The 135,669-nt window shown below is 48.6% G+C and overlaps 11 protein-coding genes, 1 long non-coding RNA gene and 2 other non-coding genes across 18 annotated transcripts in view; 5 read left to right on the forward strand and 9 right to left on the reverse strand.

The window, feature by feature from the left end:
- The first annotated feature begins 3,327 nt into the window (after window positions 1-3,327).
- Window positions 3,328-39,937, forward strand: LPCAT3 (lysophosphatidylcholine acyltransferase 3). The gene is made up of 13 exons (XM_016221816.2): window positions 3,328-3,479; window positions 34,243-34,350; window positions 34,882-34,988; window positions 35,546-35,639; window positions 35,804-35,841; window positions 36,260-36,438; window positions 36,904-37,012; window positions 37,713-37,799; window positions 37,890-38,056; window positions 38,693-38,840; window positions 38,917-39,075; window positions 39,188-39,315; window positions 39,539-39,937. Exons 1-12 carry the CDS (start codon window positions 3,329-3,331, stop codon window positions 39,302-39,304), a joined length of 1,464 nt encoding a protein of 487 aa, XP_016077302.2. The 5' UTR covers window position 3,328; the 3' UTR covers window positions 39,305-39,315; window positions 39,539-39,937.
- Window positions 8,020-11,725, forward strand: LOC148093915 (uncharacterized). Its single transcript, XR_015714077.1, has 2 exons — window positions 8,020-8,074; window positions 10,814-11,725. It is a non-coding gene; the product is annotated as an uncharacterized LOC148093915 (long non-coding RNA).
- Window positions 39,938-40,179: 242 nt separating the features above from the next.
- On the reverse strand, window positions 40,180-45,613 carry EMG1 (EMG1 N1-specific pseudouridine methyltransferase). The gene is made up of 6 exons (XM_016221817.2): window positions 45,386-45,613; window positions 41,665-41,766; window positions 41,412-41,553; window positions 41,031-41,089; window positions 40,804-40,953; window positions 40,180-40,457 (listed from the first exon to the last, which is right to left on the reverse strand). The coding sequence occupies exons 1-6, from the start codon at window positions 45,551-45,553 to the stop codon at window positions 40,344-40,346; spliced, it is 735 nt and encodes a 244-aa protein (XP_016077303.1). The 5' UTR covers window positions 45,554-45,613; the 3' UTR covers window positions 40,180-40,343.
- Window positions 45,614-45,793: 180 nt separating this feature from the next.
- PHB2 (prohibitin 2) lies at window positions 45,794-50,591 on the forward strand. Its single transcript, XM_087814806.1, has 8 exons — window positions 45,794-46,067; window positions 46,214-46,298; window positions 46,598-46,677; window positions 47,608-47,792; window positions 48,103-48,232; window positions 48,335-48,438; window positions 48,852-48,929; window positions 49,295-50,591. The coding sequence occupies exons 1-8, from the start codon at window positions 45,941-45,943 to the stop codon at window positions 49,373-49,375; spliced, it is 870 nt and encodes a 289-aa protein (XP_087670932.1). The 5' UTR covers window positions 45,794-45,940; the 3' UTR covers window positions 49,376-50,591.
- LOC148093916 (small nucleolar RNA U89) lies at window positions 48,504-48,758 on the forward strand. Its single transcript, XR_015714165.1, has one exon. It is a non-coding gene; the product is annotated as a small nucleolar RNA U89 (small nucleolar RNA).
- Window positions 50,592-54,954: 4,363 nt separating the features above from the next.
- Window positions 54,955-69,408, reverse strand: PTPN6 (protein tyrosine phosphatase non-receptor type 6). Its single transcript, XM_016221812.2, has 16 exons — window positions 64,781-69,408; window positions 64,570-64,692; window positions 64,152-64,346; window positions 61,497-61,686; window positions 61,224-61,340; window positions 61,006-61,119; window positions 60,773-60,869; window positions 60,327-60,406; window positions 59,992-60,141; window positions 58,809-58,940; window positions 58,530-58,684; window positions 56,763-56,830; window positions 56,508-56,659; window positions 56,330-56,421; window positions 55,822-55,963; window positions 54,955-55,457 (listed from the first exon to the last, which is right to left on the reverse strand). The coding sequence occupies exons 1-15, from the start codon at window positions 64,786-64,788 to the stop codon at window positions 55,849-55,851; spliced, it is 1,788 nt and encodes a 595-aa protein (XP_016077298.1). The 5' UTR covers window positions 64,789-69,408; the 3' UTR covers window positions 54,955-55,457; window positions 55,822-55,848.
- Window positions 69,409-70,489: 1,081 nt separating this feature from the next.
- On the reverse strand, window positions 70,490-73,039 carry C2H12orf57 (chromosome 2 C12orf57 homolog). The gene is made up of 3 exons (XM_016221815.2): window positions 71,953-73,039; window positions 71,487-71,663; window positions 70,490-70,720 (listed from the first exon to the last, which is right to left on the reverse strand). Exons 1-3 carry the CDS (start codon window positions 72,002-72,004, stop codon window positions 70,569-70,571), a joined length of 381 nt encoding a protein of 126 aa, XP_016077301.1. The 5' UTR covers window positions 72,005-73,039; the 3' UTR covers window positions 70,490-70,568.
- LOC148093917 (U7 small nuclear RNA) lies at window positions 72,262-72,324 on the reverse strand. Its single transcript, XR_015714121.1, has one exon. It is a non-coding gene; the product is annotated as a U7 small nuclear RNA (small nuclear RNA).
- Window positions 73,040-73,140: 101 nt separating the features above from the next.
- On the reverse strand, window positions 73,141-85,136 carry ATN1 (atrophin 1). Of its 3 annotated transcripts, none has more exons than XM_016221810.2 (10): window positions 84,922-85,136; window positions 80,276-80,467; window positions 79,991-80,128; window positions 79,729-79,842; window positions 77,032-79,034; window positions 76,593-76,815; window positions 75,354-76,050; window positions 74,372-74,515; window positions 73,879-74,059; window positions 73,141-73,699 (listed from the first exon to the last, which is right to left on the reverse strand). In XM_016221810.2, the coding sequence occupies exons 2-10, from the start codon at window positions 80,300-80,302 to the stop codon at window positions 73,666-73,668; spliced, it is 3,561 nt and encodes a 1,186-aa protein (XP_016077296.2). In that variant the 5' UTR covers window positions 80,303-80,467; window positions 84,922-85,136; the 3' UTR covers window positions 73,141-73,665. The 3 variants fall into 3 exon arrangements, with proteins under 3 accessions (XP_016077296.2, XP_016077295.2, XP_087670933.1); XM_016221809.2 differs by having other exon boundaries at window positions 77,032-79,037; XM_087814807.1 differs by lacking the exon at window positions 84,922-85,136 and having other exon boundaries at window positions 80,276-80,470.
- A 4,120-nt stretch (window positions 85,137-89,256) lies between these two features.
- ENO2 (enolase 2) lies at window positions 89,257-96,139 on the reverse strand. 2 transcript variants are annotated; one of them, XM_016221813.2, is made up of 11 exons: window positions 95,964-96,139; window positions 94,926-95,021; window positions 94,729-94,787; window positions 94,356-94,425; window positions 93,757-93,890; window positions 93,309-93,531; window positions 92,249-92,446; window positions 91,067-91,268; window positions 90,685-90,793; window positions 90,465-90,523; window positions 89,257-90,154 (listed from the first exon to the last, which is right to left on the reverse strand). In XM_016221813.2, the coding sequence occupies exons 1-11, from the start codon at window positions 96,046-96,048 to the stop codon at window positions 90,085-90,087; spliced, it is 1,305 nt and encodes a 434-aa protein (XP_016077299.1). In that variant the 5' UTR covers window positions 96,049-96,139; the 3' UTR covers window positions 89,257-90,084. The 2 variants fall into 2 exon arrangements, with proteins under 2 accessions (XP_016077299.1, XP_016077300.1); XM_016221814.2 differs by lacking the exons at window positions 89,257-90,154; window positions 90,465-90,523; window positions 90,685-90,793 and adding an exon at window positions 90,828-90,981 and having other exon boundaries at window positions 95,964-96,133.
- A 1,705-nt stretch (window positions 96,140-97,844) lies between these two features.
- Window positions 97,845-104,030, reverse strand: LRRC23 (leucine rich repeat containing 23). The gene is made up of 8 exons (XM_016221889.2): window positions 103,972-104,030; window positions 103,383-103,554; window positions 103,200-103,309; window positions 102,503-102,756; window positions 101,864-101,994; window positions 100,593-100,729; window positions 98,485-98,784; window positions 97,845-97,934 (listed from the first exon to the last, which is right to left on the reverse strand). Exons 2-7 carry the CDS (start codon window positions 103,503-103,505, stop codon window positions 98,511-98,513), a joined length of 1,029 nt encoding a protein of 342 aa, XP_016077375.1. The 5' UTR covers window positions 103,506-103,554; window positions 103,972-104,030; the 3' UTR covers window positions 97,845-97,934; window positions 98,485-98,510.
- A 12,589-nt stretch (window positions 104,031-116,619) lies between these two features.
- SPSB2 (splA/ryanodine receptor domain and SOCS box containing 2) lies at window positions 116,620-118,882 on the forward strand. The gene is made up of 3 exons (XM_016221742.2): window positions 116,620-116,689; window positions 116,811-117,558; window positions 118,516-118,882. The coding sequence occupies exons 2-3, from the start codon at window positions 116,895-116,897 to the stop codon at window positions 118,641-118,643; spliced, it is 792 nt and encodes a 263-aa protein (XP_016077228.1). The 5' UTR covers window positions 116,620-116,689; window positions 116,811-116,894; the 3' UTR covers window positions 118,644-118,882.
- Window positions 118,883-118,980: 98 nt separating this feature from the next.
- On the reverse strand, window positions 118,981-122,697 carry TPI1 (triosephosphate isomerase 1). Its single transcript, XM_016221741.2, has 7 exons — window positions 122,481-122,697; window positions 121,168-121,291; window positions 120,971-121,055; window positions 120,764-120,896; window positions 120,150-120,235; window positions 119,704-119,791; window positions 118,981-119,573 (listed from the first exon to the last, which is right to left on the reverse strand). The coding sequence occupies exons 1-7, from the start codon at window positions 122,695-122,697 to the stop codon at window positions 119,455-119,457; spliced, it is 852 nt and encodes a 283-aa protein (XP_016077227.1). The 3' UTR covers window positions 118,981-119,454.
- An 852-nt stretch (window positions 122,698-123,549) lies between these two features.
- Window positions 123,550-135,669, reverse strand: part of USP5 (ubiquitin specific peptidase 5) — a 13,179-nt gene continuing 1,059 nt past the window's right edge. Inside the window, exons 2-20 of one of the 2 annotated variants that reach the window (XM_016221835.2) lie at window positions 133,373-133,498; window positions 133,059-133,125; window positions 132,735-132,868; window positions 132,435-132,580; window positions 131,987-132,171; window positions 131,462-131,556; window positions 130,584-130,777; window positions 129,905-129,976; window positions 129,508-129,595; window positions 129,256-129,381; window positions 128,610-128,763; window positions 128,099-128,273; window positions 127,371-127,459; window positions 126,455-126,577; window positions 125,730-125,873; window positions 125,509-125,654; window positions 125,135-125,288; window positions 124,773-124,857; window positions 123,550-124,194 (exon numbers count right to left, since the gene is read on the reverse strand). In XM_016221835.2, coding sequence (XP_016077321.2) covers window positions 124,101-124,194; window positions 124,773-124,857; window positions 125,135-125,288; window positions 125,509-125,654; window positions 125,730-125,873; window positions 126,455-126,577; window positions 127,371-127,459; window positions 128,099-128,273; window positions 128,610-128,763; window positions 129,256-129,381; window positions 129,508-129,595; window positions 129,905-129,976; window positions 130,584-130,777; window positions 131,462-131,556; window positions 131,987-132,171; window positions 132,435-132,580; window positions 132,735-132,868; window positions 133,059-133,125; window positions 133,373-133,498 — 2,397 coding nt within the window. In that variant the 3' untranslated portion in view covers window positions 123,550-124,100. Of the gene's footprint in view, window positions 124,195-124,772; window positions 124,858-125,134; window positions 125,289-125,508; window positions 125,655-125,729; window positions 125,874-126,385; window positions 126,578-127,370; window positions 127,460-128,098; window positions 128,274-128,609; window positions 128,764-129,255; window positions 129,382-129,507; window positions 129,596-129,904; window positions 129,977-130,583; window positions 130,778-131,461; window positions 131,557-131,986; window positions 132,172-132,434; window positions 132,581-132,734; window positions 132,869-133,058; window positions 133,126-133,372; window positions 133,499-135,669 lie in introns of both variants that reach the window. The other variant, XM_016221834.2, reaches the window with a different exon arrangement.

Here is a 135,669-nt window from a genome sequence, read left to right on the forward strand (position 1 = left end):
TGATTTGTTCCTTCCGGTTACCAGCCCCTATTCAGGAGCCTCCCAGAGTCACCTCATTAGAACAAAAGACACGTCTATCCCATAGAATAGAAATTATCAGGGAACACACACATAACATAGCAGTGTGTGGTGTATGTCTGTGTGAGTAGTATATGTATTTGTTGTCTAGTGTATGTGTGCGTATACTGGATTGCAATGTGTTTCTCACAGAAGATCCCAGTTAATTTTTTTTTAAATAAGAAGTTTGGAGTCACAGCCCTAGAGAAACTCTCACTGTTGCTTAAAGGAGACTGTTCATTGAAGCAATATTTGTAATAAAATAAATACATAAATAAATAGAAAATGATCCAAGTATCCCTCAACATGATCATGAAAAACTAATTGTGGTCTAATCAGACAATACAATGTTATGCCACAGTTAAATTGAGTGGGTTAGACCTACCTGTGAAAGAATGAACACAGTATATCTCAATAAAGATGTTAAGGCCCTAGCCAGTTTGCTCAGTGGTTAGAGCATTGCCCCAAGGACTGAAGGGTCCCAAGTTCAATTCCAGCCAAGGGCACGTACCTCGGTTGCAGGCTCGGTCCCCGGCCCTGGTCGGGGCACATGTGGGAAGCAACCAATCAACTTGTCTCTCTCACACCGATGTTTCTCTCTCTCTTGCCCTTCTACTCTCTCTGAAAAAGCAGTGGAAAAAATATCGAGTGAGGAGTAAAAAAATAAATAAAAATAAAGATGTTAAGCATAAAAACAAGTTGCAAAATGATACACTCACTAATACCATTGATATAAAGTTTAAAAGCATGCAAAACTATATATTGTTTCTGGATATCCACCATATGTGAATTATAAAAGTGAACATGGGATTGGTAAATACAAAGTCTGCAAAATGGTGACCTTTGAGAAGGGAAGGAGGAAATGCCACAGAGAAGGGCTATACCAGGCTCTTCAACAGTATATGTGCTGTTTGTTTCTTAACCTGGGGGAAGTTATATTAGTCTCTACTTTTCTGAATATTTCATATTTTTAAATTATTGCAGACAAAAAGGGAGAGGAAGGTGGAATTTTACAGACTTAGGTTTAAATTTTGTCTCTACCACTTACTAGGAAAGGAATTTGGGGAGTTCCTTAATTTCTCCAAGCCTCTATGTCTACAAAAGGACATCATAATAATAAATATCCTATTTCACAGTCAAATTAAGTGAAATAATATGGATAAATTATTTACAAAGTGCAAAGTGCTATAGAATTATAAGCTGTAATTGTATGAGAACGCTCCACAAATTATAGTTATTACAAAAAACTCTTAATGTTCCTCTGCTACATACTCTCATAGAACCTTGTTCCTTTCCTTCAAATACTTACCTTCAGTAAGTGGCTCAGCGGTTGAGCATCAACCTAGGATCCAGGAGATTGTGGTTTGATTCCCGGTCAGGGCACATGCCCAGGCCGCGGGCTCCGTCCCGGCCCGGGGTGTTCAGGAGGCAGCCGATCAATGACTCTCTCATCATTGATGTTTCTGTCTCTCTCTCCCCCTCTCCCTTCCTCTCTCTGAAATCAATAAAGATTTTTTTTTTTAAATACTTACCTTCACTTGCAATTACACCCACATTAGTGCTATTGTGTGACTGTGTATCATCCCCGCTCCATAGCTTTGAGTTCATCATTATATTCCCCAGAGCCCAGCACAGCTCCTGGCACATGCTAAGTGCTCAACAGATTTTTGTGTGATTTTTTTTTTCTTTTTTATTGAATTTATTGGGTTACATCAGTTAATAAAATTATATAGGTTTCAGGTGTACAATTCTATAACACATTAGCTGTATATTATATTGTGTGTTCCCCACCCGAGTCGTCTCCTTCCATCACCACTTACCCCCCATAACCCTCTCCTACACCCCCCACCCTCCTTTCCCCCTGGTAATCAGCACTGCTGTTGTCTGTGTCCGTCAGCTTTTTGTCGTTGTTTTTGCTTAATTCTTTCACCTGTTTTACCCAGCCCGGAAGCCTCCCGCCCCTCTGACAGCTGTCGGTCAGTTCTCCATCAGTGAGTCTGCTTCTATTTGTTAGTTAATTTTGCTGGCTCGATTCCTCATATGAGTGAACTCACAGGGTACTTGCCTCCCTCTGGCCGGCTTACTTCGCACAGCAGCGCTCTCCAGGTCCCTCCACGCCGCCCCAAGGGTGAGCCGGGCGCCTGGGCTGTTGTAAATAACGCTGCAGTGAACACAGGGGTATACGTATCCTTTCGAATTAGTTTCGGGCTTCTCCGGATATATTCCCAGAAGCGGAACCACTGGGTCGTAAGGCAGGTAGCTCCATTTTTAATTTTTTGAGGCACCTCGGTGCAGCTTTCCACAGGGGCCGCGCCGGCAGTGCGCGCGGGTCCCGTCTCCACACCCGCGCGCGCACTGTTAGTGTGATCTAAACGCTGCGTGCCTTCAGGAAGTAAGGCTGAGGAGCAGGGTGGGGAAAGAACTTTTGTTTTGTAAATTCCTCTACTGCTTGAACTTTTATCGTAAACCTGTATTACTTAGTGACAAAAGTTTAATTTTTAATGAAAATAATAACGATTAAATCGGCCTCTCTTAATTTCATCGCCTCTCGGGGGAAGGGAAGGTTTTAATATGGGAAATGACATGAAAGGGCATGCATGAGATAAAAGGAGCAGGCAAACAGCGTTCTGGGGCGCCGGGCTCTCCCGAGACCCTTCGGGACTGCCGGCGGCGCGTCTAACGGTTTAAGAACGGCCCGGAAATGCCGTTAGGAGGCGCTCGCGAAGCTGCAGCGGAATTTCCCGCCCTCTCGGTTACTTGCCCCAGTAACCCCGGCGCGCCTGCGACCGAGAGTAACCTCCGGGCGGGAGGACAAACCCCCCCGCCCCGACTCTCGCCTGCTCCGTCTCAGCCAATGGGAAGGCAGCGCACGGGCCGGCCTGACATTAGCCCTCCCCGACTCCTCCCCTGAACTGTTAGGGCCAAGTTGTACTATCACCTTGCCGTGGGCTTCAGACTTTTCCAATCACAACTCCAGTTTCCGACTCCAAGCCCCACCCCCCTGGGCAGCCCCTAGTTCATTCCCCGTCGGAGTCACCTTTGCTTTACTAACGTTCCGCCCCGCCCTCTGCCTACCTTGCTGAGTTAGGCCCCGCCCTCCAGCAAGGCCGACCAATAATCCGGAGCACCCGGCGCCACTGGGCGGGTCTGCAGCCAATGCGCACGCCGTGGGCGGGCTCCGGGCCGGAATTGGGGGTGAAGCTACAGCGTTGTGCCCACATTCGGGGCGCAAGGAGCAGAGGGGTCCCTGAGGGGGGCGCCCGGAGCTAAGATGGCGTCTGCTGCTGAGGGGGACGTGGGGACCGTGGCAGAGCTGACAAGAGTGCTGCGGTGGCGTTTCGAGGAGCTGAGCCTTAACAACTTGGCGACGTCCCTGGGCGCGTCAGAACAAGCGCTGCGGCTCATCATCTCCATCTTCCTGGGTAAGGACCCTAGTGCCTTCCGCTGTCTCGCGGAGTCCGCGAGGAATGGGAACCTGACCTCCCCTCTTCCCCAAGCCAGGCAGGAGGACTTTGTGGGGAGGACAGCTGTGAATCCTAAAACACCAACAGGCTATTGAAAGACAAGTCTTGTCTGGAGCCTGAGGGTGCTGTGCCCTCTGAACCTCTTCACCTTTCTCTTCCACCCCTGCTGTACCCTTCCTTTGGCCGCAAACTCCCTCTCAACATGCCATGATCTACCCTGTGTCCCCACGACCTATCCTTATTTGTCTCTCTTGAGTTCTACTCTCTGGCCATGTGCACTGCTCTCTGTTTTTAACAGGGGTTGGCAAAAGTAGGTTTACAGTCGGTCGTACGGAAAATACAATAATTAATAAATAATAAACTATGTGTTTCGTGTACTCACAACTGTAAACCTACTTTTGCCCACCCCTATATCGACTCACATGTGCGCTTCTTATATCGGTAGTATAGGGCCCTTAACTTAAGTATTTTATTTTAGCCCTGCGGGTCTCCTCAGCCCCATATTCTGAGTCTCTGTTTTGTGCATTGCCAGCTTATATTACACTTTCATCTCTTTTATGCCCCATTTCTAATATTTTATTCCTATATTATACTTTTTTTTTTCTTGACGACCCACCTGTCATTTGCACTGGAATATCGTTTCAATTCTGGGCTTGGGAAACAGGACTGACAACCCCCTTATAAATTATCCCAAGCGATCATTACCTGTGTGGTTCAAAAGATGTGGTGTATCTGAATTTGTCACAACAAGGTGTATTATAACTGGTTTATAGGATTTTTTACTGCCTCCTTCCTCCATGTTTTTTTTTTAAACTGTGGAACCCTGGGCAAGCTACTTAACCTCTGTGGACCCCAATTTTCTTATCTATGAAATGAAAATAATGCCTCCTTGACAGGATTGCTGTAAAGTCTTGTGGGAATTCAAAGGTCAAGATTTGATATATAAATATTTGAGTAGTTGGAAGGTTTTATGAAAGGTTATGGGACTTTAGCTAGGAGAGTAGGGGTGTGGAAGAATTGCACAAACATGACTGGGACAAGAGCAGAGGGCTAAAGAACTGAACAGTATGAAGTTTGAGATAAAGTTTGGCAGTTGTGGAAGGTCTTAAATGCCAGAAGGAAGTTTGGAATTTATCCAGTAGTCAGTAGAGACATTGACATATAATATCACCTAAGAGTGTTAACCCTATCTAGATAATGGGAGAGGCATTAATTCATATTTAAACAACCTTGGCTAATATCATTGTCATTTGCCTATTATATATCAAACCAAGATGATCTTTATTTCTTCCAAATAAAGGTTGCCTTTTCCCTCCATTGTAAAATTATAAAACTTTAGAGATGGAAGGGACTTTAAGTTGTGTGACTTCCTCAGTATCATCCAGATCCAGCCCAAGTTGATCAGCACCCCAATCTAGGGTTCTTTACACTTCCCACTCCTTCAACCTTGTTTCTGACCCAGTTATTTTTGTTGGGATTGTGGCTGCCAATTAGAAGTGTTTACATTAGTTAGGAAGGTCACTGTTGAACTATAAATTGAGAATGTAACACAAGTAGCAATAAAGTATAAGAGGCAGCCTGTTAAATGGAGCCAGGCTGGAATTAGGACTTGGAATTGGTCCTTTTTGTGTTGCCAATCACATACCACCTGTGCACTACTGGTGGGCTACTTCTGTGCACTATCATGAGGCATACAACTAACTGGGAAATTGTTTTCTCTATATTCTACCCTTCCTGAGTCCCCTTGCCCATTCTACCATATCTCATATCTCTCCTTATCTCATATGGGCCACTGCCTTTAGTAATTCATAGTATTTCTCATTTTTAGATCGACTTAGGACTTCATGTTGCCTCATATCAGACATAGCTCTTCCAGGTGGATATAGAGGATTGTATTTTTTAGGAATAGGTTAAATACATACATTCAAACATAAATTGATAAGCCTGACATTTGCATGAAAGAAAGAGTGCATTCTGATGTAAATCTGTTTCGTATTGTCACTTCAGTGTATTATTGTAATCTAGAACCCTTACCATTCAGCAATGGAGTTCCTGTTTCCACAACCCAGCTCTCTTGGGGAACTGGAATACTGGAGGAAATCCTTGTTATAGGTACCAAGAAGGCCTGTAGTCAAAAATAATTTCCAGCTCACTTTCTACTAATTCAAGATTAATTTGGGTTAAAAATACCTAAATGCAGATACCCCACAAGGAGAGTTAGGTATATCAGACATTCACATTTTAAGGTGGGGATAATTTTGAATTAGACCGTTTCATTACTATGTCCTTAGCATCTTACTTTCCCTGCTTGAATTCCGTGTACTGATCTTGGGGTGGGCTGGAGAGCATTAAAGCACTAGTTTTCAAACCTTTTTGACCGGGACCCATGGTAGAAATGTTTTACATCATGACCCAGTATACACATATGTGTAAACATGTATGTTATTTATTTATTTTTTTAAATCCTCACCCAAGGATATATTTTTATTGATTTTAGAGAGAGAGGAAGGAAGAGGGGGAGAGAGAGAGAAACATTGATGTGAGAGAGAAACATCAATCATTTGCCTCCTATACGCACCTTGATTGGGGATCGAACCAGCAACCTGACCCTTTGGTGCACCGGATGATTCTCCAACCAATTGAGTCACACTGGCCAGGGCTAAACATGTATTTTAAACAAAAAGTTTCGGGAAACAATACTTATCCTTACTATAGGCAGTGGGTTTAGCTATTTTATATTTTATTTTTAGTATTATTTATGACCTACTAATTGATTTCATGACCCATTAATAGGTTACAACAAGTAGCTTGAAAAATCCCAAGTTAGAGATTGTAATTTTTAATATTCAGTATTTCAAGGAAAGAGTAAGCTCCTGAGGACTGCTACATTGGAGTATTATGAACAGACAGAAGACTTTATTAAAGGGGTATGTGTATGTCTTGTGTACGATTGCAGGGAGCTTGTTTGCTACAAGCCCTGGTGCTGGCAAATGCTACCGAAAAACAGCTTCTCTTCAACAACTTGGGTCTCATCACTTTTAAGCATAATAACAGGAATTATTCCAAATAAATTCAATAAAATGTACCTACAATGAGTGAAGCTCTATGCTTGACCCTGCAAGGGCAAGGGCAGTGATACAGTATGAGTAATAGAGCTATGCACTCAAAGGTATTATATGCATTCTGTTAGGGGCTAGGGAATGGGCATGAGATAAGTACTCTAATAACCACAATAAAGGGCAGGTATCTGAGGACCATAAGAGAATTATCAGGCTTTATGAGATTTAAAAATTGGACCTTTAATGAACTTTGAAAGTTGAATAAGGTTTCAGCAGATTGAGATGATAAGACCAAAGGAACAGCATGAGCAAAAGCACTGAGGTAATAATGTGTGGTGACACTTTCCACCCAGGGAGTATGTTGGTACCCCATTGTTGATAACAATAGCTAACATTTATTAAGAAGCAGCAAGTAGTCCAGTTTGACTAAAGCAGGACTTAAGTAGAGAAGTGGTGGAAAATAAGACTGGAAAGGTAGGTTATGGACCCTTGAAAGCCCAGGTAAGAAGTTTGTACTTAAATAAGTAGAAGATAAGGAACCATTGGAAATATTTGAAAGGGGAATAATGTGACTGACCGAAGCTGTATTAGGAAGATAATACAATGAAGGGTTATTTGAAGTGGACAATAACAAGAGGTAGGGAAACTAATTAAAAGGAACATGATCTGAATAGTTACAATGGCTTGGAAGCAAGGTGGTTGCACTAAGATGGGAAAGAGGGGATCTTGTGTGAGGTATTCTTGGGATACAGAATCTTTTGAAATGTAGACTCTGTAAACAATTCCACCCACACAGATGTTCATGCCAGAAACCCAAGGATCAGCCAATCAATATTACCTCCAAATTGTATCTCAAATGCATCCACTTTTCTCCATCACCACATCCATTGACCATCTGTCACCAGAACCACCCAAATAGCCTCCTGACTGGTCTCTTATTCTGTTCTTGCCCCCTCCAGTCCATTCTCCAAAAGCAGCCAGAGTGGTCCTATCCTGTGCCTCTCCTGCTCAGAACCCTTCAGGGACTTTCATAGATGGCTGGGAATCCCCTGCCTGCTGCTCCAGCCTCATCTCAAGCAAGTTCACAACCTTTTAGCCACATGTCCTTTTTTCAGTTCTTCAGAAAAGACATTAAGCCCTTCCCTGCCTCAGAGCCCTTGTACCTGTTCATCCCACTACCTAGAATGTTCTTCACTCTTTACTCCCCTGACAGTCTCCTTTACATCTTTCAAGTCTTAGTTCAAATTGTCACTTCCTATGAGAATTCTTCCCTGACACCCTCTTTAAAGTATGGTGTACTTCCTCATACTGACTGAAATTTCCTTCCAAGTATACGTTCTAATTTGTAATTATATATAGGGTATCCCCCAAAAATGTATACACATTTAATAGCTGATAGTTCAATTGATGTTTCTTTCTTTCCAGATTTAACCCATTGGAATTAATAATTATTCAAAGTGTGTGTACATTTCTTGGGACACCCTGTATTTGTAGGTGAGGACAAAAGCCACGTACGTTTTGTCTACTGCGGTACCCCAGAGCTTAACACGGTACCTGGCTTACAGAAGAGGCTCAGGAAATACTTGTTGAAAATGTGTGAATGAGTGATTTGGTGATTGATTACATGAAGGATGAAGAAGTAGTTTAAAAAAACACAACAACTCTGCCTGTCTGCTTGAGTAGCTGGAAAGATGACGGTATCTTTCACATATGCAGGGAGGTCAAGAGGAAGGTTAGATATTGTTCAGTGCCAGGTGGTGATCTAGTTTTGGATTTGCTTTAGGTTTTAAGTGTGTCTCTAGGTGTTGAGAATTGTGAGGCCTGGTCTTAAGCTCAGGGAAGAAGTTGGGCTAAAGATACAGTTTTAGGAGTCCATATTGGTATCATAATTGAATCAGGAAGGGAATAAAATGCCATGGAAAAGCTTATAGGAGAAAATAGAACCTAATTCGTGTTGATGGAGTATGTTGGTACCCCCTCGTTGATAACAATAGCTGACATTTATTAAGGCTTTGCTACATACCAGATATTGTTTAAAGTGCTCAACAACACCCCACCTAAACCTGCCAATTACCCATAAGATAATTATAGTACTGTTACCTCCTTTGTGCAGATAGGAAACTTCTTTAGAGGTTAAAAGACTTGTCTAAGATCACACCTATTTCTACCCAACTCTGGAGTCCTTGCTTTTTACCTGATGCAAATAGGGAGGAGCATGTGGAGGCAGAAGATGTAAATGCCCTGATATCCTTTCCCCTTTTCACTCTATGTGGTTAAACCAAGTTATAATCAACATATGAAATATCTCTCAGCTTCCAAAGCTGGAGGTGGCCAAATAGAGCAGATGGCCACCCTGCTTAGTATGAGTTTTCTCTAGCTTTGGCCATGACTGTGACTTGGCTGTTAGACTGATCAAAAATTGCACTTGGGGTAAGGATTCATTCTTCAGAGGTTCAGAATTAGCATCACGAGGCTTAGCAACCTTTAAAATCAAAGGAGGTTCTTCGGTTTAGTTCCCTTTGGACCAAAGTCAGGTCTGGCTCTTCAGAACTAAATCATTTTTCAATGCAAAAAGTTTTCTTTAGGTAGCATTGCAATGACAATTTAAAGAGACCAAAGCTAAGCTAGATGGACATTAAACATCATAAACTAAACAAATGGCACTTCTGACCATAATACAAAGCAGAGTCCAAGAATTCTACTATAAAATAAGGAGGTGATTAAACCCTGGGTAGCTCAGTTGGTTAGAGTGTCATCCAGATACACCAAGGTTGCAGGTTCCATCCCCAGTCAGGGCATATACAAGAAGCAACGAATGAATACATAAATAAGTGAAACAACAAATCAGTGTTTCCCTCCCTTCCCCCCCCTCAAATCAGTAAATAAAAAAAATTTTAAAGGTGGAAAAAAAATAAGGGGGTGATCTTAAATGACTTTCAAGTCCTCTTTCCATTCTAAAAGTCTAGATATACTCTACATTTTTAGTCTATCTTTATTCTAATCCATAGCCGCAAATATCATCATAAGCTAAACTTTCCTGTTTGGGGATTTCTTCTAAATATATTTTTCCAATTGTCTACACTCTAGTATCTTACATGGCATAAAACTTCATGTTTTGAATTCCAGTATAACTTTAATGTCAAATAGAATCATTTCTTTGCGGAGGCATGTGTAAATTAAGGCCCGTGAGATTATATGCACAAACTTGTTTAACAAAACTAATTACATACCCACTGACATTAAATCTGTCTGGGCAGCCATGAGAACTCACTGGAGGTGTTCATCCTTTTATTGATTGATTGATTGATTGATTGAGAGAGGAAGGGGGAGAGACAGGAAAAAAAAAACATCAATGTGAGAAACAGATCGGTTGCTTCTCACATGCATCCAACCAGGAATCGAACCTGCCACCTTTGGGTATACAGGATGATGCTCCAACCAACTGAATACCACTGGCCAGGGCAGTCCAACAGCCTTTAAACATTGGATTTGGTCATTAAAAAGGAAGTAGCATTTCAGCTGTACCTTAAAGGGTATAGAAGTTTCTAGTCAGGTAGAGATAAAAGGGGAAGCTTTCCAGCTGCAGAGGCTAATGAGCATATATGTGAAGATGAGGAAAGTGAGACACATCTGAGGAACAGCAAGTACTCCATTTTGGCCAAAACAATAAAGGATCCATAAAGAAGTAGTAGAGAAAAACTCAGTCGACCTTTCCGGGGGTGGGGAGGGGAGGCAGGGTAAGGTGGTAGGATGTGCATTGTCTTTAGAGACCTGCAGGCCTAGATGCAAGTTCTGGATTAAATAGGTGCTACCTGTTTCACCATAGATAATTACTAAACTTCAGCCATTCATTTCCTCATGTGCCCAAAGGCCAATCTTGCTAAAGAATTGAGTTCAAGAGTTAGGCAGTTTATCTGATAAATAATTTTTAATTATATTTAATTTATAACAAGCAGCAATATTTTGAAACAGAATTCAAAATTTACATGATATTTTAAAAATAATATAGTCATCAAAGAAATTTCTTATTTCTAGAGAACTGCATCCTTTGTCAGATGTGTTCATTCTCCTCTTGCCTGGAAAAGTTTGAGAAGCATTTCACTGCTCATTGGGATGCTGTGAGGACTAAATGAGATAAACTGTGTAAACTATTGACCAAACCTGACCCAAGGTAGTTTTAAATAATTGTTCTCTCCCTTTCCTCAATAAGTATTCATCTCCTTCCTTTCCAAGGAGACTCCAAGTGTGGTCTTGGGACCAGCAGCATCAGCATCTCCTAGAAACTTGTTAGAAGTACAAGTTCTCAAGTCTACCCCAGATCTACTGAATGAGAAACTCTGAGGATGGGGCACAGTGATCTGTTTTAACAGCCCTCCAGGTTATACTGATCACCCTGAAGTTTACGGATCACTGGCTTAGTAAACAGTCATGCATCACATAACATTTCGGTCAAGATGGACTGCATATACAGTGGTTGTCCCATAAGATTATAATGGAGTTGAAAAATTCCTAATGATGTTGCAGCCATCGCAACATTACTCACATGTTTATGGTGATGCTGGTGTAAACACACTTACTGTGCTGCCAGTCATATAGTAGTATAACACATGTAGTTAGATACAATACATAATCTTGATAATGATAATACACAACTATGTTATGGTTTATGAATTTACTATACTATACCTTATTATTTCAGAGTGTACTTTTTCTACTTAACAAAAAAAAGTTTTCTATAAAACAGTATGTTGTGTAACGCCAGCAGCAACCTGATATGTTGTGTTTACCGTGTCTCTTGATTGTGTCATTTTCTCTTGTGCTTGATTTAATCATGTGGTTTTGTGTAGTAACATGCTGTACAGGGCTGTAGCCTAAGAGTAATAGGCTACAGCCTAGGTGTGTAATAAACAATACCATCTAGGTTTGTTTAGAGACACACATAGATGGCTCTTTGTAAGTGATGTTTGCCCAGTGACGAAATCACATAGTGATGTATTTTTTACACCATATCCCCGTCGTTAAGCAGCACATGACTGTATTTCTACAAGTATCTGTTTTGTAAAACTTGATGTCCTGATAGTACCTTAAACTTTTTGAAATGTTGTTGTATCTTGTGATCTTGGGAATAAACAAAATACTCTCAGATTCTTTATGGCTTAGTTTTTCCCATTTGCTAACATCTCTTGTTCTTCAAATATTATTATTGAATCATATTATTAATATTATAATATTATAGCATTATCATTTTTATTATCATAATTATCATCATTACCTACACCATTTGTTTCACACTTCTGATGAGAAGGTTAAATATAGAGGCATTTTTTTCATAAGGTTTGGACAAATTGTTCCATCTTTTTCTGTCTTGCATCCACCACCTTGAAATAGCATTCTTCTAATTGGTCACCTCACATTTCTTAATACAATTAATAAATTGCTACCAGTAGCTTTAACAAAAATTAGATGTCTTAGTTAGGGCTGCCAGGGAGAGCTGTTCTAAGCAAACTGTCCTTCTTGTAGAGTTTTTAAGGTATGGGTGTGTGTGTGTATGTGTTTTGACATTTTCCCAGCAGTTGCTGAAGTCAAGGGCCAGGAGATATAGGGCCCACTTGGAGTTCTCTTGATGAAGCAATAATAGCTTCCTAGAGAACATCAAAGCCTATCCATAATTTGTGTAGCCCAAAAGATGTTGTATGCATCTTTATTTCTCCCTATTTGCAAAATGAGAAGGCAGGGGACAAGTAAGACACTAAAAATAAGGATAATTTCTGGATGAGAATTTCCCTTTGACCTAAAATGGACTGGTTTCAAATCTAAGTTCCTCCCTATTCAAGCAGTGGCTATGAAGGTGAGATTCATGAAATTGTGGGCACGCTGAATGAAGGAGTCTAAGAACCATGTACCACAATTGTAAGCAAGAGAGGCTTCTGATAGAAATGTCATTGCACTATGACATAGGGACAGTTTGTCAGAAAGGGGGTAGATCAGGCCAAAAATTATCAGACCCATGTTTTTGTTCTTGACTCACATAAAGTCATCACGTAGATTATTTAAGTGCCCCACTCTCACCATAGGCTATTTAAAAATAAAAAGCTTTTGTCAGTTAAAGATGCTTTCAGTACAAGTATTCATGTTGCTATGGCATTTTCATAAGAAAAGTATGCATGATCATATCTGCTACATAAAATTATTAATGTAAGGTAGTAATTTTGCAGGCAATTAGGAATTCTGGCTGGTGTGGCTCATTTGGTTGAGCGTCGACCCATGCAGAGGTCACTGGTTTGATTCCCATTCAGGGCACGTGCTGGGTTGCAGGCTTGATCCCCAGTAGGGGGCTTGCAAGAGGCAGCTGATTCATGTTTCTCTCTCCCTTTCCCTTCCTCTTTCTCAAAAAAAAATCAATAAAAATATATATTTTTTAAGTTTATTAAAAGAAAAAAGAATTGCCCTAGCTAGTTTTGCTTAGTGGTTAGAGCGTTGGCCTTTGGGCTGAAGGGTCTTGGGTTCGATTTCGGCCAAGGGCACATACTTCGGTTGCAGGCTTAATCCCTGCCCGGGTCAGCACACGAATGAGAGGCAACCAGTCGATGTGTCTCTCTCACGTCGATGTTTTCCTCTCTTCTCTCTCTGTCTCCTCTCCACTCTGAGAAAGCAATGGAAAAAATACCCTCAGGTGAGGATAAAAAAGAAAAAAGAATTCATTATAACAGGAGAGAACCTCAGAGGCAAGGTGATTCCCCTCTGCTTGACAAACTTCACCTGGACTAGACCTACTCCTGAAAGCCTGCTGTGGTGCCACACCAGGCTTTCCATACTGAGAAACAAACCCAAGGGCTTGGAGGGTTTTAGTACACAGATGGCTCTTTGTACTAAATCATCATCATGAAGTTAAAAAAAAAAAAAGGAAGATTAATCTTCAAGTATTTTGCATGAAAGACCTTAACTTCATAGAAGTCTGCACTGGGTTGAATAGTGTTCCTCAAAATTCAGGTCCACAAGAACTTCAGAATGTGACCTTACTTGTAGATAGGATCTTTGCAGATGTAATTAGTTAAGATGAGGTCATACTGGACCAAGGTGGGTCCTAAATTCAATATCTAAGGCCTTATAAAAGGAGAGACAGAGGCATACATAGCAGGAGCAGGCCATATGACAAAGGAGCCACTGAACGCCGAGGATCTCCAGCTGTCACCAGTAGCTTGGAAAAAGGCATGGAATGCTTCTCCCTCTAAGCCTCCAGCAGGAACCAACCTTACCAACACCTGATTTCACCTACTAGCCTCCAAACTTGTGAGAGACTAAATTTAAGTTAAGTAAAAAAAATCACTATAAAACTTTTGAGGATCCATGTGCATATATTGTTTATAGATCTGAGGTCCCAGGAGGTTAAAGTTTAATCGTATATTTTTATGCTCTAATGAGAAGTGGCATCCATGTAGACATGGTAAATGGCTTATGGCTTATAGCTCTTGAGGTTTTCAATTTCTGCTATGATAGCAATTCTAAACTCAGATGAACTTGGACACCACTCTGGATTTCTGTCCATAAATATAAAACTTCTGCTTGTGAGCCAGCAAGAAAAGGCCAATTGGAATAGTACCCTTTAAAGCTCCTATGCCATATACCTCAGACAAAAGTGGAAAAAATTGATTACAGTTGGAGTACAAACATACTGGGGCCCTGGCCAAAAATATTGAACCATAAAGGGCTACTAGAAATCCTCATTCTTTAGCGAAAGGGTAATCTGACTCCACTTCTTAATTCTTCATTGGCCCTTCTGAAAGAGCTGGAAACAAAAGCAAAACATAGTAACTCCTAGAGAGCATGCATTTATATTATTTATACCAAGAGCCTAACAGTAACTATGGGAACCCAGGTCATCATCTCAGCAGAAGCTCCAAATTTCTCCAAGTCTTACCCTCTTGTATTTTTTAAGTATTCAGCCCTGGTTTCTGGTGTGGCAAAGTTGATTGGAGTGTTGTCAAGTATACCAAACGGTTGCAGGTTTGATTCCCAGTCAGGGCATATACCTAGGTTGAGGGTTCAGTCCCCTGGGGGGGCATGTATGGAAGGCAACTGATCCACGTTTGTTCTCTCTCTCTCTCTCTATCCCCCATCTCCCTCCCTCCCTTCCCCCCTCCAAAAATCAATAAGGATATCCTCGGGTGAGGATTAAAAAATAATAATAAATAAAGTATTCGTATTTTTATTTTATGCTAAAATATATAATTTTTTAACATTTTTGAAGATTCTTCCTAAATCTTAGAGTAATATTGAGATGCTAAGACAAAAAAGAATTGATCATTTCCAGCTTGGATGGCCAGGAATAAATTGGACTTCATCAAAATTAAAAACTTCTGTTCATCAAAGGATACTACTATCAAGAAAGTGAAAAGATAACCCACAGAACAAATCATATATCTGATAAGGTCTAGTATCCAGAATATATCAAGAATTTTCATAACTCAACAATAAAAAGACAAATGGCCCAATTTAAAAATGGGCAAAGGATATGAATAGACATTTGTCTAAAGAAAACATTCAGATGCCAATAAGCACATGGCAAGTTGCAAATAAACAAGCATTGCTAAGAATGCAGAGAAACTGGGACCCTCATGTATTGCTAATGGGAATGTAAAATGGTGCAGCCACTGAGGAAAATTGTTTGGCAGTTTCTAAAAATTAAGCAATTTATAGTATGACCCAGCAATTCTACTCCTAGTTATACAGTATACTTAAACAAATTGAAAGCATATTCTCACCACGAAAACTTGTACACAGATGTTCCTAGCATTATTATATTAGCTAAAAAGTGGAAATAACCCAGTTGTACCCCAACTGGTGAATGAATAAACAAAATGTTATATTCATACAGGAATATTATTCAGCCATAAAAAGGAATGAAGTACTGATTCATGCTATAACTTTAAAAACATTATGCTAAGTGAAAGAAGCCAGACACAAAAGGCCACATATTGTATGGTTCCGTTTACATAAAATACCCAGAATAAACAAATCCATAAAGACAGAAAGTAGATTGATGGTTGCCAGGGGATGAGAGGAGGGTTGAATTGGGAGTGGACTGCTAAGAGGTATAGGGTTTCCTGTTAGGGTAATGGAAATGTTCTGATATTAGATAGTGGGGATGGTTGCACAGTACTGTGAATATACTAAAGTCCATGGAATTGTACACTTAAAAAAAAGAATAAGAGGGGACTATGTATGATCACAGAGGAAGAGAGAACCCAACAGACAACCAGAGGATGTGATGCTATTATCTTTTCTCCTCTTAGAATCTTAGCTGGGTCAGAAAGAGTTTGTTTTATTTGCTGAAATACCTGCTGAGAAAAAGAAGTCTCACATACCTTGTCTGTATTTACAAAGATTAGATTTGGCAACTCTAAACACAAGAAAGAAGTTATCAAGACAAGTATTTGGGAGGTTGGAGAAAGAGCAGCTAATTAGCCACTTGGCAGTTTGACAGGGCAACCCTAGGCCAGATCAAGTCACAACAGGATTAAAGAACCAAAGAACTCTTTCTCCACTGAATTCTGAGTAACAGAATTTTCTGGCATATGCTTAGTTTTGTTGTGATGGGTGATTATTTTTTTTAATAACCAGGATCTGTAGGAACTGAAGTTCATATAATCTTGGGTGCCTTCTTTAAGAAAAAAATACAAAAATACCTTACAAGTTTTACAAAAATATAAGTCGGTGTGAACATGTTGCTCTCTCCCACCTCCACCCCACCCCACCCCACCATGGCCTTAAAAGGGGCCTGTGTAAATAAAGGGCTTTGAAACTGAAGTTTTAGTAGCTTCTTGGAAAAATCAGCTTTTTCCTGGAAGTCTGGTGCAACTCACAGACCTTTAGTTTTGAAAGTCGCTATAGGCTTAACTAAATCAGATCAAGGTGGGCAAAGGCCAAAATTTCCCTTCCCTAGATTAGAGGCTTGAACCTGGGTTTTATATTTTAAAACCAGGTAAAAGAATACTCAGCCCTGGCCAGGTAGCATAATAATCTCCAGGTCCCTCCCTGCTGTCGAAAAGGGTAAGAGCTCCTTTTTTATAGCTGCATAGTATTCCATTGTGTAAATGTACCACACCTTTTTTATCTACTCATCTACTAATGGGCACTTGGGCTGTTTCCAGATCTTAGCTATTGTAAATAATGCTGCAATGAACATAGGGGTGCATATATTCTTTCTGATTGGTGTTTCGGTATTCTTGGGATATATTGCCAGAAGTGGGATCACTGGGTCAAATGGCAGTTCTATATATAATTTTTTGAGGAAACTCCATGCTGTTTTCCACAGTGGCTGCACCAATCTGCATTCCTACCAGCAGTGTACTAGGGTTCCCTTTTCTTCACATCCTCAGTAATACTTGTTGATTGTTGATTTATTAATGGTAGCCATTGTGGCAGGTATGAGGTGATACCTCATTGTAGTTTTAATTTGCATCACTGATGATTAGTGATGTTGAGCATTTTTTCACTTGTCTCTTGGCCATTTGTATATCCTCTTTGGAGAAGTATCTATTTAGGTCCTTTGCCCATTTTTTAATTGGATTGTCTTCCCAGTGTTGAGTTGTATGAGTTCTTTGTATATTTTGGAAATTAACCCCTTATCAGATGTATCATTGGCAAATATGTTCTCCCATATAGTGAGTTCCCTTTTCATTTTTTTGATGGTTTCTTTTGCTGTGCAAAAGCTTTTTAGTTTGATGTAGTCCCATTTGTTTATTTTTTCCTTTGTTTCTGTTGCCCTAGGAAATGTATCAGTGAAAATAGTGCTACATGAGATGTCTGAGATTTTACTGCCTATGTTTTCTTCTAGGATTTTTATGGTTTTGTGACATACATTTAAGTCTTTTATCAATTTTTAGTTTATTCTTGTGTATAGTGTAAGTTGGCAGTCTAGTTTCAATTTTTTGCATGTACCTGTCCAGTTTCCCCAGTAGCATTTACTTCATTGTATGCTCTTGCATCCTTTGTCAAATATTAATTGAGCATAATGGCTTGGGTCAATTTCTGGGGTCTCTGTTCTGTTTCATTGGTCTATATTCCTGTTCTTGTGCCAGTACCAGGCTGTTTTGATTACAGTGGCTTTATAGTATAGCTTGATATTTGGTACTGTGATCCCTCCAACTTTGTTGTTCTTTCTCAAGATTGCCAAGGTTATTCAGGGTCTTTTTGGTTCCATATAAATTTTTGGAATATTTGTTCTAGGTCTGTGAAATATGCCATTGGTATTTTAAATAGGGATTGCATTGAATCTGTAGATTTATTTGGGTAGTATGGACATTTTCATGATGTTAATTCTTCTAATCCATGAACATGGTATATGCTCCCACTTGTTTGTATTTTCCTCTATTTTCTTTTTCAGTGTCCTACAGTTTTCTGACTACAGATCTTTTACCTCCTTGGTTAAGTTTATTCCCAGGTATCTTTTGTTGTTGTTGTGATGGTAAATGGGATTTTTTTTTAGTTTCTCTTTCTGAGAGTTCATTATTGATGTATAAAAATACCATCAATTTCTGGATGTTAATTTTGTATCCTGCTACTTTGCTGAATTCATTTATTAAATGTAGCAGGTTTTTGGTGGAGTCTTTAGGATTTTCCATGTATAGCATCATGTCATCGGTGAATAATGCCAGTTTTACTTCCTCCTTTCCAATTTGGTTGCCTTTTATTTTTTCTTCCTATCTGATCATTGTGTCTAGGACTTCTAGTACTATGTTGAATAAGAGTGGTGAAAGTGGACATCCCTGTCTTGTTCCTGATCTTAAGGGAAACACTTTTAGTTTTTGTCCATTGAGTATGATGTTGGCTGTAGGTTTGTCATATATGGTTTTTAGTATGTTGAGGTATGATCCCTGTATGCCCACTTTGCTGAGGGTTTTGTGTATTCTTGTGTTGTTGTTTTTTGTTAATACTCACCTGAGGATATTTTTTTTCATTGATTTTTAGAGAGAGTGGGAGGGAGGGAGAGAGGGGGAAACATAAATGTGAGAGAAACACTTTGATTAGTTGCCTCCCACAGATAGGGGCCGAGGATCGAACCTTTAACCCAGGTATGTGCCCTTGACTGGGAATCAAACCAAAAATCCTTTGGTACTTAGGCCAGTGCTCTAACCACTGAGAACACTGGCCAGGAGCTGAGAGTTTTTATTATATAAATGGGTGCTGGATTTTGTCGAATGCTTTTTCTGCATCTATTGATATGATCATGTGATTTTTATCCTTCATTTTAGAACTGAATTTCTAAACTAGATGACTCTTGATCCAAGTCCAGGGATATTCTATCTGGGAGATATTGCAGGTTCAGTTCCAGACTACTGCAATAAAGGACTATCACAACAAAGCAAGTTGTAATCTTTTTGCTGATGAAGGGTTTTGCCTTTAGTTTGTAAAAAACACAACACCTGTGAAGTACAATAAAATGAGGGTGCCTGCACTCCATCAGATAACCTGGCTAGAAGTTGCCACCATGTGGTTTACTAACTTAAAAGGAATTAAAATGTGATAAGATGCACTGAATACAGGCAACAAGGGTGTCATTTTATGCCTAAAGTAAAGGCATTTCAGTGTCTTAAAGCACCCCCAAAGTCAGTCTGGACATCTGCTGTCCCTGTTCCACTAAAATGAAGGCATGCTAGTCATTATCCTCTTTTAGCTTTAACATTCTTCTGATCTATAAATTTTTGTAAAATTTTTTAGGAAAAAATTTAAAGTAGCAAAATAACTATGTGACCATTTGAACAAGCTCTAGTAATACAGAAAAATACTATAATCCAGGTGTTCAAACATAAGGATGACATTGTTGACATCCCTTTTGCCATCTCATCAGACTTCAAATACTCATGCAGGCTTGCCACTGATGGATGACTAACTTTTCCTAGGTTAAGACACTAGTGAGAACCTATGAGTGTCTCATTCCTGTGGCATGACAATAAAGGGGATTGGTGACATCAAAGTCAGCCTTTTGTTGTGTCTTAATTTTTCAGCTTTTGCAGCAGGTTTCACCAGTCAGTTAACATGTGTATGTATCAGTCACTAGCACTAAGCTTAAGAAGGCATTGCTTACTAAGAACGCTTGGCTGAAATGGAGCAATTGAAGAATTACTTTTGTTTTGTGGGGGTTTTTTTAAATTTATTGATTGATTTTAGAGAGAGGAGGGGAGAGAGAGAGGGAGAGAGACATTGATTTGTCATTCCACTTATTTATGCATTCATTGGTTGATTCTTGTATGTGTCCTAAAACCTTGGTGTAGCAGGACAGTGCTCTAACTAACTGAGCTACCCGGCCAGGGAAAAGAATTACTTTTGGTAGGACTTTGGGGTAGTTTAGGTTTAGGTTGTTTGGTTGGGTTAAGTGACTAAAAAAACTAGTATTTCTTAACCTTCATAACAGCCCTTTCTTTCTCACAAGTAACATCCACTAGTTTACCATTAAAATATCCCCTTTGTTCTTTTATTCTCAGGACATTTTGACCACTTGTTTCAGCCCCTGAATCTTATACCACAATTGCAAAAATGCTTGAAATACTCAGCTGGAGGTAACTTTCAGAAATGAACTGCTATATTCTTATTGCACAGTATGAGATTAGGGGCCTGGTATCCCCAAGGATTAGATTAACAAAGAAAGTATTTAACATTAAAATGAAGTCTTTAAATGCTTTTAGATAGGAAGATAAGCAAACATAAACATGGGTGTGCCTGTGTCTGTACACAGGTGCTATAGATGGTTATTGATAAATCAAAGAATAATACTGCTGTAATTTTAAATGCACACAGCTAGTTATTACTGATTCATTTGAAGATACCTGCCAAGTGCTAAGGTATGTGGCAAGACTATCAGAGTGGAAATCAAGTGATGTGGATTCTAATTTGAGCTATGAACTATTAACCTTCGATATGCCAGTTATCCCCTTTGGGCCTTAGTTTCTTATCTTTCTAATGAAGGGTTTGGAGTCAGTGATTTCTAAGGTTTCTTCAGCTCTAAGAATATGTATATCCAATCAATAATATGTATATCCAATCAATAACCAACCATTCAGCACATGACTCAGCTCTAGCTAGAGAGGATTGTCAGAATGTGGAAGGTGTATTGGCATCTTGTCCTTAATATCAACAAGGCTTAATCTGGTAAATAGAAATAAAGGACCAGTTCTGAACAAATTCCAGAGGTGAACTTCATCCCCACCTAAATGTCCATAATCTACAAGTGTCAGCTCCAGCTGACAGAGATCAGTAGGTAAGTTCTGTGCATTAAGTACCTAATCAGTTACTTATCACTTAAATAGTGTCAAGCAGGTCTTGAAATAGTAAAGTTAAAATTATCATGTGCACCTGGCCGGACGTGGCTCAGCGGTTGAGCATCTACCTAGGATCCAGGCAATTGCAGTTCGATTCCTGGTCAAGGCACATGTCCGGGTTTCGGGCTCAACCCCCAGTAGGGGGCGTGCAGGAGGTAGCCGATCAATGACTCTCATCATTGATGTTTCCGTCTCTCTCTCTCTCTCCCTTCCTCTCTCTGAAGTCAATAAAGATTTTTTTTTTTTAATTATCATGTGAAAATATTTCATAAAAATAAACTACGAATAATCCATATTCAAAAGTAGTTCTATTTTCTAGTCTGTGATTCTTGGAAAAATTTAAAAGCGCAGCTAGATCCTGAGTGCAGCTTTCCTATACTGCCCAAAGTAAAATACCCATTATTTATAGTAACATTCCGTAGTCTAGAAAAATTATAACCTCCAGATGAGACTATCTCTTTTAACTAGAAATTCCACAGAGTGGCCTTAATCTTATCAGCAAACAATCCCTAAGAGCAGTGACAGGCATAGCCTTTTTTTGAGATTCTCTGTCCCCAATCCTTTATCTCCAACTATAAGCATAAATTTTGAGTTTGAGATGTGTTTCAGTCACTCTGCTTTAAGGAACCCATTGACCATCTAAACCAGATCTTCTCACAAGAAGTGAAGCTGAGGTTCAGGGAGGTGACCTGGCCCACATTGCTGAAGGCTAAGAAAGAAATGGGTACACAAGAAATAGAGGTGATGAGTTAGAGCAAGATTCTAGGAGATTGACTGCAAAAGGAATAAGTGAAAATGAACAGTAGCTAGAAGCAGCAGCAAAGGGACAAGGGTAGGTAGGGAGGGCTTAGACAGATAGCAGGGAAGGCCTATGCAGGGTTGAAGGTAGAGGAGACAATTATGTGCTAAGTGGCTAAGGCATGGACTGAGAAGGGAGACCAGGGGTTAGAATCCAGAATCATCAATTCCTAGCTAATCAGCACAGGTTACATAGCTACTTTGTTTGCTTATTCATAAAATGAAGACAATAATGTTATTTATTATTTACCTCACGTAGTTGGTAAGAGAATTAAGTGGGGTAATGTGTGTAAAGTGCTTAATTCAATACATGATACTAAGTGTTCAATAAAGGTTAGTTTCTGGTATTGATAATAATAGTAACTGTTCTTACTGAGAAGAAAAGAATAAGGAAGTTAGCAAAGAAGACTGGTATAGGTAGGAAAGCTGTTTTTTGATAACTTTTGCAAAGAGAATTGTTTCTGGTTGATTGATTCTCTAATGAGGTTGGGCTGTGTGTTTCCTCAAGCCCCCCTTCTCATTCTGCTTCTCCCACACTGCTTCTCCCACGCTGTCATTCTTCCCAAAAGATGACCTACATCATCCACCCATTTCACTGAGGAAATTAAGGGTCTTACTGTCAGCTTCCTCATCTGCCGTCACGTTTCTTTGTGTGTTTGTGAATCCTCACCCCAGGATATTTTTTCCATTGATTTTTATCGAGAGTGGGGGGGGGGGGGGAGAGAAACGTTGACATGAGAGACATCAATTGGTTGCCTCCGGCACAAGCCCCAACTAGGGCTGGGGATCAAACCCAAAACCCAGGTAGGTGCCTTTGACTAGAAATCAGACCCCGACCCTTCGGTGCTCAGGCCAACACTCTCTCCACTGAGCCACAATGGCCGGGCCTGCCTTTCATGTTTCTATACGAGCCTCCTTGGCTTGCCCTCCCGTCTCAGGGGAAGAGCCGGGGGTTTCCCCACTAAGGTCAATCCTCCTTCCTATGGAGCAAATACTATCCTTTTTCACTCTACTGCTTTTCTCCTTCAGTTAAACATATGGATAGAACTTCTGTGTCTTAGAGGTTTTTCACTTCACTCTGTGGCCACACTCTCTGACCAAAGTTTACTGCCAAACTTGAGTGAAATAGTCTTCATATCCAGCCTACGTTTCCCCTTTATCCACTTGCTCCTTTGTTAGCTGCCCTCCATCTCTCTGGTCTCCATATTCACCATGCTCTGCTGTTTGAGATTACTGATGACTTGACTTTGAAAGTCAGTGTCACTGCCCTCTTCCTCACCTCCTTAGGTTCTAAAACATCTGATGTCATTAAACTCAATTCCTACTGAAACAGTCTTCCTTTCTCACATGTATACACACTATCCTGATTTACCTCCTTGCTTTTTGTTTTATCTGTTTCTTTTGCTTGCACTCCCTTAAATTCAGGCATTTTCCACGACTCAGGCCTGCCCTTTTGTGGTCTTTCCCAGTGTGAACTTATCTTTTTTCCTGGTTTCATCTATCACCAACACCACCACGACCAGAGCCAGCTTTCTCCTCCAACCTTTGTGTCCGTCAGTGACATACCACCTTCTTTCTAACCTCTGAGACATGGAACCTGGAGGTCAGTGGTCTTCACATTGGGGTCCATGTACCCTAAGCGTACACAAAGGCTTTCCAGGGGATACATGGGCATGGATAAGGGAATCAATTTCCAAATTTTCAACTTCTAGATATACTTCTTTATAAAATTGGTATGCTTGAGACTGTCTGCTCTGAAGGTTCTTTCCCAATTCTCTTACAGTCACCCTTCACCAGCCTTAAAAGGGAAAAAAAAGGCATAATGGGTTGTCCCAGGGTGTAAAAATTCCACAGGACGCCATAAAAGTAAAGCAAAGAGGAGCAGCCCCTTATTCAGACAACAAACTATCGCAAGCCCCTGCCTTATCTATCCATCTTAAAAGTAGAATTCAGAAGTAAGATGGTTGTCACGAGGGAGAAATATTAACATACTTATTTGAATTTAAAAATGAAGTTAAACCTCTTGACTGAACTAAGTCTGATCAAGCTGATTGGTTCACCATTTAGATTACATGGCAGACATTTTCCATATGTATTGAAAGCACATCTTCAATACACTTAACAAAAAGCACACATCATTTGCTGTTTTTTCCTATTATATCAATTTCAGGCTCTGCCTGTTCACTTTTGTTACTGTTTCACCCCTAGGGGAAAAGTCCCGAGGTGACTATTCCATGCTCTTTCCCGTCCTTGTGTCTTTCACTACATTATTTCCCTCCCTTGGAATGCCCTTTCCTTCTCTCTTCTCTGTTCACCCTGAATGCTCTGGTTATTATTGATTGCTCTCTTCTCTAACCACTACAACCTTAGCTATTCCATGCACTTAGCACTTATAGATCATTCTTTGATATTTGTTCTCTATCTTAAAAAAGCTCCTTAAGAGTTAAAAAGCATCTCTTACAATTTCTGCCATACCCCACTTTTTGCCTAAAGCAGTGTGGCCTCATAATGGATGCTCAATAAACATTTTATTGACTGCCTAGAATACACAGTATTTGTTTATTCACTCTGTCATCCATTCAACAAATAGTTTTGAGATCCCTTTGTACCAGGAACTATGGGCACTGAGGTACAGTAGGGGGGGAAAATAGACAAAAATCTGTTTTCAAAAACTGGTAAGAAGTGAAATATACAGTACATGAAAGAATAATAAGTGCTGAGAGGAAAAGTACAGCAGGAAGAAAAAACAGGAAGCATGTTTGGTGGCAGATGTGGGGAACCTGTGCAATTTCAGATAGGATGATCAAGGATGGCCTCACTGATAGGGTGACATTTTAGTAAAGATCTGAAGTAAGAGAGGATATAAGAAGGGACTTGAGCATATCTGTGGAAAGAGCATTCCAGGCAAGGAACCTACTATGTGAAGGCCACACGGAACCTGCTTGATGTTCCAGGAAAGGAGAGCTTTATGGCTGGGGCAGAATGGTGGAGGCAGAGAGTAAGAAATTAGTCAGAGAACGGTGGGGTGGGGAAGGGGTGAACAGATCTACAGGTTCTGGTTGGACTTTGGCTTTTGTTGAGTGAGATTGGAGGCCTTCTGAGGTTTTGAGCAGAGGAATGAGCCGTTTAAACTCATGCTATAATAGAATCCCTGGATACTGTGTTAAGGATAGACTGAAGGGAGGCAATAGCAGAGGCCATGAGATCAATCAGGAGGTGACTATAGTAACACAGGCCAGAGAGGGTGTTGACTTGGACGCATGGGAAGAAGTGGTCAGATTCTGGATTTATACTGAAGGTTGAACAAACAGGATTTGCTTAGGTTGGGTTGAGGGTGGAGGGAAGGGAGGTCAGGAATGATGGCAAGGTTGCAGGGTTTCAGCCCTGAGTGAACAGAAGGTTAAGCTGCTGTTTCCTGAAATGGGGAAGGCAAAAGGAGGAGCAGGTTTAGTGAGGGATGTATGTCAGCAGTTCAGTTTGGGACTTGTTAAAGTTGTGATATCCTTCAGGCATGTACCTACCCAAGGAATCAAGTAGGCTATACCAGTGTGGAGTTCAGGGAAGAGGTTTAGGCTAGAGATGAAAATCTGGGAGACATCAGCAAACAGATGGTATATATTTAAAGCTGTGACTGGATGAGATCGCTGGGTACTTCACTGTTAAAGCAGAGGTGAGGCAGTCTCACATTTATTGAGCATCTAATATGTACCAGGCCTAATTTACGAATCCTAAGTTAGATTTTCATTTTACCAATGAAACTGAGGCCCAAAAAGGTTAATCAACCTGAAGTGACAGCCAGTAAGTAGCAGAATCAGGTATTCAAACTGAGATCTGTCTTAACTTCAAAGTCCATGTTCTTTTAACTGTCCATTGCCTTAATTTAATAGTACATTGCATTTTATAAAAAGTGCTGTTGGCAAGCCATAATCAGTACCCTTATTTTTAAAAATATGCTATGAATCTTCTTTTGAAAGGCAAATGAAAGGGAAATCCCTTAGTCATTTGATTGTCACACAAAATTAAGATTAGATTCAGAAGCTTCAATATCCACTTACCCCAGAATTTCTCAGATAAGGACTGCTTTATCTTCCTCTAACTTTATGTGAATGTGTGTTTGTATAATTTTGTGAAACTTATATTTTGGGCACTGTGCTAATCACATTATATGCTTTATCTCCTTTAGTCCTTACAACAGTTCACTGAGGCAGGTACTAATAATATCCCCATTTCACAGATGAAGAAACTGACCCTCAAGATCAAACAGCTGTTATGTGTCCATTACTGTTAGTCAATCTGTCAAAAAAGGTATACAGGATATCGTGCTGTGGGAGATCCAAAGACATAGGAGGCCTTCAGGAAAAGACTGTAAACATGAACATGAAAAAGACTGTAAACATATTTTAATCCAAAACAAAAAAGTGCAGAAAGACATATTGTAGTATGTAATGATTTGTCAAATGAGAATCTTAGTCCTAAGTGCCATTTATTTAAGGCATAATACACAGGATTATGAGTTCATTTTGGTCAGAGGTCGCCTTAGAGGAGAAGACACTTAAATTGGGTTTTGAAGAATGGGTAGCATTCCACTTGGTAGAAGGGTGGTTGGAGAAGGTATTCCACACAAAGGGCCTGGCATGAGCTAAAGTCTAGGAACAAAAGACACAAGACATGTTTGAGCAAAAACAAGATCAGTTTTAGCTGATGCACAGAAATGGAAACTTTAACTAGAAATGTAGTTTAGAAGATAGACCCTTGAATCTTAGCTTAGGAATTGGTACTCTTTTGAGTAGTCAGTTGGGGGTCATTGGTATTTTCTGACCAGGAACTGAAAGAAGAATACTCTGGTGTAGGATTACTGGAAGTATGAGGCTGCAGGCAGAGATCAAGTAGGAGGCCATTGCAAGAGTTTACAGGTGGGTGCTTGAGGGCCTTAAGTACAAATGTAGCACAGGAAAAAAGGGGGGGGGGAAGCTGCAAAGGAGGAATCAACCGAATTTAATGACTGGATATAGGGAACCAAGGGAAGAGGAAGAGGCAAGACAACTTCAAGCTTTCAGATGTGGTTGTATGACCTGGAGAATGCTAACATCATTAATAAAAAAAGAAGCCAAGAGAAGGCTGATTTATGGGAAAAGTCATGTTTTATAGAGTACAAGATGGTATGAGACACTGCACAGACTCTCAGAGTTCTAGCTAGAATTTATAATCTGCAAATGGATGGAACAAATTACTAAAATAAACCAAATTTCCTATTTTAAAAAAAAAAATGGTATGAGATAGCAAACTAAAAATAGGAAATGTGGAACTGAAACTTGAGTTAGAATTAAAGATGTAGATTTCATTTTGGCATAAAGATGATAATAAGTTACATGATAGTAGATGTAGTTTCCAAAGCAGCAGTATATAGTAAGAATAATAAAGGCCTAGACTGAATCCTGAAGGTCAGCCATATTTAGGAACCAGAAAAAAAAGCCTTCATTGAAAGAGACAAAGAAAGGTAGGTTGGTACAATCTATTCAAATTGTAGTTGGCCACTATTTGCCAGAGAGTAAACGTTTAGGAACTTCCATAGCAATTTGACAGTGTCACATCATCCAAGCCCATGACTTGTAGTTTACAAAAGTCTTGGTCCGCCCTGGCCAGGTAGCTCAGTTGGTTGGAACATTGTCCTGATGCACCAGGGTTTCGGGTTTGATCCCCAGTCTGGGCACTTTTGGGAGTCAACCAATGAATGCATAAATGAGTGAAACAACAAAATCAATCTTAAAGTCTCTCCCCCCCTTCCTCACTCTGTCTAAAATCAATAAATAAAATTTTATTTAACATATTGGTCCACAACAGATGGAAAATTTTTAAGACTGTCTACACCGCTGACTGAGAAATGCTGAGTTAGAGGATAAAGAATCAAGGAGTGGTATATACCTAAGAGAACTCAAGATATATGGCCCAGCGGGGCATGGCTCAGTGGTTGAGCACAGACCTAGGATCCAGGAAATCACGGTTCAATTCCCAGTCAGGGCACATGCCTGGGTTGCCGGCTCCATCCCCAGTTGAGGGTGTGCAGGAGGCAGCTGATCAGTGACAACTGTCTCTTCATTAATGTTTCTCTCTCCCCCTCTCCCTCTCCCTCTCCCTCTCTGAAATCAATAAAGATATATTTATGTGTGTTCACACAAAAACTTGTACACAAACATTCATAGCAGCCTTATTCATAATACCCAAAAAGTAGAAACCACTCAAGTTTCCATCAACTGATGATGTGTTATGTCCACTTTGGAATATTATTCAGCCACTAAAAAGTATGAAGAACTGATATATGCTATAACAAAATTAACCTTGAAAACAATATGCTGAGAGACCCAGACATAAAAGGCCCACATATTGTATGACTCCATGTATATGAAATATCCAGAATAGGCAAATCCATAGAGATAGAAAGTAGATTGATAGTTGCCAGGTCTAGGAGAGCATGGAGAGTGACTGCTAACAGGTATAGAGTTACTTTTGGGGAGATGAAAACATTCTGGAATTAGATAGTGGGGATGGTTGTGCAACTTTGTAAATATGCTAAAAACCACTGAATTCTACACTTTGAAATGATGAATTTTATGGTATGTGAATTATCTCAATAGAAAAAGGAAAGGAACAGGGACACTGTGTTTTTCAAAAACAATGAAAGAGAAACTTAAAAAAATTAAACTACAGCCTAGCCAGGTGGCTCAGTTGGTTCAGCGTTGTCCTGTACACCAAAAAGGTTGCAAGTTCAATTCCCAGTCAGGGCATATACCTGGGTTGTGGGTTTGATCCCTGGTCAGGGCACTATGGGAGGCAACTAATCAATGTTTCTCTCCCTCCCTCCCTCTCTCTCTAAAATCAATAAAAAATATATCATCAGTTGAGGATTTTAAAAAATGAAAATACAGCAGGGCAGTTGAGAAAACTAGGGAGAAAGAAAAGACTGTTGGACTTGGGCATTATAAAAAGGCAGATTAAGGTAAAACATCAGTCCATATGTCAGCAGTTCTCAAAGTGGAGTCCATGAACTCCTAGGGAGTCCTTGAGAACCCTTTAAGGGACCCATGGGATAAAAATTATTTTCATAGTAATACTAAGATGTGATTTGCCTTTTTTATTGTGTTGACATTTGCACTGATGATGCAAAAGCAATAGTGTGTAAAGCTGCTGGTGCCTTAGCACAAATGAAGGCAAGGGTACCAAAGTGCTCTAACAGTCACTGTAAGTGCACTAGCAGTCACTGTATTCTTTTTTCCCCCTCTGTATTCTTCACTGCCATGCACTCACAGTCAAAAAACAAGCCAGTTTCTTTTAAGAATGTCCTTGATGAAGCAGTAAGTATTATGAATTGTACTGAATCTCAACCCTTTTTAATAGTCTGAAGAGATGAGAAACATGCCTAAAGCACTTCTGCTACATACTGAAGTACAAGGCTGTCTGGAGGCAGAGCACTTGTGCAGTTGCTTGAGTTCATGTTCAATTAACAGCTTTTTTCATGGAACAGCATTTTTACTTGAAAAAAAATGGCTGACAGACTTAGACATGGATATTTAGACGTGTGCATTTGGCAGATAGCTTCTTGAAAATGTACATGAGCCTGTCATTTCAAGAAAAATAACTGACAATATTTGTAGTCCATGATAAAATTCAAGCTTTCAAGTGAAGATTAGAATTTTGGAAAGCTTGTATCTGCTACCATAAGCTTGATAACTTCCCAATACAGACAGATTTTTATGCTGAAAATCAATGGTGATATTAAAAGATCTGATTGTTTTATACTGTATTCTAATGACATTATCAATATTTGGGAGATCTGCCTAAACACAGTAAACCAATATTTTCTGGATAACCAGTGCATGATGTTACAAAAACCATGCCTGGGTAAAAGATCCATGCAAGGCACATGGATTTTAACGTAACAGAGTACGAAAAGTTCATTGTTATGGTTGTTGCCCATTCCACATTGCAACTAACCTTTAAGAAGCTACTTACCTGCCAAGTTTTGTTATAGTATCAAAGACGACGATCCAAAAGGCTGTTATCTGAAAAGGCTATTGATTTGCTTTCCAGCTCTATATCTGTGTAAAGCCAGGTTTTCTTCATATATTTTAACCAAAACAACATTTTACAACAGCTTAAATGCAGAAGCAAATTTGAGAGCCCAGCTATCTTCTATTTAAAGAAAGGCCAGAAATTTGTACAAATGTAAAACAATGCCATTCTTCACACTAAATGGTTTTGTTTTTGTTTGGTTTGGAAAATATAGTTGTTTTCATTAAAAGTATGATATTTATATTAATATATAATAGGTTTTTAAAACAAGTTAGTAATTAAATATTTTTAAATTTTCTTATTTTTTAATACAGTAGATATTGATAGATAGTATACACGCTAACAAAGTTGCTTGAGGTCCTCAGTAATTTTTAAGAGTGTAAAGTGGTGCCCAGCTGGCATGGCTCAGTGGTGGATCCTCAACCTATGATCCAGGAGATCTGGGTTCAATCCCTGGTTAGGACACATGCCCGGGTTGCGGGCTCTATCCCCATTAGGGGCCGTGCAGGAGGCAGCCTATCAATGACTCTCTCTAATCACTGATATTTCTATCTCTCTCTCCCTCTCCTTTCTCTGAAATCAATTAAAAGAAAAACAACGAGTGTAAAGTGGTCCTGAGACCACAAAGTTTGAAAACTGCTACTATATGCTATGGATGTTATGTCAACTCTTTGTATGGTGTTTGAGGTGGTTTTCTTTTCTATAAAACTGGTACCAATATCTGCCTAAGCCAGCATATAGCAGTCCTCATTCCATATTCTCCCTCACACTTGCCAAAACATGCTCTATTTTCTTTTCACCAGTCTTATGAACCACTGACTAATTAAATGGAGTCATATCCTATTCCTACAGAACCCAGAAATAGCTCTACAGGATGAAAAGGCAAAGAAATTTACCAGACTTTAATGAAAACAGCTAATTTCTATTTCTTCAAACGAACCCTCGGAACCTCTAAGATTAATAAGTAATTTCACAAAGATTGTACAGAAAATAAGGAGTTCCACTAGTAAGTAGGTTGTGGTAGATCCTAGTCCCTGACTCCAACAGCATTCAGACCTGAGGAGATGTCCAACTGACTGGAGAACACAGCTAGGTACACTGTGTGTGCTCGGCAACCTAAACCCATGAACAGAGCCAGATTCCGTGTATCCTGGCGGTCTGCTTTAAGATTACAGCATTTTGCCTGGCCGTGCGTGGCTCAGCGGTTGAGCATCAACCTAGGATCCAGGAGATCGCCGTTCAATTCCCAGTCAGGGCACATGCCCAGGTTGCGGGCTTGATCCCCAGTCGGGGGCATGCAGAAGGCAGCCAATCAGTGACAACTCTCCCATCATTGATGTTTCTCTCTCTCTCTCTGAAATCAATAAATATATATAATTTTAATTATAGCATTTTAAATGCCCCAGGTATTGCTCTTGAAATGCTCCCATTCTAGTATGGGATCCTCAGGTTTAGGGGTAGGTTAGGTCATCATCCTGCATGTGCTAATGAGTTTCTGAAGGCCCTCCTTTAAACAAAAAGAAACAGTTAAAGTACTGTCAAACAAGTTCTCAAAAACCTCAAGATCAAGTTTACAAAACAAACCTCTGGCTGGAAGGTGCTATTAAAGGAAGAATAGCAACTCTCAGTCATCAAGCTCAGAATTTTATTCTCAGGACCTAGTAAGCACTGCTGCCTTGCACTAGGATTTTAGTAAAGCGGTGCTTCTTCACCCTGGCTGCACACCAGATCACTCAGGCCTACTGAATCAGACTCTGATGGGCGGAGAGGAGGGGGAGGAGGTACTTTCATTGTTCTTTAAAGATTTGTCTGGGTGACTGTGGCCACTATATTAAGCATCGGCTCCCACAAGAAAGCAGTAACACCTGTGGAACAGCAGCCTCCCCCCAAAAAACACATCCCTAAAGGGGTGACTGGGCAGCCAGCCTTTAAAGCCTGCTGAGCTGAGCAGCATCCAAGAGCAAGGTTTGGTGTTTACACACTCAACATCAGCTCTGGTTGTCACAGGAACTCTCCCCAGCACAGCTCCCTCTTCCCCTTTGTGGCCTCAATCCAGGCTTTGCTGTTCTCTATTGTGATCTTAATGTTCTTAGTAACCTTAATGACCTGCTACATTTTTATTATTCTACCAATTGCTCCATCTTCTTATCATGTGTTTAATAGTGTACAATATTACTTCACCTGCCTGTGTGGAACTCAAAAAACTCCACTCCCCCCAAATACACCTGAGCACAGGAAATAACACAAAGGGCCTTGAGTGGCCAGAACAGATGTTACCAGGCTAAGCACTAAGTCTATAAGGAAGGCACCCAAGACCCTTGCTCTTATATCTTCTATTTTACATCTTTAAAACAAAGTTATGGTTTCTAAGGCCTGCCATAAATTAGGAGTAGGGGAAACAACTATTCTTGGCAAGCACACTGAAAGCTCGAGAAGTGACTACTGATCCTTGAATAGGAAGGAAAGGGGAAGAAAATCCCTAAGAAATAGATACAAGAACTCAGAATGAAGGACAGTGCAGGCCCTACTAGAATCAGAGCAGTTTTATACACCTCAACAGGACATAAAGCCATCATGACTTTACTCTAGAATAATTATGACCCAGATCACCAAGAGTGTTAAATTGTATTCACTTTAAGGGAGCAGAGTAATATATATGTTGCATTTTTTAATTTCAAGCATTCCAAATGACTCAGGGTTTTGGTGATTCCAAGTGGTTAAGGACTTTAGTGCTTAAGGAGGTAAACTCTTAGCTATCCAGGACTTATTTATGAGTACTCTAGATAATTAAGATATACCCTATTTATTGTTTCTATTCATTTATACCCCAATTCCTAAAACATTAAAAATAAAAAGCCAAAGATTTAAGACAGTCAGGTCTTACTCTATATACTTTCTAGTACATACCTGGCTCTAGTTCTTAGCAATACTAGCTGGTAACATAGTCTGTCCCTGCCAAAGTTGATATGTGATATGTATGAGACTTGATCCTATTTCTTTGCTCATTCATCTGACTGTGAAAGGGTCATAGCTATCTCCCTCTCCCTTGAGCGAGTAATCCTATATCACTTCACCTTAGCTAGCTAGAAAATAAACCATTACATGCCACCTCGTCCCTCATTACGTGATCTATAAACAGAATACCTGGCATATAGTAGGCATTTAACAAGCATGTGTTGAATGAATGAATGAGCCAGTAAGCCACAGGATATCTATAAAATTAGCTGCTTTCATGAAGCTATAAATTTGATTAAAAGAGTCTAGCCCATTATGAGAACAGCAGTCAAAAAGACACCAGAAAATCCTGGCACCAGGAAAATCAAATGGTGGATACACTGTTATGTGGAAAACTAGGTAATATAAGTACACAGGCTGTGATCATAAGTTTAAAAAAAAAAAAGTATGGGGAAAAGAGACTAGGACATAAGCCAATTATACAGCAAGATTATCCATTTACTTACTTACTAAATGATTGAGCACTTTCTTTGTGCATGACATTCTTCTAAGCATTGCAGAGTTAACCAAGCTAATAACTATATTGCCAGTGATAAACTAACTGCAACTTACAATTTAAAAGCAAGAATTGCAGCAACTGTAAACCATGAGCAACTCAAGAACACTGCAACGATGGGATAGGTAAAGTGTCCTTCCAAAACAGCACGGATTCTGGTTCTTTGCACGTGCACTGCTGCAGTGAGAATGTTGCCAAGCACATCAGCGACCTATTGATAGAACACTGAATGCAAGTGTGCAGTAACACCATGGAACATGCTAATTTTAGTTTAGGAATACCAAATGTTATCAACCCTTTTTTATTCAGTAAGCAACCCTTGGTCATGCATAATCAGTTCATGGCCCATCACGAGATCCACTGTAGTTCAGTTGTGGCCCCAGGACCATACTCTGAATCATGGCTTTAGAAGACATTTTCCCATTATACCTAATGGATTTCTAATTTGGTGGATGCCCAGACTTCAGTATGTGAGGAGCATCCGCACATATCCTGTAACTGCTATCCAAGTATATATGCAGTCAGCAATCCCAGTTTGTAGCCTTGTGTTCATTTATAGTTATCCTCTTAATAATCTGACTGATAATACTTTACTAGCAGGACAGGATAAAATTTTAATAGATCATAAAAGCATAAAATAATGTTTCTGGGCACAGTTGGGTACCCTCAATTCCTTGTATCACCGGAAAAACACAAAAGAAAATCCCTAGCGATATTTCATAGGCTATAAGAGAAACACCCTTAGGACCCAGTTTTGTATTGTCTCTCTATAAAACTACTATTTTCAGTTTTAAATGTGTATTTACAAAGAAACTTTTGATTCTTGGGGGTATTGTTATTATTTTCTCTATTGGCATCCATATAATGTATGTTTTTCCTCTCTGGGCTGAGTTTCATGCCAGATAAGCTTCCAAAACAAAATTGGCAGAACACAAGCCACAAATAACCCTCTTCTGATCTCCCCTCAGGTTACCCCTTGGCTTTGTTTTATCGGCATTACCTTTTCTACAAGGACAGCTACCTCATCCATCTCTTCCACACCTTCACAGGCCTCTTCATTGCTTATTTTAACTTTGGTGAGTAAATTGAGTTAGCAGTGGTGCTGGGATTAGAGGGAACCTGGGAAGCAACAGACTTGAACAAAACTTCCTGGAGAGAATTTGATGGATAGGGAAGTTATAATGCTCTGCTTGCAAAGAGTAGGTTTGTATGGACAAGAACAGAGCTTAAATTCTCCTACATGGACAGTCCCCTTGCAGAGAAAACATTTTAAGAGTGGTTACTCTTGCCAGACTCCGTCAACAGAGACTCGTAAGTGTCTCTCTTCTGTGGCTATAGCTGGATGACAGATCCAAGCACTCCCCTCAGGAGCAACCCTGAGTTCAAACATTCAGAAATACAGTAGCTGCCTGACAGTCCCTTCTATTTATACAATTAATTTTCTTCCCTTCCTCCAGAACATGAGGCTATTTTGACAAAAATATCCTAATACCAAAATAGTTTTTTCTTTATGTATTCTCTTTGTGTTTAGAAGTCTCAAGATGGGTGGGAATGTGAAAGAAAAGAAAAAAAAAGACAGGCTAAAATTTGCTCTCTTCTGCCCCCAGGAAACCAGCTCTACCACTCCCTGCTATGTGTCATCCTTCAGTTCCTCATCCTGCGACTAATGGGCCGCACTGTCACAGCCGTTCTCACTACTTTTTGTTTCCAGATGGTAAACATCTTTCTCTTGGCAGATCAGGTCACAGCTGACAGCAGTTTGGGGTTGGGGACAAGTCAGAGACTGTGGTGTAGAAAAAGCAGGGAACTGGGAGATCCCATTTCTAATCCTTTCTCCCAATTACACTTATCTGTATGACTTTACGTAAGTCACTTTACATGAGCCCCAGGTGTTTCATCTACATGTGGCAGTGATAATACTTTTCCTGCCTCAAGGAAGAGGTGCCAACTAATCCTTTGCATAGGACTACGCATTAAGGTTCTGACCAGGATTAGCCCAGATATCATGAGGGGAGTCACTTAAAGGCAAAGCAGAAAATGGACTTAAAATGAGCTACAGAACCTAACCATTTAATTCTCAATTAGCCCTCATTTTGTTGAAAACCCTTGAGGCAAGCCTCTTCCCCTTAAGTTTCAGTGTCTGCATTTATAGGAACTTCTTAAGGCCTTTAATGACAAGACCAGAAGAAAGGAAAAATGAAAGAATACATTGGATTTCAGAGTAGGGAGAAAATAAATCATAGGAATAATAGAATACCTCAACTCTCCTAGGCCTACCTTCTTGCTGGATATTATTATACAGCCACTGGCAGCTACGATATCAAGTGGACAATGCCTCATTGTGTTCTGACCCTGAAACTGATTGGTAAGTGATGGGTCACTACCTTCCCCTTTTGTACTTAGGCTTCTCCCCATCTGACCATAAACTTACTCTGTGCTCTCCCCAACATTCCTGCTACCCTCAGTCCACAGGTCACATCCTCAGTGTCCTCTCCCTCTACTCTACCCACACCTTCTCTCTCTGCTCAGGTTTGGCTGTTGACTACTTTGATGGAGGGAAAGATCAGGTAAGAACAACTCCTTCACAGAGAAGTTGAGGAACTAAGCCAGAGGGAAGGAGGAAGGCTATTGTTATGAAAAGACTGAACCCAAATGCTAAGGGCAGAGCCGCGCCTCATCCCCAGCCTATGTGATCTCCATTTCAGATAGCAGAGCAAGGATCAACAAACCTAATTTGCCTGGATCCAGCTCTTGCACAAAGTCCAGAGATCAATGCCAGCAAGGCATTTGGAAAAGCAGCAGCAGTCAACTGTTGCTACACACACTCATTTCCACACGAAGCAACTACTTTTCTCCATACCATCCCCTCAGAGATGGCTATTTGAAGAACCAGTTCAGTGGGCCAAAAGGGTGGGAAACACACAAACTGGCTCTTGCAGGGAGATTCAAGGCTATCCTGAACTATTCATTCTCTTCTTGGCATAGAATTCCTTGTCCTCTGAGCAACAGAAATATGCCATACGAGGTGTTCCTTCCCTGCTGGAAGTTGCTGGTTTCTCCTACTTCTATGGGGCCTTCATGGTAGGGCCCCAGTTTTCAATGAACCACTACATGAAGCTGGTGCAGAGAAAGCTGACTGACAAGCCAGGGGAGATACCAAACAGGTTAGTGCCCCTTCTTGGTCAAGACCTCTGTGTAGGTGTCCCACTACAAAGCCACTTCTGAAGTGACTTTCTTGAGGACCAGCCATGGCTATATTCTCCACATGGCCCCGGCTCCCAGGCTTATGCCATACGGACCCCGGACTATTGTAATGGGCACTCTGCACCTGCTTACTGTGGGTGGGCAGTGAGCCCTTTTCAGCTTAGGTCACTTCCAGCCAGCCATTCTGACCCTGTGGTTCAAACACAAAATTCACTTTTATGTCAGGATTGTGCCTGAATCGGTCATGTCCCTGCCTTTAAAATCCATTTTCTCAGTTTAAAAAAAAAAAAATATTTTAATATACTTAAATATATTGGGCAGTGGAGCTACTCATCCCATCCCAGATGGATAGCTCCCCTCCATGATTTAAGGTCAGAGGGTGGAAGGAGTGGCTTCTGCGCATTGTGACCCGTGTTCCTTTCCAGCATTGTACCTGCTCTCAAGCGCCTAAGTCTGGGCCTCATCTACCTGGTGGGCTACGTTGTGCTCAGTCCCCATATCACAGAAAACTATCTCCTCACCGAAGACTATGAAGTGAGTGGCTACTAAAGCAGCAGCAGTGTGACTGCATCCAATATAGAAAATGGGCAGGCAAAGATCCCTGTAGATAGCCAAGAAGTGGGAAACACCATCGACAAATGCATGTTGGTTTTGCTCTAGATCTGTGAGAGTTGGTGTCAGTGCCAGCCGGGCCAGGACATGTTCATCAGCCAGCACTGAATGACCTTCACGGGCACAGGGCTGTGCCAGGTGCACTTTCAGCACCCCTTACCTTCTCCAGGAGCAGCTCTTAACTTGCTGTATTACAGCTCAGCATAGCAGCTTCTGGTCCTCTCCAGCCTGTTTCTTCTCTTGATAGATTGGGGGCTTCTAGGGAATTCAGAATCCAAGGGAAGGGGAAGTGCTGGCTTTTGCTCCCACCCACCTGAAAGGCTTGCAACGTTTCCATACCCACTCTAGGTAGGTTGTCTTCTTAAATTAACAAAAAGCAAGAATACATTAAAGTCCCCCAGTACTTAGTGTCAGAAGACAAAGTTAAGGACAATGCTGTTTCTGCAACTCTCCAAGGAAAAGGAGGTGAATGGATGTTCACTGGGCTCCCTGCTCATCCTCTTAGCCTGTTATAGAGGCAGTTAGGCAGCCCGTCAGGCGGACATGAAGTAGCCACAAGTGTGGAAAGGAAGAACATTAAGGAAATTTACCTGGCCTAATGCATGTTCCTCCTTCTCTCAAGAATCGCCTTTTCTGGTTCCGCTGCATGTACATGCTGATTTGGGGCAAATTTGTGCTATACAAATACGTCACCTGTTGGCTGGTCACAGTAAGTAGAAAACATGATATAGGGTCTAGACAGGCTGTGGGGGATGTGGGGAGGAGAGTGGCAAGAACCCTGAGTCGGTCCTTCCCTCAGGAAGGAGTATGCATTTTGACGGGGCTGGGCTTCAATGACTTTGATGAGAATGGAAAGGCAAAGTGGGATGCCTGCGCTAACATGAAGGTGTGGCTCTTTGAAACAACTCCCCGCTTCAGCGGCACCATCGCCTCTTTCAATATCAACACCAATGCCTGGGTGGCCCGGTAAGCAGTGGGGAGGGGAGGTCTGGACGTTAGCTTCTGCCTTCCACCACTTTCCTGGATTTGAGGGCAAATATGTATTGTCACTCTGTCTTTTCCCACTTTGGGTAGAACTTCCAGTCATCCTCACACATACCCCTACACACTATGTCCCCAGTCCTACCACCACCACCCCCCCAAAAAAATTCCTGTCATTATTTGAAAAACAAAAGCAAGATGTATAAGTGCCTTGAGTCCTAGGTTTTAATCCCCATTTGGCCACTGCTTTTGTTTTTCATTGTCCTGTTTATAAACATCTTTATTTGTCCCACTACTGGTGTGTAAGCGACACAAATAGAAAACTGGTCTGCCTTTTTCATTGCAAGTCAACATCAGGCACTTCGTAGACACTAGTCATTTAAGTGGCTTTCCCAAGTTCACTCAGCTAAGCCTTAGGTCTATTTTCTGTCTCTAAACTGAGTCTACTTCATTACCTTCGATCTCTAAAGCTAATCAGAGGGCACTGCCTCCCTTACCCCAGGTGGCCCTAAGTGGGAGCCAGCCACCACTGCACTCCTCAGGGTGCTGAGAACCCAAAGGCAGGATGGTGGGAGTGCAAGGACTGGTCTGTGGCTCATCATTACCCACCCTTCTCTCTAGTTACTTCTTCAAACGACTCAAGTTCCTTGGAAATAAAGAACTCTCCCAGGGTCTCTCATTGCTATTCTTGGCGCTCTGGCATGGCCTACACTCAGGATACCTGGTCTGCTTCCAGATGGAATTCCTCATTATTATTGTGGAAAGACAGGTATGCCTTAAGATGCTGGGTGAAAGGGAATGATGAGAAAAGGCAAACACTGAATACCTCTTCCCTTCCTCCCCAGGCTGCCAGCCTAATTCGAGACAGCCCAACCCTTAGCAACCTGGCTTCCATAACTGTCCTACAACCCTTCTACTATTTGGTGCAGCAGACCATCCACTGGCTCTTCATGGGTTACTCAATGACTGCCTTCTGCCTCTTCACATGGGACAAATGGTTTAAGGTAAGTAAGGGCCTGCTTGCAAGGATGGGAGGGAACCACTGAAACCTCAGGTAGTAAGGGATATTATATACCATGCCCTCGGGCTACCTCGGTGGCCTCTCTCTCCCCACAGGTGTATAAATCCATCTATTTCCTTGGCCACGTCTTCTTCCTGAGCCTACTATTCATATTGCCTTATCTTCACAAAGCAATGGTGCCAAGGAAAGAGAGGTTAAAGAAAATGGAATAATCTATTTCCTGGTAAGTTAACACCCCTACAGCTAAACTGAAACTACCAGGTTACAGGATAGAGCAATAACTTGGGGGGTAGTGTTGGAAATTTGGGGTGAATCTCAAGGGAGCCTGGCTTCTAGGAAACATAGTGTGAGGCACTAACTTAACGTGCCAGGCAGAAGTTAGAAGGGCTGTAGCCCAGGGACTAGGAGTAACTCTGACCAGCCTTCCCATCGTATTTCTTCTGTAGGTGGCCTAGAGCAAGACTGGTGCAGAAACGACTTCCTTTCTACACTCCTTTGCCCCAGAGCACAGAGAACACAGAAGCCAGGGAGTAGGAAGACATGGCACTCCCAGCTGTGCCTCTGCTGACAGCCAAGTCTTCATTTGGGCAAAGGGGAAACTCTTGTGGGAGGAGTAGAGGGGCCCATGTCTCCCCTCTGGGCTCCCCCATGCACGTTGCCTTATCTCTCCCCCTCTAGCCAGGAATATGTTGTTATTCTTCTGCCAATTTACTATGATTGTATATGTGCCGCCACCATCACTCCCCCCATGGGGGGGTGGGGAGGGACACAAGGCCCTGCCTGCTCCACTTTTTCTACCTTGGAACTGTACCAGATAAAATCACTTCTGTTTGTTCAATTTTTCACTGCTAGCATTCCTGGCTGCTTTCTTTCAGGCACAGTTCTCCATGCTTGCCATGGCTGCAGTAATCAGAGCTGTCTACTTTAGAGCACAGTAATTGCAGAAATTTGGAGCTAAAGCCCACCTGCAAAGCCCACAACCAAATTGCAAATGCTGTAAACCTCACATCTTTCCCTGAAGTCTGAGGAGAATGAACAATTTACACCCTTAGATACTAAGTTTAGGAATCCCCAAAGAACAACCAGGTTTGCAAGAATAGTATTTATAAGATAAACAAATAGCAAATGTACAACCTCGGCTTCCACTAACCCCACGGTCTTGGTGCAGGAAGGTCATCTTCCAACGGTGAGTTAGAAGAGTCAAGGAATGCAATGTCAACAGTCTCTGTGTTTCAGAGCAAGGTCCTACTGTCAAATGACCCTCCATACTTCTTCAAAGGCTGTGGTAAGTTTTGCGCAGGTGAGGGCAGCAGAAAGGGGGTAGTTGCTGATGGACACCATCTTCTCTGTATATTCCACACTGAGCTGAGGAGAGAACAGTGCTGTCAGCTGGCTCTATCACTCTGTAACAGGGTCAGTCCTTCTTTAGGGCAGGAAAACTGGGCTGAGCTCATATTTCACTGTGCTGTTTACTATCAAATTTATACAAAGGATAAAGAAGGTCCTAGCTTTGACTATTACAGATATGCCAGCAATGGTCGTCAAAAGGATACGCCCTGGGGCAGGTTAGGGAACCCACACTTGTCTTCCAGCTATGTTACCCTCTATTTCCCAACTGATGAGGACAAGGACCATCAAAATGATGACTGCTCTCGGAATCCTGTACCAAGCTTCGGCTCTATGAAGAATCTGAGTTGAGCCTAGACCTTACCTTGCCGTGGGCAAAGGCCCCCACCACAAAAACAATAGGGTCGCTGCTGGGCACCAACTCTCGCACATCACTGACGACTGGGATGGAAAAAGAAGTGCCAATTTTCATACATCCGACTGGGAAGTGATCTGACACTGGATTCTTAATTACCTAAAGTAAAACAGAAAAATGAGCCCCAGAAAGGTTCTCAAAACCCTGCCTCCAACCAGTAGGTGTCAATACCTCACCTTCAAGAGCTTCTGGGGGCCATCAGCTGCTCGAACACTGAGTTTGTGTAAAAGCTGAACTAGGGCGAAAAAAAGAGTTCAGAGCTAGGTGGAGAACTGCATTTCCACCCAGTAATCTAACCAGAAAAACTCGTAGGTAAGGTGGGTTCCATGTGTACTTTATAGCTACACTGCACTCCTAAAATGTTATGAACAAGCAGTTGTCAAGCACATGACTGGTTGTATACTGATGGGTTCGCTCTCCCTTTTTCACTCAGCCAGGAACCCATGCAGGCATCACCCCTACACGTGGAAAGTAATGAAGAGTCCTTGTTCTGGGATCACTCATGTTCCCTATTCCTCCCTTCTTCACTCCTGAAATTTAAGTCCTAAAGATCTCACCCATGAGGCCACAAAATCGGTCAAAGGTTCTGGGAATTCGAGTCTGGGGGTTCACTTCAATCAACACATTCTTCTGTGTATGGATATAAACCTGCAGCAAGCCGGCTCGGTTCAGGGGACTGTCCATCAGCATCAGTAAACTCTGAGGGAGGGAGACACCAAGGCACAGTAAAGACTGCAAAGAAGTAGCAAGCAGCTGTATCACTTTCCACATAAAGGCTCAAGCGGTTGTGAGCTCTGTCCCTGGAGTTACCTGGTGAGCTATGTCTGGTCTCACTTCCCCGGGGTCCCGTCCATTCTTCAACAACAAAGACTTGTGCTTGTCACAGTTGAGGAGCTCATATGTCTTCCCTGCCTAAAGAGGGAACATGACAGAACATAAGCTGCTTTTACCTAGCCCAGTGGTTCTCAAAGTGTGGTCCCCACACCAGCAGCGACAGCAGCATCTGGAAACTTTCTAGTCAGATTCTCAGGTTCACTCTAGATTGCTGGAACCAGAAACTATGGGGGTAGGGCCTAGCAAGCTCTTCAGGAGTTCACTTATGAACTTATGGCCACATTTACCCTTCCCTCCCTTCTTTCACCCCTCCCTCAGTAACTGACCTTAGAAGAAAAAGGGAAGAAGGCACAACCTGTGATTTCAGATGATTAAAAACTGGATTTAGTTTAAAAACCTGTGGTTATTAGGCAAAGCCAGGGAGGGATTCTGGAACCAGGTGAAATAAGGTTAATGAGAAAGGCTGAATGCTTGTTTATCACAGGAGCACTGTGATATACTGGGCAAAATATAAGGTCATTACCCTCAGTTTGCTTATAACAAACATGCATTAAGTAAAGAGCTGCAAATCTGAATGAGGAGTGTAAAGATTCTAATGATGTAGGTGGCAGTTTAATCAAGGAATGCTTCTGTCAGAAGTAAAACAAGAAAGAAGGGTTGTTCCTAGTGTTAAGATGTGCGAGCAAAGCTGTAGACAAAATAAAGAAAAAGCAGAAATGTGAAGAAAGAATTATGCTGAAAAAGTGGGTCCAAAACAGTGAAAGGCAGTGATTACATATGAAACTGCTTTGTAAACTGCAGAATCCTCAAGTATCCAGCACAAAGTCAGAAATAATTCTGGAATAACAGGAGCATGAGAATGACTGAGAAATATTATCCTGGCAACTCTGTGTGTACTAGAAACTATACCAGGTAGAAATTTGACACTAAAGATCCGTCTGGATCCACCATAGCCGCTAAAAGAGATCATTGTAAACTGCAATTTGAAGTCCTAAGGAGCATTAAGATAGTAAAAAACAGCTCTAACTGGTTTGGCTCAGTGGTTAGAGTATCAGCCTGCAGACTGAACAGACTGAAGGGTCTCAGGTTCGACCCTAGTCAAGGGCACATACCTCGGTTGCAGGCTTGATCCCTAGCCACAGTTGGGCCATGTGCTGGAGGCAACCAATCGATGTGTCTCTTTCACATCAATGTTTCTCTCTCTCTCCCCTCCACTCTCCCTGAAAAGCAATGGGGAAAAAATATTCTTGAGTGAGGTTTAAAAATAAATTTTTAAAAGTGTGAAAAACATACCATTAAGTACAAATATAGATTTTGAAAGGCTAAGCTTTTATGTATCAATGGAACATTTGTATGTCTGACAACATGCTAAGATATACAACTCCAAAAAGTGGAGGAAGAGGCACATGGACTTTGAAATTAAGTGAGAAACTAACATAATGTCACAAAGTAAGCACAGGGAAAGAGCAAAGGTCAAGAACTAAGAGCATGAGACACTCTTAGTTATAGAAGAAAAAGAACCTCTTCAATAAAAGAATCCAGTTTTAACCCATTAGTAAATTTATAATGAGGGTTTTTAATGAAATAAAAAATATCAGAGTCCTTCACATGTAGTAATGGTAAGTGATGGTTTATGAAACATTATTTCATACAGTTGGGTATGATTTTTAATTGTGGGTTGTGGTTAAGCTTGAAAACCACTAATTAGAATAATCAGAATGAATACCATGTGTATTCACCTACTGTATTGGGTATTGGAGATACAAGAATTTTTAAAACCTTATTCACCCTAGCCAGTTTGGTGCAGTGGTTTAGAGTGTTAGCCCATAGACTCAAGAGTCCAGGGTTCGATTCCGGCCAGGGGCACATACCTCAGTTGTGGACTCGATCCCCGGCCCCAGGTCAGGATGCATGCGGGAGGCAACCAACCGATATCTCTCTCACATCAATGTTTCTCTCCCCCTCCCTTCCACTCTCTCGCAAAAGCAATGGAAAAAATATCTGGGTGAGGATTTGGAAAAAAAAAACAAAACCTTATTTACTATTGTCATAGAGTCTTCCAGTGGAAGAGACAAATAGTAAACAATTACACGAATCTTTAACTCAAATTGTGGTAAATGTTATGAAGGAAAAGTAAATCGTTCATTAAAGGATTATAACAGGAGAACCTGATTTATACCAGGGAGTCATTTCTATGAGGAAGTAACATTTAACCTATTAATTGAAGAATGAGCAGAATAATAGAATCAATAATTGTTAAATGAGTGAACTTTAGGTAGGAAATAATGAAGCAAAGAGCTGAGTAAAAGGAGCTTCCAGTAAGAGAACATTATATGCAATGGCTTTAAGGTATAAGAGAACTTCATGCCTTCAAAGAGCTTAAAACAGGCCAGTGAGGCTGGAGTATAAAGAATAAGAGAGCAGGCCCCGAAGAGGCTGGCAGAAGCAAGTTACCAGCACCAAGGAAGGCACAAGGTAACAGTTCAGAAGATTTCAACCAGCTATGAATTCTGTCACTCTTTGAGTACCATTAATGACAACCTAAATTCTTCCAGAGTATGTTATAGGAATTGCAATTTGGCCATGACCTTTTCAACTCCTTAATAGGTAACTTGGAATGAGTAACAATAATAGCTAATTCCAAGTGACGGACATTATTCTAAACCCTTTGCAAGTTAGCTCCTTTTCATCTTCCCAACAATCCATAAGGTAGGGACTACTATCATCCCCAAGAAACACAGGAAGAAATGGAGTGGCTAAGTGACATTCAGAATTAATAAACTGGAAAGCTAGCAAACAATTAAGTGAGGGATAAACGTAAGAACCTATAATTAGGTTAGAAATACAAATTACAGAAGAAACATTTCAAAGGTGGGGGAGGGGGAGTTGACTGCAAGCCTAATAAAGTGCCACAGTGATTGAGGAAGATGAAAAAGAATCACACCATAGACTACTACAGAAGCATACCACTTTTAAAGCACTTTCATTACATTCTCCCTCTAAAGTATTAACTGAGGACAAATTTTTCTCAAGATCACTCACTTAAAATAAGGTTAAAATAACCAAGGTTAAAATCCAGGTCTGACTTCTAAACCAGTGCTATTTATTCTGGGCCTACCCACTGAACAAAATTAGCTCTAAACGGCAGAGAAACAAGAAAGTCAGAGGGAATAAAAACACAGACCAGTTTTTTAAGACACAGAATTGTTGGATTATTCAGAAAAAGAGCCGAATGGCAGGTAAAAACAAGTGTTTCGAAGTGGATAGTAATACAAAGGAGAGTGACAGTAAAGACCTTTTATAAAACACGAAGTCCTTACTAAAAAAAGGAGGGGCCGACTAAGCTATACTAACCACCCTTCTCCTTTCCTAGTAACTTATTGTGGGATTATTTGGGACACTGAGGTGGAGAAACTCCCCTCCCTTTACATAATTTTATACCACAGAATCCTGGGTAAATCAACTGAAACCAAGGACGTGACGGCTGGATTGGGATTCAATCAGGGCAGAAGAAAACGAGTACTGCCAACTCAAGACGTTAAACCAAAAGACAGTCAACTAGGCCACTCTTCCTCCAAAAGCATGTTTCCCCTCTCTCCTAGCTTTCTCCATCCCCTTGGCGCCCCTCACCCTCATCCCATGGGGTGCCACTCTATCGCTATATGTACTAGTTCTCCACTTTCTTGTCCCACATTACCTTGACTGTCTCCAGACTGGCCCCTTCCAGCACCACAATGAGCCTACGGCCTCCCATCTTGCTTCCCGCCCCAAGTCGGGGCCGCTTGGGAGCCACAACATCCCAGTCCTGATCCTGGTTCTCATCGCGACGCTCACGAGGTTGGAATCCACCACTGGGCGCAGCCATCTTGCAACCAAGCCGGAAATTGTGCTAAAATCCTTAAATTAGCACCTCACGCTCTTCCTAATCGCAAACTTCCTTCCGGCTACCATTTTGAAAGTGGGCGCTTGGAAATGGCGAGGGCTCGGGTCTGGCACCCCGAAGTCTCTTTGGGCGGGCAGGTTTTCAGAGAGAGGCGGGACTTCACAACGCGCACTTCCTGTGCGCGAAGTTCTGGTTCTCCCTGGGCCGGGGGGGAGGGTTTAGAAGGGAGCGCACTTCCGGTGCCCTTTCTCCTGCAAGCACCTGGGCCACGGACCCTCGTGGGAAGGGTGCGGCGTATAAACTGGAGTGGGGTAGAGGCGGGCCGGCACCCCCTCCTGACCTTTGGTGCCGCCGGTCTCAGGATCGGACATGGCCCAGAACTTGAAGGACTTGGCGGGACGGCTGCCCTCCGGGCCCCGGGGCATGGGCACGGCGTTGAAGCTGCTGCTGGGGGCCGGCGCCGTGGCCTACGGGGTCCGCGAGTCGGTGTTCACTGGTGAGCAACCTCCACCTGCTCTCCGGTCCCATCCCGTCCCTTCCCAGACCCGTCCCCATGCTCACTTAGCCCCTCGCCCCACCGGGGGCTGGCTAGCTCGTACTCTCTGCAGTAACTTGGCCTGATCCCCACCCCTCTCCCCACAGTGGAAGGCGGGCAGAGAGCCATCTTCTTTAATCGGATCGGTGGCGTGCAACAGGACACCATTCTCGCCGAGGGCCTTCACTTCAGGTAATGGCGGGCAGAGCGGATTGACCCTGACCCTTCACCCTTGAACGTCGATCCACCAGTGGCTGTAGCAAGACTTTCAACAGGATTCACCTGTACCCTCTTCTCTCCAAACCCCGTCTCCCAGGACAGTAGGTGCTGCCCGTAACTGCAGCAGCACATAAATGTTCTCTGAAAGAAGAGAATTTCTCTTAGGCCGTGGACTAAGGAGGAGCAGGCCAAGAAACATGTGGTGAGGGAAAACTGCAAAACTAGTGAAACTGCAGTCTCCTAATAACTTATCTCTGCTCCCTCTCCTCCAGGATCCCCTGGTTCCAGTATCCCATCATCTATGACATTCGGGCCAGACCACGAAAAATTTCCTCCCCCACAGGCTCCAAAGGTAGGTTTGGACACTTGGAAGCCACCAGCAAATGAGCTACCTAAAGTTAATGAGCCTGGCACAAACCCCTAGGGGAAGATGGTTGTGTCAGAGCTCTTGGGCCTTGGTTGCCACATGTGCAAAACAGCTGGAATAAAAGTTCCTGCTTGTGGCGTTAAAGCAGTACATTCTGGACACACTGTGTGTTTGCATTTTTTTTATTAACTGTTCCTACCCCCTAACATAAATTCAGTGAGAGCACTGTTTGTTCTTTGTCTTATTCACTGCCTAGATCAAAGCCATGTTTTAAAGCTTTTTTTTCCCTCTTAATTGCTTGACTTATTAATGATACCCACTAGTACACCCTGTTCTGGGGAAATTTGGTCCCACTCTTCACTGGTGTACCTGGTTCCTCCTAGACCATATCTAGTAGCTGTGTATTTGAGATTCCCCAGGCCCCTTCTTCTCACACACACACACACACACACACACACATTCACATTCACATTGAGGCAAGTGTCCCACCTGTAATATACTTTTTTGTACTATATTTAGTGCCAGTCACTTAACATTCATTCCCTAAACCCAAGGTCCTGGGAATAAAACACAGTCTTCATCCTCAAATCCTGATAGTGTAGTAAAGAAAACAGGTGATTATTATAGAGCCTACAATAGAGGTTGCACACAGTGCAGTGGCAAAAAGAGAAGAAGAGAGATTACCTTTAATGATGAAGGGGTTATGGATAGAGAAGACATCACATTCTTGTAGACAAGGATGCATTTGGCCTATGCTGAGTCACATCTTGTCAGCCTGATTACTCTCCTCCCTCCAAGGGAGTTCCAGGGTACACGACATTACACGGAGGAGACAGTGCTTGGGGAAGGGTTCTTGGCTAAGAGGCCAGGTGAGGCCCCGTGGTCTTGACCAGCCACTGCTAACCTCACTCTTAGACCTGCAGATGGTGAACATCTCCCTGCGAGTGCTGTCTCGACCTAATGCCCTGGAGCTTCCCAGCATGTACCAGCGCCTAGGGCTAGACTACGAGGAGCGAGTGTTGCCATCCATTGTCAACGAGGTTCTCAAGAGTGTGGTGGCCAAGTTCAACGCCTCACAGCTGATCACCCAGCGGGCCCAGGTTGGACCTAGCTCCCATCACCATCTGCGTAGTGTCAGCTTTTTCCTCCTAGGCCCAGGGCACTGGGTATTAGGAGAGGCAGCTTATTAGAAAAAGGTTGTGACCGCAGTTCCATTTCTACCTAAAAGTGGTACTGTGAGAGCCACTGCGAGAGCCAAGATGAACTTGATAGGTACTAAGAAAGGATTGGTGAGTTTTCTGCCTTTTTCAGAAGCTCTGGTATTCAGACAGTCACCGCAATACACCTTCCTTTCAGTTCTCCAGTCCCCTCAAACGACCTCTCCCTTCCCTTACTCACCCCGCCCCCCAGGTCTCCCTGTTGATCCGAAGGGAGCTAACAGAGAGGGCCAAGGACTTCAGCCTCATCCTGGATGATGTAGCCATCACGGAGCTAAGCTTTAGCCGAGAGTACACAGCTGCTGTAGAAGCCAAACAAGTGGGTGAGTTACCAGAGGAGTAGGTCAAGGGTATCTGAGAATGCCGATGGGGGGTTGGGGTTCCTAACACCTTACATTTGTGACCTCTTGAGTCTCCCACCACAGCACAGCAGGAGGCCCAGCGGGCCCAGTTCTTGGTGGAAAAAGCAAAGCAGGAACAACGGCAAAAGATCGTGCAGGCTGAGGGTGAGGCCGAGGCTGCCAAGATGATATCCTTCTGCTGGAGAGATCTCAGCTCACCCCTGGGGCACATTGCTTTCCCGTCCTCCATGGGCTGGCTGATGAGACTAAGGCGAATGCGATTCCATGCTTTTGGGCAGCGGGGGGCGGTGTTCAGATGGGATCTGAGATCTTAATGGGAGTGCCTGAGCTTGGCTCCTCACTTCAAGACAGATCAATAGCACTGCTGGCCTTGCCTCCATTTCTGCTGCTGCCTCCAGTTCCTGGCAGCTGCCTGCAGGGGGGCCCACAGGTAAGGACCAAAGTAAGAGTAGGCACAAGCAACCTGAGCACAACCTTGGATCTGACAGCCCAGAGGAGGGCTGGAGTGACGGGAGTAGTAAGGATGGGGCCAGGGATTGAGACCTGACCTTGTGTGAACCCTTGACCCCACCCTGCTCACCTTGGAGAAGCACTGAGCAAGAACCCAGGCTACATCAAGCTACGGAAGATCCGGGCAGCCCAGAACATCTCCAAGACGGTGAGTGTAAGAGCCCAGTATCCCTCACAGGACTTCCTAGAGAGTGTTTTTACCTAAAGCACACTGAAGTGAGGTATTTAGAATGGTGCTCATTCAGGTTTCTACTCAGACTAACTCGTCTGACACTTCCCAACACATTCCGTTCCTCTGGGTTCCCTTGACCTTTTGTTTACTCCTCTATTATGGTACTAACACAATCACAGTTGCTTGCTCTGGGTCCTTGTGTGAGGACAGAAACAGTGTCTTTCTCATTGTTGCATCCTGTTCCTAAGCCATGTGTTCCATTGGTGGTTATTGAATGTAAGTGTAGGAATCGAGGTTGTCTTTGTTTAATACAAGCATCTGTCTTGTTTTCTGTCCTGTAGATTGCCACATCACAGAATCGTATCTATCTCACTGCTGACAACCTTGTGCTGAACCTACAGGATGAAAGTTTCACCCGGTGAGAGATGTGACCTACACAATGGGGTGTCACAAAGAACATGGAATCTATGCCTAGTCTCTTGGGCTCTGGAGCCTGTTACTAGCTTACTCATGTGACCCTTGAAAGACACTATTTCTCTGAACCAAAAGATAGAAAAGTGTAGGTGATTTGAATCTCATATGATTGATTTTATGAAAGTAAGATTATTCTCGTGAAAAACACTTTAGCCCTGGACAGTGTGGCCTTGTTCCATACACTTAAAGGTGGTGGGTTCAGTCCCTGGTCAGGGTACATGCAGAGACAGTCGATCCATGTTTCTCCCTTCCTCTCAAAAAAAATTTTTTAAGCACTTTAATTGTAAAGTTTTGTCTACTGAAAAGTGAAAGGTGATACTCAGTATTCTTACTCAGGAACCCTAAAATTGCTGCTCTGGGGCATAGAAGGATGCTAGGAAAGGAGAGGTGAAATCGCAGTGGCCAAGAGAACTAGTCTCTTCCTTTCCAGAGCCTGAGCTTCCTGGCTTCCAACCCATTTTCTTTTTTTCTTTTGGGAGCACAGGAGGGTTTAGAGCTGGGTGGGGCCTGAACTGAAAATCACCTCTGCATTTTTCTTCTCTTTCTGTTTTTCCTGTTCATCTGGTGACCTGGTGTCCACAGGGGAAGGTAAGTTGTTTATACATCCTTGTTTCTGTGTTGGGCCTTGCAGCTCATCTCCCAGTACCTGCCTTCTCCTCCACCACCTAACCTTTCTCACCTCCCCACACACACCCGTAATCAGGAAGGAGGGTGGTTGAAAAGGGAGTGGCCAAGGTGCTGTTCTTCTCATTTATGTCCCCTAATAATGTCAGACGTCTGTCTCCTTTATCCATCTCCTTTCCACAGTGACAGCCTCATCAAGACTAAGAAATGAGCGGGATGACCAGGAACTCTACCCCCAGAGAAGTGGATCTGTTTCTGCCCTGGTGTTTGAGGAGCCAGCTTGGGGTCCAACACACACACACACCCTGCCCCCAGTATCATGTGATGGTCCCCTCTGTATCTGTCCTCCCAGCCCTTCTCAGATGAAGACTGACCCATTTTCAAGGGAATGAGTTTCCTCCTCCCTGTGTTGGCCAAGGTTGTTGGGACAGTGTGTTGATTTCTCAGTGGTTTCCTATAGTGTTGGCTCCTCTCTCAAGGTTGGGAGGCGTTAACCACCATCCCAGGAATTCTCAATAAATTTTTATTACTTAAGCTGAAGTCAAGGCTTTACGTGTGAGCTGGGTTAGGGGGAAGTACGCATGCGGGCACTCATATAACACTCCTGAGTCTTTCTTCGTCTTTGCCAGCAGGAGGCGCACAGATTCTAGCCAGGGCAGTTAGGGAATAGCCGGCCTAGGCCCTGCTTCTCACCGTGGAGGCCCAGGAGAGTCAGATATAAAAACAGAACCCAGGCTGGAAACAGCAGGCCCAGCTGCACTTTCCACCCCGCCCTCCATTTCTACCACGTCACCCCATTTATTTACCAACATCTACATTTTTAAGACTGGAGCAGCTGTGGCTTTGCTGAGTTGACCAAAAATATGATGACCCCAACAGAAGCTGCTTCCTTGGTAACAGTTCCATGCAGCTGTAGGGGAGACCACTCGTGCCTATCAGTTGGCTTATGTGCTCAAAGGCCCTGTGGGTTGTGTTGCCTGCTGTGAGCTACCCACATTGCCAATTTTGCAATCCAGGTGTGAGGAACAGATGTGAAATAGGGCTCTACCTGTGGAAATGAGTTTGTCACTCCCACAGCTTGAGGCACCCCCAACAGAATAGGTGCGTTTTCAATTGCTACATGCACCTCCTATTCCCAAGACAGCCCTCACTGTATCTCACACCAGGGGAACGAAGCCACTGCTGTACCTGGTACCACTATGGTCCAGTTCCTATCCCTTGTCCTTATAGGGAGACAAGGAGCATTTGGAACCCTAAGAACTGGGGGCAGAAGCATGGTCGGGGAGGAGGTGAGTCTTACGGGGTGAGGGACTGGGCTCATCTTCAGCTTCTTAGATTTTTAAAGGAAGAAGATTGATTTTTCCCTGCTCTGCAGGTTGGACGTCATGAAAGGAACAGGGAGGTGAAGCAGATGTGGCAGCCCCACTCCTCAGGAGCCTTAGATGAGATTCACAATTAGACAAGAAATGGGTCGGGTAACCTGAATCAGGCTGCCACAAGTTCCCATCCACACTTTATTTTGTTCATGCTCCCAAGTCGGGAAGAGAGTGGAGGTGCCTGGGGAGCGAGTATGTTTTCAAGTCCTGCTGCAGCTCTAGAGGCAGCCATTTTGTCTCCTCCCCATTGTTCCCCTTTTCCTAGTGATTTACACCCCCATCCAGAGGGGTAAAGGTCAGAGGTGGTTGGTCAGGAGGCCTCCATGGTCTTCAGGGCTCCCTGAAGGTCACTGCCGAGGGAACCGGCCCGGGGGCCATCTTTACCAGACAGTGTTAGGAGCTTCACAATTAGACCATCCAACACTGTACTGGAAGATGGGCCCAGAGCCGGCGACATACAGCTCCAGGCTGTATAGCGCTGGCCAGTTGCTACAGGGACCCTAGCCGCAGGCCAGGTGAGGTCTCGAGAGCACATGAGCCAATCCCAAGCTCCTGGTCGGCTGTGGGTTCTGGATCCAGATGACAAATCACTCCGGGTTGGGGGAGGGGCCCGGAACCATTGTGTCCCTTCAGTGGGCAACTCGCCAACCAAGAGCCACTTTATCTGCAGCACCCTCCACTCGAGATGAAGGGGATTCCAGGATGTGGGGCGAGGTTCAGAAGTGGGGGCTGCAGCCTGCTGGGGGCCTCAGGTAAAGGATGTCGCTGACACAGGGACAGAGGCCTCCATCATTACCCGGCAGTATTAGAGACTCCCAACCAGCACCCAAACACTGCTGGGTAAGACGGGGGCCCCCACCCAGCCTGCCTACCTCCAGGTCAGGCAGTCCTAGGCCCAGGCCCCCGTGGAGAGGCTGCAGAACCCTGGCTCCCTTCCCCCCACCACCCGTGTCCCAGGGGACACTTCCGGGTGAGCCCTGCAGCCTGCCACCAGCTCCCCCTTGAATTGTTGACCCACTGAGGCCCAGGCAGAGCTTCCCAGCCCCCTGCCCACCTGTTCTCTGCCTCTGAGCCCCTTCCCCCACCATCCACATAGCCTGTCCCTGCCCCCACACACCAATCCACCAGCCTTCATCACCCCTCTGCAGTCCCCAGCTCAGCCCCAGGACTGCTCTCTCGATGGCCTTTACCTGTCACCTGGACACCTGACCCCCAGAGAGTGAGTGCTGAGGAGAGGAAGGGGAGTCAGGCCCAGGATTCAACCGCCGCCTAGGCCTCCACTCTTCCTTCTTCCTTCTCCACCGGCAGGCAGCGCAGGCTCCTTACCTGGGCCCCGCCCGCCGCCCCTGCGTACAGGTGTGTCCTCTTGCCATAGGCTGCCCCCCCACTGCCTTAACCCCTTGCCTCCCAGCACCAGCCCCAGGCGCCTCCTCTGAGTTCCGTCACCCCACTAGCCCTCCCACCCTTTTCTAGCAGTGTCTTCTACCTGCCACCTCTGCCCCCAGGCCTAAACCAGGGAGACTGATTGGTCTCCAGAGGGAGAAAGGGAGGGACTATCTTTGGGCCCCTTTGCCTTCCTCCTTGGGCTGTCCCCTCAGCCACTCCTGCTCCCAACTACCTTCTTCCTCTGAGGCCTTCAACCCTGCCCATGGCCAGACACGGAGGGCCAGAGAGATCCCTGAGGTCAGCGATAGGTTAGCTTGGTAGGCGCGGGTTGGGCCCAGGCCCAGTGCCCCGCCTGTGCTGACCATCCCTGCCTGTGAAGGCAGACAGGCCCCGGCATGGTGTCTCCTTGTCCTCGGCCTAGTGTTGGGGGTGCCTGCCTCTGCCAAGAGCATCAATACTAGGCTAGGCAAAGTACTGAGCTGCTCTCCTTCAGCCCTCACAGACTCAGCCCTTCCCACTGTCCTTCAGGGAGTAGCCACCATGGACTGTGCTGTTCTGGGGAGGGACCAAAGTCTGACGGAACTGCTCCTGGACCCACTTCACTGCCCCGGTCCAAGGCCCAGCCCACAAGCAGTTAGCCCAAGGGCGGTTAGAGGGTGTGAGGCCTACCTTTCTTCCGTGCAGCTCTAGCTGGGAAAGAAAGGGCGTTGCTTGGAGAGGGGCCCTGAAGCCGACAGGTGAGGGCCCCATCCCCCACACCCTGGAGAACATTAGCTCCTGGGAGCTGTTGTGTTGCCTAATCTAATCTCTCTCCCCTCCCTCCCTCCCTCCCTCTCTCTCTCTCTCTCTCTCCCTCTTCCTGTCTCTCTTTCTCTCCTTCCCTCCCTCCTTCCCGCCTTTGTTTTGTTTGCATCCTTCTTAACACCTATGTGTACTCATTTTATGTTTGTGGATTGTCTGGGTCTGTGTCCCCTACCACCCCCCTAAGTCCACAAGGACAGGGGCTGTCTTGTTCATCATCAGACCCCCAGACCACTCTGGTGCCTGTGACACAGTGGGCACTCAAAACAGAGAGTATATGCTGAACAAATGACAGTCGGCCAACATTGCTTCGAGACTGTGCTTACTCATGAGCCTGCCCAGCAGGGGGGATTCTCACAGGCTTAACTCCCCAGGAGTTAAGATAAAGCCATAATACAAAGAAGGAATCACTGGCAGCCCACTCTGGACACTGGGGAAGGAAGAGGGGACAAAAATAAAACTAATCAGAAGCATAATGGGGACAGCAGCTCAGTGGAAGGGAGGAACAAGGAGCTCCAGTGAGCACCAGGGACCCAGAGGGTGGAGGGGAAACTGGGGAGGTCCTGTGTTTCTTGCCCTTTATGTATTTTCTTTGCTCTTGGACCTAAAAGTCAGCACCAGAACTATGTGGTTGTGTCCCACTCAGGTGACTTCAGCTGCATCTCCAGGGGTGGGGTTCTGGGGCCAGACAGCCCGAATTAAAATCTTAGTTTCATTGTTCAGTAGTCCTGTGACTTTGAACAAGTTATTGAATCTATCTGTGCCTCAGTTTTCCCCACTGTGAAATGAGAATGGTAGATACTCAGACTGAATTAATACATGTAGGGTTTTTTTAATGTTTTTATTTTTTTAGAGAGAGAGGAAGGGAGAGGGAGAGAGAAACATCAATGTGAGAGAGAAACATCGCTCGGCTGCTTCCTGTATGCATCCCCACTAGGGGTCGAACCCACAACCTGGGTTTGTGCTCTGACCAGGAATCAAACAGGTTACCTTTTGATACACAGGAAGATGCCCAACCAACTGAGCCACACCAACTAGGGCAATATGTGTAGTCTTTTTTTTTTCTTCAATATGTCTTTATTTACTTCAGAGAGGAAGGGAGAGGGAGAGAGACAGAAACATCAGTGAAGAGAGAGTCATTGATCGGCTGCCTCCTGCACACAGCGGAATCGAACCGTGATCTCCTGGATCCTAGGTCGATGCTCAACCACTGAGCCATGCTGGCTGGGCAATAAGTGTAGTCTTTTAAACAGTGCCTGACATGAGGGAGCATTTAAGATCTTGCTCCCTGTCATATGTGGTCCATTTGGCTCAAATAAACTCTTATGGAAAAAAATAAAGAAATAAAAATAAAGTGCCTGACATGTGGCAAGCATAAAGTGCCTGCCCTTGTGATCATCATGCCTTATCTCAAGGCTCTTCACAACCACCCTCACCCTCCACTTTCGAGGAAAGAGGAAAGAGGCTGAGGAATCTGGCCCATGGTCACACTCCTAGTGTTAAACAGAGCCGGGAACTAGGTCTGTCTGACTGGGAGGGTGGAGCTTTGCAAGAAAGGTGGAGCTTTTATTTGCTCACACACTGCTCCCAGCCCACCTCTCCCTCCACCCCCCCCTGCCCTTCCCGCCAGGGAGCACAGAGTTAGAGACCCACACATAGTGATCCTAGGGGCTTTATTTACAAGTGTAGAAGGGTCTGCCCCGCCTGGAGCCTTGCTGTGCTATATACAGAGTCTGGGAAAGGGAAGTGGCCATTCGACCATTTAAATTACAATGGAGTTGGGCTCCTGGGTTCAGGCTGTGGATGTTCCCTGGAGGCTTCTCTACAGGGATCAGGGCTGAGGCTGCAGAGAGAAGGGAGTAAGGGAGTAAGGGGATGGCTGGAACCTGGGGAGGGGGACAAGGGCAGGTCTGGGATGGCTGGGAAGGGCAGAGTGAGGCTACCATCCATTCAGGGTAAGCACTGAAGCCAGAGGACACTGGGGCAGGGCAGGGGAGAGCCCTGGGCAGAGGGGCAGAGGGGACGCTGGGGCAGGGCAGGGCAGAGCCCTGGGCAGAGGGGCAGAGGGGACGCTGGGGCAGGGCAGGGCAGAGCCCTGGGCAGAGGGGCAGAGGGGACGCTGGGGCAGGGCAGGGGAGAGCCCTGGGCAGAGGGGCAGAGGGGACGCTGGGGCAGGGCAGGGGAGAGCCCTGGGGGAGGGGCCGTACCATGGTCACCTGAGGACGGTGCCCGGCTCACTTCTTCTTGAGGGAGCCCTTGCTCTTGTCTTTGTCTGCCGACCGCTGCTTCTTCACCTTCTCCTCCTTCCTGTTCTTACTGTGCAGGTTCTCGTACACATCCTCCTTGTGTCTGCGGGGCGTGGGCAGTGCGGGCAGTTGGCACCGTCAGGAGGCAGTGCACCAGCAGCCCCCTCCGGGCCAGTCACCATCCCCAGTGAGGAAGCCAAGGCCAGGAGAGTGAGGAGACCTGGTCTCCGTCCCGACACTAGAGCAGGCGCTCCTTGGGGGCCGCGCCTCCATCTCCTACATCAGTTTCTACCAGTACCCAGCACAGGCCCCCAGGCGGCTCTCAGGAAATACTAAGCACAGGTAATGAGAACCAAGGCTGACTTGAGCCCAGGTCTCCTCAGCAGCAGCACTCTGCTCTCCAGAAAGGGAGGGTCGCGCAGGGAGAGAAGGGTGGGGCTGGGAGGCGGCGGGCGGGGAGGTCACTCACTTGGAGGAGGTGCGAAAGGCCTGGGCATGGGTGTTCTTCATGGCTGGGGGGTAGGAGATGTTCCCATACTCTGACTCCTGGCCCTTCTGGGACTATAGGCAGAGGGGTGGGGGTCTCAGCAGGAGCGGGTGACGCCCACTGCCCTCCACAGCCCCACCGGGCCCTGCTGGGCACGCACCTGCATGACCTCCAGCTTCTTCTTGGTGGTCTCAATGAACTGGGCGATGGCCACGTAGATGAACTTGTACTGCGCCTCCGTCTGCACCATGCCCGAGCGTTGTGCCCGCACCATCTGGATCGTCTTCTGGATGTCAATGTCACAGTCCAGCCCTGAGCAGGGGTGGCAGTTGGGCCTCAGCCCCAGGCGGAGGCGGACGCCGAGGAGCGCCCGCTCACCCCCCCCCCCCCCGCGCCCCACACAGGCAGCCCTCACCTTTGGTGGCGATGCTCTCCATGAGCATGTCGATGACAATGATGGTGCCCGTGCGGCCGATGCCCGCGCTGGGGAGAGCAGGGGCACCATCAGAGGCCAGTCCACACCGCCCCAGGAAGGGGGCCCAGAGCTCAGCTCCAGCCACCGCTCCCTTCCCACCTCCTCCACTCCTCGCCCCGACGCCTCATTGCTGCCCACCCCTGAAGATCCTGGGCCCCCACTTCCACCACTGTCTTGCCCACCTCCCCTGACCTCCGAAACCCTTGGCCTGAGCAAGGCCTTCCCCTTCTCCCTTCAAAAGTTATATTTGGAGCTTCTTTCTTCAGGGCTTCATTTCCCTTTTTCTTCAGACCCTGATGGCAGGAAAAGGGCAGCCCTCAGACAGTGGGGTGCAGGGCGCACAGGAGACGAGGAGGAGCCATGCAGCAGGACCCACATGGACCTCAGTCCTGCCCCTTCACTAGACCTGTCAGACTGGTGCCCTGAGTCGAGCTAATTTCAAACCCAGATTGTCAAAAAATAAACCCCCCTCACCCACTTCCTTCCTGTAACGTCTAAATAAAGGCCACGGGGATTTCAAGAATTGGGTGCCAGTGTGGGGGTGGGCAGCAGCAGGGTCATTCCTGGTGGTGGGCCTGCCCCTGGATGCAGAGCAGCCCCTGGAAGCAGAGCATGGGGTGGGGGGCACCTCCAGGTCGAGGCACCCAGCGCTGCCCCAGGAAAAGCAGTTGCTGGTGAGTAGAAGAAAGTCGAGGCCTTCACCGCCCGGCTCACATGGAGGAAGAAGGAAAAGAATAGCACAGAGCAAGTTTCTAGTCTCTCGTTCCCTGACAGCTCTCATTTCTTGAGGGTTTATTCTATTCCAGATACCATGATAGGATCTCACCACAGCCCTGTGAGATCCTGATTTTACAGTTGAGGAATCTAAGGGTCAAAGAAGTCATGTAATTTGTCCAAGGTCACCCAGCCAGTGAGTGGAGAAGCTGGAATTTAAACCAACTGCCTCTGTCCCAGACCCTGTGCCCGCTGCACCCCATCTGCCCAGGCCAGGCCCGCTGGGTCAGCCTGTCTGTGGAACTCTGCCCCTCAGGCCTAGGGGAAACCTGCTCCTTCTTGCTGAACCCCCACCTCCTACAGGAATGGGGTCTCCTAATTGTGAACATGTGGGTCTCCACTGGAGCTATGTGCCCCTCCTGAAGACATCGCCAGTCCCTACACTGAAGCCAGGCTGGGGGCACTGGCTGGGAAGTGGAGACTGAGACTGAGAGCGTCAGTGAAGAAGCCTCCCACTCACAGAACTACAGATGGAGAAAGAAGGGATGGGGAGCCACACTGACCCCACATGGAGGGTATTGAGGCCAAGAAGAAACGGGGTGCATGCGCCAGTGCAAGAAAACGGTGACCAGGACCTAAGGCTGTTGTGAGGGCCAGTCTAGACTCTCCCCAGACCATCTAGTGACCTGACAAGGGGCTGGCCTGTTTCTTCATCTGTCTTTGGCAGGGTTGGGCAAGATGGTACACCCAGGAAGGTCTTTGAGAAAGCCACCCCCAGGCAGAGGATCAGACAGTGGGGTTGGTTCCAGTGGGGTTGATTCCTGATGGATCTGGAGCCATCAGGGAACCCAGAAAAGGCTGGGGGGGAAGGGGAGGCAGTAAAAAAGTTAGTATGTCAATTGCTTACAATAGTGCATGGCACTTAGCCATATTTACTTACTTGCCAGCTACTATTTTTATGATCACTACTAAGGTCTTCATTATTATTCTCACCTGCAATGCACGATGATGGGCCCCGCATGAGGCAGGCTTTCCTGCCGCTGGTTGATCTGGTCTAGGAAGCTGAGGACGCCCCCAGGCTCGCTTGGGACCCCATGGTCAGGCCAGCTCAGGTACTGGTAGTGCCAGATGTCCCGCACCAGGTTCCCCTGGGCCGAGTACAGAGAGTCAGTGCCCCCTGCTTCCATACATTGCTCCACCCCCTCCCCCCAACCAGACAAGAGAATAGGTCCAAGAAGGGCCCTAGGGGGGCCAAGCGTGGGGGGCACTCACATTGTCCAGTGGGGAGACCTGTAAGGTGCGGAGTTTGTACTCGGCTGTGTCATGTTCCCCGCAGTTGGTTACAGTGTAGGGTCCATACACGCGCTGAGTGCCCACCTCTGGCCAATATGGGACACATTTGTTCTGGAAGGGAAGGTGCAGGTGGAGAATGAGGCACGGAAGCAGGCATGAGGCAGGGCACCTGAGTCCTGGTGCTGGCCAGTCAACATTGCTTAAATGAATGGATGACCTGGCCAAGATTCAGAGTCTTAGGATCCAGTGCTGAGTCCCGACCAGCCACCTAACCTGACAAGTTATTCAGTACACAGTGGCTGATACACATACTGCACCCAAAGCTGTGCAAACAAGGCAGGAGATATAAATAAAAATAAGGTGTAGTCTGCACCCCTGAGCCTCCAGGAACTTACAGAGAGAGACAAGTGGACAGGGAAGACATGGAGCACAGTGGAGGGAGAGGCTAATTCTCCCTCTAGGTTATGGAGGAAATCAGAGATGGCTTCACAGGGGAGGGAGCATTTGAACTGGGTCTTCACAAAGGAGGAGTCTGTCAGGCAGAGATAGTGTGGAGAGAGGAAGTCGCTTCCTAGGAGCAAATGAGCTTATGCAAAAGCTCAGAAACCTGAAAGAGCCTGGCCCATTGGAGGTGGTGGATGTTGCAGAGAAGCCATCAGGCTCCGAGTGCTAAGTCTTAGACTGTGACTATCCTGAAGGCAACTGGGAGTCACTAAAGGTTTTTCCATGAGAAAGCAACGTGAAGCAGTTCATGATTTGGACGGGATCAGTTTGGCTCCAGTACAGAGGGTTCTGCTCTGGGTGAGAGGGAGGGGCCGATTCCAGAGAGATTTATGAGGCAGAGGGGACCAGAGGGGCTCTTGCATGGGCAGGGACAGGTAGGGGAGGGGCAGGCGGAATGTTTGCTTCAGGGCACTTTAAGGGAGAAGGCCCATTTAAAACCTGCATCTGGTGGTCAGGAGAGCCCAAGGCTGGAAGCAGGGATCTGGCAAATCAGGGTATACCCAAGACTTTGTCTCTGAGCCTCAGTTTCCCAACAAGGGTTGGACCTTTGCCTCCTGAGATGCCTTTCTGCCCTGCCATTCTTCAGTTTAATGGTAGTGGACACTGAGTACTGGGGAGGGGGTTGGGGATCAGGGGGTGACGATGGGCTCAGCCCTACCCGGCCTTTCTCCACCTCTCGGGTGGTCATGACGATGACACGGGTGTTCTCCTGCCATGTCATCTGCCAGAAGTCATTGACCGTGGCATCCAAGCAGCCCTGGCTGGCGATGTAGGTCTTAGAGTTCTCGTCAGGGCCTAGCAGCTGGTTCTGGATGCAAGTGCAGAGAGACACACAGCAGGACTGTGAGCCTCTTGGCCTGGGACGTGCCTTTCACCCCCACCACCCTCACCCACAAGAGTCATCAGCTTTGTCTTTGCCCATGCATCTCTGGACCTGGTACCCCTGAGATGGGGCATCCCCAGGCCCAGCCTCTCCTCCTGGGTAACACCGACCTTGATGTAGTTGGCGTTGATGTAGTCAGATCCAGGGATGTTACTGTCACGTCCCTGCAGGATCACTCGGCTGTGGTCAACTGAGAGCGATCAGGGAGGAAGCAAGAAGGGCCTGGGTCAGCAAGAACTCACCAGCCCCTGGAGCGGACCCTTCCTAAGCTCAAAGGCAATTCTTGTCTGAGAGGCCATGAGGCTCTCGGAGTACTGCGGGCCGCAGGGGATCTGCATGAGTGCGGGTGGAGGTTTCAGAGGAAGGAGAGCGGCGAGGGTGGTGGGTGTGGGAGGCTCTGCTGGGAGGATTAGAGGCTTTTTGAAGGAGAGGCGATTCTGTTGCGTGGGTGGGAGGTCGATCCTCCCTGAGATGGGGCTAGAGACCCATGAGATGGGGGAGGAGGCTGAGGGAAGGAGAATCTCCTGGGCGGATGGAGGTGTGGGCGGGTGCTCACATGGGAGAATGTTCTTGTAACGGTTCTTGCTCTTGTTTTCTGGCCGCTGCCCTTCCAGCCTCTGGTGCAGGTTCTTCACCTCCTGCTTCTGCAGACTCTGAGGGGCAAGAGGGGGCAATGGAGCACCAGCCCCCAAGAGGGGCGTCCATGGGGGGAGATAACACGGGGCAGGTCCGTATCAGGGGTGGAGAGAGAGAGGGAGTGGGGTTGCCCTGATGATCCCTGTCACGCACCTCAAACTCCTCCCAGAAGCCGGCCTTGGCTGTGTTCTCTGTCTCCTGCTTCTTGTTCAGTTCCAAGACCCGGTTCTCAATGTCGGCCGCATTCACCCGCGTGGCGTAGTATGGCTGGGGTGGGTGAGGGTGAGAAGCCAGTGACTTCCAGGTCTCAGAGGCTCCCGAGGCGAGGGACTGCTCAGGGGAGGAAGGAGGCAGGCAGGCCCACCCCTCACCTGCCGCAGGTAGACGAAGGCGCCTGAGGCCTCCTCAATCCCTGTCTTCTTGAAATGCTCCACCAGGTCCGTGAGGCTGTCAAAGGTCTCTGAACCACCCACCGTGTAGCGTCCACCCTGAGGGATATCAAGTGAGGCCACCCCGCAGGGCCCAAGTCTCCCTCCCTCAGACCCCAACCTTGGCTGGAAGTCTGGCTGACCCTCCCCACGGCCCACACTGTGTGTAGATGGGAGCCCCAGCAAGATGCCCCCCCTACTTTGCGGCAGCCTTACCTCACACATGACCTTGATATGGGTGACTTTGAGTGGAGAGCCTGGGCCAGCTTTGAGCTGGTCGTTGAGCACTGACAGCACAAAATCCCCAGGCTGGCTGAGACTCTCACGCACAAGAAATGTCCAGGGCTCACCCTTGGCTTGCAGCAGTGTCTCTGCCTGCCCCCCAGACATGTGGCCATGGTACCACCTAGAAAAGGCAGCATCAGGGAAGGTGAGTCCTGGGCTGAGGGGCAGTCACTGAGCAGAGAGGCTCACAGAGAGGGACAAGGAAACTGATTACTTGTGATGCGTCAGGCACTAGGCTAGGTGCTTTGAAGCCCACCACCATATTTAGGTCCATTACAAAGCACAAAGAGGTAGGTACCATCCCCATTTTACAGATGAGGAAACAGGCTGGCAATTGCACACTGGCCCAAGGCCCTTACTGATAAGAGGCAAGCCTCAGGAGTGCTAACCAGGTCCACCTCTGGAAGTTTAAGACAAAGGCAGAAAGGCAGGCCATATCCAGAATATTTGGAGGGAAGAAACCCAGGAAGGGTCTCTATGAAAGACAGGGGTAGGCTGGGGAAAGAGGACAGAGACCAAGAGGAATACAGACAAAGGTCAAACCACAGAGAGCCATGGAGATGGGAGAGACGGAAGTCACCAGGGAGGCATGAAGAAGTGAACTCCCCCAGAGGCAGGAAGACAGACAACCAGCTGGGGAGAGTGGTTTAGGGGGCTCTGGGGTGCCCAGGATGATGCCACTGAAGAGGAGGCTGGGGTTCAGAGGGGCTCAGAGGGGCTCAAAGGGGCAGAAAGCAGAACTAGAACCTTTCCCCGAAGCACACCCCCTTCCCAGGAGGAAACTAGCCCCACAATGCCCAGCCCCACAGGAAACCACGTGATGGAAAAAACACAAAACTCCTTCTGGGGAGAGAGTGAGAAGTGAGGTTGTGAGGTTTCCTCAGCCCAGGGACCTCAGGAGGGGGGGGGCATTTTCCAACCGCAAGGATGGGGGAAAGAGGGCATCTCACTCCAGCCCAGAGAAGACCACAGCTCAGAGAACTTCAGAGTTCCCTGGCCTGTCCAGGAACACACTGGGCCACCTCATCCCACTACTCAGGGACAGACCAGGGCCCCAGGGCAATGAGGAGGGGGTCTAACCCTCTTCCTCCAGGCCTGAGGATGAGGAAGTTTCCATGCAAATGTCAGGCTGACCACAGGCACAGAGCTAGCCACCAAGGGGACAAATGCAAATTCTTGTGGAGGGGGAAGGGCAGCAGTCAAGGCAGGGACACAGACAGAGGTCTAGAGAAAGAGCCTCCCACACACACTTCCAGGGTCAGGGGTGAGCCCAGAGTGTCCAGGTGTGGGTAACCAAAAGGGCCTCTTAGAGTCAGCTTCCCTGATCTTGACCACCCCCAGGCCCAGCTCTACTGTTCTCTTGTTTCTCCCAAGTGATGTGAACCCAGGCCTCAGCCTCCGCCCTAGGAGGGTCTTCTCAGCTCCTCCTTCCCTTTCCCAGCTCAGTACTCAACCTACTGCTTCTCTGTGGTCTGGTAACCATTCTCCTCTGGCAAGGCAGAGCCTGGCTGTGGGCAAGGGCAGAAAGAAGACATGACTTCAGAGGGTCTGGGTGACAAACCCCCACACATGTTGCAGATGGGACATAGGAAAAGGGTGAGAAAATACAAAGGAGGGCAGCAATGAGCATGGTCATCAGTGTTGAGGCTCCACTCTTAGAAGACGTGGCTTCAAAGGAAGTGGATCAGTGGCTTCATGTTGACTGGAGAGAGGTCTCCAGTGGTGGGATGTGGGGACTTCACCTCACCTTATCCACTTCTAAGTTTTAATCAGTGACTTGAACAAAAATATTTATGCAAGTTGGGAGGCATGCAACTCAGAAACACTGAAAATGGGCAGAATCAAGGTTCAGAATCATGTCAACAATCAATATACTAATACAGTACAAGGGCAAGTTGGCTTGGCCCCAGGAGTATAGGGGGGGGAAACCCTAGAATTTTTCAGCTGCCCTTTCCTTAACAAGAGCTGTCATTGAGATGTAGCTGCTAAAATGAGCCATCTCCCACTCAGACTTTAGGGAGACCACTACCCTAAAGCCAGCCTGGCTCTGGGGCCATATCTTTGGAGCCAAAGTGATAGAAGGGAAATGACTTGAGTATTACCCTGTGCCCAGGTACTAGGCCCTTGCACATGAGACCACATCATATAATGATGCCCAGCCCAGCCCCAAAAGGCAGACCCATTCCCTCTGGTCTGCTGAGGTAAGGCATTAAGTGTCCTCATGGACATTAGTCCCTGTGTTCCTTCTCAGTATCCACCTCTCACTGTATTAACCTGTCCTGGAGGAAGGAATAGTTACAGGAAGTCAGATTCGGTTCCATAGAAGGAAGAAGAGCTTTCTAACAACAAAGCTGGCCACAAGGAGAGGTCTCTCTGTCACCAGTGAGGCCTGGGTTGCCAGCTGACAGGGACCCTGAAGAAGGGCAAGGTGACCTCTTGCGTCCTCAGGGGTAGATGGAAAGGGGTGGGAGGTTAGTCCCGAGACACAGCCCCAGGGTCACATGGAAGAAAAAGGGTCACAGAGCCCTGAGAAGGAGGTGGGTTGGGGAAGACACTGACGATTAGGGTGCAAGAGAAGCCCCTCACCTCTCACTGGTAGGGTCAGAGCAGTTGAGAGGGTACTTGAGGTGGATGATGGTGCCATCGCGGTCCTGAAGTACCCCGTGCTGCTGCGTGTAGTACTCCACTAGCTCTGTCAGTGTCGCAAACTTCTCCCCGCCATACAGGTCGTAGAAATCCCCTGAGTTCTGGATCCGAATATGGGTCACCTGATCCCCTACCCTGCAGGACACCAGGCAGTGAAGCCAGTGGGTGCAGGAGTAGAGGTGGGGGCGGGTGGGGGGTGGGCTGAAGTCCTGAGTATGGGATATACACAGGATGCGGTAGACACAGGCAGGGACAGGAGACAGGCTGGGGCCGGGGGCTGGGGAGCTGGCACTCCCAGGAGGGAACCAGGAATGAACTGCCAAAATACTGGTCCTGGGTGGAGTTGAGGGCCACCTACCTGACTGAGAGGGAGAAGTCGCCCTGGTTCTTGCGACTGGGCCGAGCCAGGAAACTCCCATGGACACCTCGGCCCTTGAGCAGGGTCTCTGCATCCAGCCCACTGAGATCTCGGTGAAACCACCTGGGAGGCCCAGGAGGGCGGTGAGGAGAGGTCGCATGGGCTCCAGGGTACCCATGCCTCCTGCCTACCGTGGGTCCCAGGCCCTTACCTCACCATCCTGGGGTCTCCCCAAGAGGAAGGGGGTGCAGGGAACAAGGTGGTGCCGGGGAGTCCAGGCAAGCGGAGACCGCTAGGGCTAAGCCTCGAACTCAGCCCTCAGCGCCCAGGCCTCCTCACCACCCCTGCAGTCCTGGTTCTGGGGCTGCCACTCCAATGGCCTAGGGCTGCCGACAGGGCGGGGACAGGAAGGGGCGAGGCCCCCTTGGGGGAACTCACTGTACTTCTCATTTTAGAGCAGAGGGAAGAGAAGCAGAGACAGTGGCAGTGGGGGTGGGGATAGGGCCCACTTCCCACATGTCTGCCATCAAAAGCCTGAGGAGCATGGCATTCCACAAATAAGGACACATGTGCGCCTTGCTCCCTCCAAGTGAAGATCATGCTTCATACATGTGAACCCACACAGTCACACGCCATCTCTTCCTCCTCCACAGCTGCTTCCACACAGCCTTCCCTGGTCCAAGCTAATAATAATGGTCACGGGATCACCACCATTTAATGGGATTGTACTGCATGCCAGGCATTGTGCTATAACGCCCTTCACTAGCCTCATCTGATTCACTCCTCACAATTTCCCTATGAAGCTGGTACTACATTTATGCCCATTTTACAGACAAGGGACCTGAGGCTCAGGGAACCTGAGGGAACTTGCCTGAGGTCATCCAATCAGTAAGTGGCAGTGCTAAAATGAAACCCAGCAATTTTATTTTATTTTAATTTATTTTAATATATCTTTATTGATTTCAGAGAGAAGAAAGGAGAGGGAGAGAGAGATAGAAACATCAATGATGAGAGAGTCATCCATCGGCTGCCTCTTGCATGCCCCCCAACTGGGGATCGAGCTCGCAACCCAGGCATGTGCCCTGACCGGGAATCAAACCCCGATTCCCTGGATCCTAGGTTGACGCTCAACCGCTGAGCCACGCTTGGCTGGGCGAAACCCAGCAATTTTAGCTAGTGATTCTAAAGCCCGTGACTTTAGCTACCATATGCCAGCCCTCTGGGCTTCAAAGAACAGAGGGTGGGAGCCTCTTCTTGCATTGGGGCTGCAGCGAGAGGAGGAGAGTCTCTAACAGCCAAGACCCGCAGATGCTTACAAAGGGAGGGGTGCCCTCGCCTTCTGGTATACACAGCTGGACAGGCACCACTGGGGCAGAGGGATGGACAGAATGATCTCTGTGCACCCTGTCAAACTTGCGCCTTTTGTACTTCTTGTCCCCACACCTTCACCCCCGGCCTGCCCTAACCATGTAGTTAGAGCCAGGTAACGGAATGAGGGCCGGGGTGGAGTCTGGGAATCAGGTGGGGGCAGAGTTGCCAGGCCCCTTGGATCCAACCACCCTCTGCCTGAGCCATAGCTTCTTGCCAAGTGGGTCTGGTCTGAATCGGCCAGAACTCAGAACTTTGACCAGGAGACTGTCTCCTGGGGGCTGGGGACAAGGTCCCCGATATGACTATTGTCAGGGCTGGTTGACCTTGAGAGACCCTAAACACTAAAAGCTTATGATGCTCTCTGTGTGTAATTCCAAATACAAACATAAACATCTCCCAGTCAAAGTGAGAGGAAAGAAGCCAAACAAAGACTATACAAGACACTCATACTGGTGGCTTCCCCTAGGGAGGGAGACTGGGTGGCTGGAGGAGGCTGGGAGGGACATTGACTTCTCCCTTATAGCGTTTGGAAAGTTGTAGCATGGGCATGTATTACTTTTATAAAAATAAACTGACTGGGACGTAGCAATTTCCAGGGAAGCTCTGGGCTGCTGGTAACGCTCTACATCTTGATCTGGGTGGTGTATACATGGGTGTGTGCTAATGTTCATCAGGCTGTACGCTTAACATTCGTGCACGTTACATGTGCCAACCGCAATGAAAAATAAGGAAAAAATAAAGTGTTAAAGCCCAACAAGTCTGTTTTTTCTATGATGACTACTATATCATTTTTTGAAACATCAAACATCAAATCCCCCACCTGCTTCCTAAAAGTTTTTTTTTTCCACCTTTCTGGTACCCTGGGGAACTTGCTTGGTCTGTTTATTGTGAGGTCTAACATTGACTACTCCTAAAGTCTTTTTAAAAATTTTGTTTAATTGATTTTTTGAGAGAGAATGAGAGAAAAACACTGATTTGTTGTACTACTTATTTATGCTTCATTGGTTGCTTCTTGTATATGCCCTAACTGGAAACAAACCCACAATCTTGGCATATGGGGATGACGCTCCAACCAGCTGAGCTACCTGGCCGGGGCTCCCTTCAGTCTTGGACAGCGCGTGGAATGTCTATGAACTCCCTCCCACAGCAAGGGCAGGATGAGCAGCTGCAAGGTCCCCTCCACCACAGGGGCTCCACTACCAGTCTTGCTCACTTCCGAATGTTCAAAGTTTAGCACAATGCCTCACATAGAGTATGTGTCCAATAAGCAAGCTCATCAATACCCATGCACGTATATCATCACAAGTCCAGCTCCTGGTCCTACACATATACCTCCACCCCCTTGTCATATACAGGCATGCAAACACACACACACACACACACACACACACACACACAATCATCCACCTATGCACACAGTCCCACTACATGCACCTCATCACCCATGTCCATCTACACACATACCTGGTCTGGTACAAATACCCACATGGACACACCATCCTGACCCCACACAAACATGCAGGTCCATGTTCAGTGCTGAACACCCATTGCACCCCAGCCCCAGGCCACTCTCCTTCTGGGGCTTGGTGGGAAGAAACTAGTGAGGCACCCAGAACTCCTAACCCATGGAAGAAGCAGGAATTTTTCTGAAGGGTGTCAAGCCAGAAGACAGATACTAAGGTAAAACATACAGTCTCTGCTGTCCCTTTAACAGGGAAATAAATAACAACCACCTTCCTTACCTTGACACAAGCGCTGTGGTGTCTGCAGAGTGCTTGCACACACACAATCCCATCTGGGCCTCACACATCCCTGTGATGTGGGGATTATTTTCCCCAGTTTTTTTAAAAAATATATCTTAGCCTGGCTGGGCATGGCTCAGAGGTTGAGCGTCGACCTGGGATCCAGGCAATTGGAGTTCGATTCCAGGTCAGGGCACATTATTAATATAATCTTTATTAATTTCATAGGGAGGAAGAGAGAGAACTAGAAACATCAATGATGAGAGAGTCATTAATCGGCTGCCTCCTGCACGCCCCCGATTGGGGATCGAGCCCGCAACCCGGGCATGTACCCTGACGGAGAATTGAACTGCGATCTCAGGGATCATATAGGTCTATCTTCAACCGCTGAGCCACGCCAGCCTTTCCCCACTTTTTTAAGGAAGGAAAACAGGCTCAAAGAGGCTGAAAGTTACAAAAATAAGTGCCTAATGGTTCTGAAGAGAAAATTATTCACTTGGGAAGTGGGGAGATAAAGGTAGAGATAGATATCAGTGGTGAGGCAGAAAGACAGGCAGCCTAGAAGAGCAAACAAGGCAAAATAATCTCTAGAAAGTTACTGAGCTTCCCCATGCCTCAGCATCCACACCTGCTAATGGGCTTAACAATACTTCCCAAACACTGATACAAAAAGCTGATATATAGTAGGGTTTTAGCGCCAACAGCTTTTACATTACAAATTAATCTACGTGCCAACCCTATTTAGTAGGTCTTAGCCCAATTTTAGAAACAAAAACTAAGGCTCAGAGACATTAAGTAATTTGCCCAAGGCCACAAGTTCATGAGTGAGAAGGTGGGCAGACCAAGGCTATTTGACACCAGAGCCTGTTATCCTTCCCCGCACACTGACCACACTGCTAGAGCAGACTTCAATTGGAGGGGGAGGGTGCTGGCATGGCCCACAGGGGACGCGAGAGAACTGTACCAAGGTGGCAGGCACACGATCCACTTGAGCAGGGCTGGGTGTGAGCAGAGCAGGGTGGCTGATGCAAAGCTGCTCTGAGAGGATGGGACCTGTGGCAGAGGGTCTTACAAGGCCAGGCTGAGGAACCAGGGTAGGATTCTGCACCACAAGAGGCCTTACCAACCACCTGGTTTGGAAAATGATCATGGCAGGAGTATGGAAGGGAGCAGGGACCAGAAGACTGGATAAGAATCCTGTCAGCAGGGCTGACAGCGACAAGTTGTGCACTGGGAAAGGCAGCACAAATGGAAAAGAAGGAGGCGACCAACCCACCAACTCACCAGCACTCCAAGCAGGCTTTCACTATAAGATCCAAAGCCAGGGCCCTGCCTTCCTCTCTATCAGCTTACCCTGCTTCAGGCACACTGTCCTTGTGTCACTGCTCCCACAGCAAGGCCTCTCACTCACCATTCCCTCTGTCCAGGGGTGCTCAGCTGGCTCTTCTTCATCATCCAGGTCTCAGTTCACCCTCCCTGACCCTTCCACCTAGTGATGCCATCGGCAGCCCCAGTCACCTACTAGTACATGAAGCTGTTTGTTTTTTTCACTTCTGAGAATCTTAAATTATCCTGTTTATTGGGTTCTTTGTGTAGTCTGTCGCCTCCCACTGAAATGAAGCTCCTTGAGAGCAGGGACATGTCCATCCTGTCCACTACAGTACTGCCAGAACCTTAAAAAGTACCTCACCATGTATCTGTTGTATGAATGATGCAGGGCAGGGGAACTGAAGGGGAACTGAAAGAAAGTGGAACTAAGGCAAGCTTTCTCAGGTTTGCCTTTCAGACACAGTATGTTTCAGGTGATGTGGGCTACCCAGAGAGACAGGTCTTACCTAAGCAGACAGCAGAAGCAGGGGACCAGAGGATGGAGAGAAAAATACAATGGTGAGAATAAATATATCATCTGTCAGGGGAAAGTGCCAGAGGAGGGGAGAGTTCCCCTCCCCTCATACAGGAGCATGAATGAGCCTGGAGTTCCTCGAAACTTGAGCGTAGGGACAGGATGCAGACCCAGGGTAGGGAGCAGTGTAGTCTGTCATGTGTCAGGAGTGAGCATGAGCCTTGCCCCTCCCTCCAAACCAACAGGAGACTGTAGCACCCAGGTGGAGCAGGGGACTTACCCACGGGACAGCATCTCCCCAGAGGGAAGGGAGAGTCACAGGCAGAGGGCCACAAGAGGTGGGGCTGAGCTCAAAGCGCAGCTGTGTAGTGGCCCAAACCTGGTGGAGAAGAATGCTCTGAACTCAGCCACTTCTTCCTCGATGCTGTCCACCAGGCCAATGGTACTGCAGGAACAAGCCCCTGGACTAATGGTGCCCAGAAAAGGGACAGGTGAGGTGGGGCTGGCCTCAGGCCGCCCACAGCAGCCTGCCTTTCCCTCCAGCCTCCTCTGTTCAGGTCGAGAGTCCAGGGCCTCCTTCCATTGGGAGGGGAGGAGCCACCTGAAGCTCCACCTGGAGCTCAAGCTCACATGGCAGCAGGAGGGAGGGCCCGGCAAGGACCAGGAAATAACCCTGGCCTACTGAACACCAACCAATGGGGGAGCCTCTTGGTCCACAGCCACCTAGGGGCCTCAGGAAAAGCCGGGAAGTCCCACTCCTCAGCACAGGTGCTGCCAGTGCAGGCCCACCCACCCAGGGTGTTGAGGGACCGCCGGCCCTCCAACCCTGCCTTGGAGCAGGGTTGGGCCCAGCAAGAGCATAGGAAAGATCTGGACAGGGATATCAGCTGCTGAAATGAAATGGCAGAGGGAACCTGGGGGCAGAAGGTGGGGCTGTCAGGTCACAAAAGATTAACGCTGAGGCTAAATCACAGGCATATTTATTAACCTCTGGGACATCAAGATCTTCCCTTCCCAGGCAGTATCACAGGGGAGGCCAACTCTCAGGAGGCAGCTACGCTGCCACCTGAAGCAGGCCCATGGGGTGGCAGTGTCATGGGTGGCAGGAACAGTGCCTTCAGCTTGCCTGACAGGCTGGCAATCTCGGGATCCTGGGCTTCGTACGACTTGACCAAGCGGGCAAACTTAAGGACACCTGCAAGGGGGATCTAAGCGTCAACCCACATCCCCATGGAATGGAGATGCTCAAGATAAGGAGAGGGGGCAGCTTGAGCATGAGTCACTGGCTGCTTCCCCTCTGGCCAGGTAGCTGTCTGCAAAACAAGGCACATGCAAGGCCTCTGCCCTGTGGGGTTTGGATCAACCACTTCCTGGTCTACAACAGGGACAACTAGATGGGATATAGTGAATGGAAATATCCCAAAGCACTGTGCTTCTCAGTATCAGGTGAACAATTTTAGCAATTTAATCCAAAGTATGAACACCCAGGAAAGATCCCACGTCTATAACCACAGCACAGGAGGACCACGGGCTAACTGGCCTAAATCAGTAAACACCCTTGGGGAACACCATGATCTCATTAAATAAACTGAACTTGTAACCCTCAGAGATTAGCTGAAACACCTTGGAGGGGCTGCAGAAGCCCACTTGTCATGCACACATCTCACTAAAAGCTTTCAGAACAGGGTCCAGGTTCAGCTCTGCTGACTCCAGCACTTAGTTTAATACAAGAGTCTGTTTCCTCATCTTAAAAATGGAATAGTATAATTAATGGTAACTACAAAATGCACTTAGGACTTTACTTGGCACAGTTCAGACAAGACCCCTAGGCTCGCAGTGCCAATACTATTAGATTGTGGCTGCCTCCCTGTGGCAAGAAAGGAGATGACAGCTCAGGGAAGCCAAAGGATCCAGCGCCCTCTCTCCCAGACCCACTCCACCCCCGACCCCTCCCGACCCACCTTCCCCGTCGCAGCTGAAGCCATAAGCTTTGATAACCTCCTGCTGAATCTGTGTGGCCACGGGCAGCACGAACTGCAGCATCTTGCCCATGTCGTTGCACGCGTTGTCCCGAGCCTCGTCCATGCGTACGGCGTTCTCAGGGGCGGAGAACGCCTGGATCACCTCGGCCAGGACCACTGTGTGGCAGATGCAACCCAGGGTGGCATCCCGGGGTAGACATCGGAGCATGGCCAGCAGGCCCAGCCGACAGTGCAGGGAAGAGGACAGGAAATTAGTGGACTGAAGCCGTAGTAACCCGATAAACACGGCGCCGAATCCCTCGCTCTAGGGTACTCCTCTTAGAGGGAGAAAGATGGTACCCCGCTCCCCGGCGAAGCAAGCACATCTCTCGCTCGCTGTTATCCTCCGCCTGCACCCTCCTCCGGCAGGCAGCCCACCCGGTGACTAGGACACTATGCTCCTCACCCTTGGCCTGTTCGGCACTCAAGGCCGCAGGCTGGGCCGAGGCGGACGCCATAGTGCCACGGAGATTGCACGTAGGGCAGAACCAAGGAAATGCTCAGGAAGAAAGGGCCGGCTCCGAAACCTGGTCTCCAGGCTGCCGGGGGCGGGGGGAAACGGCATCGGCCGTAACCGGAAGTTCCTCGAGCGTCGTTCCCACCACCCCACTGCAAACCCTCAAAAGTTGGAAGTGTCTCGGTGAATCTGCAACATTTAAACACATCTGCTTGCCACTGAAGTTACTCTATTGTTAGGAATGACTCGTTTAATAGGGAGGGCCTTCCGGTAAAAACCGGAAGACCTACTAGACAAATTCAAAAAGAGCTGTAAGCACTACAGGAAGTGGCCCGGGGAGAACGCGGAATATCCATGAACTCCAATATTGGTGAGGGTGAGCTCAGAGTGGACTTTTTTGATTTCTATTGCCGTATAAGCAACGAGACACTGTAACTTTCACAAGGAAAAATAGTATTCTACGGAACTTATTCATATCGTTCATTTCTAGAGTTTGCAAATGTTTTATACGGGCTTATGCAAATGAGGTAGATGCTGATTGGCCAAGAGGACCAGTCCCACCCTTTAGTTTTTAAGAACGGAGAAAGTGATTTGCAGCAACAAAAGCTTGGAACTAAAACAGCTCCCGTACTTTCCTAAAAGGGCCTTGTATAGGAATGTGCCCTGCAGCTTAACGCCCTCTAATTTCTTGTCTCTTCTAAGCGTTTGAAATTGTCGCCTACTCCCTTCTCAAACCATAGGTAGACTCCAAAATTCTACTCGCTTTCATCTGTTGAAACCAAGGCTCTTGAACCTCTGCCTCATAACTGTGTCTCAAACTATTCCACAGAAAGGATTCAGACTGATGGCTCCTAGCTGTCAGACCAGTAAAAGAAACGCCTCAAAAGTCCGAGTTATTTCCTAGACCTGACCTTGGCAGAGGCCTGCTTGTCCCAGGCCTCCAGCGTCCAGACTTCCCAGCCTTGGGAGGACGAAGGGGTCTGGCTCGGGTGGTACCCTCTCCAACTGTCCAGGGTCCCTCCACCCAGTCCCTTCAGAAGGCCCATCCCTTCCAACTTCCCAGGGGGTCTCTCTAGAAGGCCCTCCTGCAGAGAGACCCCTGCCCCAGTAGCCCGCAAATAACGAGTCACAGCCATCTTCTTGGGGAGTCGTGAGGATGTTTTGTTTGGTTGGTTTTGGTTGGGATGTTTTTAAAGAGCGTCATATAGATATTTATATATATAAATTATTAATGTGGGGTAGGGGCAAGGGGCATACATCGCAGAGGGGGGCGCGCACACAGGGACTGGGGAGGGGCAGGGGCGGCACACAATGCTACGCAAAAAACAGCCACATCTAACAGATGAAATAATCACACCAACTGGATAGGGGAAGGGCAGTGGCCACAGGGGTTGGGCATGGGAGAGGAAGAAAGCAGGGGGACAAGAAGAGGGACCTGGTCCAAGATCCTGTGCGCTTTCTGCCCCTGCCCCTGCCACTTCCCCACTTCTGCACACCACAGGAGCCTTGGTCTTCCATCTGTCCCTTCCTCCCTCCCTCTGCCCAGCTGCTGAGGCCCTGCAACTGAGCAGCACCCTTCCTTGCTCTGGGTGGCAGGCTGGGAGGGAGACCTCCAAGGTCCAGATGCACACTTGGGCCACGGGTGCTCTCTTGATTGCAGGTTTACAGCGGCTTGTCACTTTCCTTTTTCAGGTGACTGGGAGACACAGTGTGCAGAACAGAGATAAGAGACTGAGGTTGAACCTGACCTGACTCCTCTCACATGATGGTGGAGGAGATCCCTCCCCCAGGAACCTAGTGCCTAGTTGTACCATGCCCATATCCCATCCCAGGCTTACATCTCCTCAATCCTGGGCTAGGAGTGCCCAGTAGTACCTGTAGTAGTCCTCCTGGGCAGGTAGTGGCACACTGTGCAGCGGGTGATGGGCATGCAGCCACTGCTGCTGCTCCAGTGCCAAGCGCTGCAGCTCAGCAGACTGCGCGTGCATGGCCTGCAGCTGGTGAGCTGCTGACATTGGGGCAGAGAGGGAAGCTGGCAGGTCCCGGTAAGGAGCAGCTGTAGGCAGGAAGGGCAGAGGGCACATGACTGATGACCTACTCTGAGCCAGGAATACAGAGAAACAGACTAAAAAAGTTAGGTAACAGCAGTCCTGCAAAATGCCAGTGGTGGTTAGGAGTCAAACTTCTTAGCCTGACACTAAAACATGCCTTTCTTGGGCAGAGCCCTAGACCTCCTACTCCCATTCCCAGCTCTTCTGGGCATCTCCTCACCACTCCCCAAGCCAAACTAGGCCAATCCCATCACCCAAATTCCTCCTTTCTGCCCTTCTCTCATTAGACCTTCCCCAATCCCAAACTCCATCCTTACCAAAGAGCTGGTGACGAAGAACTTCGTTCTCGTGCAGAGGGTGAGGAAGAAGGGGGTTGGGGAGGGTCCCAGCTGGGTAGGGTATCCGGGTAAGGTGAGACCCTGAGGCCAGGGGGTCAATGAGAGGGTGCACTGAGGCAGAGGCTGGAGGATAGAGAACAGGAAGGTATCACCAGAAGGCAGGTTTGGGGAAAACCATGCATGTAGGTGAACGGATCCAAGCCTGGGAAGAGAGATGGAAAATCAAACACAGGGAGGGAGATCCAGAGTGGAATGAAGCGCAATGGACAAGAATAAGATGCTACTGGAGCTGGGACACACTGATGGCAGAGGACAGATTACAGTTGTCAGAGGGTCTAAGGAAAAGGAAAGAGAGCGTGGACTGCTTAGAGAAGATGGAAGAGGGCACAAAGTTTAGAAAGAGAGACAGGAAGAGAATGGAGGTTAACAAAGAGAAAGCTCCAGGGAGATTGGAATGAGCATGATTGTAAGGCTATACTGGGTAATAAGAAATATGGTGAAGTGACAGTAAGTAAAGCTCACTACCACCTACAATGCCCACAACCACAGCTACAGGGCTCTTTCCGAAAAGGCACAGAGATGGGGAGGAACATACAGGACCTACAGCTGGGAAGAGAATATGGCAAGAAGCCACAAGAGAACTGAATCCGAAAGAACAAGAAAACAGGTATGTGAGGGGCTGGGAGAAATGGGCTGTAACGGTAGGAAGGTGGTGCTCTTTCAAAGGTTTCTAGCTTTGGCCTCTATCATGGGTTTGATGTTAGACTCTGAAGAGGGTGGGGATGTGGGGAATAGTCTTTGTGGCAAGGCTAGGGTATGAGGTGACAGGCTAGTGGATGACAAGGAGGCAAAGGGCAGGGGAGCACTCGAGAGAGTTCATGCCAGACTAGGGAGGTCCTGGCTTGAGAAATAGAAGAGCCCAGTCATTTGCTGGGGGCAAGGAAGGAAGTAGGAGTCTCACCTGCATGGATGGCATCCTGCTGGTGGAGGTGCAGGTGAGAGTGGATGTGGGAGTGCTGGTGGTGATGGGGGGTCACATTGAGCATCTGCAGCCGGGCCAGCGGGTCATTGCCCAGGGCTGCCACCCTTTCTGCATGCTGCCTCTCAGCTGCCAGACGCTCTGCGTAGGACATGTCAGGCCGCAGGGCTGGCCCAGCAGCCAGCGCCAGACGTTCTCTCTCCAGGGGCCCCAGGCTCGGGTGAAAGGGGAAAGGGTGTAGGCCAGGTGGGCCAGGCTGCAGAGCTAGGCCCCCATGTCGGGGGAAGGGATCCAGGCCAGGCCCAGGAACCCCATGTAGGGGTTCCAGCTCACTGGGCTTCACCTCAAAGCCAGGTTTGAGGCGGTCACGGAGGTCTCTTTCTCGGGCCTCCCGCTCCCTCTCCCGGGCTGCTGGGTCACTGCTGTAGAGGGCAGGGACATTATAACCCAGGAGGCCCGGGTCCACTGCCCCCAGGGGCACGTAGAACGGATGGTTTCGATTGCCAGGAGACATGACGTGGGGCCGAGCATATTCACTGAGAGTGCGCAGGGCTGGAGTGTCAGGACCCAGGTAGGGGGGCACTGTAGCCACAGCACTGCCCGGTTCAAACGGAGGGCGATGCGGCACTGGGCCAAGAGATGGGCACTCCACTGGAGCACGGCCCTCCTGAGCCAACTTCTGTGGGGTACAGGGAGAAGAGGAGTCAGAAGAGCAGTTCCATAAAAAGGTGGCCAGGCCCTGGCTGGTGCGGCTCAGTTGGTTGAAGCATCATCCCATACACCAAGGTTGCAGGTTTGATCCCCGTCAGGGCAGGAGCGGAAGGCAACCCATCAGTGTTTCTCACATGTTTCTCTCTCCCCCCTTCCTTTCTCTAAAAATCAATTTAAAAACAAAAAACAAAAACAAAAAAGGTGGCCAGTACTGAGTTGCCAGTTTATCTCAACAGCTGAGTGCCAAAATACTGGAACTGAGCCTACCAGGAACTTCCCTACCCCCTTCTCCTGAATAGCGGCTCTTACAATCCGCAGGTAGTCTGACCTGAGCTGTCCTTCCCCCACCCAAACATTCTTCTCGCAGGAATCCTTTGATCTCCATTTCCTGGGCTGCAGCGCTTCCTCCAGCCCAAGAGGTGGCGCAGTGACTTCCCCGCCCCTCATGCCTCCCCGCGCGGCGCCAAGGGAAGGCCAGAAGGCGGGAGGCGCACGTGGTGACGCACTCACCACGCTCCGTTCCAGCTCGCGCTCCTTCTCGCGCTCGCGCTCCTTCTCACGTTCCCGCTCGCGCTCGCGCTCCTTTTCTTCGCGCGCGCGCTGCTCGGCCTCGCGCCGCACTTTCTCCACCAGGTCGGCCCGCTTCTTGGCCAGCTTGGAGCCCTCCAGTGGCACGAAGTACAAGTCGCTGCGCGCGCACGAGTTAAAACCGCGGTCCAGGTGTTTGTTGAACCTGCGGGGCACGGAGGCAGCGCGCGCTCAGCCCCTGCCAGCGGCCCAAGGTGACTCCGGCCCAAAGCCAGCCCCCAAAGGCTGGGGAGGCAGGGCGAGGGTCAGCAGTACTATAAAAAACACCTTATGAACGCAAACCCCACCCCATGCCTACTCCCTCTGTTACCCCTTCGCCGTTCCCAGCTCCCCGTCCCAGGCCCGCTGGCGCCCCACTCACCTGGCTGACTGACTGGCATGGCTGGGCACGTCTACCACCTTGGGAGGGGGCGAGGGGCTGCGGGCAGTGGGCACTGGGCTCTCTGGGGTCTCATACTCCTCAGCCGGCTCCTGTTTGATCTGCGTGGCACTCAGGGGTGGCCCCGAGGCAGGGCCGGCAGGAGGTGGTGCCAGGGATGACAAGCCTGAGGGTCCTGCAGGTGGCAATGGCCCAGGCCCCACGGGGGGTGAGCCAGGCTTGAAGGTCCCTGGGCCTGCGGGCGGCGAGGTGCCCCTGTAGCCTGGTGGGGTCCCCGTTCGGAAGGAGGGTGGTGACCCTGGCTTGTATCCTGGTGGGGTGGCTGTCTTGTAGGCCCCTGGGGATGGGGCTCTCTTTCCATATGGTGAGGGCCCAGGTGGGGAGGCTGTTTTGTAGCCTGCTGGCGAGGAAGCCACTGTGGCAATGACTGTGGAAAGTGTAGCCGAGGAGGTGGTAACCGGAGGCACGGGTGGGAAGGGGTAGGACGCCCCTTGGGGGCCCTGGGAAGGAGAGGGGTGTGAACATGGGTAGGACGCTTGAGAGGAGGAAGAGGAGTTGGAAGAAGAGGAGGCTGGGGGGCCATTGGGGCCTGCTTGGCTGTAGGACACCTGGCTGTGAGGTGGGGGCAGGTGTGCTGGCCCTGGGGGATAGGGCCTTAGAGAGCCCAAGGAGGGAGACATGGCATAAGGGTGTGCATGGTGGGAATTACTACTCTCTAGGGGGTGGGGATATGCTCCAGGTGGAGGGGGCCCAGAGCTCCCATGATGTTGCTGCTGCTGCTGCTGCTGCTGCTGTTGCTGCTGCTGCTGTTGTTGCTGTTGCTGGTGGTGATGGTGATGCGTTGGGGCTGGTGGGTGGGCAGTGGATTGGCCTCCAGTAGGAGGGAAGGGGCCTGGATGGGCATTGTTGTTGGCTAAGAGGCGGCCATAGGCAGGAGGTGGTGGGGGACCCTGGCTCCACACAGCCTGGGATGGGAGAGAAGGCTGAGTATATTTGGGTGGCTGATTAGAGACAGAGAGGCTTGTTGGGGGAGGGAAGGAGTGGGGATAACTGGGCAATGCCTGGGAAGCTGGGTATTGGGAGGCAGAGGAAGACGAAGAACTGGAAGAGGCGGCTGCTGCAGAGCTACTACTAGAGGATGAATAAGGATACCTCATTGGGGGGGCTGGGGCAGAAGAAGAAGAAGGGGGCAAAGGATGGGGTGAGGGAGCAAGAGTAGGGCCCTTCTCTGGGCCAGGAGGAAGTCCACCCATACCCTGCCCCATGGCATGAGGAGAGGGCAGATGCCCAGGTAGTGGCTGGGCTCCCAGGCCAGGAGGAGAGGCTGATGCATTGTTAAGGGGTCTCAGAGCAGGTGGGGGAGGCAGGTTTGGTGTCACATGGGGGAAGGTGGCTGGTGGTGGAGCAGAAGGTATGTTTCCACCACCTACTGGAGTGTTAGGCGGCTTTGTTGGGGGAGCACCACCAGCCCCAGAACTTGATATTGAAATGGGAGTAGTGGGTGGGGGGAGCTGCTTACCCCCACTAGGGGCCCCCACTGAAGAGGCAGCCCCTCCCCCCTTGGGACCCATTGGGGGTCCAGACAAAACTCCTCCACCAGCACCCCCAGGGTAGAGCTGTGAATGAGGGGGAGGGGCCCCAGAAGGAGCCTGGAACATCCGAGATGTGGGGGGCTCCATGGGAGCATGATATCCAGAGGGTGTCACAGGATGGGGTTCAAATCCAGGCTCTGGCTGTCGAGGGTTGCTATCTGGTGGTGGAGGGGAGGGAGGAAAGAGTGGAGGTGGGTGGTAGGGGCGGGCTGGACCCTGGGACAAGCCAGAAGACGAGTCGGAGTCATTCTCCACACTTCCAGGGCTGTAGATGCTGGGGGACGTGCTTCGGTTATCCTGGTCTATATCCCTCGGGTCACTGCTGCCATCATCATTGAGGCTCCGCCCATCTAAGCTGTCCAGATCCGAGGGGGACTGTGGCCGAGGGAGCTCCTGCTGCAGAAGAAGGAGGGCAGTTTTTCCCCTTTACCTTTCCTTTCTTGCTTCCCCTAGATTTGGGGGCTCCCTTGCACAAAATCATTTCCCCCTCACAGCACACCACTGTGCCATGTCGTGATGAATACTTACTCAAGCCCACTTCCCTACCATCTCTGGACAGCAGATTCCTAGCAGCTAGTCTTGTTTCCCTCCTTGTAAATCCCTATTCCGTCTTCAAGTGACCGTCTCTCAAGCACCTTCTGCCTATCCACAGCTGAACCCAAATCCCTGTCTTCTACCAGCTCATATGCACCCTCCTCTCAACTCCTCTACCCCTTTAACATCCCAGAAACCCTTGGTTCTTAAAAGGTCCACTTCTGCATTTTCCTTATGATTTATCTATTCCTTCCGCTACGACTTCTCACCCTTAACCTCCTCCCCAGCCCATTCCTAAAAATCAGGACCTAGAAAAGGAAAGGCTAGATTCCTCCAAACTCTTCCAATCCCCTTTGGCCCCGCCTGGTCATCTAGTGGTCTGGCAAAAGCCCTAAAGATCTGTCTGATATAGACAGGACCACTTTAATAAGCATTAGGATATGACTTTTCTCTTATATCCCAGGTCAGATTAAAGTAGGAATACTGAATGAAAGAAAGTGTAGGGGAAAGAATAGTCAGAAGATGGGTCAGGGTGGCTGCAAGGGTCTCCCACCTCAGTTTTGGTCTTTTTTGGTGCATTGGTCTCCTCACTTTCACTCTCTGAGATCTCCTCACTCCGGCCCTGTTTGCTGACCTTTGGAGTGGAGGCTTCTTCTACTCGTGCCTTCTGTTAGAGAGAAAGAGAAAATTCCTGTCTTATACCTCCCAAACCTCCACCATTACTCTTACTAGAGAGAAAGTTCCCCCACAACACACACATATACCCTCAGCCCCAATGCCTGGGCATCCTGTGCGAGGACCTCAGGATAGAATACCTTGGCTGTCTGCCTAGACTTCTCGGCTTTGCCATCACTGCTGGACGTGCTGACCCCTCCAGGGGAGGCCCGGCCCCTCGATCTCAGCTCTTCCCGGGGCCCAGGGGCCTCTTTCTTCCGTCCACTCCTCATTGACATCTGAAGAAGAAAGGAAACAATAAAAAGGTTTTTTTACACTGCACCTAACTTTAGGATGTGCCTTATTTTTATTCTTTCTCTCCAGGCCCTCCCCCATAGCTTCCCTGCCCCTAATCTTTCATGTCTCTCATTTAAGCTGTCACTCACTGAGTCTTTATTCTGTCGTGTCTTCATTCTTCAGGCTGTGGAGACCCCATTCTCCTCTGCCTGGGCAGCTGAATACAGAAACTTCTCTGCTTCACCCCAAGTTCCCCACAGCTGTGGCCTGGGAAGTGGGAAGCAGGAGCTCCAAGTTTCCAGTGTAAGCACCTGGAACTTGCAGGATGTTTTCAGTGAAGCCTGTTAGAAAAAGACCATTAAAGTCTCCAAATCAGGGAATAGAGTCTAAGGGGGTTACCCCTGTGTTTGTCAAGGGGCTGAGAAGTGGCCTAGCCCTAGGCCTTTCAGTGAAGAAGTACAGGCCCCACAACACATCGCTGACTTACTGGCTCCATGGACTATCCCGCTACCTACAAGTGAGGGAGACTCTGTTTACAGTATCATCTCTTTCACCTCTGGGGAAGGTGATAAAACTCAGATGTATCTGTGTGAGCCCCAATTCAGGAGATGACACTATTTTACCCTTCATGCTCCCTAGAAAATATTTGTGCACATACAAACTCCACAGAGCCTTACAAAAGAACATCAAGAAACATAGCTAAAGTATTAACTTATTAAAGAGCATCCTCTTTATGTCAAGCCCTTGCATACATAATTTAATATTTACAACCAACCCTGAAAAGTAGGTGTTCTTATTATTTCCAATATATAGGTGAGGAAACTAAGGCACAAAGATTGTGATTCTGACTTGCCAACTTCATGTGATGAATACAGAGGAACCAGTGACAGCACCAGAATCAAGCCCACCTCTCCCTGACTTCAAAGCCCATGTTCTCTCTTCTATACTTTGCTATATTCTCGTCAGAAGTTGATGAGATAATCCTCAGAAGACCTAAATCAACCCGAGAGATGATGAAAAGAATCTTTTTAAGTGAGTAGGAGAAGAATATCCTGTTCTACAATGCAAAAGCATGAAACCCTACCAATCTCAAGAGCAAACCTAGGTATCCCCAAAGTGTAGAACTTCGTTTTTGAGAGCCTCATAAAGAACCCCCTCTTTAGTGCTTGGGTTCCCAAAGACTAGAGGAAAAGGCAGGACTTTCACTTTACCAACCAAATCAGTGACTATCAGTGAGCACCCAATACAAATTTGTGAGCCTATCCTCTCACTTGGCTAAGATGGGGACACACAACTCCTCATAGTCTATCTATACCAATGTTGATATCTATATCTATATAGTTAGCTATTTTTATTTGCACTGGTTTGTATTTCGTGCTAAGTGTCATGTCTTTCCATACTGATCACAGGATCTTTTGAGAGCAAGAATGTTACCTTGTTACTATTTTATCCCCCACTGATGTCATGTACAGATGGGTGTTCTGTTCTTGTTCTTTTTTTTTTTTTTTTTTAATATGTCTTTATTGATTTCAGAGAGAGGAAGGGAAAGAGAGATATAGAAATGTCAATGATGAGAGTTCATTGATCAGCTGCCTCTTGAACGCCCCCTACTGGGGATCAAGCCCACAACCCGGGCATGTGCCCTGACTAGGAATCAAACCTTGATCTCCTGGATCCTAGGTCGATGCTCAGCCCCTGAGCCATGCTGGCTAGGCTCTGTTCTCGTTCTTGACCGTTAAACCCACTAACTTTGGTCTTCTTGGATAAAGTGCTGCTGGCCTCAGTGGGAACAGAGTAAGCTTACCTGCCTGTTCTGAGTTATTAGGCCTGGCTAGGTAAATGGCATTTCCACATTCTAGATCACATTTTCCCCAAGGAATACAAAGTAATTACTTCTCACTCACCTCCACTGAACCATACTGAGGCAGGTAGGGAGGGGTGAGCCTAACATTTCCAGGAAACTTAATAAGAATTTACTTAGAGTAACAAAATAGCTGGAACAGAGCTCCAGGTCTTCTGAACGTACAACTGATGCTCTGCCCAGTAAACCAGCCACTTTTTTTGAACTGTAACTATTAGCACATTTTTGTTGTATAGGTTGATCTTAAAATACTGTCAACCAAAAAAAAAAAAAATCCAAAGAATAAAACCCAAATAACAAAAGGGGAAAACAATCTTAACAAAAGCACAAGGATGACTATGATGACTACTTGTGACTGGTATGTCTTTGCAAGCCCCTCTTAGGAGAGTGCCTATCTCTCCTTCCCATCACAGAACCTGCTCACCAAGTCAATTAGAGCTCAGAATCCAAAAGGTCAGAGAAATGCAGGAATGTACCTGCGCAATCCCAGTGTGCCCCTCCCCATACCTCAACTTTAAAAATCAGCTGAAATCTGATTAAAATAAGCAATGAGTAGCCTTGAAGGACAAAAGCAGTCATTAAAAGGTAGGTAATCCTGGGGTAAGGAGGGGCAGGAGAAGAGAAGAAGTTAGGGTTGTATTTATGTGTCTGACCCAGGGGCATGTTTTAGCACCAGCAAGCTAAACTACACTCCATCTTGCCCTAGTAGCCAGTCACTATAACTAACATAGAGCACCTACTATGTATCTGGCAACACACTAAGCTCATTCACCTTCAATGCCTTACTGCAAAAGGAAAATGATAAAGATCAGACTGGGGAAGTGGAAAAGTGAGAAATAGGGAAAGAGTCTCTAAGAACAGAAAAATAAATTAAGGGAGGTATGTGAGAAGGATGTCAGAGGGAATACAATAGCCGCACAAGGGTTTTCTGGGAAGGACTTGCAGAGTGAATTTCAGGATAACTGGCCCAACCCCCATCATCATTCCAGATCTGCCAGAATAACAAACCAGTCCAAAGTGACTGCTAGGTAACAATGCAGCCCAAACCAGCAGGTAACAATGCACTGGCTTAAGCCTTCAGAGAATTCAGGATTGTCAGAGAGGCCTCAGAAATCATCTTATCTATATAACCCCTTCAACTTACAATGAAGCCAGGGCTCAAAGAAACAGAAGTGACTTGCCCAAGGTCACAGAAGTACAGCTAGGACTAGACCCAGGTCTCCTGGCTCCAGTTCCAAAGTATTCCACTGCACCAGGTTGTTCCATAGCCCTCTCCCCTGGGCCACCCTCACCTGAGATGGGTGTCGAAAACCCAGCCATTCCTACAAGGTCAGGGAAATAGGTCGAGGGTTAGCTGAGGAAAGGAGGGGTCATTGTGTCAAAAGAAGAAAAGGCTGGTTGGGGAAGGGAGACTCAAGTTTAGGAAAATGGAAGAATATCAGTAAGTGCAAAGAGGCAAAAAAAAAAAAAAACTACTGCATACAAAAAATCCCTATACATAAGAGAAAGAATTACCAAAAAATGGTATAACAAACAGAGCATTTCCATGCTCCCACCATGGCTAGGGGGAGGGACTTGGAGAAACACCAGGACTGCCAAGTAACATATCTACCTGTGTCCAACAGATTGCTAGATGGAAGGGGGTGGACCCCCTGGAAAACCCATCCATTAGCAACACTAGAAACATTCTCTAGAACCCAGACAATGGTCCCAAGGACATAGCCAAAGGCTGAAGTCCAATCAACATGCTGAACCCCCACCTACTGGACATCCCACTGGATCACTGCCATGGCAACGAAATGGTAGAACCCCCTCAAGAGTCCATCCCAGGGGTCCATCTGCCAGCCACTCCCCCTCCAGTTGCCAAAGCGACTCCTACTCTCCTATAGTACCCTTAGGGAAGAGAGCTTAAGAATACCTACCCCAGTAGAAATAAACCCATGCACAAAGGGAAAATCTTTTAGCTCCAATAGTAATAAAGACACCCACGCACCCGCCCCCCACCCACCCCCACCCCGGAAACCCACAGCTAGAGGGGCAGTGGAATGCTCTAAGGATTTGAAGGTGGAGGTGACAACTTATCTGAAGTGCCTACAAAATGGCCCAATTCTCTGTTTCCACCCTCCCAGAAACCCTTTCTCCCTCACTCTCCCGTCAGTGCTCCTCCCTCCATCAGTTTTAGGATGACCCACACTACTGGACCCCAGTGTGCTCCTCGCCAAGAAGTAACTATGTCTGAAACTGGGAGAAAAAAAAAAAGAACTTCCCCTGAAGTAGGAGAATGAAAATTGAATCACAAAGGTACTGCCTCCCCAATTCCACCCAGAAACACCTCGGGGTCTTCTCAAAGGTGTACCCCTCCTTGGCCCTTTCCCCAGGTTCCCTTCTCCTCCCTCATCAGCCACCACCCCTCTTTCCAGCTACCACACCCCTTCCCCAGTTCCCACTTCCCTTGCATATCTACCATCTCCAAGCCCGGGCTCTGAAACCCGGGTTCTGGGCCTTGGGGGCTTTTCCCGGATACCCTCCTTATGCCCCACCTCGCTGCCATCTCTCCAATCCTTTTTGCCTTCGCCCCAGAGCCCCCTCACAGGCGTCCCCCGTTCCCCCCCCGCCAACCCTCCACCTCCGAATTCCTCTTTTGGTCCGGGGGTCCTGGCTACCCCCTTTGCCCCATTAGCCCTCCTCCTGAGACCTTACCACCTCCCCCCACCTGCCCGATCCTCCGGGTGCCTGGCCCCCTTCCCTCCTCGGGGAACCGGCCCCACTCGGACCCCCAACCTCAGGCCGGTCAGTGCTCTCAGTGGGGGCACCCGATCAGAAAAATAACAAATGGAGGCGGCGGCGGCGGGAGGGAGAACTGGGAGGGATGGGGGTGGGGAGCCGCGGGCCCGAACCCGGGCGTGCCCGAGGCCGGGTGGCTGCAGACCTTACCTGCTTGTAGCTCGGGACGGCTGGCTGGCTCCGAGCCGGATTCGGGGCTCCGGCGCCTCCGGGGGGCGGCGGCGGCCGCTCCCCCGCCCCCCTCTGCTCTTCCCGCTTCAGTCGCCGCCGCAACGAAGGCGGCGGCGGCCCCGACCCTCTCCGAGGGCGGCCCCCATCCCCCTTTTCTTCCCCACCTGGCCCCGATCGCTCGCCGGCCCCGGAGCAAATCCCGACCCCAGCTCTCGCTCAGCCCCTCCCCAGGCCCGCCGCCTCCCCGCGGCCGCCCGGAATGCCCGCGCCGCGCCGCCCGCCCCCGCCGCCCCGCGCGCCCCCGCCGCCCCGCCGGCCGGCCGCTCCGCTCGCCCCGCCGCCCCCGCCGCCCCGCCGGCTCTCCGCGCGGCTCAGCCCCGCTGGCTCTCGCCCACCGCCCGCGCCGACCCGCGCGGCCCGCACTCGCGCTATCCCGGGCCCCCTAGGAGGCCTCCGCCCGCGGCCCCCGCCCCTTCCCGGGCGGTCTTCTCCCTCGCCCCCTCCTAACCCCTCCCCGAGGCCAGCGGTCCCCCCAAAATGGGTCCTGGCCCCTGGCCCCGGCCCGACGCGGGGCTGCGGGCGAGCTGGGCGGCGCGTCCGGCGACTAGCACAGGAAAGCCGCGGGCGAAGGGAGGGAGCTCGGGAGAGGGGGATGGGAGAGGAGAGGAAGAGGGAGAAGGAGGGAGCGCGGAGGAACTGGGAGAGAGGGGCCAGGAGGGAGACGCGAGGGAGGGAGCGCCAGGCGGGCGGCGAGGGGGAGGGTGGGGATCGGAGAGGGGGAGGCGCTGAGCGAGTTGGCCGAGACCGAGGCCGAGGGGGCCCAGGGCGAGGGGAGGGGTTCGCCTAGGCGGAATGTGGGGAGCCCGCGGGCCTTGGCGCTGGAGAGGCTAGGTAGGGAGGGGCTGTGGGTTGTAAGGGTAGATATAGGGGGGAGCAGAAGTTTGGGGGCAGAGGGGTTTGTGGCAGAGGTGGGTGGGAGGTTGTGGGTATGAGGCAGAGATTGGGGCAATGGGGTGTGATTGGAAAGATGGAGCTACATGGGGGCTTTCGGGGCAATGAGGTGTGTGACACGAAGAAAGAAGCTTGGGGTGACAGCAGCTGAGGCAGACATGTAGGGGGAAGGTTGGGGAGGCTATTATGAGAGAGAATGGAATGGAAGTTTGGGGCCATAAGGAGGGGAAGAAATTTTTTTAAATGGAGATGTATATGAGGATGGGGTTTCTGGAAGAGAGTAGAGTTTGGGGGTGACCGGTGTTGGGAAAAGAATAGGAAATATAAGAATTTGGGGTGATGAAGAGAGAGACAAGTTCAAAGATGTCAGCTTGAAGAAAGGAAAGCATGAGGAACCTTAAGAAGAAATGACAGGAGGGGCCAGATGCATGGGGTGCTGGGGTGCTGGGCAGGAAAGGAGGGTGAAAGACACAGGGATGGCTGGGTTCTGGGGGTGGGGGTTTCCAGGAGAGCTGAGGAGGATTTCGATTGGCAAAACAAGGTAGACTGAATGGAGTAGGTGTGGAGGGGGGTAGGGGTAGGTAAAGAAGATACAAGATAAACAAGGCCTTTGGTGGCAGTATGGAAGAGGGAATGTCAATGATGCAGAAGACAAGAGGAAAGCAGGGAAAGGAAGTGATAGAAATGGGGGAGGGCAAGCGCTGGTGTAGGGAAGAGATTAATTCATAGGAGTGCAGCACCATTCTCAGGCCCTCTGGTGGTGTCTCCATTGAAGTCATCACTGATGGTACTTTGGGCCCCAAGGAAGGGGTGGAGAAGGGATTAGGCTCAAAATTGAGCCAAATCCCTAGGTGCCCTGGTTCCCCAATCCCAATCATTCTAATATGGAGACAACCCCCACCACAGGCTGAAGGCTCTTTCTTCTCCCACACTGCTCTCCAGGCAGCCTCTGCCACTGTCAGGCTGCCAGCCATTCCCAGCCTTCAGCCTTGAAGCCAGCAGCATCCCCAGCAGTCCACCACCAGTGTCTTCTTCTGGTCTGGCTGTCTGGCCCCACACCAAGCAGCAACATTTCTCAGGACAAAGGACACCAAGACACTGGTTGGCTTTTGGCAGCTGAGTTTGGGAAGGCCAGAGAATGGGAAGGAGGCAGGCTGGGAAACAGGAAGAGCTGGGGCTGGAGTCTGGATTTGGAGCCCTCAATAGCTCTCCATGTTTGGAGTGGGGTAGGGTATGTGTGAGGCCAGGACAGCTAGAGGCCAAGGGTGGGCCCTGAATGGCAGGATCCCACCAACCTTCTGGGAAGGATGGATATTGCTCTGTAGCAACTCAGTAGATTTTGCCTCATATTTCCTTGGGCCAGGCTCAGCCAAGTTCTAGGAATACCCAAAAGCTCTAACCAGAATCTAAAGCACTGGGGACCCTGAACAAGAGGCTTCCTTGGCCTAGAAAGAATAGCCAGGGCCTACCCCCACTCTTTTGTCTCTTGAATTAGTTGACACTTTACCACCATGTGCCCACCTTCCTAATCCCTTGGGCCTTCAAGAGACCAGGCCAGCTCCCTATCTCCCCCCACCCCTCAATGTTCTGCCCCCCTCCCAGTACCCTAGAATAGCTCCTGTTCCTCCCCACCTCCCAACTTTGCTCCAAGACTCCTCCCCCCCCTCATCCCCCTCCCTATTGCATTTCCTCTCTCGGCACTTCTCAGTTTAGTCTCCCGCTGGGCCCTGGCCCAGGCATCAGCCCCTTCCAACTCCCCTCCAGGCTTAGTTCTTCACCCTCATTTTTTTAACCACGAAGGGATGAATTAGAATGGTGACATATCTGAACCTAAAAGAAAAATTTAGGCATAGGTAGGAACAGAAGATGGGGGAAGAATAGCCAGGGCCTACCCCCTCCAATTCCTCCCCTACTTGAGGGCCAAGCTCACAATTCAGCTTCAGGGAGCATCACACACACCACCACCACCCCTCACCTCAACTCCCTCTCTGGTCCCAGCCCCCCATGACCCACTGGTCTCCAGGCAACAGCACAAAGGGAAAGTGGAGAGAAGGGCCTGGGAAGCCCAGGCACAGCTAGCTGTAACTCAATCCACCCAGTACCTGGGTGGGGGTGGGGGGCATGGCTGCCAGAGAAGGTGACTTAGTAAGGAGGGAGGAAAGGGTGGAGGTTGGGAAATGTGGCTCCAACCAGAATAGACCTGGTCAGTCCAGGAGTTACTAAAGAAAAATGAATATAATACACCTGAGAAAACCAAGAGGCACAAAGAAAAGTACAGTGTGCCCCAAGGGAAACAGAAAAGGTGCCAGGAGACACAGGAGAGAAGGGAAAGATGAGACGCCCGCACTGAAATGAAGAGGCACCAAGGAGAGGGTGCAAGTTCTTTGAACTGAAAATGGAGGTTGTCAGGGACACAGGAAGGGAAGGGCAAAGAAACGGGTTCTGCCCATGCAGAACTGGAATCTTCTTGTCCTGGAGCTAAGCAGGATGGCAGAGGGAGCCCAGGACCATAACTCAGAGTAGAATCAGAGTGGGAGGCCCACAGAGGGTACAACCTTGAAATTCCCCCCACCCACCACCTTTAGCCAGGCTCCAGTACAGTGTCCTGCAGAACCTTGCCTCCCTCTAGTGGCCACAGCTTTCCACAGCCCTTAGTGTCCAAAGCACTGATTGGGGTGCTCTCCCTGGGTGGGTCCTGGGTTCCCATCTCAATGCTGGGGCTCCACAGGAGCTGAAGAGTTGTAGTGTGTCTCCAGCCACACTGGCACCCTGCTCACAGGCTGACCCAACTAGGGGGGAGGGGAACCTGTTGAGCACTTCAGGTCCTGAATCTTCAGTTTACTGGAGACCTTTTTCCTCAGGCCCTCCACTACACTCCCTGGTACCCTTCTTCCCTCCCTGGTTCCCCACCTTGCAGGGAGTGATGGCCATGCAATGCTATTCCCAGAAACAGCCAGGATTTTGTTTCCAAGAGGCCCAGTATGAGAGCTGCTCTAGTTCACAGATTTAATCCCTTCTTTGGTCAAGGCCCTTTGGGAATTTGAACACTTTGGACACCTTTCCCCCAAAATGCACATACACACAATATTTTTGATAATTTTAGGGATTCTTGCACCAGATTAAGAACCCTGATTTCACCTGGGTCCTGAGGCCAAGCTTGCTGCTGAGAAGGCAGGGGCAACATGGACCTCACCTGGGTAGGGTAGGGTAGAGTAGGCAATGTCATCATCTTGGCCATATTTGTCCTATTTGTCTTCCTCTTCTTATGCCCTCCCCAGCTCTGCAATCTGGTTTCACCAACTTCCTTCCCAGTACTCCATCTTCCCCCCCCCTCATATGGACTACAGTGAGACTCCTCAGACACAAAAATGCACTGTGAATCGGACTTTAATGGTATTTCAATGTCAGAGGTGGTGGTGACTGTGGAACATGGCACTCGGGAGTGAGACACTGCTCTGGTGCAGCTAGAGGAAGAACAGGGAAAGTAGGGCTGGGAAGAGAGTTACAGGGAAGAGTCCCCAGGCGCACAGCCCCATCTCTGGCCCCAGCCAGGTTTCAGTGAAGGGTTGCTACACACGAAGGAACTGCCAGCAAGAACTTTTCTGCTCCCCTTAGCATTCCAGCAAGACTTCCCATCCCAGGCCATCTTGGAATGTACAGCCATGTGAAATACATAGTCTCCTCCAGTCAGGCTAGTTTTTGACCATGGAGTTATGGGGAAATGATTAATTAATCAACAGGATGAATGAAAAATAAATAAATAAATATAACACACTAAAACCTTAGGCCAGGCATGACCAGCAGCCAGCACCTCCCTCCACCTTAGCACCATGCAGTGCCTGGCTCATATGCAACATAGAAAAGACATGGAACCAGCACAAGTGACACATGACCCCTCCCTAAACACCTCAACAACCAACCCTGATGCTCCTGTCACAGACCCTGATCATTCTTCCATGGACACCCTATAATCCTCAGTCCTGTGGCCAGTCTTTTGAGGACAGAAAATAGGAAGGAAGGAGAAGTGAAGGATGTGGGACCGAGAGGGGGAGAGCAGAGACAGCAGGGGTGGGACAAGCCCAGGAGCAGCGCAGTAGGTCAGCTGGGGTGTCTGGGGTGAAATGTCACAGAGTAGGACAGGAAGGGATTCCAAGAGGATAGGAGGGGGTCCAGGTCTCCAGGCAAGTAGGATCACAGCACGCTGGGATTGCGGAAATTGTGTCCGGCGAAGCGAGCTTCGTCCCCCAGCTCTTCCTCAATTCTGAGAGAGATGAGCCAAAAAGGAAACATCAGAGAAGCAAGAGGATCCTGCTTCTCTTTCCAGGAGGCCCTCAGTCTCCAAGCCTCTCACACCACCTGCTCCTGTGTCCTGGCCCAAGTGTGGGTATTCCCTGGCTCTCCCATGTGACCTATGGGATCCATCCATCAGACCATCAGTCAACCCATCTTTCAAAACCAATTATTTGCTGGATATCCACTGTTCTCCAGGCTCTGGGCACTGGAGATGGAATGGTGGGCAAACAGAGCTTTTAACCCTGAGCCCTAGGCTCCCATTCCCCAGGTTCCCTCACCTCATCAGCTGGTTGTACTTAGCCAGACGCTCAGAACGGCACGGGGCACCAGTCTTGATCTGAAACATCAGGAAAGATAAGCAGCTCAGTGGCTGCCCCTTCATTTCTTGAAAGAAAACTTCCACTCCCTTGAAATTCCCGACACCCTCAAAGACCTGGAAGGAGAGATCCACCTGAGCCTAGAACCCACCAATGGAACAAAGATCTCCCTTGCACTCACCTGGCCTGTGCACAGCCCCACCACCAGGTCCGCGATGAAGGTGTCCTCAGTCTCTCCTGAGCGATGACTCACCATGACCCCCCAGCCATTCTCCTGGGCCAGCTTGCACCTATATCCATACACCAGGACTGACCCCCAGCCCCTTACGCTGGGTACTCTCTTCCCAGCCCCAACATTGGTCTATGTTAAAAAACATCTGGAGGGAAGCTGTCTGGGAGGGGATCAGAGAATCAGTGATGGAGGGAGCAGAACTGAGGGCTACGAAGGTGACTCCAGGTTCCCTGCTCTCTTCAGCATCTGTGGACAGAATTAGGCTTAGAGCCCTTGCAAGACTGGTCCTGAGAAACAGGGGATGAGCAGGAGAGAACCAGGAGGCACTCACGCTTGGATGGCTTCGGTGACTGAACCGATCTGGTTGACCTTGAGCAGCAGACAGTTGCAGGCCTTTTCTTCCACTGCCCGCTCGATACGCTTTGGGTTGGTCACTGTCAGGTCATCACCCACAATCTGTATTCCTACATTGGCTGTGAACTTTGACCAGGCAGCCCAATCATCCTGGTCAAAGGGGTCCTCAATGGAGACCACTGTGGGGAAAGTGGTAAAGGGACTGTTGATCATTCCTGGGGCTCTGCACAAGACAGGAACACCCACCCACCCTTTGATTCCCTGAAATAGCCAGATCCTCTGGCTGAGCCTGCTCATCCATGCTTCCCCTGTCCTCAAATAAACCTGCCCTACCTGATTACCTTGATTCATTCATAAGCCTTTCAAAACACAAGGATTCAGAATCTTTCTCACAACCTATCTGCATTTTCATATTTTCACTACCAGGAAGCCCTTTCTCATTACTAGTCAAAATCCTTCATTCTAAAATTTATAGCTAAAGCTCTTGGTAGACCTGAAGGATAATTCAGTTCCTCATCATCCATCTGTTTTATTCACACATCACTTTCAGCTCCATTCAGCATCCACAATTTTATCCATCAAAAATACTGAAGTGAGCCCTGGCCGGTTTGGCTCAGTGGTTAAAACGTCGGCCCTCAGACTGAAGGGTCCCGAGTTCGATTCCAGCCAAGGGCACGTACCTCGGTTTTAGGCTCAATTCCCTGCCCTGGTTGGGGCGCATTTGGGAGGCAACCAATCAATATGTCTTTCTCACATCAATGTTCCTCTCTCTCTCTTTTCCTTCCACTCTCTCTAAAAGCAAAAGAAATAATATCCTCGGGTGAGGATTAAAAAAAAATACTGAAATGTGCTTGTTCCCTGCCAGGTCCAGTCACCTCACCATCCCTGGTCCCTCTCCATGATCCCAGTAGCTTCAGAGCACATGACTTTAATCAGGACCCGAAGCAGATGGAACAGATTCATCACAGATACCTGCACTGACACTACATACAAAGCCCAGGCTCTGCAGGAGACTTATTCGCCCCATCCCTGGTTCTCAGGTTCTTCTCTACCTGGCACCTGAGTCAGCACCCTATAAGGTCCAGAGTTGCCCCAACACATCCCTGCCTGTCCCCTGCCCTCCCCCTGCCCTCTCTCCCACACCCTGCCTTGCTCTCACCAGGATAGTCCCTGACAAAATCCTGGTAGAGGGACCCCAGCTGGTCCCCAGTGATGTATCGGGAAGGGTCAGCAGGAGACTTGAAGTCCAAGTCATATTTGCCATCACGATAAAACTCTGAGGCAGCAACATCCATGCCAATGACAATCTTTTCCGTGTAGCCAGCCTTGTCAATGGCTTCCTTCACCAGCTCCAAGGCTGGGGATGAAACACAGTGAGACTGTTAGCAGGAAGGCAGGCAAGGAGGAATGAGGGAAAGGAAGAACTTAAGGGCAGTGATAGAGGACTTGCTAAGGTTCTTGTTAGAGTTATCCCCAGGTCTAGGAAGAGCAGGCATCTTCTAGGAAGGCAGAGGAATGGACTTCTGTTAATAACAGTGTTTTTTTAATAGCTGTCATTTATTGAGGGCTAACTATGTCACCTAAGCACTTCACATATTTGATCTCATTTAATCCTCACAGGGATGGCTATGAAGTAGATACCGTTATTAGTGTTCCCATGTTACAGATAAGAAAGATGAAGCACGAACAAAATAATTAAGACCACCAGCAAGTCTTCAAGTCAAGGTTCAAATGCAGGTAGTCTGGCTTCAGAACTTTAACTCTTAGCCACTATAGGTATTATTTCTGTTTACTATACCGTTTCTCCCAGGGCAGAGAAAAGTTAGGGATCCTCAAGGCCTAAGAAGTTGGGATGAGAATGGGATAGATTTGGAATAGATTACCTGGAGTTTGGTGTATCTCATCAATCTGAGAACCCTATGGAGTTAAAGGCTAGGGTGGATCCCACAGGTGACCTAGACCTCCTTCCAGCACTCCCAGGTGCTCCACTGAGAACTTATAGTTGCTAACAAACCTGACTGGGCAGGTGAGGACTGTTCTCCTAGGCCTGCATGTGAATTTGGCAGGCCCTCTGGAGCCCACTCCAAGAACTGGCACCCCTTAGAGTTAGCAGGAATCAAGGACCATCCACCCATACTCCTTAGGACTTGGTGAAGTATGTGGCCCTTCCCAGTGGCACAGGGTGAAGTCAGAGCTGGGAGTGGGTCTCCTGGTCTCACCTTCACTGTTCTCCAGGATATTGGGGGCAAAGCCACCTTCATCTCCCACATTGGTGGCATCCTTGCCATACTTGTCCTTGATGACCCCCTTGAGCGTGTGGTAGACCTCCGCCCCAAGTCGCATGGCATCACGGAAGCTCTCGGCACCCACTGGAAGGATCATAAACTCCTGCATGGCCAGCTTGTTCCCAGCATGAGAGCCACCATTGATCACATTGAAGGCCTGGGAACCACAGGATAGAAAAGTCACTGAGCATTTTCCTTTCCACCCCTGGGAGTGTTCACCCAAAATTCCAAACTTCCCCCAGCTTCCCAGGCTCCGAGTCTCCTGCCCCCATCCTTTCTCTTGAGCTGCCCCAATTCCCTTTCCTCCCATCAGTCTTCACAAGGTTTCATGCCCCCCCTGCCCTCACCCCTGGGAGAGGTACAAGCATGGCACGGTGCTCACCGGCACAGGCAGGATGAGGTCTGAGTTCCCAGCCAGCTGAGCAATGTGGCGATATAGGGGCAATTCCCGCTCAGCTGCCCCTGCCTTACACACGGCCAGGGACACACCCAGGATGGCATTGGCCCCAAACTTGGCTAAGAGATTATAGAAGAAGGCACTAAGCAAAAATGTCCTCTTCCCCTTCTAGCCCTCGCCTCCACCTATACTCCCCAAAGGAGCCAGTAAAGGAGACCCCCTCCTCCCTCCTGTCTTACAACATCTCTCCTGAAATAGCAGGGGAGTTAGGGAGAAGGTGACAGGAAAGGGCAGAGAGCTGCACATTTTTCTAAACATCCCAAGACCAGTCTATCTCATGCCAACTCTCTCCCCTTTATGCTGCAAAGAAGTTCTTCCTCTGTCTAATGTCACACACACACACACACACACACACACACACCTGCCAACTGCAGTTAAACTCACTTCTGCTGCTCTGATTTTGGGGGTAATATGAAAGAAGTCCTTCCTCAGGAAGCTCCCACAGCACTGGCCCCTTCAGTTCTCTGTCTGCTCCACACATCCCTCACCCTCAGTCTCCCCACTTTCTCCCAGCCCCTGCTTACATTTGTTCTCTGTACCATCCAATTCCAACATCAGGTTGTCCAGCTTCTCCTGCTCCACCACAGAGAGACCCTGCGAGCAGAGCCACCATCACCCAGGGTCAGAATGGAGGCTGGGCCCTAAGACACAGGCCCCCCTCCATACAGGCTCGCATTCAGCCAGGGTCCAACCAGGTTCCTGTGACAGTGGCCTGTCTGGGTCAGGGGATCTGAGCCCCCACAGGCGCAGAGGGCAGTAAGGGGGCATCTTCCCGCCCTTCCCTTGGTAACAGTGATTCCCAAGGGGTGGGCCGTTCTCCCTCTTCTTCCTCCTCCCCGACCCAGGGTTCCTTCCAGGGCCCCGGTCCTGCCACCCCAAGCAAAGAGCGAGCCTCACTGAGCTGACGAGGGCTGGCGCAATGGTCGCATTGATGTGATCCACCGCCTTCAGGACACCTGGGGAAGCACAGGGGCCAGGCTGGGTCAGGCCAGAGGGAAAGGGGCGGGGGTGCGAGAGGAGGCCTGGGAATGGTGTGAGGCAGGCCAATGGAGCTGAGGGGTGGGAGAGCCGGGTGAGGGGGGAGAAGACTTCACCTTTGCCTAAGTAACGCTGTTTGTCCCCATCCCTTAGCTCCAGGGCCTCATAGATCCCTGTGGAGGCCCCACTGGGCACCGCGGCCCTGAAAAGACCTGGAGAGGAACATGGAGTGAGGAGCGGGGAAGAAAAACACTGCAGGGGCCAGGGGTCCTTTCAGCCCTCTAGCTCTAAGGTCCTGCCTGCCACACCCAGCCCTCTCCCCACGCTGCTCCCTAACATACAGACATACAGACACACACACACACTGCTCCCCAATATACACACACACACACACACACGCACACACGCACGCACACAGAGACACACACACTGCTCCCTAATACACACACACAGACAGACATACACACTGCTCCCCAATACACACACACACACACACACACTGCTCACCAATACACACACACACAGAGACACACACACTGCTCCCTAATACACACACACACACAGAGACACACACACTGTTCCCTAACACACACAGGCACACACACTGTTCCCTAACACACACACAGACACACATACTGTTCCCTAACACACACACAGTTTCCTAACACACACACACAGACACACACACTGTTCCCTAACACACACACAGACACACACACTGCTCCCCAATACACACACAGACACACACACTGCTCCCCAATACACACACACACTGCTCCCTAATACACGCACACTGCTTCCTAACACACACACATGCGCACACATGCACACACAAAAGCAGATGCACAAGCAAGGGCCGCCTCACCCACCCAGCTGAGGTCCCACATGCACCAGCAGGAACCCAGAGAAATGAAGTTATGCATCCATATGCACACACACAGGTGCACACACAAACATGCGGAGGCAGGGCATGTGTCATAGACTAAACTAGAACACCGAGGTCAGCCTATCCTGGCTCCCCTGGACAACAGGATCCAATCCCCACAATCCAGGCTATGAGCCTGGCCCATCACCCCATCCCTGCTGGAAATCGGGAGGGATGGGAGTGGAGGTTGCCGTAGGGGACCGTGTTCCGGTCCAGGCTAGCTCAGTACCTCTGGCAGTGTAGAGATCCACCTCCACCGTGGGGTTTCCACGGGAGTCCAAGATCTCCCGGGCCCAGATCTTCTCTATGGACATGATGGCTGGGATCTCCTTGGGTGGAAGGGAAGTAAGGAGAAAGGTAATAGGCTTAGAGGGGTGGAGCCTGAGATCAGTGGGAGGGGCCAGAGGCTAGGAAGGCAGGGAAAGAGGTTACTGCAGTGGGTGGGGGTGGGGAGGAGCGGGCCACCGCCGGCGGTGAACGGGATTCCCCACCCCTTCCGTGGGGAAAGGAGAAGGTCAATGCGGGGAGGAAGGGGAGGTCACTGCAACAGGGGGCGGGGAAGGACCCAACATTGAGGTGGGAGGACACCTCAGTGAAGAGTGGAGGGGCCCGGCAGTGGTTCCCTGGTCCCTTCAGCAGCTTCGGCAGCAGGGTGGTGGGGTTCCCCCAGACTTCCTCAAAGAGGAATGGCCGCCAGGCTTGCCCTTCTCCTTGGAGCCAAGAAGAGGGTGGGTAGTCTGCACAGCTGAAGCCCTTCATCCACAGCCCTCATCCCACCCAACTTAACACCCCACCCCCACGCCAAGATCCCAATCTCTCTCCCAAATGTGTGTCCCTCCTCTTCCCCACAGGTGTACAGTAGAGAAGTCTGGGGAGAGGGTCCTGGGAAAGGCCTCCAGTCTCTGGGGGTTGCAGCGGGGAGTGAGGAGGAGGGAAGACCAGGGGAGAGAGGCAGGGCTGGGCCCGTGCTCCAGCTGCCCCTAGACAAATTCTGCCCTCCCAACCCCGGTGCAGCAGAGAGGGGCGAAGTGGGGGAGGAGTGGGAGAGAAGGAGCTAGGGAAGTGCGGGGATGCTGCGGAAGGGTGAGAGAAGACACCTCCCCAGACGCAAAGCCAAGAGGACGTGCCAGGATAAAAATGCGCAGCCGGGGGGAGACCCCGAACTTAGTGTCCACAGAACCCGAGGCGAAGCGGGGCAGGCCAGTGTGGAGAAGGGATGGTGACCAAATGAGGAGGGGGCGACAGCCAGAAACCGAGAGGAGCGGTCCGGGAAGGCAGGGGAGGAGGGTGCCGGGGAGGCGCTGGTGACGGAGCAGGTGCGCAGCGCCCGCGGGAGAGATGCGCGCGGCCAGGGGAGCTGGGCGGGGGCGCGGCGGCCGGGGGACTGGCCGGAGGGGCGCAGGGGCCGGGCGGGGGCTTCACCTCGGGGCTGCAGACTCGGCCTGTAGCGGCGGCGGTGGCGGTGGCGGTGGCAGTGGCGGCGCAGAGAGCGCGGGAGTGGCGGCGGCAGCGACTGCGGCTCCCCGGCGGCGGGCGGGGGGCGGGCGGGGGGAGGCGCCGATAGGGCCGGGCGGGCGCATGTGACCCGGAGCCCCCGATGAGTCAGGAGCCGCGGGCAGAGGCGCACGTAGGAGTGCGGGTGGGGGGCCGGCGGGGGTGTAGTGGGGGAAGGGGAAAGTGATGCGGGAGGGACCGGGGACGACCCAGAGCCTGCCTGTCCCAGGGCCCACGCACGCTCCTGCCCACGCCCCGACCCCCTGGAAAGTAACAGGCATAGCCTCACGGAGTAATCTGATCCCTGAGGCCCGCCACAGCCAGGGAAGCCCGTGATAGACTCGGTATCTCCCAAACCCGATCAGACACAAAAGTATCAAAATGTCTCTTTATTTGAACCCCGAGCTGTTCCTAAAACCCCAGGCTCCTCAGCCCCTCTGCAGCCAACTCTACCAGCATCGCCTCTGCCCATCCAGGTTTGGCTCCTATCAGGCCTGCCAGAAGGATGCCCGCTGCTAGGCTCCGGGCAGAGCTCAGGCCCACCCACCTCTTTGCCCAAATGTCCACACAGAGCCTGGGCGGCAGGCTGTGATGAATTCCCAGGTCAGGGCGAGAGAAGGCATCCTCTGCCTCTGGATGGGGGTGTGCCTGTGGTGGCCCCTGCTTAGGAGTCTTCTGGGGTCTTGGGGCCAGTGTCTTTCATCCCCTGGAGGAAGGGGACCGAAGTAAACCCACTGGGCCCTGCTGCATTACCACTGCTGCCTCTGCCCCCACAGAAGTGCCAGCTACTAACTTCCCTGGGCTCAGCTCCTCAGTCCCTTTCTTCCCCCAACCCCTATGTCCTGTTAGTTTTAGTCTCAGATTTTTAGTGGACCTTTCTTTCCTGACTTCTCTCCTAGGCCCAGCTGTATTCCTCATACACCACCACCTTTCCCCAGACCTGGCCTTTCCAGCTATCTTAACTCTAGGTCAGATGTGGCTGCCCACCCCACACCAACATCTATGCCTGTCACCCCAATTCTTTTCACTTATTCTTCCAGCTTCCTGATGTATCTCCTAAGCCTTTTCTCAGCTTCTCCTAAGCCCTGCTGGTCCTTTCTCCTCACCGAGACACCCCCTGACTCCTAACCTGATCTCTCCAAGAATCCTTCTTGCCTAATCCCTTCCTTACCCACCTCCTCCTATAGCAACTTCTCTCTCCCCTTATGTGCCAGGCCCTTGGCCTCCTCTTCCTGCCTCCCTGCAGGCTTCCTTACTATCGTGAAGGCTAGAAGAACTGCTGCTACACCAGTGACTGGTCTAGTTCTGTGTCTTGCTCAGGCTCAGCCTCCTGCTCCTGCTCCTCCTTCATCCTCTGACGAATTTCATTGGCCTCAGCACGATCGTCATCCTCAAAGAAGTCCTTGTCCAGACGTTCCAGTTGTGCCATCTGCACCAGGGCCTCCTGGCGGTAGTCATTCTCTTCTGTACACGGGTTGTCCAGCAGCACCAAGGCTCGAAGCTTGGGCAGGTTCCGAAGCTTGGCGAGCTCATGCAGGTTGGTTATCATGTTGCCCCTGTGGGTGCAGTCAGGAGGAGTTCACTGGGGAATAACGGATTTTGGAGGCCAGCTGCCAGGAATGGGGCTTCTGGGGGAATTTCCCATGGGCTCCAGTTTCCCTAGAAACACTGCCTCTGTGGATTGGCCTGCCAAACATTGCCAGATTTGCTGAGAGTTGCTGTCCAACTCTACTCCTGTCCTGCTTCCGGCCTTCAAGGAATCCCTAGGGGCCATATTCTATTCTGTAATGTGTCATATTTATCCTTTAGGAGCAGCAAATCTAGGTCACAACGCAGTCCTGTAGTTGGGGAGCAGGGGGGACATCTCCCTTGCAGGGACAGACTTCTGTGTCAATGACACCTAATCAGAGATTAGAAGATGGGACTTGGGCCAATGGAGAAGGAACTGGGATTGAAGCTCAAGGTGGTGGGTGCTATGTTGGTGCTCCCCACTGGAAGGAACCTAGAGGTAGGGATGGGCTGAGGCCTCCTAGCCTGAAGAACAAGCTTCATCTCCTAATATGCCTCATTGTACAGTATTCTGGTTATTTTCACGTGCTTGCTTCAAGCCTTTATGAAGTCAGGCTTAAATGTTTCCACTTTATCTCAACGGAGGTGCTGAACCTCGTGCCGTTTCTCACTGGCAGCGCTGCATGCTCTTTGTGCTGGACCGTCCTGTGCATTGCAGGAGGTTTAGCATCTTTGGCCTCACATGCAACTCCTAGTCATTGAGAAAATGCATCTCCACAGCACTTACTTCCAAATCTCCCCAGTGAACAGCCACTGAGAAGGGTCCACTATCCCTGCCTAGACTATTAACAGGAAAACAGAAGCTCCTTCACCCTACCAGACAATGTGGCAGAGCTAATTAGCACGCGATTGCTCCATGAATTAGGGCTGGAGTTGGGATGCAAGGTGCAACCACCTCTCCCTACTTGGAGATTCTGTTTCTATTGCAAGCCTTGACTAAAGAGGCCTTGTTGACTAAGGAGGCAGTTTCCTTACATCTTTGCTTAATGAAACACACATAAAATCCTCCATCAGACAAGAGTTGCTGAAAGAAAATCCCCAGTCCCCAGTGCTTTTCAATCTAGAGATTTCCTTTCAAATATTCTTCTCTGCTCACATCTGAGCACATCTTTTGTTTTATATAAGGGGCCTTACAAGTGGGGCTCAGTATAAGAGAGGCAAGAAATAGGAAGGGGAATTGGGACTCAGAAGATGGAGAAGCAGAGTAGAAACTTATATGGGAAAGAGCCAAAAAGTAGAGTTGGAGCCAGACTGAGTCCCTTGAGAACAGGGACCAGCTCTGATTCCTTTATTTTTTTATTTTTTTTATTTTTATTTTAAATATATCTTTATTGATTTCAGAGAGAGGAAAGGAGAGGGAGAGAGAGAAACAGAAACATCAATGATGAGAGAGTCATTGATCAAGCCCACAACCCAGGCATGTGCCCTGACCGGGAATCGAACCCTGATCGCCTGGATCCTAGGTCAATGCTCAACCGCTGAGCAATGCCCAGCCAGGGCTCTGATTCCTTTAGATGTCCCTAAAACACAGCACAAGGCCTGGCACATAACACATTCTCAATAACTTTGGATTGAATGCATAAGGATTCGGGGGATCAGGCTATAAAGATCTCAGTGTTGGAATTAGGACTGAATGCAGAAGTAAGGAAAGGAGGGATTGAGGATCAGGGTGGAGGATGAGGTGAGAATCTGGGAGTGGGCTAGGACTGGAGGTTTGGGGCCAGGGAAGAACACAAGGTCAAAAGCTGCTCCTGGTCAGTGTAGGAGCAAGGTGGGGCCTGGAGGGGGTGCATACCTCAGGTTGAGGTACTGCAGTGATTTCATTTCCTCAGAAAAGCCACTCAGAGTTTCAATCTGGTTGTCTCGAAGATGCAAGGTAGTGAGATTCTTTAGGTTCTCCAAGCCTTCCACCTTCTTCAACATGTTCTGGGCCTAGACTCCAGGTTACAGTAGACACATTGGGAGAGGGGAGAGGGATAGGGAAGGAAGATAAGTCAGAAAGAGATGCAGCACCCTAGCTGGTTTGGTTCAGTGGTTAGAGCGCCGGCCCTCGGACAGAAGGGTCTCAGGTTCGATTCTGGTCAAGGGCAGGTATCTGTGGTTGCAGGATCTAACCCCAGCCTGACCCGGGCCTCGTGCAGGAGGCAACCAATCAATGGGTCTCTCTCACATTGATGTTTCTCTCTCTCTACCTTCCACTCTCTGAAAAGCAATAGAAAAAATATCCTTGGGTGAGGATTTTTTAAAAAAATAAAAAGATGCAGTAAAAGAGGAAATCTAAGAGGCAGATAGGGAAGGGTGCTGGAGATCGGTAATGAGAGTAAAGAAATCCAGGAGAGCCCGGCCAGTGTGGCTCAGCAGTTGAGCATCGACCTATGAACCAGGAGGTCACTGGTTTGATTCCCGTTCAGGGCACATGCCCGGGTTGTGGGCTTGATTCCTGTGAGGGGTGTGCAGGAGGCAGCCGATCAGTGATTCTCTCTCATCATTGATGTTTCTATCCCTCTTTCCCTCTCCCTTCCTCCCTCTGAAATCAATAAAAAAATATTTAAAAAAAAAAAGAAATTCAGGAGAAGCTGCCAGTCCAGAGAAAGGTCATCAGTGACTTCCTACTGACTGCTCATCACACCAAAGCCACCTCTGATTAAGGAGGCAATGCTTCAACCCACCCCAGGTCTAAGAGCCCCAATGCTCTTCTGAGGAGAAATGACTTCAGCACCATCCTGGAATGAAGAAGCTCAAGAGTCTAAATGACTAAACATTTAAGTGGCCGCCTTAGCCTGATGTCGGTATCTCAGTTATGGCACATTACGCTGCTACCCGTATCAAAGCAAACCGTTTCTGTATTATCCACATATTATGTATTATCAGCCCTGCTAGGTGGTTAGCACCTTGTCTGTTTTAACTTTACATCACCACGGCATCTGGCATCAAGTAAGGGCTCAATATATGAGCCAATTATTGTTATGATGATAAAATTAGCTGAGCCTACGAGAAGTCAGGCATCCTGGTCCCCAGGACAGTGCCCTCTTCCTACACCAACCACCTTATGACCCAGTGAGCTACCAGAAAGAGGTTCTTCAGCTTAGGAAGGTTGATTCCCCGTGTGCTTTCCAGTTGGTTCCCTCGAAGCTCCAGCGTGTGTAGGCTGATCAGCTTCTGGGGGTCCAGACCTGTCACCATGCGGATGTGGTTCCCTGAGGAGCAGGAGAGGAGCAGGAGCAGGCTCAAAGGGCCACTCCAAAATGTTCAGCAGCAGAGCCTGAAAGTTGGGAGCCTCTGCATCTTTCTCTCCCTCTAATGCCAGGTGGATATAAGGAGAGACAATTCCAGACTTAAATGTCAGCTTTTCAATGATACTTGTCCTAACCAACCTGTTTGAAATTGCCACCTGTGCCCCTCCATTCTTTTTACCCTGGTCTATTTTTTCCATAGCACATATCTCCTTTTAACTTACTGAATAAAGTTACTTATTGTGTTTATTGTGTTCATTGTCTGTGTCCTCCCATCTAGATTGTAAGCTGCATCAGAATAGGAACTTTCTTTGTTCACTGTTTTACCTCCAGTACATAGAACTGCCATAATGAATCATGTGTCGGAATGAATGCAAACTGCTGCGCGGCACAGCCAAGGACCGCGCTGCCCACTTCTGTTGGCCCCAGGTTAGGAAGGAAAGAATCTGTGTAGCCCATCCTAAGGACCCACCTTTGAGATTCAGGATGCCCAGACGAGGGTGAGAGATGCCCTCAGTGTCAGTGATCTGGTTATAGGCAAAACTGGCAATCTGCAGGTAGGGCAGTTCAATCAGCTGGGCACTCCGCAGCCGGTTGCCATCAGCCTTGAGCCAGAGCAGGTGGGTGAGGTAATTGAGCGGGGATAAGTCTGTCAGATGGTTCTCAGAAACATCCACATAGCGCAGATGGATGTAGGAACGCAACAAGTAGATGTCTGTCAGATCCCTAGGAGATGGCAGAGGCCACCATTGAGGTTAAGAATCCAGCAAGGACTGGCAGAGGTGCTAAAGCAGAGGGCAACGGGGAGATGGCTTATCATGGGGAGAAGAGTGGGTGACAAATGGTAGGGCTGAGGGGGAAAAGAGAAGGTAGGTGGGTTCTTAATAGTGGGCAGGCACAGGACCTTGTGTCTGTGAAGGGCTGAGACCTTCCACTCTCAAGCGCAGGTGAAGGACCCTTGTCCAGCAGGAGTCCCCACATAGCCTCTCACGGCCTCGGGCCCCCAGGCCAGCCCCGATGCAGCCAGTCTCAGGGCTCCTGGAAAGGAAGTCCTATCCTCCCCCGGCGCGGGACGGGACAGGCGTGGACTCTCCGCCGCGACACCCAGGAGTGAGGGGAGAGGAGACGCGGCCCTGGGACCTCGGCCCTCCTCTGCCCCCCCCACGCACCTCTCTTTAACCTCCAGCTTGACATAAGCGTGGGCCAGTCCACTGCCAGTCTTACAGAGCAAAGAGAGCCCTTCCTTCATCATGTCCTCCGTGAGGGCGGTGGGCGTCCACTGCGGAGGGGGCGAGTCAGGCGCCGCTCCCCGCCCGCCCCGCGCCCGCCGGCCGCTCCCGCCCGGCTCTCACTTCCTCCGCGTCCTCCTCCTCTTTCCTCTCATCCTCCCACTCCTCCGTCTCCTTCTCATCGTCCTCCCTTTCCAGCTCATCCTGGTCGGGCTCAAAGTCTTCCAGGTCCTCTTCATCCGACATCTCCCTTCGCTGCTGACGGCTCTGGCTTCCAGGGGAGCGGGGCGGCGCCCTGAGAAAGGAGGGGTGCTCGGCGCCGGCCGCCCTCAGCGCCTCACCCTTCCCAGATTCGCCTCTCTCCGCACCCTATTCCCCACCAAGGACCCCTCTCTTTTCGGGAAGCCTTTCCAGGCCCGGAGACCTTTTCTGCCCCTCACAGTGGCTCCAGCTCCGGCTCCCTGCCTCCCCACCTCCACTTTAAGCTACGTCCTCCTTTTATTTAAAAAAAAGAAAAAAAGCTACGTCCCCAGTCCCCTTCGCCCACCCCGCCCCTTCCCTCTCCCCCCTCTCCCTGCTCCCCTCCTTTCTTCTAGCTCTCCCACCCTGCCGAGCCCCATGCCCCTGCCCCTCGGGGACGCCAGCCTCAGTCCGCAGCCGCCCACCCGATCCCCCCGGCGGAAGGGCGCAGAGGCTGGCTCTGCTCAATTACAAGCAGCTCTGGAGAGGGTCTTGGAGGGGGAAGGAGAGTTCCGGAGGAGGGAAGAGGGAGAAAGGGCAGGAGGCGTCGTGTACTGTGGTTATGGCAACGGAGGGGCGGGGCACTGGACTCCGCGGCGGACGGCGGTTGAGAGACTCGCCGCGACTAACTGAACCCGACCGGTAGTTGACAGGTTACAAACCCACTTTCCTACAACCGGGAACCCTGACGCGGGGCGTTAATTGGCCGAGCGCTTAAAACAATGGGCGGGGCTTGGAACTGGGCTGCGGTAGGGAGAGGGGGCGGGGCTGCCCGTTACGTCGCCTGAGACCTTAAAGGGACCGGACATCCTCAGTGCAAAGTAACGTGAATTCAACAGAAACACAGCCCCTGAAACAAAAGGTGGGGGAAGATGGGCAGACGGGCAAAAACACGAAGGTAAGTGGTCTGGTTCCCGCCCCCGCCCACTTCAGACACACGCACACCCACGCGCACACACACACACACACACACACACACACACACACACACACACACACACACACACACACACACACACACACACACCCCCCCCGCAATAGGCAGAGCTTGGGAATGGAAGAAGCCCAGGCCCACAGCATCTTAAGACCTGAGTTGGGCCCGCCGGGCGTGGCTCAGCAGTTGAGCATCGACCTAGGATCCAGGCGCTCGGGGTTCGATTCCTGGTCAGGGCACATGCCCGGGTTGTGAGCTTGATCTATGGCTCTCTCATCATTGATGTTTCTGTCTCTCTCTCTTCCTCTCTCTGAAATCAATAAAGATATATTTAAAAAAAAAAAGCTGAGTTGGAGTTTTGACAGATCTACAGTTTACTAGCAATTTACCTAAGACTTCACTTTCTCATCTGTAAAATAGGCTTAACTATACCAACTGCCAGGGATTGAGTATGAATCTAACCCATGCTAAAGCGCTTTACAGATTGCTAAACCCAGCCTGGGAGCATTTCACTCCTCCTCGTGTCCTGGGCTGGTTTGATGCAAACGTTTTGGGGAGAAAATCCAACATGTGCTCACTAAAATACTCCTCACACAACGTTGTTATATAAATAATCAACAAGATCTGTTACAGCCAAACCCAGGCATTCAGGAGATGAAAAGAGAGAGGTTGAGATGCAACAAATATTTTGTGCCAGACATTGTGTGAGATGCCTTTACAAGTGATATTTAATCTCCACACCAGTCCTATGAAATAGATACTTGAGAGAAGAGGAAACTAAAACCCAGGGAGGTTAATATTTATGACACAATTCCTGACTAGGGAGAAGGGTAGATTACCACTCTTGTGGAATCTAATATAAATAAAACAATTAGGCAGCAAGGTAAGATATTATGTGATTAATTGTGAAATCATACATTATAGACAAAGTGGTCTGATGGAAGATGTATGGGCTGGAAATTAGGAAACGTTACCTCCTGCCCTGTCCAGCTTGGGTTATATAGTTAACAGATAAATCTGTTTTAACATACTTTGGTTAAGCACTCTGTGCCAGGCTGTGCCTACTGGGCACTCAAGAACAGGGGCCTTACTGTCCAGTGACAGGGTTAAAGTAAACAAGTAATTCAGTGCAATAAGACAGATGTCATAATAATGATACCCAACACTTACAGAGCTTTTACTAAACACCAGGGGATAATTTTATAGTACATGTGTATACATAATATCATATAGTCAGCAGAGTCCAGACAGAGGAAGCACCTTTGGTAATGCATGAAGGAGAAAGAGCTCAATGGCTGTGCAAGGAAAGCAGGTAGTTCTGCTGGGTAGAACAGTAGGTGCACTTAGAGGGGTGAGGTAGGAGCAGCAGAGAGAGCTGGAGCACACTAAGGAATGAAGACTTTATCCTGAAAGCTGTAAGGAGCCATCGGAGGAGTTATTTTGTGTTTCATTGGCAAGAGCTGAATCTGCACTGTGTAATGAGAGCTAGATACTCCACTGTCCTTGACAACTTCCTTCCCCCAGTAGCTGGTCTAAATAGAATCTTCTTCAATTATAAAAGTAATACTTAATTAAAATAAAAATCAAGTAATAGAGAAGTGTATAAGAACATAAGAGTCCATGATCTCCCTCAGCACCACTCTCATTTTTTAAATAAAGTTAATTTATTAATGAACATGTTTAAATTTTTTAAAAATTTTATTATTTTTTTAAATGTATCTTTATTGATTTCACAGAGGGAAGAGAGAGGGAGAGAGAAAGAGAGAAACATCAATGATGAGAAAGTCGTCATTGATCGACTGCCTCCTGCACACCCCACTGGGGATCCAGCCCACAGCCAGGCATGTGCCCTGACTGGGAGTCAAACTATGATCTTCTGGATCATAGGCCGATGTTCACCTGCTGAGCCACTCAGGCTGGGCAAAGAAGATTTTTTTAAAATGAAAGTGGTGTGGCCCGGCTGGGCATGGCTCAGCAGTTGAGCATTGACCTAGGGTCCAGAATATCGCGGTTTAACTCCCGGTCAGGGCACATGCCCCCTTTGCGGGCTTGACCCCAGTCAGGGGCAGGCAGGAGGCAACGGATCCATGACTCTCTCCTCATTAATGTTTGTATCTCTCTCCTTCTCCCTTCCTCTTTCTGAAATCAATAGAGATATGTATTTTTAAAAAGTGTTAATTATACATACTATTCATCAACTGGATTGTCATTTAATAATATGTTTTGGACATCTTTGATATCACTAAATATATATCTACTTCTTTCTTTTTTATAGTTGTTTAGTCTTCCATTATATTGATATATGGTAATTATTAAACTGTTCCCTATTGATGGATATTAACTTTAAAATTGTCCACATTATAAACAACACTGCAACAAAAATCCTCATAGGTATATCCTTACTCTTCTACATAAGTACTCTGTAGCAGTACTTCTCAAATTGTAATGTGCATAGGAGCTGCCTGAGGATCAGATTAAAATGTAGATTGGCCCCAAAAGTGCTGCTTGTCCACAGACCACACTTTGAGTAACATGGCTCTGTGGGATACAGTCTTAGAAAATGCAATTTCTGCTTCAGAGGGTATGTACTTAACTTTGCTGATCATAATAGGTTGAAAAATAGATATGTCATTATTTTAATTTACATTTTTTATTGTTGGGGTCGTTTCTTTTTGTATGTCCATGTATTTGTATTTGTTTGTGTTTATTTTACAAATTGCCTTTTCATATCCTTTTCCAAGTCCCTGCTATGTCATTAATTTTAAAAATTTATTTGTAGGAGTTGTTCTTGATTTGGATGTTAACTGTGGCAGAAACTGCCACTTGCCTATCTGATATTCATTCTTCCCTTTTTTCCCCCTAACAAAAGTGTTTTTTAAATAACTTTATTAACATAGAACATACCATAAAATCCACCCATTTAAAATGTAGAATTCAATGGCTTTTAGTATGTTCAGCATTATGCAACCATCAGTACAATTAAATTTAAAACATTTTCATTACCCTAAAAAGAAGCCCTCTACCCCTTAGCCATCCCTTCCACTCCTGCCCCTGGCAGCCACTAATCCCCTTTCCATCTCTATAGATTTGCCTACTTTTTACACATTATATATATGAAATCATACAACACATGGTTCTTAATGACTGGCTTCTTGGCATAATGTTTTCAAGGTTCATCCATGTTGTAGCTCATATCAGTACTTCATCTCTTTTAATTGCTGAACAATATTTAATTGTACAGTTTTTAGTCTTAAATTCATCTGAAATAATTTTTGTGTATAGTGTAAGGTAGGGATCTAACATTTTGCCAAAAAGGGAGCCGATTTTCTCAACACCATTTGTTGATTAATCCCATCCTTCCCTACTGGTTTGAAATGCCATCTTTATCATTATATATATATATATACAGTTTCTGAGCTATTTATTTTCCATTGATCTATATATGTCTGGCTATTTCTGCTTTAGTACCATACTGTCTTAGCTATTGATTTTTCTGTATTCATCATGTATCCTGCTACCTTATTAGTTCTAATAATAAAGTAGATAGTCTCTCTATTGGATAGAAAGAAGTGGAGGAGTTTAATAAATCTTAAGATGCTAAGTTCTTAAACTATATAAGAAATACAGATTAAATTATATATATATGGTATATGATTCATTGAAGGTGGAAGAATCCTGAAGTAGAAAGAATGGGAAACTAAGGATGAGAAGGGCCTGGAGTAAAGAATTGGGATAGAGAGGAAAGATCAACAGGACTCAATAACTGAAGAGACATAGGGTATGGAGAAGAGGAATATATCCAAGGTTTGGCTGAATCTAGAGTTCCTGGGAAAATAGTATTGGCAGTGAAAGGAGTGGAGAGGTTTGAACTTGGAGCTTTAGAAGATGATCACTTTCTTTGGGATTTACTGAGATTGCAGTGGCAGTGGAACATACATCTGGAGGTGTCCATCATACCACTGGAGAAAGGGAGTTGTAGAGCTGAGCCTCAAGATTGCTGATCCACTCTGCCTTCCAGGACTGCAGCCCACAGTACTGCCTTCTCCTATGGCTGACTTTCCCCACTGTCATGTGATGGATGCAGGTACCAATCAGGGACCCAATTGTAACCAGTACATTCAGACAGGAAGAGTTCCCTTTTGCTGCTTTCTCATAAGAGCAAGGAACCTTCTTTCCCAGAAGCCTCCCGCTATCCAGGGATTTATTTTTATGTCACATAATAAATGTCCTTTAATATGTTTGGGCAGCCAGGCCAGGCATGGCTCAGCGGTTGAGCGTCGACCTAGGATCCAGAGGATCGGGGTTCAATTCCCAGTCAGGGCACATGCCCAGGTTGTGGGCTGCAGCCGATCAATGACTCTCTCATCACTGATGTTTCTATCCCTTTCTCTCCCTCTCCTTTCCTCTCTCTGAAATCAATAAAGATATATTAAAAATATATATATGTTTGGGCAGAGTTTCTGTGACTCAGTGGAAAGTATCTTGATAACACCTGTTACTTTCTTTGTATCTCTATCAGCCATAGTTTGCAGCACTTCAACAAAAGGTGTTGTGTGTATACGTTTCTCATTTTTCACATTCAAATTATACTCCAAAGACTAAATAGCTGTGATGTGCTGGTAAACGTTTAACAACAGACTCTGCAGGGAGAACAAAAGCTCTACGTTTTAGCATTTGCTTATTTCTCTGGTGTAAATACTCCTACCATGGCTGATTACAAGTTAGCGACTCATAATATGGTGTTTCCATACATGATCATACAGATACCATAGAGGTAAATAACTTCAAGAGCACAGATAATAGTAAAATTATTATGGGCTGAATTGTGTCCTCCCAAAATTCACATGTTGAAGCTCTAACCCTCATCCCCAATACCTCAGAATGACTGTATTTGGAGACTGGGCCTTTAAAAAGACGATTCAGTTAAAATGAGGCCACTCGGTGGACCCAAATCCAATCTGACTGGTGTCAGTAGAGGGTGAAATCTGGACACATGTGCATATATATGCACAGAGAAAAAGACTGTGTGAGGACACAAGGAGGCAGCCATCCGCAAGCTATGGACAGAGGCCTTAGAAGAAACCAAACCTACTGACACCTTGTTCTTCGAATTCTTGCCTCCAGAACTGTGAGAAAATTTATTTCTGTTGTTTAAACTACCTAGTATTTAGTTATGGCAGGTGTAGCAAACTAATACAAACATGTAGTAAAATAATGATAAAATGATGAGCTTTGAGTGTTTTATTTAAATTATGTTTATATAACTTAATTTTAATTAAAAAAAATTTTTTTAAGAATTACAGGGTCACGTTTTAACTTCTGAAATTTACAGTTCAGCATTAATATCACTACATGTATACAAATGGTGTAAAACAAGTACAGTGGTATTTTTAATACAAAATAAACACCTGTTAAAACTATACTTCATATCTACACAGCCAGCTCATCTTTTCTAAACCATAGCCAAAATTAAAATTAACTACAAAATCTCCAAAACAAGGAAAACTGCTTCAGTTTAAGCTATTCTAAGAAAAATGAGCCTGTAACACATTAAGGGTGATCCAAAGATTGTAGTTGGAATTACTACTTTCAGTTTTTCCCTAATGCATTAATATATAATTAAATTTTTAATAACGGCTGCATTTAACAACCAGCTCACAGAATTCATGAAAAATTAACAATCAGTTCTCACAAGCCAGTTCCAGCACCCCACTGCATAATTCCACCGAGTCCCAAATTTCTATTTCCAACCAAGAACTCTTTTCTAAGTCCCAGGCTTATACAGCTAACCTACTTCTCTAAGATTCACAGACATCTCAGACTTAACATATCTAAAACCAAATTCCATGTCCTTTCCCCTAACTGCTTTTTTTCAGCATTCCCTATATTACTATTCAGATGTTCAAATCAGAAACCCTGGGTCATCATTGTCATTTTCTCTCCCTCAGGGACACCTTTCCCCACTATCCCCCACTGAATCTACCACCAAGTGTGATCCGTTCTACCTCCAAATGTATCTTGAATCCATCTACTTCTCTCCATCTTCTGTGATACCTCTCGGGCCCAAACTACTATCATCAGTCCCTTGAAACTACTATAATAGCCTCCTAAGTAATCTTCCTGATTCCACTTTTTCTCTCATCCAACTACCTTCCATGAGCAGCCATAGTGAGATTTTTCAATTGTAAAGAGAACCCTCTATTTTAACTCCCTCAGGCTTTCCTATTGCTCTTAGGATAAAATACCTACTCATCATCGTGGCCTATATGCAAAGCCCAACAAGGTTTGTCATGACCTTTGCTATGAGGTACACTTGGGCACACAGCCTGATTTTCACCTTCTCCTACCACCAAGCTCCCTCCCTCTTCAGGCCTTTCACTTATATTCTTCTGTGTGTAACTCAACTAACTCCTGCTCCTCTTGGCCTCAGATTAAATGGGACCTCCTCAGGAAGGCCTTTCCTGACATCTAATCCAAATTAGGATCCCCTCTTACAGTTTCGTGTTTTTCCCCGATAGCAGGAAACACAATTTGTCTGTGTATATGAATTTGTGGATCAAGTTTGTTCCCTTCTAGATGTCACCACGGACTTCTAACCCCAACAGATGTGTTCACACTGCATTCATTCTACTGCCTGGCACAGTGCATACCACATAGTAAGTGCTCAGTAAATACTTGCTGAGTGAACATTAAATGCACTTTTTAAAAGTAATCAAAGGTGCCCTGGCTGGGTGGCTCAATTGGTTGGAGCAGTGTCCCCTACACCAAAAGGTTGTGGGTTTGATTCCTGGTCAGAGCCTGTATGAGAAGCAACTGATCTGTGTGTGTTTCTCCTCTCTCTCTAAAAGAAATAAAAACATATCCCCGGTGAGGATTATAAAAGCAATCAAAGGTACTCTCCCCTTAATTTGGATTTGCCCTTATAGATGAAATGAGCTTACCTCCTCCCTTCCCTCCACTTTGAGAGTCACTGATGAGGAGTGAACAAAGGACAAGCCAGAGAGATATCCCCAGCTAGGATTCACTAGAGGAAGCAGAGGCACTGAAGGATATAAAGCTGGGCGGAAAACTCAAAAAAGTTGGGGCAGTATTTTAAAAATTAGCAAGGGTAAAACAAAAGAGTATTCGATTTGGCAAGTAAGACTTCCGACGATTGACTGACTAACCCAGTGAAGGCCGGCGGAGCTGAAGGGCACTGGTTTCTGTAGTAGGTGCGCCCCTTTACAGTGCACAGTTTCTAACATGGCCTGTCTCCTACTTCCAGCCTCCCTCCTCCAGGGTGAAAAAAAGATTCTCGCCCGTGGAGGGTCCCTAGACATAATTACCTTGATAGCAGGAAGGAGGAGATGGGGAAGCAAAGGACAACATTTTGAAGGACGGAGGAAAGGAGCCCTTTAAGCGTCAACAAACTCGGGAGGCAGAAGCACTAGGCCCTTCGCCTCCACTCTGGAGCCGGGTAGGGCGGCCCGCCCGCAGCGGGCTCCGCGGCCCTCGCTTCCGCCCGGGGGCCTTTGTTCCGGGAGAGGACAGTTCCGACCCCGACGCAGGGCCGGAAGGAGGTCGGCCGGGCGGAAGCTGCTGGCCGGGGCGGGGCCCTAAGTTACCGGCGCCAGGCTCCATCGCCGCCGGCCCGCGAAGCTGGCTGGGAGAGCCCAGCAGCGGAGGGGGCCGCTGGGGGGCGCGCGAGCCTCTCGGGCCGCCTCCTGCCGCCCGCCGCCCGCCATTCACGTGATCGCCCGCCCGGCGTGAGTCAGCGGCCCCGCCCACGCGGGCGTCGCCGCGGGTTATGCAATTGGCGCCCAGGGCTGGGCTCGTCGCTGCGGCTGGCGCGTTCTGCAGCCGCCAGCTGGCCACCGCCCTTGGCTTCTGCAGGATGTCTTGTCGTTTCACCTTTCCAAGCCTCGGTTTTCGAATCTGTAGAAATTGGGATATCCTTGCTGTGAGGTTTAAATTAGATGTGGTGTTTCATCATAGACATTTAACGTGAACGCAACAATACTCAGATTATAGAGGGTAGGAGGTCGTCAGCCACCAGTCCACGCGGGTGTGAGATGGGAGACTGGACTGTGTTCTGTTGGCACCAGTTCGGGGCCTTTCAGTGTGTATCTTGTGAAGCTGACTGCGATTCTAGTGTTTTGTTTTTAAAACTAGATTGCAGTGTTTTAAGGTGCCTTTTTACCGTATAAAAGTACCCATCGAAAGGCAATCCAACCATTTCATTTGGCACCAAACCAAATTCACAGCAATCCCTTGTTGGAGAAAAAACGAGCTTACTTACCCAGGGGTGTTATGCCCATCTCCCATGTGGCACATAAATACGACCTCAACAAATCCGCACATGCGATCAAAATTCAGCAAATTTGTGACTCTAGGTCATCAAGTTCTCCTATAACTACTCCAGTAACAGCAAAGTTCATATGATAACTCTTTAATGAAAACTGAAAGAGCACTAAATTTATGCCTGGAAGAAATGAACCAGAAATCTGTTACTAGCAATGGCAATATGTGGCAAAGAAAAGCTCTTAGTTTCAAGTCACAGTTCAAACCTCCTGCCAGAGAAGGCAGCCTTTGGATGGAAGGATTTCAAAACCAGCCACGGATGGCACAACAGTTTTAGAAACCACTTTAACCTCAAAAACGTGCAAACTTTTGGTGAGGCTGTATCTGTGGAGGAACAGGCAGCAAAACCCACCCAGAGCTACTGAAAAGAATTACTGAACAAAGGGCTGTCTTCCAGAATATAATGAGGCTGGTATCTTCTAGGAGGAAATGCCCAACTGCTTTTTTATTTCCAAACTAGATACACGAGGCCTTGGTTTGAAGGCAACTGAAGACCTTATGACCGCCCCTCCCTCGGTCTCTCATGGTAGCAGTGTAGCTCTGTATTTAACAAAGCCAGGCATGTTCTACAGGGATACAGATGCCAGTGCTGTAAAGAAAAAAAAATTGCTTGCACTCTAGCAATCAAATGCAAAGTCCAGGGTGACTGAAAAGCTTTTCCTGACTTGGTTCTAGAAGTGGACAGGATCTCAAAGAGAAAGGCCTTGTTTTTAGTGTTCCTGATTGCAGACAGCAGTACCATGCTAAGGTGCCATGTACTTCATGAGTGTGTTCATAAAGATATCGAAGTCTTTCTCCCCCAAACATCACCCCTATCCTTCACTCTGCTGACCTAAACCACATACATGAGGCTGAGATTCCTTCTTGACTCCCAGACCATGAATGCTTACCCTAATATTAATGTCGTAATAAGCTGGAAGAGTTGGAAGTTCTTTGGTGTTGCCAGTTGCATCATTTCTATTACACAGGGAAACAAACCTAAAATAGTCCATGCATGTTGGGAAGAATGTGTTTAGGATTTTAAGGGTTTCTTAATTAACAAAGAAATGAGATTTGTTTAAGTGGCCTAGCAAGTGGATAGTGGTGTCTTGTGGAAAAAATTGGAGAGCTTTTTTTTTTTTTGCTTTTTAAAAAAAATCTTTATTGATTTCAGAGAGAGGAAGGGAGAGGGGGAGAGAGAGATAGAAACATCAATGATGAGAGAGTCATTGATCGGCCGCCTCCTGCACGCCCCTAACTGGGGATCAAGCCTGCAACCCGGGCATGTGCCCTGACCAGGAATCGAACCCCGAACGCCTGGATCCTAGGTCGACGCTCAACCACTGAGCCATGCGCGGCCGGGCTGGAGAGCTTTTTTTAAAAAAAAAAAAATAATAAGTTTTTATTGATTTCAGAGAGAGGAAGGGAGAGGGAGAGAGAGAAATATCAATGATGAGAGAGAGTCCTTGATCGGCTGCCTCCTGCATGCCTCCTACAAGGAATCAAGCCCCAAACCTGGGCATGTGCCCTGAACCATGACCTCCTGGTTCATGGGTTGATGCTCAACCACTGAGCCATGCTGGCCGAGCGAGAGCTTCTTGAGAGCCACAGAGAAACACTAATAAAAAGCTTGAGGAACTGATAAAACCCCAAAAGCCAAAGATATGATGAACAAGAAGAAAAGACCAGTTCAAATCTGCATGAATATGTTGAAGTGTTTCATGCTGCCAAATACCTGAATGATTTAATTTCTGAATAAAAGTGCTCAATGGAGACAAACCTGAAAATTACGTGTGGTTAAATCTATACATTGTAAATTTTTATGGACCAGCAATTCTGTACATAAGTATGCACCCAATAAAAATGAGTGCTTAGGTCCACCTGAAGACTTGTACAATACTGCACATAGTAGCTTTCTCTCTAATAGCTAAAAACTGGAAACAATTCAAATGCCCATCAAGAGCAGAATAGATACACTGTAGTATATACATACAATGGAATACTGTAAAACACTGAAAATAATGAGCTACTGTTTCATGCAACATGGATGACTCACAGACATAATATTGAGAAAAATAAGTCAGACACAAAAGAGTACATATTATATGGTTTCATTTATATGAAACTGAAGAAGAGGCAGCCCTGGCTGGTTTGGCTCAGTGGACTGAAGGGTCTCGGGTTCTATTCTGGCCAAGGGTACGTACTTTGGTTGCAGGCTCCATCCCAGCCCTGGCCAGGGTATGTGCAGGAGGCAACCAATCAATGTGTTTCTCTCACATTGATGCCCCCCCCCCTTCCTCCATCTCTCCCTTCGACTCTCTCTGAAAAAGCAATGGAAAAAATATCCTCAGGTGAGGATTAAAAAAAAGGAAAAGAAATTGAAGAAGAGGAAAAGCTAATCTATACTGATAGAGGTCAAATAATAGTCACCTTTACGGGTGTAGTGTTAAGGAAAGGGCAAGAAAGGAGTCTTTTGGAATGCTGGAGATACACTTGATCTTGCTGCTGGAAATGGTAGTCACATAGCATATAAATATGTAAAAATTCATTCAACATTTTAAGATTAGTGGACTTTACATATGTTACATATCAATAAAAAAGTAAAAAGTTGATTACTTGTAGCATTATGGAATACTTGTGCTATCATCAACAAATGTTTGAGCAGTTCAAGATCCAGCGGCAATAATTGGTGAATACCATGTTCTAAACAACCAGCAACTTCTCAAGCTGAACTGGAGTTGGCTATGGCTTAGGCTAGCTTCTCTGTCCCCTAAGCCTTCATCCACTTGGTTATCACACAGGTTCTGCACTAATATTCATCATAGGCCACTATCCACAGTCATGATGTCATTATTTTTGTTGTCACACTGGCAAGAATATCCAGGTTGAGTGGATGACAAGTGTTCAGGTTTACATCTTTCTTATTAATATGCTTTCTTTTTTCTCTTTAATTAAAATATTATAAAATGTTGCCCTGGCCAGTGGCTCAGTTTGTTGGTACACCAAAAAGGTTGGGGGTTAGACTCCCGGTCAGAACACATACCTAGGCTGAGGGTTCCATCGGGTCAGGGCGAGTAGGGGAGACATCAGATCGATGTTTCTCTCTCACATCACACAGCTAATTCGTGGCATAGCTTCACTCACAGCCAAGATCTTAACCACTACACTCCCCCAAATGAGAGCAACAGTGTAGGAACGGATGGACATCCAGGATGAAGGCCAGAACAGCGTGCAGGCCTATGACACCTACCGCTCAGAGCTCGAAGCGCAGGGCTCAGAACCTCAGGCAGAGAACCGGCTGACTCACAACCGGGTCAGAAAGAGACCTGCCCAGAAACGGTGACCCAGAATCACAGGGCCATGGAAGTAGAGGTCAGCACAATGGAAGAACCCCCTTGACCCCATGCCCCTCATATCTAGGGGCTCAGAAGCTGGTTGCCCAGGTGGCTCGAAGGTATCGACGGGGGAGGACTGACCCCCGGAGATTCCAAAGCGGTGCAAGGAGGCGCTCAACCGCCCTGAGCCCTCCCCACGGGGGGCCTCGGGGCGGGGCGTGCCCTCCGCCGCCGCAACCAGCGAGTGCCGCGGTAAGTGCCCCGAAGGGCCCACGGGGGCGAGGCCTTGGTGCGGGCGGGCCCGGGGGCGGTTGCGGGAGGGGTCCCGGCCCCGGAGGGCGCGGGCGGGGCGGGGCGGGGCGGGGCGGGGCCGGGCCGGGGGCGGGGCCTGGAGGCGGAAGCGGCCGGCGTTCCGCGCCGCCCGCCTCGGGACCTAACGCCGGGTTCCCCCTTGGCGCGGCGACCTCGCGGCTGGGGGAGCCGAGCGGGGTTCGGGAGCCACCGGTGACGCGGACAGGGGCGGGCGAGGGGGACGGCCCCTGGAGAGGCCCGAAGGGGGCGAGCTCCCCAGAGTCTCGGGAGGCCGGGACAGATGGGTGAGGGTAAGGTGATGGGCCGAGGAGCTTTGGGGGAGCGAAGAGGGAGGAGCGGGGCAGTGGGCAGACGGGTGGAAGGATGGGCGCCCCGCACTTTACAGTCTCTTCTCTCCCAACTCCTCTCCAGGTCAGTCCCGGACGGGAGCACGACTTGCGGTAGAGAGACGCCCCGGCAAGACTCTTTCGGGGGATCCTCCAGCTCCTCACCTCCATGGGCCAGACGGCCCTGGCAGGGGGCGGCAGCAGCCCCCGCACCCCGCAGGCCCTGTGCCCTGACCACTCTTGTCCCGAAGGCTTGGAGGAACTGCTCTCTGCTCCCCCTCCTGACCTGGGAACTCAGCGGCGCCACGGCTGGAACCCCAAGGACTGCTCCGAGAACATCGAGGTCAAGGAAGGGGGATTGTGCTTTGAGCGGCGGCCCGTGGCCCAGAGCACTGATGGGGCCCGGGGTAAGAGGGGCTACTCGAGGGGCCTGCACGCCTGGGAAATCTGCTGGCCGCCGGAACAGAGGGGCACCCACGCGGTGGTGGGTGTGGCCACGGCCCTCGCCCCCCTGCAGGCTGACCACTACGCGGCGCTTCTAGGCAGCAACAGCGAGTCCTGGGGCTGGGACATTGGGCGGGGGAAGCTGTACCATCAGAGCCAGGGGCCCGGGGCCCCCCAATATCCAGCTGGACCTCAGGGTGAGCAGCTGGAGGTGCCGGAGAGGCTGCTGGTGGTTCTGGACATGGAGGAGGGAACTCTGGGCTACGCTATTGGGGGCACCTACCTGGGGCCAGCCTTCCGCGGACTGAAAGGCAGGACCCTCTACCCAGCAGTAAGCGCTGTCTGGGGCCAGTGCCAGGTCCGCATCAGCTACCTGGGCGAAAGGAGAGGTGAGGCCTGGGGTAGGTGCGGGAGAGTGTTCTATCACTGGAGGCTGTGGGTTGGGTTGGAAACTCAATGCCTTTACAAGAGTAGAGGGACGGAGCCTTTATCTGACCTGCCTCCCTCCCCCTTATTTAGTGCCAGGGATGTTCTTCACAGCTGTTACCTAATTTAATACTCCCAACAGCAATAGAGGTAAAGGTGAGGCTTGGGTATGCAACTTGCTATTAAGTGGTGAGCCCCCAGAACGGAGGGAGGTACTCCAGGGATTAGGGCTCTACAGGGGGTTAGCAGCTCCTGGAGCACAGGTGCAAAGGGTTAAATGAGTACTGGGCTATGTGTACAATTACAAAAGACAACAGGCAGTGCCATGCACCCAGGGTGTATACCAGATTCCCTGGGCTCTGACCTGTGACACACATACCTACTTCCTCAGTCAAACCCCAGGAGGGAGCCATTCAGTCCCCCTTCCCCCCCAGGACAGCAGTAGAGACAGGGTTTGGGGTGGGGCTATAGGGGAAAGGCCTCCTTGGGGAGCCAATGGGACCTCAGTTTGGAGCTGATTGAACTTAACTGTTCTCTGCAGTTGTAGTCTTAGCAGAAGCTGGGTACCTCTCCTTCCATCACCCATGGTGAGCTGTTGAGTGGAGGACTATCCTTCCTTTTACCTCATCAGCCCCATTCCCAAGGCCTCTCTAGAATCGAAGCCTGGGCCAGCTCCACCCATGTCAGAGCCACTTTGGCCTGTTGCTTAGAGGGCCTTAGCTAGAGCTTCACCCCCAGCTCTGACTGTGTGTGTGATGCCTCCCACCCTAAGAGCAGATGCAGAACTTCAGGGTGTGTTAGATCTCTCAACCAAGGTAGGAACAGACTCAGAGCAGGAGAGTGGAAGGGAACTCTGTAGTCTGAGGATGTCTAGCTGGTGGCTGCACCTCTACTTACCTTCCCTTCCTTCTCTCTCCCAGCGGAGCCACACTCCCTTTTGCACCTGAGCCGACTGTGTGTACGCCAGACGCTGGGGGCTACCCGGCTGGGCCAGGTATCTGCTCTGCCCTTGCCCCCTGCCATGAAGCGCTACGTGCTCTACCAGTGACCCTGTGATACCAGATTGCAGGGCCTTGATGCCACCCCTGCCCGGGAGCAGGGAAGGAGGCACTGTGGCTTAGACCAGTTACTTAAAGCCATTGAGGCTGGTACCCTACCCCCAGCCCAAGCTCTGGGGAGCTCAACAACCCCAGAGCGACCCAAGGGGTAAAGAGAGTGAGCTGTTATTCAAGGCTGTGGCACTCTGGTACACAAGTAAAAATAATAAGAGATATGCTATTATAAAAACCTGTTTGTGGCATTTTTTGCACAAGAATCTGTGGCTGCCTCAAAAAGGAAAGAGAAATTATGTGGAAACAAGTACAATGAAGGACAAACCACAAGGCTTAGTGCCAGGTGTTTATTCCCACCCCCAAGTGGGACTGCTCACAAACACAACACACACAGGCGTTGGCACTAGGGGTGAGAACAGCACCCCTGGCCTCAGGGAAGGACAGGGCTCTCTCCCAGCCCTTGGCCCCATGGTATGAGATGGGAGAGGAGGGAGGCTTCTCTTTCCTGCCTTCACTGGGAACTGAGGGGACCCCATGAGCAAACTCTACCCCTTCTACCTCTCAGCCAAGGAGAAGTCACCTTGGTGATGTTTTGTTCCAATTATTATAGTAAGTGGAGAAGGGATTGCCCCAACCATTAACAGGTATGGTGTAAATGGTAAAGGAGAGGTACAGTTTGGATTAGGCCACGAGAAGAGGCAGGTGATACCACCAGAAGCATGTGTGGGGGTGGGGGGGCGTAGTTATTGGACTTCTGGGCTTTGTAGTTCTTGGCATAGCAGGAAGGGTAGGGAAGATGGATGGAGCTTATTGTTTGGCATTGATGATGTCCACAAATTCAGGCTTGAGGGATGCACCACCCACAAGGAAGCCATCCACATCAGGCTGGGTTGCCAGCTCCTTGCAGTTTGCCCCAGTCACAGAACCTGGGAAGGGAGAAGAGAGGGCAAATGATCAGGAATGGGATGGGCATACTCCATTCTCACCTCCATGTCTAAGGAGGCAGAGTCTAGTTCTCAGTCCACCCCACCTCAGGCTGGAGCCAAACCCACTCACCTCCATAAATGATGCGGGTGCTCTGAGCCACTGCATCAGACACATTGGACTTAAGCCATCCCCGGAGCTTTTCGTGTACTTCCTGGGCCTAGAACAAGAAGCCAGACTAAGTTAAGCCTTTCTGCCTTTCCCTCAAAGGGGAAAAAACCCTGGGTATCAGTGGAGAGGCAGTGTGGTTTCAGGGAATCCCAGAAGCCCTGGGATCTCAGTCAGAACACCAGGGCGCGCGCGCGGGCGCACACACACACACACACACACACACACACACACACACACACACACCCCCCCTGCAGGCCCTGGAATGGATGTCCTTGGACAAATCATTCTCCTTCTCTGGTGTTGGGGGCTCCTGTCTTTAAAATGAGGGGTTGGCCCAGATGGTCTCTGTGCTGTGCTGTTCTACCCAGGCAGGGTAGGATGAGGGCGGGGCTCCTGGGCTTGGTTACCTGTTGAGGTGTTGCAGTCTTGCCTGTACCAATGGCCCACACAGGTTCATAGGCCAGAACAACCTTGTTCCAGTCCTTCACGTTATCTGCGGGACAGAGATCACAGCAGGGTGAACAGGAAGGAGCTATCCAGCTTGGTACCAATGGCATAGAGAGGGCGGACTGCTGCCCCCTGGTGGCTCTTTAAGGAACCCCAAGCAGCATCAATACCATGGGGCAGCAGCAGAAGTGAGAGGATGGACGCAAGGATTCCCACCTCCCCCTTTCCTTTCTTTCTTTTTTTTTTTTTTTTAAATATATCGTTATTGATTTCGGAGAGAGGAAGGGAGAGGGAGAAAGAGAGATAGAAACATCAATGATGAGAGAGTTGCCATTGATCTGCAAGCCACCAAGTGGGGATCGAGCTCGCAACCCGGGCATGTGCCCTGACTGGGAATCAAATCGCAATCTCCCCTGGATCCTAGATGGATACTCAACTGCTGAGCCACGCCCAGCCAGGCTCTCCCTTTCCTTTCCAGTATCAGCATGGGGATAAAATCAGGCTGCAGGGCATCTGACCCCACCCCCTGTGCCTCCATGGCCTTGGCTAGGCTCATAGGTCCCTTCAGAGATACCTGCGATAACCTTGGTTTGTTCAAAAACGACCTTCTCAGTGATGCCAGCTTCCCTCTCATCTAGCTTCTCCCCAATGCAGGCGATCACTCCAAGTCCCTCGGCCAGGGCATGGGCCACTTTCTGCCCAATTAGCTGTTGAGGAACAAACTTGGTGAGACACCACTCTTGGAATAAGGTATCTCTTATCTCTTCTCCTGGTTACTAACCTCATCTGATTCCCCAAAGACGTGCCTTCTCTCCGAGTGCCCCAGGACGACCCATGTGGCTCCACAGTCTTTGATCATTCCAGGGCTATAGGAAGAGATGAAGCCACAGTTTAACAGGGAGCCCACCTGTGGCTTTCCACTCAATGAGGAAAGTAAGGGAAAGGTCCCCACACACCCCTCTCCCACCTGCATCTCACCTGATCTCCCCAGTAAAGGCCCCATTAGTCACTTTGTAGCAGTTCTGGGCAGCCACAGCAATCTTAGGATCTAGCTTCTGCCTGGCAAAGTCGATGTAGGCGGTGGGGGGTGCACAAACCACCTCTGAGGATGAAATCACAAGGAAGTCTTCATTCTCCAGACTCCCTCCATTCAGTGCTCTAGAACCCCCCAGCCTTCACCAACTTTCTTAGTTCTGCTTTCCTTCCCTTTCACCCCAGCAAGATGATCTTTGACCAGATCCCAGGTTGGGCTTGTTTCCAATTCCTAGAACCTTTTGGGTGCCCCTGAGGCCCTGGCCCTACCCTCTGCTCTTTTAACAGCTGTGGCTCTGATTTCCCCGGGCTATTCTGGGCCTGGGCACCTCCTAGACTCAGCATTTTCTGGGGGCCAACCCAGCCTCCCTTCTAAAATAGCTCCCACAGGCAAGGCAAGGCAAGGATTTTTAGCAAAAGCAGAAGGGGCCACCTCTGGGTTGGTACTGGGGTCTTTAGGGAATAAACCAGAAAGAGATGCCTCTTCTGATCAGGCCCGTGGTTCTGTGAATTAGGTGGATGGGAAGGGCTGAGGACAGCGCTCCGCCGGGGGGTAAGCAGAGAGCTGACCAGCTCATAGAGGCCCCGCGCTTTCCCGGTTCCAGGCTGGAAACAGCCGTAGGATCGCTCCTCATTCCCAGATGGCTCAGCCTGTTTGACACCTGCTCAGCCCCTTTCTGTAGAAGGCAGGACTTATCCAGGCTGCAGACGGTAAAGGATCAAAGCGGGGAGCTCCGGAAGCCGAAGCAGCGCGCCTGGGGGCACTCGGCCTGCTCCGCAAGGCGCGGGGAGGAGTCTAGGGCTACGTGCGGCGGCGCACGGAGCAGGGCCAAGGGGTCGGGTAGCTGGAGGCACGCACGCCCACTCAGCCGCCTCCACTCCCCGGGACCCCCCACCTCCCGGCTGTCCCCAGCCTCTCCAGATCTCCCCCTGGGGCTAGCCTCCGCTCCCAGGCCCCGGGCGGTGCAGCCCCGTCCGCGCCCCAGGGCAATCTTCCTCCCGAAGACCCAAAAAGTCCTTTCCTGCCCCACTGTCCGAGGGCACCATTAAATGTGGCCCCGATTTCCCCCCTCGAACCGCCCCCCCCCCCCGTACTGCGGCTGCGGGGCCGCGGCGCTGCGGGGTCAATGTCCGGATCCCCAGGAGCGCTCGTCCTCAGCCGTGCACCCAGGTCCACGCGGACGCCTTGTAGCTCCAGAGAGGGCGCTGCCCCGCCCGCCCTGCCCTCCCCAGCCCTACGCCATCCCAGCAAGGCTCACCGGTGTCGGCCGGCACCTTGGCCGCGTTCAGAGTGCAGATGAGTTCCCCTAGATTCGTCTTCCTCCCATTCATCTTCCAGTTCCCCCCCACAAAAAACTTCCTGGAGGGCGCCATGGCGCTGGAGCCAACACACTGAAGGTCAGGATCACCGCGCAGTCGCGGCCACTGCCCGCTTATATAGAGCGCGGTGAGACAGAACTCCGCCTCCTCTGCCATGGTTAGTCCGGCCCCTGCTTGACAAGTCCTTCCCCCTCCCCGTCCCGCCCTGCCCCTTGTGGCAAAGTTCTGACGTTACCCCCTTTCTTGTAGCAACGTTCTAGGCGTATGGGGCTCAGTCACTTCAGCCTCTGTTGCCTGACTCCGGGGAAAGCAAGAACTATGAACCCCTGCGCTCGGAGGACCCTCACTTCAAAGACTACAGCCCTCCAGGGGGGCAGGAGGGGTTCCCACTGGAACTAGCTGGCATGTCCGACCACTCTGCTTGGCCTAGACTACATTACCCAGGGGGTTGAGGGGGCTCTGAGGGGCATCTCTCCAATTCTGGGGAAAGGACCTCCCTCCATTCAAGTAGCCACATACGTGTTTGCTGAGCAGGTACCTTTGACCATCGCAGGGAAAGTATAGCCCAGGTATTGGACAAGAGACAGGACTCAGAGGGAGAGGGCCGGCCCACACTGGTACAGAAACTGTACAGCTAAGAAAGAGGAAGTTCAGTACCCCTCCCCCAGGAGTATCCCACTCCTTGCTCCAGTTGGCCAAGGCCTAAGGAAAGACTGCAGGGCCTAGAGCCTAGGCCCAGGGCTCCCTAGTCACCAGGGACATTTGGGAATATCCACTTGGGCCCCCTGGTGGAAGTGTGTGTCACTGCTGAAAGGAAGGGCTTTTTGCCCCTATCTTTGCTCTATGTCACCCCTCTCTAGTTCCCCTGATCTGATAGCCCCTAGCACTCACCTCACCCTCAATTTCCCAGGAGCTCCAAAACTACTGAAAAGTAGGAAATTGCCTACAGAAGGCGCAGAGCTGGGAGTTTTTGGATACTGGCCTCCTAAGGTATCAAACAGGACACAATTTAACCATTGTACTTTTATTCACATCATGTATTTTGGCATTTTCCAGAGAAGGACAGGGAAGAGACAGGATGGGGGAAAGACTGGGGCAGGAAGGCGAGGGGATCCCCATTTCCCTCATATCCCTCCTGGCCTGACCACACAGGGAGCAAACACAAAGGGGGAGGGGAGCAGGGACACCCCCTCCTGTGGAAGAGGCTGCACAAAGCGACACACACACGCACACGCGCACACACACACACACAAGCCCCCTCCACACTAGGCGCTGGCAGGAGTAGAGAAGCAGAGGAATGGGGCTTCAGGGGGAGGGGAAGCAACATAGTCTCCTCATAGACAGGCAGTCACCCTCCCATCCCCTTCCTGCTCTATCCCCAAAGTCTCTTGTGTTCCCCTCCACTCTGCTCAGCCATTCTCCTAGCTTCTTCCCTGCTGCAGGGGACAAAAAAGGAAAAGGGTGTAGAGCAGGCAGTCTGTAGTCCATCCCCCAGCCCCTCTCCCTCATGCCAGGTGGTCTGTCCCCTGCCCTCCGTGGTAAGGGATCAGGACAGTCTCTTAACTGGCCACTCTCTGGTAGAAGTAGATGTAGCCCAGGTCCTTGGGCGGCTTCTCAGAGGCACACACTTTCTGGTCATTGTAGATCACCCATCTGGGGAAGGTGGGGAGGGCGGAAAAGGTTGAACAGGGCAGTCTGTCACGCTTCAGCTAGGTTTCTGACCCAGCCTCGAGTCAATTGTGGTGATTCTGGGGAAAGGCCCCCAAACCTACAATCCAGCTGCTCCCTGTCTGAAGGGAGCACCCCAATCTCACAAAGGTCATTTCCCCTACTCAGTCTCTTCAGATCCTCCAGCATCTTTACAGCCATGCCCCCACCCACTTCCGTAAGGCGAGGGTCAGCAGAGTTTTTCTGTAAACAGCCAGATTGTTTGGTAGGCCATGGGGTCTCTGATATAACTATTCAATTCCTGTTGCAGTGTGAAAACAGACACAGACCACATAAATGAGTAAGTGTGGCTGAGCTCATTAAATCTTAAGTGGCCTGATCCAGCCCTCGGGCTGTAGTCTGTCTGATCTTTGCTGTCAGGCATTCTCTCATCCCTGGTGTATTTGTGGCTCCCATCAGGCAGACCTTCAGCTTCTCTACACATATTCTAAGGATTTCCAGGATGCCCCTACTCGTTTCCACCACCACTCCCCCATTCCAAATGCACACCGCTGGTCCCTCACCTGCCTTCCTTCTTGATGTGGCAGACGTAGTGACCACACATGGTGGAGGTGCCCATGTGACTAATGAAGGCAAAGAGCTGATACTCTAGGGAAGGAGGGGGGGAGGGCAGAGGAGACAATGAGAAAGGGATCTTTGAGTGGCAGTCCAAAGATATATCTAACAGCTCAAACTCAGGGAATGTAGGCATCTATTGGGTCAAAAGTCTATCTCTGTCTCCTAGAACCTTCAGGAGTCAGGTCACTGGAAAATAGCTTCTGCCCCCTCTGCCTCCTGAGGGAAGCAGAGCTGCCTTGGAATGAGTATCTGGGGTAGCAGACTGGCTAGTCTTCCCGGGCCTGTCCTCTTTCCCCGGGACACTCACTTCCAGAACCATCCCGGACTTTAGGTCCCACTGGCACAGACTCGGAGATGGAGTCAGCAGCTGAGCGGCCCTCCGAGATGTCCATGGCAGCTTCTGCATCTAGGTCATCAATGTGACTGAAGATCCAGTCCACAGCCCGTTCTAAACTGTTGTTCTTGGAGAGGAGGAAAGCATTAGATTTCCAACAAGTTTAGGGGCAAGAAAACCACCAGAGAAAGCCTCAGCTCCTTCATCACAGCCCCAAAAGGGTGGAGCCCAGCCCTAGCCATACCACACCGCTGTCCTTGGTCTTGCTTCCGAAGGATGGAACCTTACTTACTCCCACCCCCTTCTACCTCAGAGGGCCCTAGTCCTGAGTTGGGGGCAGCCCCTACCGTGGCCCGCAGAGCTTTGAGGGCCTGGTCCCGGGAGAAGCCCATGGAGACAATGGTGGTCACGCAGTCCTCTGGTGGGGGGTCCGCAGCTGCACTTGTGGAGCCAGGCCCGCTGGAGCCAGGCAGGATGAGGGGGTTTGCAAAATCTGTGAATGAGAGGGGTTGAAGTGTTTAGGGGAGGATGGCGGCCCTGCCTGGCCCTGCAACCCACCCTTGCCTACCTGGATCATCCATGTGCGACATGACCCAGTTCATGGCAGCCTCGGCCCCACTGTTGCCCGTGTAGTAGACAGCTTTGCGGCAGGCATCCATAGGGAAGCCCATCTCCACCAGCTGGATGATAACCGACTCATCCAACATGGGGGCTGTGGTGGGAGAAGTGTGGGCACAGTAACTGATTCCCTGAGCCACTATTTGTTCCATCGCCTCCCCACAGTCTAGCCCCCCAGCTCTCTCTCAACCATTCCATTCCATGCATTTTCCTTCCACAGCCTGGCACCTTATCCCAGAACTGAAACGACAGACAACACAACGTGGGGCCAGTATCCTAAAGGCACAGAACCGAGGCTAAAGATCCCATGGATCCCCTTCCTTGTCCATCCTCACAGAATGGGCCCTGTTTCTGGAATACGATACCCAGCACCCGTCCCTAACCAATGAGGTGACAAGGGCAGAGAGGCAATTAGCCCATGCTGCTGCCATCCACACAGAGAATGTGGCTGGGAGTGCTTCAGTCGGTCCTCAGTCCACCAAAAGACGGCAGAGGAAATTTGAAAGGGAGGACAGGAGAAACACAAAGAACAGGATCGTGGGGAGGCAGGCAGAGAAGACCCCCATCAGCAAGGGAGAGAGAGAGGCAGGAAAAAGAATCACTAACATGTCGGAGAGGAGAAGTGAGGGGAGCAGAAGGAGTCTTCGTCTTCGTTGCCATAGAAACCAAGGCTACCTTTGGGCTCATCCGGAGTGACTAGGGGTGGGGCAATGTCAGGCAGCTCCTCCTCTCCAGGCTGCAGCCCTGTACCCCTCAACTGGGAGATGTCTAGCTCGTCTGGCATCTCAATGGACACATCTGTAATTGGAATGGCAGGAAAAGGTCACCTCAGGAGCTCCCTGAGGCCTTCCCTGAAAAAGCACTTTGGGAATCTCAAGCTCCTGTACCATATCTCGGTAATGCTCTGTAATAAAGAGCTGTTCAGAAAGTACCAATCTTAGGGGTCCCAGTATAATAAAAATTGTAGGCCTGGGAGTCAGGAGACCTGGATTCTAGTCCTAGATCTACCACAATGAGCTATGGGCAAGGAAGGGAGCCTCCAACTTGTGGGACAGAATGATTTTATACTGTGGGTTTCAACTTATCTAGGAAATGAAGTTAAATCAGTTCTCAAAGTCAGCAGGGGCCCATGAGAACTCATTATTTCCAGATTATCAAAATGAAAACATCTAAACAATTATAAAAATAAAACTATGAAAATCACTTTTGGTTGTAAATCATAATTATAAAATCAAAGAAGCCTTGGCCCTGGCCAGGTAGCTCAGCTGGTTAGAGCGTCATCCCCATACGCCAAGGTTGTGGGTTCAATCCCCAGAAGCAACCAATGAATGCATAATAAGTGGAACAACAAATTGATGTTTCTCTCTCTCCCTTCCTCTCTCTCTCTAAAATCAATATATTTTAAGAAATCAAAGAAGTCTTTTAATATTTTTAGTCAGTGCCTTTCAAACTAGACATATTTTGAAACATCTAGGGTAATGTTTTCTTCTTCCAGAGGGAAGTTAGAGAAACATTAGTTTACATGTGTTAAGGCCCCTTCTTTTTCTAGCATTTTCTGCTTGACCTCCCTTGCTTGTCCCAGCCATCATACCCAGTTTCTTGGGCACCCAGTCTAAGCCGAAGGTGAACTTCTTGATCTGGATGACCAGGTAGTCAGGGAATGAGGCAAATCGTGTGGTCCTAGGGAAGAGAGAATGTCCTGGTACCCAGACAATCCCAAGGTTCTCCTATCCTGAATCCCCCACCCTGGGGTTCAGACTCTCATGGGTAGAAGACCTAATGGCCCAGAAGATACTCCATATTCTTAACTTGCCCGGGGCAGGCATCAGTGTCTGCAAACAAGGAGCAGCGGAAAGCAAGACAAGGGCTGGCTTACTGACAGGAGCAGCAAAGAGGCGGATGACTGACTTCCTTTGAGGCCACGGCATTCTTACAGATCTCAAGCTCATGCCAACAGCAGTTAGGCCAAAAGTCAAAGCGTTTGCTGGAAACCCACACTCTGTTCACTACTGATACTCAATGTCTGTGCTCTGCAAGGATTGAGGGAGCAAGTGGAGATAAGCTGCACTAAAAAATGACCCTGTGCCATGCATGAGAGAAGAGGGAGTGGTTTGGGCAGGCCAAGGTAATCTGTAGCAATCATCTGCGTCTGCTCCTGCTAGGGCTTCTTGGTTCCCACCAGGGCCAGATTACTAGCCTCAACTGCTGCAATCCTGACATTCCGCCCAAAAAAGGAACTAGAGAATGAGAGACAAATAGCACCTTTGGGACCACCCTGACACAGGCCTGAAACCTTCAGCCCAGACCAATAGGACTTACTTGACAGCTACTGATTTGGCCTGCAGAGCTGTGCTCCAGAAGTCGTCCACCTGCTCGGGGGCCCCATAGGCCTCCAGGCAGGAGCTGAAGGGCACCTGGGCCCGAACCAGATCTGGCAGTGGCAGCTTCTCCTCTTCAGCTTGCCGCTTCTTCTCTTCATATTCCAGAAGCTCCTCTGGTGACAGAATTGGTGGGTGGATCCTTCAGAGGGCGCTGCTCTCTCCCTCCTTAGCCTGGCCCTGCTGGCTCTGTGTCCGTGACTACTTCAGCTCCTCCAGCCCCCCGAGTCCCACTCGACATGCATCTGTATATGATTTTGCTTCTCTTTCTTAACACGCTCTGCTGACAAGCTGTGGGCAAGGTTAACCCTACCTCCCCCACTGATGGCCTAGCTTCGGACTGCTGGCTTGGGGAGCAGGGCATACCGTGGGCTCTGCTCCTATCAGGTGCCCAAGCGCTCTTCACAGCCCTCAGACTGCACCCACGCCCAGGCCTGGCTGAGAGCACCTACCTTTGTTAAGGGCTGCGTCCATGGGCACAGGCAGCTGCATGATGTAGTCCACTCGCTGGGTGTACTTTACCTTCTCGGTGGCCAGGCACTTGATTTTTTCCTCCACCAAGAAGCGGAACACTTCATTAGGATTTTCAGAACTCCGGCAATTCCTCTATGGGAAAGAGGCAGGTGGGGAGGTCTGGGTAGCCAGGGACCAGAAAGGGGGCCTAAAAGGCTCCCTGGGGGTTAGGGAGGCAGCGGAGGGGAAGGGAGACCACTGCTGAGAGCACAGGAACAGAGTAGAAGCTCCCCCAATTATCTGCCCCCTCCCTGATTCTGGCCAGGTCACAGCACTGTGGGACTGTGCTGGAATGTGCTATGGTTCTTTTGATAAGTAGTATGTATCCTGAGTGCATTTTCTTTGGGTGTATCCTTCATGAGACAGCAAGCCCATCACTGTAAGGATCACTGCTTGGCTCCACTATTCTCTTTGGATGTAACTGCTACCACAGGGGAGGCGCAGTGCATGCAGACTGTGAGGTACAGGGGTGGGACTGGGTGGGGCTGACAGAGGCAAGAAGGAGCAGGAGGGAGAGGGAGTGAAATGTAGGTGGACGGAAGGACTGCGAAGAGTGCCCTCTCTTACCATCTTCTCAGCCCTTACCTCTACCATGTTGATAAGGTGAAGGAAGAACTCCTGGGCATCCTGCTGCCTGTTAGTGGAGAACTCAGGGTGACCCTTGCCAACAAGGGCCTTGAACATTCGAGGGGCAATGCCATCTTGAACTTCCTAGGCAGAGCCAGGGCAGCGAATTAGCTGGGGTTCAAGAGGCCACCAAGTGGCCTTCTTAAGATATCTCCCAGACCTGTTTCCTCATAACTCCAGAGCCTGAAAGTGACAGAGTCTCAGACTCACCTTTTGTTCTGATGCCTGCTCCCCATCAGCGGACTCTGGTGCTGGCTTGGAATACTCTCCGGAGAGAAGGCCGTGGCCCAGCTTGGCCCTGTGTTAACATCCAAGAGAACCACTTGGCTTTAGTCAACTAATGATAATCTGGCATGTCTATGCCTCCTCCTCCCCAACTCAATCCTGGCTCAAAGCTCTCCTTAGACAACTCTCTAAAATGTGGAAAACCTTAGGTTCCACAGGAACCCATCTCAAGGCAGGGAGCATGCCCAGAAGGCAATCATCTAGAAGCTTCTAACTGGCCAGGGCTAAACTGCTGCCCCCTCCAGGTGGTCATGGAGGCGAGAAGGGGCAGAAAGGCTGTGAGGTGCTCAACAGCCTTTGTACATAGGACTTGGCTACATACACCTGGGTGCTGAAGTCCTGGGTCGGGTCCGTCGGAGCATTCTGGAAGATCTTCTCTAGTTTATCCACATACCTAAGAGTCAAGGGAAGGAGAGTTGGAGGGGCTTTGGTCTGGGTTCAGCCAAAAAGCGAAGGGAGAAATTATCTACCAGCTCAGTGAACAGGCTCCCCCCAGAGTGGGGAGTTATGTGGTTGAACCTTGGAGTCCATTTCTTTCCAGCAACATACCTTTCTTCCCTTCCCAACTATGTCATCATGCAGGGCAATTCTTTCTAGCTTCCTCCGGAAAGAATCTGCCTTTCTTAGTATCTTCTACCTTAGTGTCCCAAGTCCTCCCCTCTCTCCAAGTGTTACATGTCCATGTTAGGTGCTTATCTGATGTCACTGGCCTAAAATAAAGACCACCTGCTCACCCCTGAGTCAGTCAGGAGGCCTCAGAGAGCCCTGGGATTTGGTGTTCTGCTCTATCAGTGGGGTTTGTGTGTGACTGGGTGATGATGGTGCAATTCCACAACTCTCTCCCTTCCCAGCACACCAGTGTCATAGGGACTAAAACTACATTAGAACAGAGGTGCTGAGGGCAGCGGAAGGAGGTGTGTGCCCAGAGGTTAGCAAGTGGGGGAGGAGCTGGGATGTCAGGGGTGCAGAGCCAGGGGGCCAGTGGGGAAGGCACCACTCACTTCCTTTGGAAGTCGGGGATGCTGAAGAGCACCTGGACCACCGAATTGAGGTAGCAGCTGTTACCCAAGTTTCGGATGCCTGTGTAGCCGGGCCCGAACAGGGGCTTCAGTGACACACCCGACTCCTGAATCAGCTCCCATTCGCCAATCCGCTGGTTCATATCTATCTCCAACTCAGTCATCGTCTTGTCCGTCTGCAGGGAAGGGGCACTTCAGATGGGGGGAGAAACTCAGCCCTGGATTTTTTACATTGATCTCTCACAGGATCTAGGACAATACCCAGCTGGAGCCTAGATTTGCTGAACTATGGAGGCATGCTGGATATCATCCAGTCCAAGTTCTAGATGGCCACAAGCAATTGTCCTGGAGGACTGTTAGTCATCAGGCTTGAATTGAGGGAATGAAATGAATGTAATTCCTTCTGCCTGAAGTGTTTTTCCCATCCAAAGTTACCCCTCCTCACCCCTTAGGTCTCCACTCAAGCAACAACTTCCTCAGAGAAACTTCCCTGATGCCCTAGGCTAGGCCAGGTCCCCCTGCTGTAAAGTACTGCAGTACCTTCCAGTCTCTTTCATAGTACCCTGCACAGTTTGTGGTCATTCAGTTACTTGTACGAGCATATGATTAACGTCTTCCTTTCCATATAGAATATAAGCCGATGAAAGCAAGGACCACACCTGCCTTATTAGTGACTAGCACATAGTAGGTACTCAGGAGTATTTAATGAATGAATGATTCCAGAAAGTTCTTCAAAGCCTACATATCTTGGGGACTGGAATAACTGTGGCAACTGCAACTCTCTCCAGTACTCTGCCTCAGGCAAGGAAGAAGGGCCTAACAGGGGCAGGAATAAGACTCTGAAGCTGAATGGGTCTCACCTTTTGCATTCTCAGCATGTTGATGCCAAAGTGGGACAGGTGCTCAGCCAGGTTAGGGTCCAGGACCATGTCATCCTCATCATATGAGTACACATCTAGGATAGGAGGTGGGAACAGTGTCAGAGGGGGTGGCTCAGAACTGGCCTGACCACCAATGCCACCCCCTGCCTTGAGGGGCCTTGGTGGGACAGAGGATGAGCCTACAGGGTAACCCTCTTGGCTCCCTTGAACCTTCTGGGGATGACTATCAAGGAAGATGGGGCAAAATAGGATGAGGGTTGGAATTAATTGACTCTGCCCCGAGGGATAAGGTTCTAGGGTCAGATGGGTTGGGGGGGATGCTTACTAATCAGATAATAATGGTACCTCCTAGAAAGGGGACTGAGGTTTGAAGGGTGGTTGAAGATTTAGTGTTATCTGCAATATTTTCATTATCAAGAGAATGTACTCTTGTATTATTCATGCCATATAAAACAAGTAACAGTTAAAACATTTCAGCATGGAGGTGGCTGAGGAAGGGAGTACCAGCTCCGTCAGGTGTGATGGTGCCCAGTTTGACAGCTAATGGGTAGCCTGTCTCCCTGTAGTGCTCCGCAGCATGGTTGTTGCCCCCACTGCCATCGAAGTAGCGCCGGCCACAGAGGATGGAGCCATCTGTCAGGTTGAGCCACAGATTCTCTCTCATGTCACACTTGGAGCACTTCCAGCCACTAACCCAGGGAGAAAAAAAATGAGCTGAAATATGGGTCAGGGATATCTGGGAGTGGGAGAGGAAGGGGATTCTGTGGGCCCCTACCAATCCAAGCTCGCCCTCCCCTCCTCTCCTCTGGATATCCTCCTGCTTAGTTCTTCTCCCCCAGGTCTCCCTAATTGTCCTGCTCCTGGCCCTCTCTCCCACAAGATCTCCCAGGACGGTGGCCTCTTTGCTCCTGCTCTGGGGGTTGTGTCCCGAGGTGGAGGGGCCAGGCCTCACCAGGGAGGGATTCGAGCGGGGTTGTCCAGCTGCTTGAGGTTGAAGGCATGCTTAGACACCTGCCGTACTTCCCCATCCCAGGCCTGTACCTCCTGCTTGCGGGAGGCTGAGTCGGCTGACAGTAGTGCCTCGACTGCACTGGTCACCTAGGGGAAGCAGAGGGTCAGAGACAGTACCCAGCCCCAGCTCCACATGCCCCTCTAGCATTGAGTCTTTAGCTTTCTCAGCACTTGCCCAGGACATCACTGCTCTGGCCCCGCTTGCCCTAAAATCTTTGGGAGGGTGGGAAAATATTCATACCCGATCTCTAACAAAGTCAGGCAGTCCCCCCAGCCCATCCCGGGCAATCTCCAAGTAATCCGGCAAAATGACAATCTTCACATCCTCATCGTACTCAAACTTATCATTGCTGAGGTCAAACCCTCCTTCGACACCTGGTGAGAAGGGAAGAAGAGGAAGAGTAGGACAACGACCACAGGTAAATGTCCCTTCTCTGATACAGCGCTTGACTTTGTCCCCTCCAGACCTCAAGGGCCACTGATCTGGCCTGTTCTTCTGGTGCTTTCTTAGTACTGAGAGGAGGAAAGACCAGCTCAGGGAGGATAGGACTGCAATGGTGCTCACCAATAGCCAGCCGGGTGGGCTTCTTTCGTGGGGGGTCTCCAGTGGCTGTGGTGGTGTCCTCCTCCTTCTGTAAGAAGGCAGGAAAGGCAGGATCAGCAACGAGCACCAGGTGAGGGGCAAATGAGGCGGATGCACAGGATGAAATGAGTTAAGCTTAGAAAAGAATGTAGCTAAAAAGACATGTGCTGAGTTTTAACGACACCAAAATAGGTGAGAGGGAAATTGAGGCCTATAGGAAGTCAAATGGGACAGATTCAAAATGGGGGCCCAGTGGGATGTGTCAGAATGACCCCAGGCCCAGCCCTTATCCCTACCAGGCGCCGGGTTCGCCGGAGGTGCAAGTAGACTCGCTGGCCCGTCTTGTTGAAATGTCTCTCCACATACTGTTTCCCGAAGCCCAGGAATGTGTTCATGCAGATATAGAGGCCACCCTCAGACTCCTGCAGGACAAGAGGCAGGGAGGAAACACAGGAAGGATGAAGCCTGGCCAGGTGCAGAAACTAAGACCTGGGCACAAAAACTTCTGTTTCCAAAGAAAGACTCTGTTCTCTAACACTGTGCGGCTCTTGGTAAGTCATTTTACCTACTAAGTACTTAGTACATGGCCAAGATTCTCCCCATCCTTTGATAACAACCAATGAGGACACCAGGAGCTGAACAGCACCTATCAGTCACCATTCCTTTTCTTCCTTCTTTGGGCTTTGGAGCCCTCCAATCAACTGCAGAGAACCCCCTCCACCTCTTCTCTGGTGCAAAGAGACCCAGAAGTAAAAGGGGACCAAATACCGTGAACTTCCAGTACTCGAAATTACATTCAGATAAGAAAAGTGTCCTTCCTTGGAAAGGAAAGACCTGCATGTCAGATACTGAACCTAAACCAGGGACACCATGACAAAACCCACCTGATCTCCAGGATTAAGAAAACCTACCAGGCCCGGCTGGCATGGCTCAGTGGTTGAGTATCAACCTATGATCCAGGAGACTGTGGTTCAATGCCCAGTCAAGGTACATGCCTGGGTTGTGGGCTTGATCCCCAGCAGGGAGTATGCAGGAGACAGCCCCTCAATGACTCTCTCATCATTGATGTGTCTATCTTTCTCTCCCTTCCTCTCTCTGAAATCAATAAAAACTTATCTTTAAAAAGAAAGAAAACCTACCAGACTGGACAAGCAGAGATTCTTCTAGTATATCTAACCCTGGAACTTGCCTACAAGACCAGACCTTTCCTTTACCATACTCTGCTAGGTAGCTGAACCCTGGTCCACACTGAGTCTTCTCCCTCTTCTCCTGCTGAAGCCTGGCTCCAGGGAAACAATGCCTTGAGTACAGCTCACAGCTAAACCTGGACCCAGCCTGGCAGGGACATGAAGTCTGGCATTCTCCAGCCACCACCCTGTCACCTCCCCCTGACCAAAAACTAAATACCCACTGAAGTCCCATCAACGTCTAAGCCCAAAGCCGTCTCCTTTCTAGAACAATCTAGCAACACTTGCTGAGACAGGGAGAACACATATAACCCAGATAGAAAACAGGGAAAGACAAGTGTCCACTCTAAATCACGGCTGAAAGGAGAAGATGAGCTTCCCAAAACTGAGCAAGTCTACCAGTGGCTTTGTGAATAAAGTAATGGAGAAAATGGAGGAGGAAATCTATCTTTCATAGAGTCTTCCCTCGGATTCTCAGATCCAAGGTTTTGAGCAACAGTAGGCGTCTTCTTCCTGGAATGAAAGCCTCAGTGGCCTTGAAAAATGTTCTGCTGTGATATTAAAAATAGGGCACGAACTAAGGCAGTTCTTGGTCTCACAGATTGTGTACCACTCCCTAGAACAGTGTGGATTATAATATTCATAAACAAATAGAGCATTTCTCACCAGGGAGGTCACAGAAGTTCTCTTTCTACCATGAACCCAATTTGAAGATTATCAAATATGCCGGAAGTTGGTTAGCAAAGCCAACTCAGCCACACTGGAGATCTCTTGACTTGGGGTGAGAGAAGAAAAGTGTAGTAAGTTGACAAAAATCCCTTTTGGATTATTCAACGCAGTTACTAGGAGAGAGACAGGAGTATAAAGAGGAATCCACTGACTTCTACCATCAGTTGGTAATTTAAAAAAACCTTTTCCTCCTGAGAAAGATGGTGCTTCACCAAGCCACACATCTGATAATTGGGGGCATGAGGAAACCACAGGAATTAAACTCCTCTGCTGGAAATAAAAAATGTTGGTTTCACCAAGGATTGGGAACCCTGGAGCTCTGCTCTGAGCAGTACTCTTTTAGCTTTGCCAAAGCCAGACTTCAGAGAAGTCTGCACATTGTTTGAGGCCAAGCTCAAAGCCTAGCAAACCAAGCAAACCACAAATCAGTGGTAATCCTGAACTTGGTTTTAGATCATGCTCCAATACTCAGCACTGCATTAATGATGTCTTTCCACTCTGACTTGCAGTTTTCCTGGCCAGGAGCTGGTCTGGCTGAACACCCTGGGCAGGGCCCAGCAGCGGATTGAGGGGAGGGCTGGTGAGGGGGGCGGATCCCAACCAGGCTGCTGCCCTTTCAGTTCAGGCTCTGCCCCTGGCCAGAGCCTTGTCCCTGCTTGAGGGTGACACAAGAAGGG

Source organism: Miniopterus natalensis, chromosome 2, assembly GCF_054644295.1.
Source record: "Miniopterus natalensis isolate mMinNat1 chromosome 2, mMinNat1.hap1, whole genome shotgun sequence".
Lineage (NCBI taxonomy): Eukaryota > Metazoa > Chordata > Mammalia > Chiroptera > Miniopteridae > Miniopterus > Miniopterus natalensis.

Coding starts and splice junctions, on each gene's coding strand:
- LPCAT3 (XM_016221816.2), top strand. CDS start 3,329: ATGGCGTCTGCTGCTGAGGGGGACGTGGGGACCGTGGCAGAGCTGACA. Junction 35,842..36,259: donor TTGATGGAGGGAAAGATCAG/GTAAGAACAACT, acceptor TTCTTGGCATAG/AATTCCTTGTCCTCTGAGCA. Junction 38,841..38,916: donor TTATTATTGTGGAAAGACAG/GTATGCCTTAAG, acceptor CTTCCTCCCCAG/GCTGCCAGCCTAATTCGAGA.
- EMG1 (XM_016221817.2), bottom strand. CDS start 45,553: ATGGCTGCGCCCAGTGGTGGATTCCAACCTCGTGAGCGTCGCGATGAG. Junction 41,554..41,664: donor GACCAGACATAGCTCACCAG/GTAACTCCAGGG, acceptor TCCCTCCCTCAG/AGTTTACTGATGCTGATGGA. Junction 41,090..41,411: donor CCGATTTTGTGGCCTCATGG/GTGAGATCTTTA, acceptor TTTTCGCCCTAG/TTCAGCTTTTACACAAACTC.
- PHB2 (XM_087814806.1), top strand. CDS start 45,941: ATGGCCCAGAACTTGAAGGACTTGGCGGGACGGCTGCCCTCCGGGCCC. Junction 46,678..47,607: donor CTCCCCCACAGGCTCCAAAG/GTAGGTTTGGAC, acceptor CCTCACTCTTAG/ACCTGCAGATGGTGAACATC. Junction 47,793..48,102: donor TGATCACCCAGCGGGCCCAG/GTTGGACCTAGC, acceptor CCCGCCCCCCAG/GTCTCCCTGTTGATCCGAAG.
- PTPN6 (XM_016221812.2), bottom strand. Junction 61,120..61,223: donor CCTTCGTCTACCTGCGGCAG/GTGAGGGGTGGG, acceptor CACCCACCCCAG/CCATACTACGCCACGCGGGT. Junction 55,964..56,329: donor GCCTTTCGCACCTCCTCCAA/GTGAGTGACCTC, acceptor CACGCCCCGCAG/ACACAAGGAGGATGTGTACG.
- C2H12orf57 (XM_016221815.2), bottom strand. CDS start 72,004: ATGGCGTCCGCCTCGGCCCAGCCTGCGGCCTTGAGTGCCGAACAGGCC. Junction 71,664..71,952: donor GAGTGCCGAACAGGCCAAGG/GTGAGGAGCATA, acceptor TCTGCCACACAG/TGGTCCTGGCCGAGGTGATC. Junction 70,721..71,486: donor CTTCAGCTGCGACGGGGAAG/GTGGGTCGGGAG, acceptor TCCCCCTTGCAG/GTGTCCTTAAGTTTGCCCGC.
- ATN1 (XM_016221809.2), bottom strand. CDS start 80,302: ATGAAGACACGACAGAATAAAGACTCA. Junction 80,129..80,275: donor CACGACAGAATAAAGACTCA/GTGAGTGACAGC, acceptor TTTCTTCTTCAG/ATGTCAATGAGGAGTGGACG. Junction 79,038..79,728: donor CAAAAAAGACCAAAACTGAG/GTGGGAGACCCT, acceptor CTTCTTCTGCAG/CAGGAGCTCCCTCGGCCACA.
- ENO2 (XM_016221813.2), bottom strand. CDS start 96,048: ATGTCCATAGAGAAGATCTGGGCCCGGGAGATCTTGGACTCCCGTGGA. Junction 95,022..95,963: donor GGATCTCTACACTGCCAGAG/GTACTGAGCTAG, acceptor GTTCCTCTCCAG/GTCTTTTCAGGGCCGCGGTG. Junction 90,794..91,066: donor GTCACCGAAGCCATCCAAGC/GTGAGTGCCTCC, acceptor GTATGGATATAG/GTGCAAGCTGGCCCAGGAGA.
- LRRC23 (XM_016221889.2), bottom strand. CDS start 103,505: ATGTCGGATGAAGAGGACCTGGAAGACTTTGAGCCCGACCAGGATGAG. Junction 103,310..103,382: donor AGGAGGAGGACGCGGAGGAA/GTGAGAGCCGGG, acceptor CCCCCTCCGCAG/TGGACGCCCACCGCCCTCAC. Junction 102,757..103,199: donor AAGCTGGAGGTTAAAGAGAG/GTGCGTGGGGGG, acceptor GCCATCTCCTAG/GGATCTGACAGACATCTACT.
- SPSB2 (XM_016221742.2), top strand. CDS start 116,895: ATGGGCCAGACGGCCCTGGCAGGGGGCGGCAGCAGCCCCCGCACCCCG. Junction 117,559..118,515: donor CTACCTGGGCGAAAGGAGAG/GTGAGGCCTGGG, acceptor TCTCTCTCCCAG/CGGAGCCACACTCCCTTTTG.
- TPI1 (XM_016221741.2), bottom strand. CDS start 122,697: ATGGCAGAGGAGGCGGAGTTCTGTCTCACCGCGCTCTATATAAGCGGG. Junction 121,292..122,480: donor CAAGGTGCCGGCCGACACCG/GTGAGCCTTGCT, acceptor TTTCATCCTCAG/AGGTGGTTTGTGCACCCCCC. Junction 119,792..120,149: donor AGACTGCAACACCTCAACAG/GTAACCAAGCCC, acceptor TTCTTGTTCTAG/GCCCAGGAAGTACACGAAAA.